This window comes from Lonchura striata, chromosome 30 (assembly GCF_046129695.1).
Source record: "Lonchura striata isolate bLonStr1 chromosome 30, bLonStr1.mat, whole genome shotgun sequence".
NCBI lineage: Eukaryota > Metazoa > Chordata > Aves > Passeriformes > Estrildidae > Lonchura > Lonchura striata.
In genome coordinates, this window is record NC_134632.1 from 2,369,731 (window position 1) to 2,508,792 (window position 139,062).

The 139,062-nt window shown below is 47.3% G+C and overlaps 2 protein-coding genes across 8 annotated transcripts; one reads left to right on the plus strand and one right to left on the minus strand.

Annotated features, from left to right (window-relative positions):
• Window positions 1–2,551: 2,551 nt before the first annotated feature.
• Window positions 2,552–111,426, minus strand: SRGAP2 (SLIT-ROBO Rho GTPase activating protein 2). Of its 7 annotated transcripts, none has more exons than XM_077789063.1 (24): window positions 111,353–111,426; window positions 109,217–109,789; window positions 108,705–108,809; window positions 76,652–76,844; window positions 68,097–68,259; window positions 55,943–56,005; window positions 52,376–52,591; window positions 51,214–51,342; window positions 45,878–46,099; window positions 43,672–43,773; window positions 42,020–42,217; window positions 34,520–34,604; window positions 31,776–31,803; window positions 29,769–29,799; window positions 28,994–29,054; window positions 27,660–27,737; window positions 25,404–25,538; window positions 23,460–23,565; window positions 22,667–22,891; window positions 19,735–19,814; window positions 15,036–15,216; window positions 14,362–14,508; window positions 11,909–12,236; window positions 2,552–8,222 (listed from the first exon to the last, which is right to left on the minus strand). In XM_077789063.1, the coding sequence occupies exons 2-24, from the start codon at window positions 109,281–109,283 to the stop codon at window positions 7,839–7,841; spliced, it is 3,327 nt and encodes a 1,108-aa protein (XP_077645189.1). In that variant the 5' UTR covers window positions 109,284–109,789; window positions 111,353–111,426; the 3' UTR covers window positions 2,552–7,838. The 7 variants fall into 7 exon arrangements, with proteins under 7 accessions (XP_077645189.1, XP_077645188.1, XP_077645191.1 ...); XM_077789062.1 differs by having other exon boundaries at window positions 45,878–46,102; XM_077789065.1 differs by lacking the exon at window positions 108,705–108,809.
• Window positions 111,427–111,997: 571 nt separating this feature from the next.
• Window positions 111,998–117,346, plus strand: FAM72A (family with sequence similarity 72 member A). Its single transcript, XM_021535317.3, has 4 exons — window positions 111,998–112,277; window positions 113,058–113,135; window positions 114,318–114,442; window positions 116,084–117,346. The coding sequence occupies exons 1-4, from the start codon at window positions 112,126–112,128 to the stop codon at window positions 116,173–116,175; spliced, it is 447 nt and encodes a 148-aa protein (XP_021390992.1). The 5' UTR covers window positions 111,998–112,125; the 3' UTR covers window positions 116,176–117,346.
• Window positions 117,347–139,062: the final 21,716 nt, after the last annotated feature.

Genomic DNA, 139,062 nt, shown 5'->3' on the forward strand with positions numbered 1-139,062 from the left:
TATCCCCCGCACACCGGAATGTATCCTCGGCACACCGGAATGTATCCCCAACACACCGGGCTGTATCCCCCGACTCACTGTGGGGGATGTGGGATGCAGGATCCAGGTGACACACAGGGTGCAGAGCTGGATGTGGGGTGAAAAGTGGGATGCAGGATGCAGAGGAGGGTGCAGGGTGAAGTGCAGGACAGGATTGGATGTGGGATGCAGGATACAGGGTGCAGAGCAGGATGTGGGATGCAGGACAGGGTGGGATGCAGGATGCAGGGTGGAATATGTAATGTGGGACAGGGTGGGATGCAGGATGTGGGGTTCAGGGTGGGATGCAGGGCAGGATGTGGGGTTCAGGGTGGGATGCAGGGCAGGATGTGGGGTTCAGGCCACTCTGCTGCCTGCACAGGGCAAAGGGGGCTCTCCTGTCCCTGCTCACTCTGGCTTCACCGTGACCAGCTCAGCATCAGGGTCCCACTGTCAGGAATCATTCCAGGCTGGCGTGGGTGTATCTAAGGGCTCCAAAGGTCTGAGAGTTCATCAGCCTGTGGGGCATCCAAACACTGGCACCACTTCACCAGCATGCACACAAACCCCACCCCTAATTAGTTCCTTAATTCCTGCTGAGTTTCATTTTCCCAGCCGCGGGTGAGGGTGCCTGGCACAGCCCCCGGAGCTGGCCGGGGCACTGCCCCTTTCCTGGGCTTATCCAGGGATGCCCGGGGCTGGGAGGGGGTGCCAGTCTCGGCAGCTGCAGGGGTGTGCTGACGTCGGTTTAACCACACGAAACCTGAAATCCCTTTGATTGGAGTCATTTTTGCTGCAGCTCGGCTGACAGGAAGAGAAAGGGCCGGGGTGACTTCTTGAAATTGTGTCTGGTTTTATTTTCTGTTCGTGTGAAACAGAACCATCAGTCGGTCCCCACGGTGCTGGCCAGGCTGGGAGTGCAGGGAACTCACCCCCAACACCTGCCTGCCTTCTTCCAGCCCCCTTATGCTTTCTTCTGCTGTCCTTTTAAAATTCCCAGCTCATTTCCTCTCCCTGGTCGCTCCATCAGCAGGTTTTTCCTCCCAGCTGACTCCCCAGTCCCATCTGAACCCCAGGACTGGATGTGCCCACAGGGGATAACCCCTGCTGTGGTGGGACAGCGCATCTGGCAGGGGCTGGGAGAGAAAAAATCCCGGCCTCGAAAGCAATTTGTGATGAGAATTCATTGTTCCAGCTGGTGGCAGCAAAGCCTGGAGAATGAAGAAGCAGCAGCGAGCTCTGTGTGCAGCAGGGACCTCGTCCTTGGGTCTGAGAATCGAGCCCAGGGGTGTCCCCAGGGTGTCACTGTGCCAAGCCTGAACCCTCCCAGCACTTCCCCACTGCGTTTCTTTGTTAAAAACCACCAGAATGGGGTTTGTGGGGCAGGCTTGGACCCACCTGTGGTTTGATGAGGGTTTAAGAGATAATCACAGCCTCTTCTGCTGGACAGTGACCAAGGGAAAATCAAAAATCCCTTGTTATCTGTGCCACCCCGTTGCTCCCCGACTCCCAGTGACACCCCATTGCAGGGACATTGCTCTCTGACTCCTATTTCATGTTTTAAAAACAAAAAGGCACCAGCAGCATGCCCAGCTGGCTCTAGGGTGGTGCCACAGAGGCTGCTGTGATTTTGGAATAAAAACACCCCGGATTTCCAGCTGATCCCTAAAAGAGGAGATGTGGACAGGGAGCACAGGGATGCTCACCCCAGGGACAGGGGGGACAAAATGCCTCAGTTAATCATCAAACCTCACTGAAATAAGTAATTCCTTTGAATCTGAAGAAAAGGAAGCCAAAATGACACAGCCCTGCCACGTTCCCCCTCCACACTCTGAAAAAGGCCCGTGGAAAAACCGAGATGGGGGAAAGCTGGTAATGATAAAATAACGATCCAATCCATAATCTCAATCTTAAATCCTCTTTCCTGAGACAGTTGGGGGTCCATCCTCCACAGGAAAATGATGAAGATTAAGCATTTTTAAATCGGGTCACTGCCAGGGAAGCGTTTGCCCTGGGGAATCCTGCTGTGGTGGCTGCGTGCGAGCCCAGGGTGGGGGAATCAGCAATCAGGGGGTCACAGAAAGAATGGTTTGGTTGGAAGAAACCTTTAAAGTCTTATCATTCCACAGCAGGGACACTTTTCACTATCTCAGGCTGCTCCAGCCTGGCCTGGGACACTCCCAGGGATCCAGGGGCAGCCACAGCTGCTCTGGGCACCCTCTGCCAGCACCTGCCCACCCTCCCAGGGAACAATTCTTTCCCAAAATCCCATCTAAACCTGCTCTCCCTCAGCTTCAGGCCATTCCCTTGTCCTGTCACCACATCCTTGGTGTCCCCCGTCTCTGTGCCACCACGCTGCTCCCTGGAGTGTCCCCGTGTCCAGGGTGGCACCAGGTGCTCCAGGCTCCTGCAGATCCTTCCTCTCCCTCACCAGAACCTCCAGCAGCATTCCTGAGTGCTCCAGCAGCCCCCCAGGCCATGCTCTCCCTCTCTCCCACTCAACCCCAGGACATCACACACCAGCACCCTCAGGTCAGTGTTTCCACCATACCCAAAACATTTATTTCTCCAAAACTATTGCTAATGACAATGGATACATTTTGTTGCCCCAGTATGGATTTAACACTTCCAACACATCGACTCCTAATACTGTACAAGACTGTACCAAAAAGGGGAGGGGGAAGAAAAAAAAAAAACCAAAACAAAAAAAGGCTGTACCTCCATATTGTACAGAGTTCTATGTACAAAGTACAATTTTACACAGTTTAATATATACACCATATATATATTGGTGTAGAAGACATGAAACAGTGGAAACTTGTTTTAGCAAGAACATTCCATCCCACCACGAAACAACTGCTGCTGACGACCCCAGGTTCAGAGAGAAAAAACACAATTCCTACACTTTGCAACCCGGCTCTCCTGCCTTGCAGCAGGAATCAGAGATGGATTTCAGCAGTCGCCCTCTCCGAGCTACATCGAGCTGGGCTTTCAGAGAAGCTGCTGCTCACAAGTATTGCTCCAGCAGTTTGGCACACTCACAGTCCAACCCCTGGGCTTGGGCTGTTCCTCACACCTCAGGGCTGGTGAAGTCCACTTCAGAGGAAGGTTACTCAGTGCCTCAGAAAGGACAGGCCCACCTACGATTCCCACTGCAAACTGCTGGATGTTCACCCCGAGTGAAGCTTGGCAGATCAAGTATTGGCACGGCAGGACGCTGCCTTCCCTCTCCACCTTCCCCTCTTTTTGGCCCATGGCTGAAAAAACACTTTCATCCCAAACTACGTTAGAGGAAGCACAAAATTTAACAAAAAAAAAAAAAAAAAACAAACCAACCCCAAATCAACGAAACCCTTGCATTTTCCAGGCCTTGAAGTGCTGTTTTGGCATCTCTAGAGCCACCCAAATAGATGGTTTGCTGCTAGAACAGCCTGGAGAAGAATTCATCTGCCTTCTGGTGGGCGGGCGGCGGAACCGCTTGTGCGCGACACAGCCGGGGCCATCCCGGCCCCGCAGGCACCAGGCAGAGGGTCAAGTATTTCTGGTTTTATTTCTTATTTTCAAGTACCAGGTTGTCACACAGACACAGAGACATGCAGAGAGCCGATGTGGAAGGAGCTCAAACCCCAGAGTTCAGTCCATGAAGTGCTTGGTGTTTCCCCAGAGCGTCCCTGGGGGAAGGACGTTCCCTCCTTTCCACCTCTGGTGCTACCAGCCCACTAAGGGAACACCTTTGTGTCCCCAGCTGCATTTGTGGGGCGTTAGCCAAGGCCAGGTATGCCCAAAAAAGGGCTGGGTTTTTTAATGTGAAAGCTAAGAATATCAAAATAAATAAATCCCCAGCTTGTTAAACTCCATTTCCTGTTCTGGACAGGCCCATAAGCGATGGAAATGCCCCAGTGCTCCTGTTCTCCCCTGGTTTTGAAGCAGGTTTTGAAGCAGTTCCACACCCAGGGGAGTTCAGTGTGTTTGCACTTTGGGGCACATCCCTCAGCACCCAGGGCTTGGTCCTGCCAAGCACAGGTGCCCCTCACCTGGCCACCAGAGCAGTGCCACACCTGGGGGGACAGGGGCACCTCCTTCCCCTCCCTACTGTGCTCAGCCTCTCATGGAATCGATCCAGCTGTCTCAGCAGGGATTTTTGGGGCGTTTTTCCATCGTTCCTGATTCCTCACTGAGAGCATCACCTCCTGGAAGTGTCCCCTCCACACACAAGGGAACGTTCCCACACCCCGGCAAGGATCCGAAGTGCCGAGAACCAGAGACGTCGGTTTTTGCAGAAGAACATCTCCCAAAAGCTCCATAAATCCACAAACCTACGCCTTGCTCCACTGAATTTGAGGTTTTTGACACAGAGAAGAAGAGAAATAAGGCAGCAAGCTCCACCTGCAATGAACTTCTCCTGTCCCAGTATTGCTGGAGCTCTTCCAAGCGCGCCAGGCCGGCCCCGTACCAAGTGCAAGGTGGGGAGCTACAACAGATGGGATTTCTTGCCAAGCTGAAGTGTTTTGATTCAGTAAATAAATTTATGAGAACTTGGTTATCTTAACCTACTTTTGTGCAAGAACAATCTTGCCTTAAAAAAGAAGAAGAAAAAAAAAAAAAAGAAAAAGAAAAAAATCAACAATACTCCCAAAACCCAACACATGAGGTATTCAGCACAGGAAACCCAAAGACTCCTTTTGAACAGGTATCAAAATACAGACATATACAACAACATTTTTTTTTTTTCTTCTGCTGTCACAGTGCACTCTAATTATTTACTCATTTTTGTTGCAATAAAATACCCAGTACAGATAAAATGAGAGGGTTTGATCGTGTCCCACTGCTTGGACATGAAGGACAAATTTATAGTCCATAAACTTTGGACGACCTCAGAGAGGCAGAAATTAAGCAATGGTTTAAGCACACTGCTCCATTCCCAACTAGGGAAATAACCTAGAAAAGGTCTAAGCTTCAGAAACCATTCAGATTGATCACCTAAAACCATGTTTTAAAGTTTGTTTTTGTTTGTTTGTTTTTTTTTTTTTTTTTTTTTTTGCTTTGGATTATTTCAATCCAACACCTGATGAACAAGGTTCATACAAAGCACTACTGAACAGACAGACGTCATTCCAGTTATCAAACACTTCTTTTGTCTTTATATTCGACACAAACCTTACAGGAAAAGTCATGAGAAGAGGATTTCCTTGGAAGAGCTAAAATTTCTTCAGGATATGAAGGTGTGGAGTGGCATTGGTACCTCCCCAAGCAAACCACCGTGTCAGACCTGTCCACGGGGAGGGAACATTTCCAGTTCCTCCTTCCCACCTTTCCGGCAGTGACTGCTCCTAAAACACTCGTGGCAAACGCCCTCCCAGCCTCGTGTGTTCACAGAGTGAGGAGGACAAGCTGAAAATCTCCTTTTTCCCCCAGGATTTCGTGTGTGATTTTCTTGTTTCATCCCCCCCGAGGAAGAGGAAGGACGAGCTTCAGCCTGTCCTATTGCTTGTGTCAATCACAGTGCACACCAGAATTCCAGTTGAGATGCTCCGTATCCAGGTGATCCTGCCAAGCACCTTGCCCTTGGCAGCAGGATTGTCCCAGAGCTGTGGATGCCAGAGAAGCACAGTAATAATTCAGATACAGACAGTTGCTGTTACAGTAACCTGAAGTCTTTTTTAAAATTTATTTTTTTGTTTTTTATTTTCCATCTAATTCCACACTTCAGACCTTGAAGCTGGAAAAGAGCAGCTCCTCCAATGTGCTGTGCGTGGCTGAACACTTATTCTTAGGAATACTGAATGCTAGGCATAAAAATAGAAAAAGAAAATAAGGCATTAAAATGAGGCAAAGTCAATTTACAGAGATCCTGCTCTTGACACAGATTAACTTGGTCATTCTTGACCAAAAAAAAAAAAAAAAACAGAAGAGAAATAAAAAAACCCAAAAATTCTTACTAAAAAGGAAATGCCAGAAAGTTCTGCCTGAGCAAAAGAATTACAAGTTTAACCATTCTATTTATTTTCTTTTTCCCCAAAAGAACAAGTGATTCCTTGGTGGTAGAAGTCCATCAGAACCTGAGAGCGAAGGTCGCTGGTGGCACCGGTGGCATCTCCTGGAGGGGCAGGGACAGTCAGGCTCGTACCGTGGGGCTTCCCCAGGGAAGCTCAGGAGAAAAGGGAAACGAGGAATGTTCTCACCAAAACCTTCCCAGTTCCTGCACGTCCTCAGTTCAGGGCCCAGAGGAAGCTGGCTTTTTGGGAAGTCATTAATTATGGATTGATTGCTTCTGTAGAAAGGAGGTTGTGCGTGTGGGGATGGACAGGGGTGCAGGAAGACCCTGTTCCATTTTTCCAAGTATCACCCTAAATGCACGAGAAAAGGACATTTCAGCAACTCTTCTTCGTTTCTTCTTTTTTAAGTGCCAATTAAACTGACTTTGCAGTCACCAGGAACTCACACACTGAAAGGAAACTCGGCTTAAATGGGTGAGAAAAATGACTTTTCTTATCCTGTCCTGAATTCATTATTTAATGGAAGCCTAAGATGTGCAGCTTGTTTGACATCCTCGAAAAGCTGAGGAATGAGGCGAGCTCAGGGTCAGCCAGTCTCCACTCCTAAGTGGCACAGATTATTACATTAAATAAACGTGGGCACTGCAGAGGATTCCCAGGGGAGTACAAAAGAGTCCGTGGGTGCTGCTGGCTATGGATAAATACAAATAATACCAAAGGATTCATTCACAGGTCAGCCCTGCACGGTGCTGTCACATCCCTGTCCCCAGCAGCGTCCCCTGCACTGCTCTATAAGAGCAGCCAGGGATGAGGCAGGGAGCTGGGAACTCCTGAGCGAAGTTTTTACAGTGCTTGGCGCTGGGATGGGGTCAGGATCTGTCCTGAGAACGGGCAAACCAGCAGAGTGTGTCCTGGGGATGGGCTCCCAGCAGAGGATGCTTGCTTTCAAAATTATATATATTTTTTTTTTTTTTTTTTTTACATTCAGTCTCCCGAGAGCCAACACCACATCAGAGCCCATGGGCTGAAAATGCCACTGGAAACAATAAAGCTGCTTTTAAATATGGGAGAGCAAAGGGGGGAACCAGTGAAGATTGTCCATAAGCAACAGCTGGGCTCTTTGTTGTGCTCCCAGAGCTCAGGAACATGTTTGTTTGTATTTGCACAGACACGCCTTACATAGAACTCCACAAAATCTACCAGTGTTCCAGAGTAAACTGATTTTTCCATGACAAATAAAGCATGAAGCTGGATGGCCAAAGGCTTTTGGCCCTGAGGAGGAGGAATGGGGAGCAAACAAACAAAACCAGAGGATGTGATGGAAGTTGAGACAGACCCTTAACCACCGTGGCACCAGCAGGCGACGGAATAATAATAATAATTATAATTATAATAATAATAATGCACAAGAAACAGGCATGTCCAAGCTCCACGTAACCAGTGGCACCAAAACATGCAATAGACTAAAATCTATCCTATTGTTTCCCTGTGATAAATGAAACACAGAATACAGAAGTCACTACACCGGTATCCCAAAACTGGACACCACCAAACGTTCCTTCCAGCGGCCCAGCACTTGAACAAGGCATGGAAACCCAAATCCAACTCATCCCTTGGTGTTTTCCTGCTCAGCTTCACAGTGGAGCGTGGATTGTGGATTTCCCAAGCGTGGCAGGAGCTGTCCTGGGGGACGTGGGACGAGGCCGTGGCCGCTCGGGAGCTCCCGGCAGCTCCCCTTCAGTCCAAGGACTCGTTCAATAGGAATTGGAAAGTGTCGGCCAGAGCGTGTCCATGTGGAACAGCAGCAGTGGCACCCGGGGCGGGTCAGACAGTACAGGACTTGTCGGGGGGCTGCTGAGGGGCGGAGGAGGCCACGCCGGGGCTGCTGGCGCTGGTTTTGGGGAACAGGGCGGGCTTGGGCCGCGTGGCCGGCGGCTTCACCTGCGTGGCCACCTTGACAGACTTGACGGGCCGGAAGGCGCAGGGGATGTCCCCAGCGGTGCTGGCACTGCGCTGGAACGGCGGCTCCGAGTCCTTGAGGAGCTGGGTGTGCAGGGGGCTGGAGGGCTCCGAGGTGGGGGCCACCACCGGCGACGTCTTCAGGGGCTCCAGCGTGTCCAGGACGACGTCGGGCGCGTGCTTGGCGCTGCTCTGCCGCTCCAGCTCCCGCAGCTCGTTCAGGGCCGAGTTCATGGTGGCTTCGATGTCCTGCAAGCACAGCAGAGGGGCACAGTGAAGCACAGCCCAACACACAAACAATCAGAGAAAAGCCACTTTATGGTGGCTTCGATGTCCTGCAAGCACAGCAGAGGGGCACAGTGAAGCACAGCCCAACACAGAAATAACCACAGAAAAGCCAGCTCATGGTGGCTTCAATGTCCTGCAAGCACAGCAGAGGGACACAGCCCAACACACAAACAACCAGAGAAAAGGCAGTTCATGGTGGCTTCAATGTCCTGCTATTACAGCAGAGGGGCACAGTCCAACACACAACCAGAGAAAATCCACTTCATGGTGGCTTCAATGTCCTGCAAGCACAGCAGAGGGGCACAGTCCAACACACAAATAACCAGAGAAAAGCCACTTCATGGTGGCTTCAATGTCCTGCAAGCACAGCAGAGGGGCACAGTCCAACACACAAATAACCAGAGAAAAGCCACTTCATGGTGGCTTCAATGTCCTGCAAACACGGCAAAAGAGCCCAGTGAAGGGACAGCCCAGACACACAAATAACCTTATAGATAAAAGCCACTTCATGGTGGCTTCAATGTCCTGCAAGCACAGCAGAGGAGCACAGCCCAACACAGAAATAACCAGAGAAAAGGCAGTTCATGGTGGCTTCGATGTCCTGCAAGCACAGCAGAGCATGCCAGTGAAGGCACAGCCCAACACACAAATAACCAGATAAAAGCCAGGTTTTGAGCATATTTTTTGTTTTCTCAACACCACCCACGGGTCAAGGACTGAACCGTGCAGCACCAGATCCTGCAGCCAATATCCCTAAAATTTTCCAGCAACAGGGAGCAAAATAACTGCTAGCACTAGCTTGATGCTAATCTGGCCCTTCACTGCTCCTGATGCTGCCCAGACTTCAAAGCAAAGCCCCAGATGTCACCAATGAACAGAAACCAAAGCACTTTTGCCCTTTCTTGAGGATTATTTGGCACATGAGATTTGGGAGAGTAAATTCCTGAAGGGAGCACTGAGAGCTTTGGTACTGGCTGATGGGCCACCCACTGAACGCTGAAATCCTCCTGGGCTCCTGCTGCCTCACTGGTTTTCCTGCTGAGCTGCTCCCAGAGATGTGTTCCACAGGACTCAGGATTTTAGAGGACACAGAAGATGTCTGAAACACGTGTAGCAACCAAAACTGGCCTTTCTCCTCCCTCTAAAAAACTCTTTCAGTTATTAACAAATAAATATAAAGAGAACTTTTGAACTAAAACCAGGGTTTTTTTTGTCTCAGGAGCTATCCATTGCCTGTTGGAGAGTCCAGTGGTGCACAGAAGTCCCTGGGGAGCAGGAGAGCTCAGCCTGGCTCTGACTCACACTTTTGGCTGCAGCTTTCCAGCTTCCTCAGAGCTTTTTCAGGGGGTGGGGAAGGTAAATCAGTCAAGGAATGGTGGAAGAAAGCAGAGGCAGAAATCTGATGCCTCCCACTCTATCTTGAGGCCAGGCAGATTTTCCTTATGAAGCTGGGAAAATGTGCAAGGTAGTTATTGGGTGGTGTTTGAGCTGATACTACAGAGAAAAACACTGATTTAACACAGCCTGGGGTTTTCTCCCTCCTCTTTTTTATTTATTTTCCCCTCCTCTTTCCTTTCTGTCCCCAGACTCTTCTCCAGTGAAACAATGGAATGAAGGTTCTGGCAGGGAAAGGAGACAGAACAACTTCAGTCAGAGTCTAATTGAAAAAACAAAGAATCTGATTTATATCAACCAAAGCCTCAGAAGGATGGGGAAACACGAAGACAACAGGAGCTGTACACTACATTTCCACTTTAACAAGTGGGCTCAAGGCACTCAAAATGGCAAAACACAAATTCCCACCAGCATTAAACCCACTGAGTTTTAATGTGCTCCTTATTTATTATGCGGAGCTGCTGTTTTGTCAATAAAAATTCCCTTTATTTCTCACGTCTAAAGCTCCTCAGGAACCTGCAGAGCCCCGAGCCAGGCAGAGCAGTCAGGTCTCCAGGGCTGGCTTTGTAACCTGAGCCTGGAGCATTCCTTGGCTCCAGGCAGAGCCATCCCTCCCACCCTGCAAGCAGTGGGTACAGAGAGCTGCAAGTGCAGGCACATCCCCTCTCTGGAAGAGGGAAATGTGTAACTTCACATCCTTTGTAGCCAGCCCTGTGTAAATAACTCCTGAGAACAGCAGGGTTATGCTCGGGTCTGGCTGCTGATCACACTCTGAGCCCTGCAAGATGATGAGGATGCCACTGGAGCCCTGACAAGGCAGCAGCCTCCTTTTATTTGGGCTGTGCTGCTCCACGTGCTTCCCGTGTCACACCACTGACAGGAGAGTGTTAAAGCCACAATAAATACTTCATTTCTCTCGTGTCTTGAAGTGATGATTGTTTCATTCCCTGCTGGCAGCTTTGGGATCTGTGTCACTTTCTGAAATGGGTGTTTTTAGTGTTGAGATTAAATTCTGGGTAATGAACAGGGCCAAGTTTTTATGGAGGAAGGACCTGAGTGTTTCTCTTCCCTCAGGAAAGCAGCTTTGCACACAGGGAGGATGAAAGCCCAGATGGGGGCTGTGTCCTAAGCCAATATTGCACTGAGAGAATCACAGAATTTTTGGGGCTGGAAGGGACCTCTGGAGTCCAACCCACTGTCCAGGCAGGGTCACCTGGAGGTGGCACAGGAACTCTTCCAGGTGGGTCTGGGGTGTCTGCAGGGAGGGAGACTCCACTTCCTCCCCGGGCAGTTCAGGGCTCTGCCACCCTCACGGACAGAAACTCTTCCTCATGTTGAGGGTGAACTTTTTGTTTTAATCTATGACTCCTTGTGCTGTTGCTGAACAGAGCCTGGCAGCATCCTGACACTCCCTGGGGAGATTCATATGGATTAGAGATCCCCTCTCAGTCTTCTCCTCTCCAGAATGAGCAGGCTCTGCTCCAGAGTCTCTCCTCACCCAGAGCTGCCCTGCAGGGCTGCCCTTCCCTCCTGGGGCATGGAGATGAGATGAAATCCCACCTTGCACTCTAACACCTCCTGCATCCTGTTGTAAATGCAGGTGGACCCGGTGGGCAAAATGCTGATGTCTGACTCCAGTTCAGCAGGCTGAATGATTTCTTTATAATAACTGTATTATAATACATTAATATACTAGTTAAATGAGATACTAAAACTACAAACCTACTTGTTCTAACTTCCATATTTAACTCACTGACAACTCCTGGCCCTCTCTGGAGAGTGCAGCCCCAGGTGGGTTGGATTGGATTGGATTGGATTGGATTGGGTTGGATTGGATTGGATTGGATTGGGTTGGGTTGGATGGGATTGGATTGGGTTGAGTTGGGTTGGATTGGGTTGGATTGGGTTGGATTGGACTGGATTGGATTGGGTTGGATTGGGTTGGATTGGGTTGGATTGGATTGGATGGATTGGATTGGATGGATTGGATTGGATTGGGTTGGATTGGATTGGGTTGGATTGGATTGGCCACCAGGCTCAAACAATCCTCACCAGAATCCAACCAAGCAGCCACCCCAGATAAACAATTCTCCACACACATTCCACATGGGAAAAACAAGGAGCAGAAACAGAAATTGCTCTCTCTTTCCTCCTGCTCTATGAAATAACCCTGGGAGAGGGAAGGATGTGCTGGGAACAGCATCCCAGCTGCCCCAGGCCAAGCCCTGCAGCAGGAGCTGCTCTCACCTCACCTGTGCGATGACCTCGGGGTCCATGGGCCGGTGGTTGTTGAAGCTCTTGGACCTGCCAGCAGTGACGGCCTTGCGGAGCTGCGGGCTGTCCACGCGGCTCTTGAGCGACGAGTGCCGGCTGATGGAATTGAGGCTGCCGTGGCCACTGATGGAGCATTTGTCTGGAACCTCCTTGGGAAGACTTTGGCTCATAATGGGCTGAGATGAGGGCCTGGAAGCGCCTATGGCCCCGGGGGAGGCTGGTTCTGCCAGGGAACTACCTAGGCCGTGGCCGTCACTTTGGCGGAACGCTCTTCTGATGCTGCCTGACTCTGGTTTCTTTCTTTGCCTTCAGTCACAAAAGCAAAACAAGTCAATACAAGCAGGTACAGGGCTGTCATTTGAAGATATCCCCCCAAAACAACACACAGGACAACGGGGAGAGACACAGAGGTACCCAGATTACAAACAGACCCAGGGGTTGAGGAGTGATTGCGGTACAGTGAAATAATTATAAATTATAAATAATTCCAGTTTCACGCTTCTAACAACAAGGCTGAGTCCTGGCAGCTGTGCACATTCAGAGCAAAACCAGAAAACTTGGGTGGAACGTGATTAACTTGGTCAAGAGGAGAAGAATTTATACTGGAACAAAAAAAAAAAAAAACCCTCTGTGCCATCAACAGGTTTTGATGATGTGTTTTTATTACATTCCAAGAGCAGAGCTACAATCTTTGACTGGAGGACACAGTATAAGTCTACTAAGCTCCTGGCCCAAGGCATCAAGTTATTATTTTCAGAGATCAGCAAGCAAAGACCCCCAGTTTGGGGTTAATGATCATTTCCAATGTTTGCTGGTGGTAGGAGATGGTTCTTTCTCATGGCTTTGGCAGGACCACAAGGCATGGGCTACACATAAACCAAAGGGATGATGTCAAATGGATGAACTGGTCCAAAGAATTTAGTTTCTACCCCAGCACCATGAGGTCTGACAGCACGATTCCACTCAAATCATGGGAAGGCCAATGCAGCAGAATACTTTATGCCATAGGTCTGAAGCTTGGCATCCATTATACAGGGAAGGATCCGTTTATATATAGCACCAGCCCCATGAGTAACTGCAAGAAAGTGTTAACTCCAGTAGGATTTTGGCATCCAAATAATAATTCAGTGGGTGGCACAACTGTCATTGCGAAACCATCTGATTTAATTTTGCTCAAGTCTGTTCACACATAGGTCAGAAGATTCATTCCTAAAGAAAAAACAACAAAATGAGTCTTATGCTACTTATTGCTAAATATCAGGTTCCCTAGTAAAGGGAAAAAAAAACCCAAAAAACCAAACCCAAAAACTAGGGTGGACATTCCCCAGGCTTCTAAGAACCACTCCACACAACTCTACCAAAGCCAGCAGATGGTGAAGCTCCAGCACAGGTCTGTTATTACACAAATCTCTCCATAACTGGCAGAATGGCCACTCCACTGGCTCAGACAGCAAATATCATACAAGAAAGCCCAGATCCCAAGCTGATGCAGATTATCACGGCTTCCCAGATATCACTGGAGCTCTGCTGAATCCCATAAGGAAGGCCCAGGCTCTCTAGGCCATGAGCAGGGTCCAAATCTTTTAAAAGGATGCATTTGTGCTAATGCCTTTATAGACTACATTGTGTTAAATTAACTGAAGGCTAAGAACATCCCCTCCCATCAAACTGTAATTATCACATAAAACCTTCACTGCACAATGGAGAGAGGCGGGGGTTTTTAACATAAAGGAAATAATCAGCAATATACGGGGGATAAATCTGTCTAGAAAAAAATATTTAGCAGGTCATGGAATTTAGTCTGCCACTAGCTAGATTTTCCAGCTTTTTATTATGTTCAGTGTTGGCTAAAGCAACGATTTCTGGTGGAGGAGGCAAGGTTAGAGCAACAGGAGGTTGTGCTGTTCCACTGCAAGCATATGGTTAGTAACGCGAGGTGAGGAGTGCTGCAGGAGCAAAGGAGGGCTGCAGGCAGTGCCAGGTGGTGGGACTGCAGGTATGGCATTTATCACAAACTGGGACACGGCTTCCTGCAGGAACTGTCCCCCCACCCCATCCAACAGCACGTGGCAAACGGGGAGGAGACGTGACAGGTGACAGAACATGAGGAGGGATGGGGACAACGACACCAGATCTCAGCCCAGCACTCCCCTCCCTTCCTCTGTCTGCTCAAGGCATAAAACAGGGCATATTTGGGAAAACAGGACCAGATGGCACCTTGGAGACAGGGAAGAGAAGCCAGTGGGGTTTCAAATGAGTGATGGCCACGCTGGTGACACAGAGGGGACAGCAAAACGTGAGTTAAAAGAGGGGGAAGCAGAGAAAAAGGGTGGCAGTGCTTGTTAATGTATTTTTTCAGGGAAGGAAGCATTTCACTGGACTCATCACCAAGCTCTTGACAGGCAGGGAAAACAAGCAAGGCTGCTCTTACTTGTTGATGTTTGCAAGGTAAATATCTGCGACGTGGCCCCCGCTCGGGCAGCTGGCACCAGCTCTGGCTGTCACCTTCTCCTCTGGTGGCTCCGAGTTGATCTCTATTTCTGACTTCGGGCTGGACCTTTCTGACATCCCATCCTCACTAGGAAGGAGGAGGGGAGGGTGTCACAACCACAGCAGGAGCAGCAGTGCTGCGTTTTCAGTCCAGCAGTGTGCAAGTGTACAGCAGCACGGTGTGAGAATCACCAGTGTCCTTCAAATCACCGAATGGTTTGGCTGGAAGTGATCTGGATCATCTTCTCCCACCCCACTGCCATGGGCAGGGACATCTTCTGCTACCCCAGGCTGCTCCAAGCCCCATCCAGCCTGGCCTTGGGCACTGCCAGGGATGCAGGGGCAGCCCCAGCTCTGTGCCAGGGCATCCCACCCTCCCAGGGAACAATCCCTTTCAGTACACCCAGCCTAACCCTGCATCCTAAAGCTGTTCCCCCTCCTCCTGAGCGCCCGTGAGCACCCTGGAGATCCCAGCTGTGCCAGACACCAGAACAATTCCTTCACCTCCCCTCCACCCCTGGGTGAAAATCTGAACTCTGCCGGGGCGTGTGGCCACCAAGGCCCACCCCAGGGTGTTTTTGGGGGCGGCCTGGCTGCAGGGAGGGTGGCACCTACGTGTCCTGCACCACGATGTACTGGTGGGGGATGAGGCCGTCGATGCCGTTGTGCCGTCCCTCCCACCAGTCGTCCGAGGCGCGCTGGTAGAGCAGCAGGGAGGCTCCTTTCTTGAAGGACAGCTCCCGTGCAGTCCTGCCCAGGTAGTCAAACTTGGCTATGGCCTCGATGGGCTCACACTCTAGGAGACAGAAGGGAATAAACTGAGTTTCACTGAACACCTGGGCTCGGGTGAGCAGGCAGCAGTTTAAACCTGCCACAGAGCAGAGCACGGAGAGGAGCAAGTGTTCCTTCCTCAGGCAGCAGAGGGTTGGAAGCAGAAGATTCACAGGGGAACCCCAAAACTCAAGGATGCTGCCCTTTCATCCTTTGATACCTCAGATTTTGGCTTTTCTATTTTTCAGATTCTGTGCTGCTTCAGTGTGTGGGTCTGAGGCCCATATTAGGGGATGGTGAGCTCCCTTCACAGAGCAGGGAGACAAAACAATTCCTGCTCTAGGTGGGGACCAAGGACAAATATTCCAAATCTCAGGCCCTCTCTATGATCCAGATTTCAAATGATCCAAATCTCAGGCCCAGCAGCACAAATAACGTGGGATGAAGAGAGAAAAACAAGGATGGGACTGGATGGGCTAAAGCTGGAATTGGACAATGAACTCCAAGGTGCAAATGGAGCAGAACTGATCCCAGTGACAGACCCTGTGACCTGTTGTGCATTTTGTGACCATTTTGGGTTGTGCTGCCCAAGGTGGATCCATTGAGGCCTCTTAATAAATCCCTGCTTTACTCTTTAGCTCTGTCCAGTCTCTGCTCCAGCTCAGCTTCACAAAGCATCAACCTCATCCCTACACAGAGGGCACATTTGTATTTTTCAATCCCTAAACCCCCTCACAGCAATTCAAGACAACAATGCTGGAAGTGGCAAGGGCAGAATTAGGGTTTTATTAAAATAAAAAGGGTTTCATTCAAATCAAAGGCTCACACTCCAGGAGATAGAAGGGAATAAACAGTTCACTAAATAGCTGGGCTCAGGTGAGCAGTCAGCAGTTTGAATCTGCCACAAACCAGAGCATGAAGAGGATAAATTGTTCCTTCCCTCTCAAGGCAACAAAATTCAGAGGGGAGCCCCTAAACTTCAGGATGTTTCCCTTTCATCCTTTACCTCATCCCTACACAGAGGGCACATTTGGATTCTCCAAGCCCTAAACCCCCTCAGAGCAATCCAAACCAACAGTGATGGAAGTGGTAAGGGCAGAATTAGTGTTTCACTAAAATCAAAAGAGTTTCAGAGGTGGGAAGCAATCAGGCACATTCCAGACAAAAATCTGCCTCTGGTTCTCCTCCTGAAAAGCAGCTGAAGTGAATCCCCTGGGCAGGCAGGGGAGGGAAACATCCTCTCATTCCAGGCTGCTTCAGAAATAAAGCATCAATTCAGAAGGAAATTTCTGCTGCCTGTGAGGCTCACCTGAGCCAGGAGAGAGGAATTCTGGCACGGTGGGAGGCCCTGCTCTTCATCCAAGTGTCATGGAAGCAAAGGAAAACACGCAGTGCCTCCAGAGCCAGGGCTGAGGCTACAGAGCTGCTCCCTGGGATGCTCTGTGCCCACTCCTGCAAAGCTCCCACAGCAGCTCCAGCCATGCCCTGCCACTAATCCAGCTCCCTGCAGGATTCTGGTATGATACAGAGGCACAATAAGGGCATTTAAGACACTCAGGAAAATCAATGTGGGGCTCCCGTGGATTATTTTTAAGGCTCTGAAAAAAATCTGCCACTGTTTGAGTGTAAATGTGTATTCAGGCAGCTCCTGGTGCTGGGCAGGGATCAGGGGAATGAGATGAGCTCAACCACACAGCCCCAGTGGGCTCCCTCTAATTACTTTAAAGGAGCTTTAATGCAGCCAAGCAATCCATGGAAATTGAGTTCTTTCCTGAAAAAAGAGATTTGTGGTTCCTCTCCCCTGATCAAAGAGAGATCTGCCACTCCACACAGAGATCTCTGCACCACAGGAAGTTTCTGCAGTGCAGGAGGAAACTAAAATGGGCTGCAAGGCCAAACAGCTCCTCCAGTTGGTCCTTGGGAGAGGAGATGCTCCAGAACTGGGTCTGGAGCTGCCTCTAGGCTGCAAGGTGGTAGCAGGGCTTGAGAAAATAACGGTGTAAATCCATCCAAATCCCATTTATCAGTCTTGGAGCTCCCCAGCCAGGCTGAGCAAGCAGAGCAGAAGCATCTCCCCCCAGAAAGCCCCAGCAGCACCTGAAACGACCCAGGACCAAGTGACTGAGTGCAGTCACTCAGATCTGTGAGAGCCACCCCAAAAACCCCTCCACTGCCACGCCTGCCAGCTCAGGACTCTCTCAAAGCACCCACCCCAGGTGAGCCTGTGGTCAGACTCACACAGGTCCCATTTAGCAGTCCTCAGCAAGCAGCCAGGGATTGGGGAGGGTGGGAAAGCCTGGCCCATGCTGGCAGAGTCCCCAGAGTACGTGGTGATCTGGGTTTGGCTCCTTCCTCCCTCTTGCTCGCTCTGCCAGCTTGTCCTGACAGGAAGAAACCCCAACAATGCTGATTTTTGGTGTCCCCCTCCATTTAGAAAGGGGATGGGAGTGTGGTTTGGTAAATTCCATCTGCTTCATTAAGAAGTGTTTATTGTTCCAGATGAGCGTGGCACTCAGGTTTCTTATGTTTCCAATTTGCTTTTTAGGACTCTGGCTTTTCTCCAGAGGACTGATTTCAGACTTTAATTTCCAGTAGCTTTTTCCTACTTACACTTATGCTCAGAGAAGAAAACTGTGTGAATGAAGAGCAATAAGGCTAAGCCAAACAATTCCCCCTGCCAGTCTGACAGCTTGGGCAGACAAGCAGCAGATTAAACCATTTCCACTCGTATTTATAATATAACAAACACACAGTCTGCTTGTCTTTCAGCAGCTCTGACCTCTCATACCTGTCTCAAATCAGTTCAGGGAGGCTGATGAACTACACAGATGCTCTGCCAAACAGAGCCTCTCCCCTCACCCCAAAATTCCTTCCTGCAGTGGAGGGGGCTGGGATGACAGCTTCACTTTGGGAAGGGCAATCCCAGTCTCCCCAGAGAGTTTTGGGAGGTTTGGTCCCATCTGAAGACAGAAGGAGGGGAAAAGCCCAGGAAGATCTGTGGTGGAGCTGTACCTGCACTGCTGAGAGGTAAGAGAAGGGTGTGACACTGAACAGCTCAATTAGCACGAGACCCCTTAATTAACCACACGAGACCCCTTAATTAACCACACGCTGCTGCTGCTGCCTCAAAGAGACCCAGCCCCAGCTGCTCAGTGCCAAGTGCTGCCTCCCAAAAGCTTCCTATGGAATATTCCATGGAGGCTGCAGGACTCCATCCAAAACACCTCCCAGCCTCACCTTGCTCAGGGGCCCCAGCTCCAGAGGCTGCAGAGCAGTGTCCTTCTCTGATCTCTGCTCCTTTCTCACCTTTGTGCCCTCCCAGTCATTAAAAAATCTGAAAATCCCAGCCACAAATGGCACAAGCTGGCAGCAGGCTGCAGGCTCGGGCTCGGGGGGGTCCTGTCCTTCCTTACACCCATTAAATTGCTTTTCCTCAGAGCCCCAAGGACACATCCTCACACATCTTCAGAGCTCCCATTTGTCAGACAGAGCACTCTGACCACAGGGAAGGATCCTGTGTTTCGTTCCCCTCAGGGGGTGCCAGTGCCAGTGCCAGGGTGCCAGTGCCTGGGTGCCAGTGCCCACTGCTGAGGCAGAATCGATTTCTCTTTCCCTTCTCACCGGTGTGTGAACACCAGAGGGTCACAGGATGGACAGAGCTGTAAGAGCAAAGCCACTGGGAGAGCCAGGGATGCCCGGGGAGGGTTTGGAGGCAGCTGCTGGAGCAGAGGCAGCACAGGAGCACCTGGCAGGGCCACTGAGCCAATTCACAGAATCCCAGAATAATGAGGTTGGAAGAGACCTCTAAGATCACCAAGTCCAACCTATGCCCTGACACCACAACCAGACCATAGCACCAAGTGCCAAGTCCAGTCTTTTTTTAAACACATCCAGAGATGGTGATTCCACCACCTCCCTCGGAAGACAATTCCAGCATTTTATTATTCTTCCAGTGAATTTTTTTTTTCCTAATATCCAACCTAAACCTTCCCTGCCATAGCTGAGGCTGTGTCCTCCTGTTCCGTCAGTGCTGCCTGGTGGGAGAGACCGACCCCACCTGTCTGCAGTCTCCATTCAGGAATTCCTGAAGGCCAGCTCAAAAAGGACACTTAATTTTAAGGGAATGCTGAGGCCATGCAAGGAAAACCAGCCCAGAACTCCCAGTGCTGCCAAGGGTCTGAAGACAAGAACAAAACCATGTCCTGCCCTGGTGGCCAGCCTGCTCAGCATGCCAGGCAGCATCGGTTCACAGCAGTCACTTCATCCTTCCTCTGCTCTGGAGGGGCCCACAGGATGTTCCCATCCCAGGAGGAGCCTCTGGAAGTATCCAGGATGCCCAAAACTGCAGATTCGAACTCAGGGTGACAATGCAGAGGTGAAGATCATTTAAATATCACAGATTCCAACACAAAAGTTGCCACTGCTGCTTCGAGCGAGCACTGACTCAAACCCCACTTTGGATCTTTAAACAAGCACAGCCTCCCCTGCCTCCCCCAGGGCAGAAACTGCACCAGTTTCCCCAGTAAACCCAGACTGGCCATACCATCATCACTGGTGTGGTGTTCAGCTGTGACATCCTGCACTGAATCCTCTGTCAGGGCTCGCTCCCCGTGAGGGCTTTCACTGCAAAAAGGAAACAGGGACAGCTGTAACTGCTGGGAGCTGAGATCCCTCATGGCCAACACGCAGACAGAGCTGGGAACATCCTGGAAAGTAATCACACAGAACTGGGAACATCCTGCAGAGCAACCAGACACAACTGGGAATCCCCACCAGGAGTCAATATTTAGGTTTTGCTGCTACAGACACTTTGTGGATGCATGTGCTGAAGTGGCTGTGGGTAAAAATCAAGCTGGATTCTTTGTTGATCAGCCAAACCAAACATCTTGGTGACCCATTCTGAGTGCTGTCAGCAAAGTCCAACTCTACATCTTACAGCCTGGACCTCTGGAGACGTTGAGCACTCACACAGCAGTGCCAGGCTGGGTCCAGCTCCTCCCTGCCATGCCAGGATTATTCCCCTGGCTGCATTCTCCATTGCTCTAATTAGCTCATTAGATGGCTGATGAGAAAGCTGCAACTTCCTGGGGGAAATCACTCCTCGATTTATAACGATATTTCCAGGTCTGTGTTTGTCATCTCCCTCCATCCCTTTTATCACCACCTTAAATGTCCCATTCATCTCCCTCAACAACTCCCACAGCCCAATTAGTTGCCTGTAAATAAAGATTGCAGAGCACCTAAACTACCAAGAGGACTCATTTATGTTTGGCATGAAGAAAAGCTTTGAAAGGATCAACAGACAACAAGTGGCAAGCAAAGGTTGTGTTTTTGTAAGAAGCTCCACGAGCAGTTCCCTCTGGACAGGAGCAGAAAGGAAACTGGAAGAGGATCCACTGCCTCTCCCAGGCAGCTCCAGAGAGCTGCTGCCAGCTGGCAGCCCTGCCTGCTCCTCTCAGGAATAAAAAAAAAGGGCTAAAAACCAGTGCTGGCTCTTCATCTTACACCAGAAAACTCCTCTGCTGCCTTCTCTGACTCCTTAAAGGTGGTTTTTTAAATCTTCTTCACACAGGAATGACTTCATCCCTCATTTTGGCCCCGCAATGGTTAAAATAAGTGATGATGGTTGGACAGTGCTCTCCCCCCGGCAATCTACCTCCTGTGCTCTTTGGAATACGAGGAAAACAGAAAAAGGAGAAGAGGTGAAATGTCTGAATAATTCTGGCGCCTCGCTCTGCTTAATCCGCAGGACACCAGGCTGCCCAACATCTCCTGAGCCAGCACCTCAGCAACCAGCCCTTCCCATCCTTTGCAAAGCCTTTCTGCTCTTTAATAAAGTTTACAGAAGCCTCTGAAGCCAGCTGGAGGCCCCAGGAGGAAGCAGCACTGAGGGCTAAAGTTTCACCCAGACTGTGAAGTCATGTCGAGCACAGCTGCGCCTTCGAACCCTGCACAGGAGCCACGTGCCTCTGCCCAGCCATGCCTCCTAAAAAGCAGCATTTTCCACCTCAAATCCTGTCCTTGCTGCTGGCTGAGCCCTGGGTGCTGCTTTGGGCAGCAGTGGTGTCACCCTGCGAGCCCCGAAGGTGACAGCAGGAAATCCTGCCAAAGGAATCCCCAGCAGGGAAGGGAGGGGCAGCTCCTGTCTCTGCTGCTGTGACAGTGGCAGGACTGAGGGAAGGGCTGGAGCTGTGCCAGGGGAGCTTTGGGGGGAGATCAGGGAAAGGTTTTTTCTCTCCAGGCTCCCCAGGGAATGGGCACAGCCCCCAGGCTGGCACAGCTGCAGGGCAATGCTCCCAGGGGTGCTCAGGGTGGGATTTTGGGGTGTCTGTGCAGGGCCAGGGCTGCATCAGTGACCCCTCTGGGTCCCACCCATCCCTTATCTCCTTCCTGATATCAGCCCCAGGACATTCTGCCCCTACACCCCCCTGTGCACTGACACCCACACCCAGGGCACTCAGCACACTTTTATTCCTTCACCTCATGGCACAAAACCTCTTGTCCAAATTAATGTGTTTCCTGAAGGCCATAAATATTATTAAGCTGTTTTTTTTTTTTTCCCTGCAATTCCTTCATATATAACATCAGCTAAAAACATCAGAGAGAGAGGTGAAATTAAGAGAATTTCCAAAAGGTTTTGGCAAGTCCTCTGCACACAGCAGCGAGTTTGGAGGAGCCTCTGAATGAGGAGTGATCCCACAGCTCTGAGACAAGCCAGGGAAACGAGGCTTGCTCTGTCCCCACAGTGCCTGCATTTAAAAAAAAAACTATTTATTTTAGTCCACGAAAATAATCATTCACATTGCTGAGGCTGAAGGAGAGCAGGAGCAACGGGGGGAGAAGTGGGACACAAATGAACATTCCTGATGCTCGGAGGGAGGGATCAGGAGGAAAGCAAAGCCCTCCTTTCCTTCCCCCACTGCCCAACTTCCACCCCAGATGACAGGAGCCGCTCTGCCTGAATTGCTTCCAGATGTGCTCTCAGCCTGAGCACGTGGCCGGGCCTCTGGAGCTCCAGGCTGCATGGAAATGGTGATTTTGCATTCCTGCCTCTTCCCTTCCCCCTGGAAATTCAACTGTGCCACAGCCCTGGAGGTTCAGCTGCAAGTCACCCCTGTGTCTGAAGCAAAGGCAGAGAGAAAAGGCAAAAGCAGGAGAGAAAAAAAAAAAAAAAAAAAAAAAAAAAAAGATTGATTTTGGCAGCTACCAAACCAGAACAACCAAGAAAATCCCTCCACAACCCTGCCCTTCAAGATAAGTGAGTGAGGTTTGACAACTGAATAGCTACTTTATACCAGCTTATTTCTTTTAAGCTGATGACTCCCCAGAGAGACCAGAACCATCTTTGCTGCTATAAAACAGATTTTTGAAAGGCTGGACCAGATGCTGCAATCCTGAATTAGCCAACACTGCTGCAGCATCCTAATCCATGGATGAACATCCAGCCATGGCTCTGCTGAGAGCATCCATCATACCAGTAATCCTCTGTGTTTCCACCTCTGCTGTAGATGGGGCCCTCCAGCTCCCTGGGCCCTGGGAAGATGTTCTCATGCTGGATGATGATGGTTTTGATCAATTCATTGACGTGAGCCTGGCAAGAGACCTGGTCGTGCCCCTCGGGCACAGACATCAGCGTGGGCCCAAAGCAGATGGCCAGGTTGTAGGGATCCATCATGTTTTCTTCACTGAACTGAGACAAACTGCAAAAAAAACAGAGGTGGGAAGGAGGGTGAGCAGCAGAAATCACCATCACCACCACCATCCTCTGCTCAGAACACACAGCTGAGCTCGGAAGGTTTGGTTTGGGCTTGGTGGGATACAAATGTGCTGGATCCAGGTAAGGAATGAGCCACTGGTGGTATTTACTGAGAAATGAAACAGGAACTGCAAGGGGAGTTTGAAAGCTCTGGATGCTGATTTTAATATTTGGCTTTATTTCTTCACTGTTATTGTTGTTCAGAGCCCACCTGCAGCCCAACTCAAAATCAGGGTTACAGCAGGACCCCCCCTGCCGTGGATTTACACTGAAAAAGTGGAGGCTAAATGAGATATTGGGAGGAATTCCTCCCTGTGAGGGTGGGCAGGCCCTGGCACAGGTGCCCAGAGCAGCTGGGGCTGCCCCTGGATCCCTGGCAGTGCCCAAGGCCAGGCTGGACGGGGCTGGGAGCAGCCTGGGATGGAGGAAAGTCCCTGCCCTGTCCACCCTCAATAATTCCATGTCCATCCCAGGCCCTGCAGCAGAGCCCTGCTGCTCCCAGGGGTACTCACTGGTTGAGGAATGCAAAGAGGTATCTCATGACAATCAGGGTGGTTTTGGGCAGGTTCAGCAGCACCTTCCGGACGTGCAGCGCTCGCTCCTGCAAATTATCCATGGCTGGAAGAGAGAGAGAGCCCAGAGTCACCCCAGCTGCTGGAGCTCACCTCTGGGTCAGGGGTGGCTCCGTGTGGTGGAAAAGTCTCTCCTCCAAGCCGAGCTTCCCAAGGAAGGCTCAGCAGTCTCTGTTGTTGGGTCTCAAGGCAGTTTATTGCAAGTTATCTAAAAGATTTTCTTCTGGGGCTGCTGTGGTTTGCTCACAGCTCAGGCAGAGGCACACACACACCCTGACATCCTCTCTGACCCCGACTGCTTCTTCTCTCCCCGCCCAGGGCTGCTGCTGTCTTTGATATGGTACATTACGTGTGACATGGTTACAGTTTTCCCCAATGCCTATTACCTATATTAAATGGTGATTTCCTATCTTTTATATGGTACATTACGTGTGACATGGTTACAGTTTTCCCCAATGCCTATTACCTATATTAAATGGTGATTTTCTATCTTTTATATGGTACATTACGTGTTACATGGTTACAGTTTTCCCCAATGCCTATTACCTATGTTAAATGGTGATTTTCTACTCTAAACCAATCTGTGAGTGCCAACATCACCAAGAACATGGAGGTGAGGAAGGAGAAAGAGGGAGGACAGGGCAGGCCCAGATCCCAAATCCATCTTAAACCCTCTGACCCCCATGTACAAAACCAAAACCCCCCTGTACAGCACTCAAAAATTCTTCCCTCTACTTTGTGACTACTTCTACTCTAATATCTAAACTTTTGTGACTTCTTGTTCTTCCTGCAAGGTTGGTAAATGATTCCATGGCTCAAACCCAAAATCACAGCTGTTTCCAGCTGTGCCAGGGTCTCAAATGCTTCTGACCTGGGCCTGGAACATCCAGAAATGTCTGAGGGATGTTTTGAGTTCCCACACCCTCCAGGGGCTCTGGCACAAGGACTCCTTCAGGGCAGCAGGGAAAGGTGGGTGTTTGAAAAGGAGAAGCTGAACACTCCAATTAACACAGTTACAGGGTGAGGCAAAGGGCTCTGTGTGCTGCAGCCCGCTGAGAAAGAAGTGGGCAGCAAAAATCAGCTGAGAAGGGAGAGCTCCTTCGGGGGAGAGCACAAATCCAAGTCTGGAAATGCATTTATTAGGAGCAGAAAAGCACAGGGCATTTCTGATGCTGTCTCCTCAGTGATCTGCCTCTCTTCAGAGGCTGCAAAGGCCATTTCTCTGCTTGGACAATGGAATCTTTCTTCAATTCTGGGGGATGTAGCAAGAGCCAGGCCACTTAAAAACAACACAGAAACCACAAACAACCCTCTGCTGGCAGAAACACCTTTAGTAACCATGAAAGATGTTAACAGTGAGTGCCCTGATGATTGATATGCTGGAGCAGGAGGCAGTGGATGGTCCCTTGTGGGTATGAAGCTAAAAGGAGTATGAATAAAAACTACCTTGTCAGCTGAGGCCAGCACACAGGAGCATGGCAGCAGATATCCAGGGAAAGCAGATATCCAGGGAACCCTGCTGGTGATCCCCTGCCTCGGAGAGGGCATTTCTGACATCCTCTGATGACAGCTCTTCAAGATTATTTTACACAAGTGAGGGTTTTTTTTCTTTATTCTCTTTTAAAAGAATCCTGTCACCAAACCCAGGCTCACAAAATCTCATCACACAGCCCTTAAAATCTGTGAATTTCTGTCTCTTTGTTCATTCATGTCAGAGCAAGGGTGGCTGTGACAAGGTGACTGCTCAGACTGGGTAATAGAGATCAGCCCAAGAATCCCCAAAAACTCAGCCTGGAGTCAGGAAAAAAAGGGGAAGGGGAGGGAAGACAAGTGGGGGGATGAGGAAAACGAATCCAATTTCTTTGCAGCTCTTCATGTACTTACTGACACAGGCAATCAGGTCATGGAAGATGTCCTTGGGGAAGAGGGGGTGCTCCAAGCCTCGGAAGTAGAGCTTGAGGACTCCTGCTATGGAATCCATGTCGTGGTCGTTCTGGTCCCCAGCCAAGGGATCTTCCCCTGAGCAGCAAGGAGAGAAAAATCACAATATTGGAGGAAATAAAACACTGGAAGAAAAGGATTTGTGTTCATCCCACCGAGGCACAGAGAGATCCCCGGGTGGGAAGCTCTGCCAGGAATGCCAGGACACCTGGGACAGCTCCTGTCACCCAAGTGTCACCCTGTCACTGAGCTGGCACCCACGGGGGTGTGGTGGTGCTCCCGCAGCAGAGACACCCCAGGTGTTTGGGCAGGTGGGAACATCACAGCTCCAGCACCTGGCTGGAGGCTTTGGGCACACCCAAAACTGCAGCCCAGGTGACCCAGGGGCACTGAGCATCACACACCTGGCCCAGGTGACACAGGGACACACAAACATCACACACCTGGCCCAGGGGACACACAAACATCACACACCTGGCCCAGGGGACACAGGGACACACAAACATCACACACCTGGCTCAGGTGACACACAAACATCACACACCTGGCCCAGGGGACCCTGGAGCATCACATACTTGGCCCAGGTGACACAGGAGACACATTAACATCACACACCTGGCTCAGGTGACACAGAGGACACACAAACAGCACACACCTGGCCCAGGTGATCCCGGAGCATCACACACCTGGCCCAGGTGACACAGGGACACAGGAGCACCACACATCTGGCCCAGGTGACACACAAACATCCCACACCTGGCCCAGATGACACACACACATCCCACACCTGGCCCAGGTGACACACACACATCCCACACCTGGCCCAGGTGGGTGCAGACACAGGGAATGGGGTGGGGGAATGTTGCTGGGACAATTTGCTGCCGCAGATCCACCACGGTTTGTCTGCATTACCAAAGGGAAGATGCTCACTCAAGGAGTTGTTCCCTGGGGAAAACTCCCTATCAGACATAATTAGATTTAATGATGGGGCAATCCTCAAATTGAAGCTATATATATCCATTATGTGACTGAAATTACCAAAGCTTGCCTATTATCTTAATAACACACGGGATAATAAATGGGCCACTCCAAACCTGAGCATTATCCCTGATATTAACTGCCACCAAGGGCTCTGGATGAAGTAATAAACTGCAGGGACCTTATTGTTAACTTTGGCAGTCCCCTATATCACAGATTTTACAGAGACAAGTGAGATGAAGAGGGGGAAAAATCCTCTTTTTTATTCCAGCATGGAACAAGTGGCTATTTCCCCAAGCTGGTATTTCTTTATATAGAAGTTTTTTTATATGAAAATTATGCTTTTCCTGCCTGTGACACACATTCCTGCTTGCCCTGCTGCTGAGGGTTTTCACTCCCAGGTAGATGGAGCTGAGGACAGGTGACATCACCCAGCACACGTTGCTCATTCAACTTCTCTCTCCCCCAGCAGCAAAATCAACTCGCTGTGCCTAATTAATGACTGCCCGTCTCCCGCAGCAGCCAGCAGAGAAAAACACTGATCCTATTCTTTGGGAACACGGATTCCAGGGATTAACAGAAGCCCTGTTGTTGCCAGTGACCCAGGGACTGCCTGAGGAGCAGCTCCTCTGAACCTGCTCTGCCAGGGAGAAGAGCCCAGCAAGGAGCTGATGAGTCAGGAGGCTCCCAACTGCTCCTGCCTTTGTGTGGAATGGCTCTTCCCAGAGGAAAAAAACCCAATCTATTAAAAGCTACCTCAAATTAACACTCTCTTGAAATTTCCCTCTCTCCCTCGCTGGTATTTGGAATAAATGTAGCCAAGCTGTGCCTCAACAACACGAAAAAAAACCCCCATGGAAATTCATCCTGCAGCACACAAAGAGCTGGGGGAGAGGGGAGGAAACTGCAGTTACACCTCATAATGAAATCCTCTGCGTCCTTTAGTGTTGCAAACAATCAATAAGCTATCAGACACGAGAGGAGATTGAATTCAGAATATTTATTATACAGGCACTCCACAGGGTACAAAGCACAACAGCAAACAAGTGAGAACTCAAGGTTAATGAGCAGCAGGGAGGTGTTTGGGAGAGCCTCACTCAGGAAACACAAAAAAATCAAAGGGACAGAACGAAGTGAGCTGCATTCAGGGCAGTTCTGAGCATTCACACAAATTCCCACCCTTGGCAGTAATTTCTGGGATATTGAAGAGCCCTTCCTTACCTCTCTCAAATGCATTTTTGATGTCATTTACTTCAACCTGCGACCCAGACACTCTGAATATTCCCTCGTGCTGCAAACCTGCAGGAAAACAAGAGATGCTGATAACAAGATAAGATAGATTAGATAAAAGAAGATGGCACCTTCAGCAGCTACAGCTCCTGTAATAAAGATAAAATAAGAACAAAGGCAGAGGATGCTGGTTTAATCCACCTTTCCCTGAGATGTCCAGAATATGAAACAACAGAACTCAGCACAGGCAGAAAAATTATTAACCCTTCTAAAGTGCCAGAGTAACAGGGCTCTGACAGCCATTCATGTTATCTCTCACCCTGGAGGATCCCCAGAGGATTTTACAACCTGGAGGAAGTCATAAACCAGCAGTGGAGCAGCAGGAGTAAAATATGACCCATGTCAGGAGGAAAACGTTTAAAAAATGTTTAAAAAGGACTCAGCTGAGTCTGTTGGAAAATCAAAGCCAATTCTGGAATCTGAGTGAAATCAGCATCTCCTGCTGGCCACGATTTATCCCCCATCAGTTCCCATTCCAATGTGGCCTCGAGGATTTTTCCAGCAAATATCCAAATGTGGCCTTAAAGAAAGATTCCAGAACCTGATTCTAGAGCTGTAATTTGGTTATTCTGAGTGCTGCTGAGAATGGGACTCCAGATTATGGTTTCTAAAATAGTAATGGAACAAGGAAACAAACAGGACCTGCTACCTGCCCTGCACCTTGGTTAATGAAGATGGATTCCACCTCCCTCCACACGTGTTAATTAACAGCTGCTTCGCACGCTACTAACAAATGAAATCAATTAAAAATGAAAACAAAATGCAATAAATGTACAGCATTCAAGGCTGGCAGAGGTCAACCTTCCAAACAGGCATAAATCATCTCTCTGTGGCAGTAAGTGAACAATTAATTCACTGCTTGACCTCCTACATTCAGACCCTCGGAGTGCTCCTCCTCCTCCTCCTCGTGAAGAGGGGGATTGTCCCTGGTGAAGGCCACATTTCAGGCCTCAAAGGAAGGTGAGGGATGGGAAGCTTATTTTGCAAGGAATAAAGGGATATTGTTGGCAAAACAACGTCCACAAGGTCAGTTATTTGGAGAAGTCACTGCACACACAGCACCAGCAATGCAGGCAAAAAATCAGAGTCATTTGCCTTCTGGGGCAGCTTCTGCACAAGCACCAGGTCCTGAGCCACTCTGAACATCCCCTATGAGGTTTATTTTACAGTTTAACCTGTAAAATATAGGTGATTTTAATTTATTTTATTTTATTTTATTTATTTTATTTTTTATTTTATTTCCTAGGAATGTCACACAAACTCACCGTGCCTGCTGATGAATCGGATGCAGCTCTCCACCACCAGGGGAATGGCCTGCGAGGAATCCTGCCCAGAGAGGAATTCCAGCAAGAGCAGGGAGAATATAGAGTGAAAAAAAAAAAAAAAAAAAAAAAGAATAAAAAATGAGAAAGGTTTGACTGTGCACACCAAGATCCCACCTTGCTCTCTTCATTCCAAAACTCCAAAGCAGCAGCTCAAGACTGTGTGAATTGGAATTCCCAAACTTTAACCTTACAGTACCAACAAGAGATACTTTGGGTCTTCCTTATCTCAAAGAATCACATTTTAGCTCAATTGGCTACCAAAAAGCAACATTTAATCAACATAAACAAGTTATATATATAAAATTAAAAATCTAATTTATAATAAATTATTACATTTAATTAAATTTATTAAATTTATCCCCAAAACCTGGCTTTGGAAGTCTTTATTACAGGAAGGCACAACAAGAGGGCAGCTAAAGGTTTAACAGGGAAAATAAAGGGAGTGGAGACAAAGGAACCACAGCGTGGATCCCATAAACCAGGGCTGTCTGGGATTTTGATTCCAAATCTCTCAAAACACAGAGAAAAAGCAATTTTAAATTTTATCATGACAATTTAAATGAGTGAGGTTCTGGATCCAGCTTTGAGGGATTTCTTCAACAAGACTGAAAAGGTCCACGGAAGACAGGGAGGGACAGAAAAAAATCTGTTTTCCACCACTCCTCCTCTTCCCACACCACATCCCTGCCTCGTTACTGGGGGAACTGTTAATTACCTGCTTCCTCACAGTGGAGCTGCGCCGGCCACTGGTCCGGGGGTGCAGGAGGGAAAAACAGGAGAGAAGAGAAGAGAAGAATTATGAAAATTCTCCAACATCACCAGCTCATCCCTCCAGTGCCCCAACCATGCACTGGAGCAGGGAAGGAGCCACATCTCCCAGTCAATCCTCATTGCCAGAGCCTCCTCCCATTTCTGGGACCCCCAGGAAAAGACTGGAAGTGATTTTAAATCAGGCAGAGCCTGCGGGAGGCACAGGGGAGCCCTGAGAGAAGATTACCCCTGACATTTCCATCCCGTGATCCAGGGCTGCTGGCTGGAGATGAAGTTTGGTATAAATTGCAGAGGGAAGAGCAGGTGGGAGCAGGTTCCTTCCCCCTGTGCTGTTCCCAGCTGCCACTGTGGAGTTTTATGATGGTTTGGATAAGATTTCAATTAAATAAATAAGACAAAACCCCCCTGGAACAGCAGCACGCGCCAGCCAGGCTCAGCCTTGTCTGTCTGCTCTCATTTGCTGATGGTGGTAGACATTAATGGCAGGAAAATAGGAAAAAGGCCTTGCTCTGCCAGGGTTTTCCCCTCAAAATTTATTACTGGGGTTTAAAATTCCTTTAGTTTCTTGTAAAAATGAAGCAAGGGAGATAATAGCAGAGAGGCCCTAATGTATCATTCCAGCCAATTCCCTGCCAGGGCAGATGGCTGCTGAATTATAAATAAGGGGATTAGAAGTGTGATTTTTTTTTTTTTAAACCTGTACAATGTGTTAATTTGGAGGAAATTCCTTTTGTAAAAAAAATCAAAAGCACAGAATGAAAAATAAAAAAATTTTTAAAAAATCCAATTCCACGGGCTGTCACAGACAATGAGGTGGGTTTTAAACTGTTAGCGGGCATGATTCTTTGATATTTAAAATTGTTTCAAGATGAATAATATTTTATTATTACAGATGTCAGGGTCTAATTAGGACCTGTCAGTTTTGCTTTGCTGTGAGGAATGGGAACAGCACTAATGAGTCCACGCTGGTGGTAATCACCTTCCTTTTGTTAACGAGGCAGGATGAGACCCAGCCCCTGGTGCCCAGCACAGCCCCTGCATCCATCACTTTGGAGATGGGATTTGTAATGTTTTACCAAATCCATCACTTTGGAGATGGGATTTGTAATGTTTCACCAAATCCAGCAGTTTGGAGATGGGATTTGTTATGTTTCACCAAATCCAGCAGTTTGGAGATGGGATTTGTAATGTTTTACTAAAGCCCCACCAGAAGCTTAGTGCTGGTTCTAGGATTGGTCCTAATTAAATTCCAAGGTTTCCTCTCCATGCTCTCCATCCTGCTGGAATCCAGGCACAGCACAGCAGCACTGGGATCCAAAGTTTCCCAATTTATGGTCCTCAACCCTGGGGATAAGTCCTGCACAGTCCCTGGGCACACCTCTCTCCCAGGACCAGGAATTTGCTTATAAAAACCTAAATCTGGAGAATATTTCTCTGGCTGACAGCACCAAATGAACAAATTTCTCTCACTTCTCCATCCTGATCCTGATCTGCTCTAAATACACCAGGGCAAGAAAAGGAATTTGTTTATATTAATTAATTATATAAATTATCATTATATTATAGGTAATATTTTTAAAATTAAATTTATTATAAATTTAATCAACAGAAACACATTACACACACACATATATATATAAATATATTAAAAATATATAAAATCTAATTTATAATAAATTATTACATTTAATTAAATTTATTAAATTCCTGCCCCATCTCTAGAAGTGTTCCAGGCCAGGTTGGATGGATTTGGAGCAGCCTGGCACAGTGGAAGGTGGCACTGGATGAGCTTTAATGTCCCTTCCCACCCAAATCACTCCATGATTCCACTCTGTGACTGTAAATCCATGTATTTTTCTAACAGACACATATCATGGGCTGGTAACTGATCTGGAATGACCAATTTGCATCAGATTTTCCTTAAAAACACAATTCCCTGAGCCACACCTACCTGGCCAGGGCGCAGTCTGTCCTCTGACCTGGGGAGGAGACACAGAAATCAGCGTGAGGAGGGAGCAGTGGGAAAATGCTTTCAATATTTCTGTACAGAGAATTTTGGAAGGAGATGGAAGAAAGCAGAGGAGGGGAAGCTCCAAGGACAGCACCAAACCCACCCCTGGCAGCTCAGCTCCACCAAATACCACCTCAGGCTGTCCAAGCGCTCCTAACTCTGCAAATTCTTGTTTTTAAATAGAAATTACCTCCCTGAGCATTCTAACTGTTGACTTCTGCCAAAAAACTGGGCTTGTCAGTCCCTCCCTCCCTCTTCCCAGGGGAACTGGTGGGGCAAGAGATTCTACTTCACACAGCCCCTCAGGAAGAGTGCAAACATTCCCAGATTTGTCAGCCCACAGCCTGAACGTGCTGGCACCCAAGTTATTTTGAGAGACAGACGTTCAGTGGTGTTTTTTATAAACATATTTATAAAAACACTCCATTAACTTGTGCTGAGTTTTCGAGGAAGCAGCAGCCAAGCCAGGGACTTGCTAATTCAGCATCACCGAAAACATCACAACAGAAGAGGCAGGAGAAAAGAGGATGTGCTGCTGGGAATGGGACAGGCCCATTTTATTTTTGGTGTTAAAAATAAAAATCAGTGAAAGCACACTGATTCCCAGCAGCTGAAAATTCACCTTCCCTCCTGCTGCCTTCCTGCTCCTGGGGAGATGGAAGGAGGAGTGAGGGAAGCAACTAATTGCTGATGGGCTGACAATTAGTCGAGCACATCTTGATAGCCACTTTTGCTCTCCCCACGTAAAGCCAAAACAGTGCATAATTGACATGAAAATGTTATTCTGCAGCAGAATTTCCAGCCATCTGTCCCGTTTTCATCATGGAATATTCATACAGAGAAATTACACGGCTGTGGCAGCATCAAGGGGCTCCTGCAGCAGGGTGACAAATGGGGACAGGAGGCAGGGACATAATTACTTGAAGAGAGGAGGACTTGCTGCTACTTTTATTACTGGAACTTGTCATCTTCAGATTAAGGCAATTTGCACCACGACTGAAAAATGTCACCTGAGGATGGGGCAGGGAGGAGAATAAAAAATAACAACCCCAGAACCTCCCAGGCACTGAAGACACACAGCTGGAGGCACATTTTCCTGCAAAGCTCCTAACTGTGCTCTGGGGATGTGTGGAGGGAATTTTATTTGCCCATTTCCCAATTAAGTGACATTTTATGGATAAATCTAGGCATGGTCCCCAGTTTGTACCATTAACCTGCTCCTGTGGGTTGGGAAAAGGATGTTCCTGCCTTTCCCAGCTCCTTCTGATCTCACAGATGACAGGAGGAGTTTTTTTGGGGCTCACCCTGACACTGCATCCCTTCCCAGAGCCACTAAGAAAGCTCTGGTTTGCAAAAAGCAAATGAAGAAAACAGAAGCAGCCTTTAAATCCTCAGAGCAATACAGAAATCACATTTCATTTCCTCTCCTTTCCCCCTAGCACAGCTTGGGCTGGGTGTAGGGGGCAGGCAGGTTAAGAGGAAACAGGGCTGGAATGCAGAGGCCAGCCACGAGCCAGGAATGTCACCAGCCACAGGGGCAGCCACTGCCACTCAGACATTCAGAGGCACAAGAAAAATGCCCTGAGGACACAAAACTTTGCCTTCAGCCACCCTTGCTTACAGGAGAGCTGAAGAGATGAGCAGCTTCAACCAACCCAACCCACACCAAGGCACATCCTCCCCTTGTCTCTGATAATCACAAAACTCTTAATCACTGCAGCATGAAATATTTCAGTATTTCACTCACAGACATTCAGAGGCACAAGGAAAATGCCCTGAGGACACAAAACTTTGCCTTCAGCCACCCTTGCTTACAGGAGAGCTGAAGAGATGAGCAGCTTCAACCAACCCAACCCACACCAAGGCACATCCTCCCCTTGTCTCTGATAATCACAAAACTCTTAATTAGTGCAGCGTGAAGTATTTCAGTTTGACAGTGCACTTTCAAACTGAAAACAAAGCACTTCAAAGCCCACATGCTGGCTGAGTTTTTATCCAGCAGATTTGCACACCACGAGCTGTGGGGAGCTCAGCTCAGCCCAGACACAAGCCAGGACTGAGCTGAGCCAGTTTTTGACCTGACATTTAGACTGTTCAAACCTTCTCCTCTGCAAACGCAAGGCAGGCAGGTTTCTATGGAAACTTGGATGCATAGTTGGAGTGGTTTTGGCCAACAGAATTTGCCCATACCATGAAGGGAAAGAAATCTGCCTTTGTTCTAACAGCAAATGAATATTCAGTTCTGGCTGCTGCCCCCTGACTGATGCCCTCTAGACAGGCAACATATTTCACATGCTCTGAAATTTGTTTGTGCTTCTCCTAATAAAACACTGGGTGGAACCCACAGAGGTGAGGAGCAGCCAACCTGCCACACAAATGAAGGCAAATAATTCTGAATTGATGGGTGAATCATCAGAGAGAGATCATGAAGAGCTCCCCAGGATGGGCGTGCAGGAGGGGCAGCACACAGCTCAGTGATGCACATCACTGCCTCGTTAAACATTTTGGTGCTCACCATTCATCTCCCTCATGCAAATCAGAGGAATTAATTCATAAAACACCAGCATGGCCACTGCATCACTAATGCAGGGCTGCCACCCTCAGCTGAGGAGCTCAGCAAACATCCCAGCCTGGCTGGAGCTCTGCTGGGGACAGATTAATTAATTATCCTGAATTACACTCACTTTCTCCCAGGGTCTTCTGCAGGAGGTCATGCTTGGCCTGCAGCTTGGTGATCAGGTTCCTGCCCTCCAGGTACTCCTTCATTTTCTGTGGAAAAAACAGCACGGTGAGGGGACAGTTCATCACTCTGAACAAGGCTTGGGGCTGCTGGATTGTGAGCACGAGGCAGAGTGACACTGAATTTATAGAGTGGCATTGAATTTAGTGTGACACTGAATTTACAGAATGACACTGAATTTATAGAGTGACACTGAATTTATAGAGTGACACTGAATTTAGTGTGACACTAAAATTAGTCATAGAACGATACTAAATTTACAGAGTGACACTGAATTTGGAGTGACACTGAATTTACAGAGTGACACTGAATTTAGTGTGACACTGAATTTACAGTTACAGAGTAACACTGAATTTAGTGTGACACTGAATTTACAATTATAGAGTGACACTGAATTTAGTGTGACACCGAAATTAGTGTAACACTGACTTTAGAGTGACACTGAATTTAGTATGATGGTGAATTTGGTCTGACACTGAATTTAATGTGACACTGAATTTAGAGTGACACTGAATTTACAGTTAAGAGTGACACCAAATTTACACAGTGACACTGAATTTGCAGAATGACACAATTTACAGTTGGAGTGACACTGAATTTACAGTTATAGAGTGACACCGAATTTAGTTATAGAGTGACACTGAATTTGCAGTGACACTGAATTTAGTGTGACACTAAAATTAGTCATAGAATGACACTGAATTTACAGAGTGACACTGAATTTACAGTCACAGAGTGACACTGGATTTACAGTGACACTGAATTTGCAGTTACAGAGTGACACTGAATTTAGTGTGACACTGAATTTGCAGTTATAGAATGACACTGAATTTACAGTGACACTGAATTTACAGTGTGACACTGAATTTGCAGTAACAGAGTGACACTGAATTTACAGTGACACTGAATTTATGGAGTGACACTGAATTTACAGTTAGAGTGACACTGAATTTAGTGTGACACTGAATTTGCAGTTATAGAATGACACTGAATTTAGAGTGACACTGAGTTTACAGTGTGACACTGAATTTGCAGTTAAAGAGTGACACTGAATTTATAGAGTGACACTGAATTTACAGTTAGAGTGACACTGAATTTAGAGTGACACTGAATTTAGTGTGACATTGAATTTACAGTTATAGAATGACACTGAATTTACAGAGTGACACTGAATTTACAGTTATAGAGTGACACTGAATTTGCAGTGACACTGAATTTAGTTAAGAGTGACACTGAATTTACAGTTACAGAATGACACTGAATTTAGTTTGTGACACTGAATTTAGTTACAGAATGACACTGAATTTAGTTTGTGACACTGAATTTCCAGTTACAGAATGACACTGAATTTACTGTGACACTGAATTTAGTTAGAGTGACACTGAATTTGCAGTTACAGAATGACACTGAATTTATTGTGACACTGAATTTATAGCTATTGAATGACACTGAACTTGCAGACTGACACTGAATTTACAGTTACAGAGTGACACTGAATTTACAGTGACACTGAATTTACAGTTATAGAATGACACTGAATTTACAGAGTGACACTGAATTTACAATTAGAGGGACACTAAATTTACAGTTATAGAGTGACACTGGATTTGCAGTTGCAGAGTGACACTGAATTTACAGAGTGACCCTGAAATTACAGAGTGACCCTGAATTTACAGTGACAATAACTCTGAAATTTATGGATAAAAGCACAAACTAAACCTGGCTTTAGTATCTGGGCAAGTCTAAAGCTCAGGCCACTCCTATTTTGAGCCCAGCCAAGCTTGGATCAGTGATCTCAGAGGCCTTTTCCAACCTGAACAATTCTGAAATTCTGCAAATTCTCCATCTGCAGGGCCATTTCCATTGCTGCACTGTGGGATCAGCTGAATGTTTGGCATCTTTGGAGCCGTCAGAGGAGCTGTCATCCATCCCTGGGCACTGAATGAACAATCTGTCTGAACCAGCTAAAAGGCTGCTACTGTGCTTATTCTCTCACTTAACCTCTCTCACCCCACTTTACTTGTCAAACCCTGCGTGCTGGATGAGCCACAGGACAAAACAAATAAAGATATTATTGAGGTTCAGATTTACCCTGGCAGTGGAATATTGTACAGCCACGCAGGCGCTTTTCCCACTGCTCCCTGATTTTCCACAGCTTTGCAAATGCTGGGTTTTTTTGGGTTTTTTTTTTTTTTTTTTGGTTTTTGCAGTTCTTTCATCTCTTATCTTGCAGTTCAGAGCAGTTTTATTTATCTCCACTGAGCTGCAGCATGTGAAATACTCTGCTGTACAGGGGCTGTCCACATCATAAATGGGACGTGCTTCATTCCAAAGCACAAACTCTGCAAATATCACAGAGCACTCTCTGGAATCCTCAGAGATCTTCAAAATTCGGCAGCAGGATGAGCACAGAGAGAGGATTCTTATCCAATAATGAAATATTCTCGTTATAATCAAATCCTCAGCTGGTTTAGGTGGGAAGGGACCTCAAAGCTCATCCAGTTCCAAGGGCAGGGACATTTTTCACCATCCCAGGGTGCTCCAAGCCTTGTCCAGCCTGGCCTTGGACACTTCCAGCTGTCCCCAATTCAATCCACCTCCCTTCAGGGCTGATCTGCACAATAAAACTGCAAATCCTTGAGGTAAAAATGGATATTTTTAACAACAGGAGAGCCTGGACCCTGCCTGGCCTTTGCAGGGGCAGCTTCTGTGCAGGAATGAAAGAGTCAAGTAGAATTATGTACATAAATAAATAAAGAATTATATCTACAGAAATATATAATATATAGTAAGAATATCTAAATATATGCAATCTTCATATGATATTTATATATAATATACTACATATAATATAATGCATAATATAATATATAATATATAATATATAATATATAATATATAATATATAATATATAATATATAATATATAATATTTATATAAAAATCTATGACTATAATATCCTAATAGAATATATAAAGAAATGTCCACACTGAAGCAGTAGCAGGGTGAGGGAAAACCTTCCAGGAACTAACAAAGCTTCCCCTGAGGGCTCCCCAGCCCTGGTGTGCACTGACACAACAAACAAAAATGGCTTTAATTAACTGCCAAAATCCTGTGTTTTATGTCCCCTCGCTTGACAACATTGAAACAAACATTTCACAAGAATTAAGTCCCTTTGGAAAGTCTCAGCATTTCCTGCTTCCTTTATTGATATTTCAATTTTTTTGTTGTTTTGGAAGAAAACAGGAAGCACCCTCAAAAAAGGAATTACTTTTTTTTTTTTTTTTGGGAATTTCCCCATAGAATTTGTTTGCCAAGCCCTAACTATATTTTGCTCAATCAGTTCAATTTCTGGAAAAGAAAATATGATGAAAATAAAAAAAATAAAACTGTAATAAATATAATATAACATAACTATATATATAATAAACCTATTATATTTCTATATTTATAGACTATATATTTATATACTATTATATTTATATATTTATATACTATAAATATGTTATATTATATTATATTAATAATATATCTATTACTATATAATTATATTTATATACTATGAATATATACTATATATAAATATATATAAAATATATACTATATTTATATATATATAACTATAATATATAACTACATATATATATAACTATAATATATAACTATATATATAACTATAATAAATATAACTATACTAATATAATATAAACTTTATAAACATAAACTACAATAATATAAAGTATATAAAATAATACTAAAACAAAACTGCAAAAATAACCAGTCTGAAGGGGGGGAAGTTGAGGATAAATCTGGTTTTGGGGGGTGTCGGAGCCCCAGGTGAAAGGACAGGAGGGTTGGAAGGCTCAGCTGCAAACAGAAGCTTCAAGAAAAGCAGATCAGCTCCTCCTGGCAGAGTTAAATCCCCTTTTTGAAGCTGATTTAAACACTAAGCCCAGCCTAAGGTGGGTCAGGCAGGGCAGGGCAGAGGCACTCGCTGGGACTTGCAAAACTCTGGATTTGAGGTCATTAAAAAAATCAACAGGTACCAGTGGTTGCTTTAAAGGAGAAAAAGATGTTCCCATCCACTGCAGAATCTCTTTTTTTATTACTATTTCCTCATGCCTAACATTCTGTTCCCTGCCTGTTGCAAGGATACTGATGAAAAAAAAATTAATTTCAAAATAAAGCTTCAGGCTTTTGTCTGTGAATTTCAAAGATCCATTAGCCTTGGATTTTTGGTGTAATAAAAACAGACAAAGGGGAAAAAAAATCCTCAAACTACAGGTGAACTCCTGAGGATTTTATTTGGGGCAGAGCACAGCCAGAAAAAAGCAGCAGAAATGTCTGAGTCCCCTGATGGGTGCAGGGTTGTGGGAGTCCAGGGCAACCCTGTGGGACCCTGGCAGGGGTCAGGAACCCCCCTGGACAGAGCCCCCAGAGACACTGGCTGTGATCTCTGGCCATGGAAAAGAGTTTTCAATCTCACAGGATCAATTACCAGCTCTGAGGGTTTGATATAAGGAATAATTAAGTATGGCACGGGTGCAAAAGTAAAATTTTAGGATTCTAGATGAGGGGTCCAAAGGGGACAAGCTGGAGGAAATTGGGTGTGCCTTGTCCTTTTTCTCCTTCTTCATGCCCTCCATGTCTCACTGTGGTGTTGGCATTTTTCTGTTGGTCCAGGCTGGGGACACACTGTCCAACGTAGGTGACAGATATTGGCACGTTCTTGTAAATGCAGCCCAGGGAGTTTCTGGTATTTAATGTTTGTCACATCCCACTGAGGGCAGAGCCCCACACGCTGCCCTGCAGGACAGAGCTGGGCAGGGCAGCAGAACATGTGAGAGATCAACAGAATAAACAACCTGGAAACCAGCACAGACCAATTATGGCTTCTGCTTTGGCAGGGGGCTGACAGACAGAGACTTTTACAATCTCAGAATAATTTAAATATCACAGATTCCAACTCAGGGTGACAACGCAGAGGTGAAGATCAGCTGGCAGTCAGGGCCAGGAGTGTTTTGCACCTGCAAACCCCAGCAAGTCTGGCATTTCTGAGCCCAAATCCTGTTCCCAGGCACAGCCACCTGCACAAGGGAGGAACAGAACCCAAGCAGCCCTCCCCGTTTGGGACATAAGAAAAAATAAAATTCTGCCACTGCTCCATCTCCAATCAGGAAAACAGTGATTTTCCACTCAGCCCTCCAAGAATAATTCCAAACCAAGCACTCGAGTGAGGTGGGGGAACTGGATCCATGCCCCACAGGATCAGCACCACCAGGACCCCCCCAGCTGCAGCAGGATTTTATCCCCCATTTCCCCATGTCTTAAAACCTTGGCAAAAATAACCCCCCATTAATCCTAAAGCACTTCACCCAAGCAGCATGGCTCTGCTTCCTCCTCTTCCCAGACACAAAAACCCAACATTTTGCCTAAGAACTCCAATTATGCTGGTTTGGGGTGAAAGAATGACACCATTCCCCCTATCCCAGTGCCCAGGTGGGGCTGGTGCCAGCTGTGCCCTGCTGGGCAGCTGTGCCAGGATGCCTGGTGGGGAAGCAGGGCTGTAACCATGGCAGCAGCAGCACATCCCTGGATTTTGGCTCCCTGAAGTCATTTCTGCTTCCCTGCCTCAGCCACCTGCGGCAGCTCAGGGCTGGGGCCGTCCTCCCCTGCACACTGGGAGCCTTAAATTACCCTGAATGCAAATTAAATAGCACTGAATTCAGATCTCCCTTCAAGGCCCAACGAGATCCAGCAGCAATGGGATGTGCTTCCAGTGGAAATACAGATTATTCCAGTCTGGAGACACTCCTTCTACTAAATTCCCATCGCTGCATTTACCCAAGGGCTCTGACTAGGAATGCAGCACATGGAATTTCCTCCTTGAGTCACATTCATATGGAATATTCTTTAAAATCAGCCTTTTTCTTCAAGTTCCTATCCCCCAGCACTCAGCACATTGTGAGGTAAAAGGGAATTAAATCTCAATTCTGCACTGTACTTTGTTTTTTATCCCCTACACAAAGCTCTGCCCTCAAGCCTCATTAATACCCATCAGATGGTTTTTCTGAGACACAGAAAAAGCTGCTCCTGGGAGATTCAGAGCTGGAAATCCTTATCCAGGCTGTTTATAAGCCTGGTCAATAGCAGATCAATCCAGCATCTGATCAGGCTGCTTAAAGAGTTTCTCTCTCTAACACCACAGCAACAACATGAAACGGAGAAATATCCCATCCAAACTGAGCCCTGCATTCCTCCTTCTCCTATCTGAACTCAAAAATCTCTCTCTAGAGAGGAAATGCTCAGAGTTCAATTAAAAATCACTTTTCTAGTTCCATAACCCTGGGCAGGGTGGTCAATCCTGTCGTAATTGAAGCAGCTTCTCCACCCACTTCTCTCAAGGTGAATCTTCCCAGATTCACCTTCAGTGGAGGATTTTGGATTTTTTAAGTCAAGGCCTAATGATCCATCCTGCCAAATTAGTGCCATCTGCACTGAAAATTCAGATTTTTAACAAGCAACACCATTCTGGGAAGAAGAAAGATGCCCAAAGGAATGACAAATTAACCAGGGTAAGATCCATGATTTTCATCTGCTACTCTGAAATATTTTGAAACTGGAAACAAATTTCAATGTTTTAACATAAATCTGATGTAGGAAAAAGACACCCAGTCTGGCATGAAATTCAATAGCAAAAAGCTTTTAGCATCTTGTAAAAAACACTGACTCAATGAAAAGCTTATGCAGGCTGAAATTGTAAGATGAGAACAAAAAATGAAAGAGCTAAGCATTCTTTTTTAGTTTGCTCTAGTTTTGAAATTTCATGCTTACAAGCTATTAAGTTCTCAGAAAACTCCTTTTCAGATGCAGAAGAAATCAAATTTGACATGATTTAGCCACAGACTATGTTTGAATCAACAGAGATATCCCAAAATATTTCCAGAGAATTGGGAGAATTTCTAAACCCCAACCCGCTCCCTCTGCTTGCCCAAAATCAGTGAGAGAAGCGTTTTTTGTTGGACAAAGCATCACTTTGCACTCTGTTGTGAGGATAAATCTGAGTAGATCACATTGAAAATTACAGAATCGTGCAATGGGCTGGGTTGGGAAGGATCCTAAAGATCACCCAGGGATGGGCAGGATGGGAAGATCCTAAAGATCACCCAGGGATGGGCAGGATGGGAAGGATCCTAAAGATCACCCAGGGATGGGCAGGGTATCCCAGCCTCCTAAAGATCACCCAGGGATGGGCAGGGTATCCCAAGCTCCCAAAGATCACCCAGGGATGGGCAGGGTATCCCAGCCTCCTCTCCTGGCCTTAGACACTTCCAGGGATGGGGCAGCCACAGCTGTACCAGGGCCTCACCACCCTCACAGGGGAGAATTTCCCAAAAGAGAAAAGAAAAAAACCTCCTCAATCCCTCCAAATCAGCCCCTTACAGTGAAGTAGAACTGCTCAGTCTCCTGCTGGTTTGCCCTTCTCTTGGCAATGCTGGGTTTGCTCATGAACGTTTCCGACACCGTGGATTTCACAGACTCCATGGAGTTGCTGTACTGGAAGCAGTCAGAGACATCGAAGTCCTCGATGGTGACAATGTCCTGGATTGTCTGCAGCGTGGCCTCCATCGTCTTCTTAACCTGCCCAGCAAGAAGGAGAGAGCTCAAAACCTCAAGGTTTTATGTTGTGAGTAAACAACAGAGGCGGTGAAGTCCCCTGGAGCACTTTGCTAATAAACAGATATTACTGGTTTCACACCCTGGGTGCTGTAATTAATTCTGGCTCATTAACAGCACAGGCCACGCAAGCACAGAGCTGGCAGCACCCTGAACCTGCCAGGACTCTGTGCCAGGATCTCAGTTGTGATCTCAGGGGCTGGGATCAGGAGGAGATGGAAAGAAATTTAACCTCAAAGCAAAGAAAGCTGGAACCGAGATTCTCTAATTGTCTTCTGCAACTGCATCTACTGGGCATTAAACATTAATTACAAACAGGACTCTGCTGCACTGTACATTTTCACTGAAGGCAAGAATCAACTTTCTAGACATAAAAGGGGTTGCAAATTTTGCTTCAAAGTTCCTGAACACAGAGGTGCAGAGATCAGATCCCCACTCCTGTCATTTTCCTCTCATCTTGGATAGCCACTTAAACAAAAATCACTTTAAATCAGGTTATGCAAACTCACTTCAAAACATTAAATTCCTCCTTTTCCCTTTGCTATCCAAATTCAACGTTGGCAACACAGCCAGTCTTATCAGGGTAGGGACGTGTGGGAATCCAGGGCTTCCCTCTGGCTGCCCTGGGACCCTGGCAGGGGTCAGGAACCCCCCTGGAAAGAGCCCCCAGAGACACTGGCTGTGATCTCTGGCCATGGAAAAGAGTTTTCAATCTTACAGGATCAATTACCAGCTATGAGTGTTTGATATAAGTCATAATCAAGTGTGGCATGGGTGCAAAAGTAAAATTTTAGGATTCTAGATAAGGGGTCCAAAGGGGACAAGATGGAGGAAATTGGGTGTGCCTTGTGCTTTTTCTCCTTCTTCATGCCCTCCATGTTTCACTGTGGTGTTGGCATTTTTCTATTAGTTTAGGCTAGAGACACACTGTTCAACATAAATGATAGATATTAGCACATTATTATAAATATAACACACGTAGTTTCTAATATATAACATTTATAACATCCCACTAAGGGGCAGAGCTCCACACGCTGCCCTGCAGGACAGACCTGCGGCGAGACAACAAAACATGGCAAAAATAAACAACCTTAAAAACCAACACAGACAAATTGTAACTTCTTCTTTAACCATAAGGCAAAAAAACAAACACTTTCTACAATCTCAGAATCATCAATACCACAAATTCCAACAGGGATGGGAAGAGAGATGTGGGGGGTGTTTTAAAGGATTCTCTCCACACACCCAACTTTCCTGTGAGATCACACTACAATGAACGCACAAGATGCTTTGGCTTTGAATTTTACCACAAGTGTTAATAGAAAAGGATCACAACCACCAGATTCTTCCATCATCAGCGCCCAAAAAGCACTGGAAGTGGCTAAGAGGGGGCTGCTGAGTTTTGGTTATTAACTGACCTCTTCATTTTCAATCTTCAGCGTGGACAAGCGGGACTGCAGCTGCTGACACCTCTGCACCAACTCACTCTGGACTGGCTGCTGGGCACAGAGCTGAGACTCCTGCAGGAGGAACAGCACAGCAGAGCATTGCAATTGCTCATTTATTTGTCAGACACATTCTCTAGAGTGCTGAAGTTTAAAGCTGCATCCAGTTTGAAAAGCCAGGTTGAAACCTGGATTTCGAGCAGAGGAGAAGGTTCTGCTGCTCCCTCCCTGAGGGGACAAACAGTAAGCAGATGATGGCAACATCAAAGAAGAGCTAGGAAACATCAGCTGCTTTCAGTGATGTCAGCTCCAAGTGTGTGCTGGAAGTCTGGAGGTGCTTGATCCCATGTATATGGATAAATCACATCAAAAATCAAGAATTGGGTTCAGTGCTTCAGCCAAGCATCCTGGGGTAGGGGCACAAGGGGCTGGGATTGCTCAGCTGAACCACCTGCACAGCACAACAGCAGGCACAGGTCACCCCTGAATGAATCCAGGGCAGCTGAAATCAAAAAGCTCAGCCTGGGGACCTGTCACCAGAACACTGAGGCTCCCTGAGCTGCTCAGAATAACTCTGATTCCACAGCATGAGGCAGCTTTTCCCTCTCGTTTTGTTCTGGGTTTTGTGTGGGTTTTCTACAAGAAAACACTGACCTCACTGCCTGAGGCTGTTTCTTCAGAGGCAGAATTGAAATCGGGAGTTTTATCCCACCCATGCACACACAGGATGACATATTCTGATTTAATCTGCTGTGTGCAGCACCATTGCAACAAGACCATCATTTCTAAACACTCCTCCAGCCTTGAGAAGCAGCAAGATAAATGATTCAGTGAATGGGAGCTGCTCCTGAATGAGACTCTGCAGGTAATTCCTTTTCTTCCCACGATCTTACAGCATCAGCAGCACAGAAAAATCCAAGGAAGGCCATTTGCAGTCTGAAGGTTTCACTTAAAAAGAGAGAAGACAAAGAAGAGCCTGGAGCAGAGGCTGTAATTCCTTTTTTCCCAAAAGAAGAGACCATCCTGCAGTCTGTGCTTGAGGGATAATCTGGAAATCCAACCAACTGACCTCAATTGTCACACTGTGCATGTGCTCCCTTTCAGAAGCACTTTCAGCCTGTGTGACTTCCAACAGCTCCCAGCTGAGCAACCACATCTTGATAAACCCATAAATCAGAGGGGTCTGCCCTGCCAAAAATGAAGAGTCCTCTGACAGCCCCAGCTCACAAGGAGGGTGCAAAAAGCAGCATTTTTGCTCTCACTTGCACACTTGGATGCTGCAAAAAACCAGAATTTAGGTTGCTTATATTGGCACTTCCAACCTCAAAATTCAGAGGTTGTCTTGGGGTTAACCTGTAGTTGAAGGAAACTCAGCAGGTTTCCTACTCACATTTTGGAAACCTATCAAGTCTCCTACTCATATTTAATATTAAACCTAATTAAGCATTTTCACCTCCAGTGAAGGGCCAATGATCAGGATCAGTTTGGGTTTAACAGCAGCACTTGCTCCTTTTCACAAAATCTTTGGGGCTGCAAGGGAGCTCTGGAGATCATCCAGCTTTGATAGCCAAGAGAGTAAAATTCAGATATCTTTGCCATGAGCCTCTGCCTAATCTTCACATCATCTCCCACCTCTCAGGCTCCCAAAAGACAGGCAGCCCTGGGAGGAGCTGAGGAGCAGCTTTTTCAGTGTCTCACAAAAACCATCTGATGGGTATTAATGAGGCTTGAGGGCTGAGCTTTGTGTAGGGGATAAAAAACAAAGTACAGTGCAGAATTGAGATTTAATTCCCTTTTACCTCACAATGTGCTGAGTGCTGGGGGATAGGAACTTGAAGAAAAAGGCTGATTTTAAAGAATATTCCATATGAATGTGACTCAAGGAGGAAATTCCATGTGCTGCATTCCTAGGCAGAGCCCTTGGGTAAACGCAGTGATGGGAATTCAGTGGAAGGAGTGTCTCCAGACTGGAATAATCTGTATTTCCACTGGAAGCACATCCCAGTGCTGCTGGATCCCTTGTTGGGCCTTGAAGGGAGGTTTGAAATCAGGGCAATTTAATTTGTATTCAGGGTAATTTAAGGCTCCCAGTGTGCCAAACAGGCAGCCCTGGAGGGGGTCAAAGAACCAAAACCGAGGGCGACAAACAGGCAGAGCTGCAGGAAGGAGCCACACTGACCATGTCCCCCATGTGTGGCTGGAACTCAAACTTCATGGGGGGGCAGAAGACGTTGTTGTACATCTCCATCAGCCTCTGCTTGTCACTGTTGGCATCCAGGTTCTCCACAGCGTTCTCGATGGCATCCAGCCCCTCGTGCTTGGACTGCTCCAGGTTCAGCTCGGCCGACAGGAACGTCCTCAGCGCCCGGTTCAGGCTGGCGTGGTAGCCCAGGTCACAGCACTGCTGGAAAAACACACACAATTCCAGGTGAGTGAAGCTCCAGAAAGGGAATCTGAACCCTTCCAAGAGGCAGGAGTTGTGTAAATGGGGAATGAGTTGCGGGTTTTTTGTCCTCTGCTGGGTGGCAGGGAGGTGCCACGTCTCTCACTGTGTGCACAGAGCACCTCAGCCTGCAACCCCGTGGGAATTTTATCACCAGGTTGTAATTATATAGCTTAAATTATAAGCTATAATAGAAGCTTAAATTAGTATAACAGTTTGTGGAGTTTTCTTGGGGATTTAGAGACTCATTTTTCATGGAGTACTAGAGACTCGTTTCATCCAAAAATGAAGTGGCAAGTTCAATAGCAGGGCAGTGGATTTCCTTAAATTCTAACCCGACTTTTAGGGGTCTTGTTCATATGAAAACACTCCAAAATCCTTAAATAAAATCATTCAAAGGAAGAGGAAAGCAAGGCACTGAAGTGCAACTGGAGAGACAAGACACAGGGTTTGGATCATCTATAAAGGCCAATCTGCACCCAAATAATTCCATAACTCCAGCAAACTGCTTCATCCCGTGTACTTTAGGGATGAGGAGCATGAGCTGGACATGAAAAGGGAGTCATCCAAAACCCAGCAGCCACCACTTGGGATGATTTCATTGCTGGGCTGAAACAGAGGAGCAAAAATCTTTGAAGCAAGAAGTGGTTATGGTCAAGAATTTCCTGGCTATGGCTGACACTGGGATGATGTCACTGGGAGACAATCAAGCAGCTTCATTTCCACCACGGCTGCAGAGCCAAGTTTTCATGTTTCAGAAGCAGGGGGAAAAAAAAGGAGCTTTTCATTAGCATGAGATCAGAACCAGCCTGGAATTTTCAGCCATCTCATAAAGTGAGCAAGAAGGGAGCCCACCTTCTTGGAATTACAAGCAAGATCCCATCCACTAGGAGAATATCCAAAAAGGGAAGAAAGAGACCATCTGCTTGATTGCTGTGCTGCTCTGTAAGCAAAATTCACATGGAAACTCCTCCTCGCCCATCATTTGGGTCTCATCACTGTCATTGTTTGCAAACGCAGAGGGGAAAAAGGGGGGGGAAAAGGAGGAGGGGTCGGGGGGAGAGGGAAGAGAAACTGCTGGACCATTCCCTGCTCCCACAGAATTCCTGCCACCGAGTGCTGCAAGCCTGGCTCTTGTGCCAAACAAGCTGTGGCAGGTGTGAAGCCTTGGAAAAAGAGCTGCAGTTGCTGCTTGGGCTGCAGGCAGAGATTTAAGTGACTTTACATTCAATCAGGAAAGAGCAAAACCAGCCAAGCAAAAAAAAAAAAAAAACCACAAAACAACAAAACAAAACCAAAACCAACCCAAAAGCAAAACAAAAAGCAAAACAAAAGAGGCTTGATTGAGAATCTGCACGTGTGGAGGCACTCACAGCTCCTGCTCACTCTGCAGGAAAGATGGGATTGGGACAAGGATCAGGATCAGTTCAGATTGAACAGCTGAACTCCCTCCTTTTCACTGAATTTTTGGGGTTGCAGTTTTTGGGGTGATCTGAAGATCACCCAGGCCAAGGCAGGGTCACCTGGAGGTGGCACAGGAACAGGTCCAGGTGGGTTTGGGGTGTCTGCAGAGAGGGAAACTCCAGGAGCTCCCAGGGCAGCAGTTCCAGGGCTCTGCCACCCTCCTGGCCAGAAGCTCTTCCTGACGTTGAGGTGGCAGTTCTTGGGTTGTAGTTTATTACCCCTTGTCCTGTGGCTGAACAGAGCCTGGCACCATCCTGACATCCCTGGGGAGATTGGTGTGGGCTGATGGAGACTGGCATGGACTGATGGAGATTGGCATGGATTGATGGGAGATTGGCATGGATTGATGGGAGATTGGTATGAATTAATGGGAGATTGGTATGAATTAATGAGATATTTTATGGATTGATGGGAGATTGGCATGGACTGATGGGAGATTGGCATGGACTGATGGGATATTTTATGGATTGATGGGATATTTTATGGATTGATGGGATATTTTATGGATTGATGAGACATTTTGTGGATTGATGGGACCCCCTCTCAGCCTTCCCCTCTCCAGCCTGAGCAGCCCCAGCCCTCCCAGTCTCTCCTCACCAGGGAGATGCTCCAGACCCCAAATAATCTTTGTGGGTTCTGCTGGACCCTCTCCAGCAGCTCCTGGTCATTCCCCAACTGCAGAGCCCAGCACTGGAGACAATTCCTGCTTTGGGACAGGCGCTTGTGCTGCCTCCCAGTGTGACCAGTTTGTCCTCCCAGTGTCCCCAGAAATGCACTGGGAGGACTGGGAATCCACAGGGGAGTTGATGTGTCACAGCCCACCTCGCTCAGGCAGAATTTGCTATTGAAGCCACTGACAGAAAACATTTCCCAGCCCACTCCCCCACTTTAAAGGGTTTTTTTTAAAGTCCAGTGTTCCATGTTTATAAATGCACCAGTCCTTGCCATCCCTTTTCTGGGTTGTATAAATGTTTGATGGAACCGTGCTCAAAGGAAATCAATTTTTTATAAGAATTTAATGATAACTCATTCAAATTCACTTCCCAACATGACAGCTGATTAACCCTTTGCCAGTTAGCTTTCAAACAGGCCTCAAAAGTGGAAGATTTAAGGGAAAGAGCTCTTTGTTTTAAAATGCAATTCACACATGGAAGGGGAAGGATGAGATCCTGAGTAAGCAGCCATGGAACACCTACTCCTGGAGGAGCAAAGCAGGCTCTGAGACTCACACACACTTTTTATCTTTTTTTTTTTTTCTTTTTTCCAATTCTGTCCCAGTGACCCTTTTATAAATATGAGTTAATGCAAACTTCCCCATTACTGTAATATTTCATTAGCATCAAAGAGCTGTCTGAGTCCCCAAAGTCAGGAAATTCAAAACTACTGAGCTATGGCAGAAACAATTTATTGCTCTTAACTCTCAACAAAGAATTAACTCCCTGTTATCCTTCCCTGCACACTGCAGAGGGAACAATGTGCTGGATAAACATGACATTAAACATAAACTTTAATGCTGTCTGGCCTAACACAATCTCCTTGCAAGTAACTTTGAAGATTACTTTTATATTATATTTCAAAATTCAATATCACCAAATGATTAGATCGAGGGAAGGCATTACAGCCTGGCTTAAAAATCACATTTTTATTCAAGTCAGATGGCTCAGATAACCATCACTGGTTATAATTGTTAATTTTCAACCCTTCAGGATCAAAGGCATTAATAAATCTATTTTCCCTGTGTCTTAACAATGAGATAACTGAACTCCATCCTGTGCTCCCAGACGAGTCCCACATTCTTCCATGCCTGAGCACAGAGCAGATAACACTTTTATTTTGAAGATGATGGGAGCCTGAAGAGTTAAATTGAATGCTCCAAGGGCAGGGACTCACCCAGAGCCACCAGGGCTCCTCTCTAGGAACAGACAAATCCCTGGAATTCAGAATTTGGGTTCTTGCTCTGCCATGCCCCAGACACAGCTGGGACTGCCCAGGGGGAGCAGCCCTTCCTTCCCAGGCTGGGTAGCCCAGATTTGTCCTGTCCTGCTGAAAACACCTCAGCTCTGTGCTTACAAATTATTCTGGGCTTGTGAAACCCAAATGGACTCTTTGCTCCCTGTGATTAATTAAAATACACCAAAAACGGGCAACTGGGCCAGGCAGCATTTGGGGGAAGACTTGAGAGACAGGACTTTAGGTGAAAAAAAATCAAAACAATTAAATCAGGCTGATGCTGGTGAAATTAACCCGAATTTTGTAGCTTTGATATAAATATATACAGAGTTCTAATTTGTTAAAAACCCAGGGCCACGCAATTAAGGCTGAGCAAATGTTAACCAAAACAGGGCTCCCAAAAAGGCAGCAGGGATAAACAAACCAGGCCTTGCAGAGCAGCAATCCTGCAAATCACAACATTTGGGAATAACAGCATTTTTCAAGCCCACTCTCAGTGACAGCCCTGACCTCCAAAGGACAGGTTTAAATCAACACCTGGCACAAGAGCACTCCATGCGAGTTTATCATCAGCTGAATAAATGTATCCTAAAGAGTGCTGGTTATTCTAATAGCTGGGTAATTAATAGAGATCTGAGTGCTCTTTATTGCCTGTGTCTAGAGACTCTTGTGCTCATCACTCCCTGCTCCTCCTCAGCAGCTCCCTCCAGGCTCTGCAGCTTCCAGCAGGGATGGCCTTGGGAGGGGACAGGATCCAGCAGAGCCACTGCCCCACCCTCAGCCTGGCCAGGCTGAAGGGGTGGCTCCATCCTTGGCAACAACCTCAGGGTTCCTGACTGGCTTTGCCAAGTTTCCAAAAGTCAGAATTTTGGGGTTTTTGATTTTTTTTTTTTTTTTTTTTATGGTGCATTTTACCAAAAGCAGAATTGCTGCCCCCTGAATGGTGGGGAGACTCAAATATGGCCTGGTGGGCAGGGAAAAGATCTGAGGGAAGGGCTGGAGCTGTGTCAGGGTGGTTTGGGATGGAGATCAGGGAAAGGTTCTTCCCCCAAGAGGGTGCTGGGCACTGCCCAGGGAATGGGCACTGCTCCAAACCTTCCAGAGCTCCAGCAGTGCTTGGACAGCACCCTCAGGCACAGGCTGGGCTTCTGGGGTGCCTGGGCAGGGCCAGGAGCTGGACTGGATGTTCCCTGTGGGATCCAGCTCAGAATATTCCATAATTCAATGACTTTTCCAAAACCAGTTAAAAGCAGCTTTAGGAAACACCTCTGAACTCCCTCTCTCCCACCAAATTCCTTCTACTGTTTCTACAGTTAAAAATCTTTTTTTTCAAACACGCTGCCGAGTTTAAATCTTGTGGGTTTGCTTAAAACAGTCCAATGAAAATGTCATTGGCAGCAGTGTGACACTGAAGCTGAGTTTCACTTTAAGCAGCTCCTCCTTTTCCCTCCCAGTGAGAGAAAAGCTGGTTTGTAACAGACGTGGCCACCTGAGAAAAGCTCTTGTGACAGCTTCAGGACCAATGATCAGGCCACTGCCACCCCCGAGCTGCCCAGCCCAGATGTGCAGAGGTTTCCAGCTGTGCAGAGGTTTCCAGCTGTGCAGAGGGAGGGAGCAGAGGGGCGTGGGAGGCTCCTGGCCCCAGCAGCAGCACTTACATCAATGAGATCAGACAGGTCATGGATGTAGTACTTGAACACCGAGGCATTGGTGGCTTCCAGGGCCAGCAGATACTCATTCCTTGCCTTAATCGCCTTCAGTCTGTTCTCTGTGTACTTTGCTTGGCGCTGAAAGGCAACAAAAACCAGAATATGGCATCAAAAGTGGTGAGCAGCACTCTGAGTAACACCAGAGAACACTGGGCAAATCCTACTCTGCTCGCACAGATTTTGCCCCTTTGAATTCCAGTTTTGCCAGGACTCCAAGACTTGAAATGCAGATGAATTATTTAGATGTGTTTGAGCATTGCTACACAGGATTGAAAGGCTTGAGGCTGTGGGATGGGGAAGATTAAAGGAGGAATGAAGGGACAAGGGGCTTTAGGAAGTTATGGCCCAGCTCCAGCAGCAGAGGGTCTGAGGGTTGCTGCAGACATCCCATCTCTTCCAAGGCCTGAACCTGGTCCTTCCAGAGCCTAAATCCATCAAAAAATAACTCCTTCCCTTCCATGGGCTTGAACCTTAGAGCTGAACTGGAGTCACCAGTGAGGCCACTGGCTCTGCCCTCAAAGCCAGTCTGGGGCTGCTGGGCTCCCTGGAGCACAGGCCTGCTGCTCTGGAGAACAAAAATAATCACATGAACCACGAATTCCAGCAGGCAGCTGCTGCTTTCCCACTCTAACCTGGTTTCAGCTTTCTGGGCTGTACACATCCCATTTTTCTGCATACTCCATTTTTCTGCATACTCCATTTTTGTGCACATCCCATTTTTCTGCATATCCCATTTTTCTGCATACTCAATTTTTCTGCATACCCCATTTTTGTGCAAATCCCACTTTTCTGCACATCCCATTTTTGTACACACCCCATTTTTGTGCACGCCCCATTTCTGTGCACATCCCATTTTTGCACATATCTCATTTTCCTGTATATCCCTTTTTCCTGCATATTCCATTTTTGTGCCTATCCCAATTTTGTGCACACCCCATTTTTCTGCACATCCCATTCCCTGGGATAACACCAGCTGCACCCTCCTTTCCTAGAGGAAACTGCTGCTGGCTTTCCCTTCCCTTCAGCTGCCTGTTAACAAAACCTTTCAATAAAAAGAGTGAGCTTGTCTCTGAGGAGGGACCCAGTGGCTCCTTGTGCACCCTGCCTGTACCTTCTCCTTCATCTTCTCGATTTTTTTGACCGAGCTCCTCCGGACGTGCTTCTCCTCAAACTTGACGTTGGAGGTGGAGTCAGGGGAACGTGGGGTCTGCTTGTCCTCCTGTTTCACTGACTTCCCAATCTGCTTCTCCTCCTGCTTCTCCGCCTCCTTCAGCTTGCTCTGGGCACTGATGCTGTCGGCGTTGTACATGTGGTAGGTTTTCATCACCTGCAGACAACAAAATCCAACACTCAGCGCCCCAGCTGCTGCTCTGGAATACCTGAACCAGAAAAAAAGAAGGGCTCAGGGGAGTTTGCCACGTCAGAAAAGCAGGGCAGGAGGTGCCTGAGCCAGTGTGGCTCTGAAAATGAGTCTGAAATCAGAGTGGGGGATTCTGCAGCTGCTGCTGGGTTTGATTTCGACGCGTGCCTTATTGCACAAGGCAGTAAAGGAGGCACAAAACCAAAGAAAAGCAGGCTGCAGACTAATGCAGCCTCCTTGACTGCTCAAAGGAAATGATATGGCAGGAAAATGAGAGTTTTTCATCAGCAGGTAAGGTTTGTGAAGGGAGCCCGAGCAGCTTTTCATCTGGGTGAATCAGAGCTTTGAACAGCACAGCATGGAAATCCAGTCCCAGCACAGGGGCTGCAAGAGCCACTCAGGTGCCATTTGTTCAAATCAAATTTGGGACATAAAAGTACTTCTGGGATCTCATGTCATCCAAAAAAATTAAAAATTATAAATTATAAACAAATTATAAAAGTATAAATTAAAAAAATTAATAAATTAATACACAAGTGTGGTTCTTGGCTTTAGGGAGACCTGGACCCCGTGCTGTATGGAGAACTTCTATTATAGCACATTTTTATTAGTAAATATAGATTTTTATTAGTAAATATAGATAATATAGATAAATTACAAGAATTACTATAGATTTTATTAGTAAATATCTATATAAATATAGATAGTAAATAGATATATATTTATTAGTAAATATAGATAAATTCACAAAAATCCATTTGTTTCACATGATATTAATGTCTAGATTTGTGTTAAGCAAACAGAACCGAAGGACATGAGATCTAAACTGGTTTTTCCATAAATGCAAAGCAATCTGAATCCCTCACCAAAACAAACAAGATACAACACTCACAGGGGCAAAAAAAAAAAAAAGAAAGTACAATTGCATGAAGTCAACCATTCCAGCAGCAATAAAGGCTCCACTAGTGAATAATCTGATTTATTTCAGATGAAAACCCGTTTACAGCTATTTTGCAGCAGAACATAACACAATTTTACCTAAGTGGGCTGCGTGCTCCCCCTCTGCAGTGATCAGCAGAGGTCCCACATTCAAAGAGACTCTGGATTTAAACATGAAAGGGAATGTGGCTGCAGCCAGTGCTAAAGAACATCCTGAATAATTCACACACCCGCACTCCCGGCCCCTGCAGATGCTCAGACTGTGAAGCAGGCGTTTATAATTATAATAATGGATGCAAAGGAGTTGCCTTTCCTCTCCTGCTCACAGCAGAGCTGGCAGAGAGCAAAAGCAAAGGGAGAAATCCCAGTTTGGATGGGTTTTTCATGGTTTTGTGCCACGCTGGCAGCCACAGGCTCTGGTGTGGGGACATTGGTGACTGCTGAGGGCAAGATGGCACAAAAAAAATGACAGGGGCAACATTCTGGGTTTTATTTGTGTAGAGAAAGTAAAGATTTCACCATTTTGCCTAAAAGCAGGGATGCTGCCAATCCTCTGGATATGGAATTAAGGAATCATTGAGAAAGACCTCCAGGATCATCCAACCTTTGGTTAATCCCCACTTTGTCACCAGAGCCCTGAGTGCCACATCCAGCAAAACAAAATAGGTGGAATTATTTCTAAAAGTGCCACAAAATTTAATCACTGGTGGGGTGGCTTTAATTGCAGCAAAAACCCCCATCTTTTAGCACCATCAGAAGTGGCTTTTTGCAAAGGAAAAGCTTTTCTGGTGAAGGGACAATTTAGAGCTCTGCAGCAGGAGGAATGAATAGATTGCAAATTCCCAGCATTGCCATTAAAAATATCAATACCTTACATCACTTTGTTCAGCAAATTCTGGAAGCTCTTTCTTCCAGGGGTAGAGGAATTAGCAGAATTCACAATTTGGCTCCAAAAATGACCTGTCAGAACCTGGCACCCAGAAATGATCCCCAGTCCATGAAACTCCACTCCAGAGCCAGCTGAACTTGGATCAGAAATTGTTCCTAAAATCTGTTTCTACAAGCAGATTCATGACCTTCCTTAGGATCCCATCCATGACAGGACTCAAAAGTTGAACCAATTGTGCCCTCAAATAGGAAACCATTTCTGGAGTGCTGATTTGCCTGAATATTTGGCTTTGAGGCTCTAATTGTAACAAATTGCAATGAAACAATTCCCTATATACATTTTACTGATACAGGAAAATTCAGGGAACCACTTGAAACTCTGTAAAAACTGATTTTTACCCCCAATTTCACCACAGGGTCAACATGCCACAGCCTGAGAAACAACCCTGGGTCACCTTTTGGAAGGAGGAAGGCCAGAAAATGCAAATCTCAGTGTCATGACCCAACAAATCACTAAGGAAGGACAAAATAAAAGGCATTTTGAGCCACTGAACACCGAGTTCTGCTTTTAAAGAAGAGAGAACTTGCTCAGTAACAGCAACATTTTCATCAAGCAAGAGGTTTTTCCATTAATCTGTGTGAGGAGAAGAAAAATCCCCACGCAGCACATGAGCCCTTGGGGACACATCCCTCCTCCTCCTCCTCCTCTTTGGTGTCTCCAGTGGATTTAGTGAGAAGCAAAAAGCACAGGTGGGGAAATCTCCTTCTAAAAGGGAAAACTTCCTTCTAAAAGGGAAAATATCCTTCTAACAGGGAAAACCTCCTTCTAAAAAGGAAAACCTCCTTTTAACAGGTTAAATCTCCTTCTAAAAGGGAAAACTTCCTTCTAAAAGGGAAAATATCCTTCTAACAGGGAAAACCTCCTTCTAAAAAGGAAAACCTCCTTTTAACAGGTTAAATCTCCCTCTAAAAGAGAAAATATCCTTCTAAAAGGGAAAACCTCCCTCTAAAAAGGAAAGCCTGCCTCTAAAAGGGAAAACCTCCCTCTAAAAGGGAAAATCTCCTTCTAACAGGGAAAATCTCCTTCTAAAAGGGAAAACCTCCTTTTAACAGGGAAAATCTCCCTCTAAAAGGGAAAACCTCCTTCTAAAAGGGAAAATCTCCCCCTAAAAGGAGCTGTTCTGCTGGGAGCTGAGGGACAAATAAACTCAGTGGATGCCTCTGAAGGCTCACACCACACAAACCCCAAGATCTGTGGCATATTTGGAAATAATTCTCCTATCTCTGGCTCTTTTTAAAGCCATCACTGCAGCAAAGCAACAAATGGTGAGATCTGGGGGGAGACAACACTTAGAGAGCTGAAACAACATGAGCACAGAGGGGAAAAAATGGGATTTATGGAGCTTTAGAGCAGGGATTGCAGCCTTTTCTCAGCCTGGGTGGGAGAAATGAAACACTTCTCCTTTCTGCCAAGAAATCAGTTTGATTTACCGTGTAGAGTTCATTCAAAACTTTCATCAAGTCCTCCTGGAGCTGCAGTCCCACTTCCTTGCTCTGCAACAGAACAGAGAAATGAAAGTTAATTGAGGAAGACGCTGCAGAGGAAGTGAGCACGGGGCATCCACAAATAATTTAGGCCCAATTAAGAATCACTGGTAAATCCAATCAGTGCCCAGCCCAGGAGTGCTAATAAACTGAAATCTCAAATGGGCACAGTCAGGGAAAAGAACAATAAAAAAGAAAAGAAAAAAGAATTTAAAAAAAAAAAGGGGGGAAAAGGGAAAAAAGTCAGAAAATAAAAAAAGGATAAGAAAAAAAGGGGGGAAAGGGAAAAAAGAGAAAAAGTCAGGAAAAAAATAAAAATGAAAAGAAAAAAATGAAAAAAATGGGAGAAAGGGAGGAAAAGGAAAAAAGTCTGAAAAAATAAAAAATAAAAGAAAAAAGAAAAAAGAGGGAAAAGGAAAAAAAGGGAAAAAATGGGGGGAAAGTAAGAAAAAAGAAAAAAAAACAAAAATGGAAGAAAAAGGAAAAAGTCAGGAAAAAAATAAAATAGAAAATAAAAAAGAAAAAAGGGGGGAAAAGAAAAGTAAAAAAAGAAAGAAAGCTTGATTGAACACAGATGGAAATTTCCAGAGATTTTCAATTTTCAAGCCTGAAAATACAGAATTTTCCCATTTTTATGGGATCAAGGAAGACTGTGGATGCAGGACAGCTTGGTGTGGAAGCTGAAGAAAAGCAGGATAAGGAAACCACCACATAACATGAAAAACATAATTCAGTTTATAGATTTTACTCACTCACTGCCCACTAAGGCAGCATTTGCATGCTCGAAGCCTCATGTTAGAAGTGTTTAATATCTACTGGGGCAAGCAAATTTGATAAATTCAAGATTATTTATGCCTACAACACTCAGGAAAAGAAACAGATAAAGAGGCACTGAAGCCAAACCCACGCTTGAACCAACAGTTCTGCCCAGGAAGTCAAGATAGTGCTAAGCCAGGAGGAAAAAACCCAATGACACATTGCTAAATTGAAAAGCCAGAAAAGAAAGATTATCTGATTTAAATTTAAATTATTCTTTGCTCCACACTGTCCAGTTCAGTACGCTCAAACTTTCTGAGATTAAAAAATTGCTTTATTAGAGACTTTTTTTTATTATTTTGGGTGTCAGAACTCAAAACATCCCTCAGACATTTTTGGAGGTTCCAGGCCCAGGTCAGAAGCATTTGAGACCCTGGCACAGCTGGAAACAGCTGTGATTTTGGGTTTGGGCCATGGAATGAGTTACCAGCCTTGCAGGAAGAACAAGAAGTGACAAAAGTTTAGATATTAGAGTAGAAGTAGTCACAAAGTAGAGGGAAGAATTTTTGAGTGCTGTACAGGGGGGTTTTGGTTTTGTACATGGGGGTCAGAGGGTTTAAGATGGATTTGGGATCTGGGCCTGCCCTGTCCTCCCTCTTTCTCCTTCCTCACCTCCATGTTCTTGGTGATGTTGGCACTCACAGATGGGTTTAGAGTAGAAAATAACCATTTAATATAGGTAATAGGCATTGGGAAAAACTGCAAACATGTAACACGTAATGTACCATATAAAAGATAGAAAATCCCCATTTAATATAGGTAATAGGCATTGGGAAAAACTGTAACCATGTCACACGTAATGTACCATATAAAAGATAGAAAATCACCATTTAATATAGGTAATAGGCATTGGGAAAAACTGTAACCATGTCACACGTAATGTCCCATATAAAAGACAGCAGCAGCCCTGGGTGGGGAGAGAAGAAGCAGTCGGGGTCAGAGAGGATGTCAGGGTGTGTGTGTGCCTCTGCCTGAGCTCTGAGCAAACCACAGCAGCCCAAGGAGAAAATCTTTTAGATAACTTGCAATAAACTGCCTTGAGACCCAACAACAGAGACTGCTGAGCCTTTCTTGGGAAGGTCAGGCTGGAGGAGAAGTTTTTCCACCACATGGAGCCACCCCAGACCTAGGGGTGAGCTCTGGCATTTGGGGTGCTGGGGTTCACAGAAAAGCAGAGCTGGTGATTCCCAGTCTCCAGGGGAGCAGGCAGAACAAACCCACGGGATTTCAGCTCTGGAAGCAGAAGGAGCTGAGGCTGCTGCTCAGCCCTGCAGTGATCTGCATCACTGGGGTGTTCTGGTGTTGGAGTCCAGGAATCCCTCTGGCTGTCCTGACCTTAACATGAAGTCCAATCCACCTGTGCCTTCCATTTTAGCCCGTGGAAAAAGCTGCCAGCTCTGTATGAGGAATTACAAGCCACAAGGGTTTGAGTAGTGTGGTAGCTGAGCTAACACAGGGTGAAAAAGTAGAATTTTGGGGCTTTTTAGAATGGGGTTTAGGGTGACAAAATGAAGGGATCTGGGCGTGTCCTGATCTCCTTCTCCTTGCCCTCCATGTCTTGCTGTGGTGGTGACACTTTTCTGTTGGTTTAAGGTAGAGACACACTGTCCAACATAAATGATCAATATTGGCACAAAATTGTAAATATAGTACACATAGTTTTTGGTATAAAATGTAAACACCGCCCTGAGGGCAGACAGATGCCATGGCCGAGCTGCTGGACAGAGCCCAGCAGGTCAGAGAAAGAATGTTCTAGAAAAGGGAAAATAAACAACCTTGAGAAGCCGACCCTACACATCCTCCTTTGGCTGCATGGGTTGGGAAATGAGGATTTTTACACTCTGGCTGCCCGTGGAGGTGATCAGTGGAAGGGACTGCCTGCAATGCCCTGAGCACTGAACTTTTCTCCAGAGCTGCTGCAGCTGCCTGGCCCCATCACCTGCCTCTCACCCCTGCTCCTTCCAGCCCATTTTGCTCATTTCTTGCACTGAAAAATGGCTCATTTGCTGCACAAATTACTGAAGCGTCAATTATACGACAGATTAAAATGATTTTAATGGAGATTGGGGTTGAAGGGGTAAAGACGATGCCGAATTGTCAAAACACAAAACTCTCTGTGCTTCCAAATGAGCTCTCAAGAAAGGAGCTGCTGGATTGCTGGGCTGGAAAAGACCCTTCCATTAGGATGAAGGTAAGACAGATCACAGGGGACATCAGAACAAGAGCTGTGCAATGAGCACTGTTAATGTAAAACTGTTCCCTGCACTGATTCCACAAAAAAAAAAAAAAAAACAAAAAAAAACAAACAAAAAAAAAAAACATGTCTAGGAGAAAAAAAGCTGAGCTGGCTGACCTTGATAAATGAAAATATATTGGAGGAAGCAGAAGGGTTTGCTTGGAAAAGTCAGAGGAAAATGGATTGGATGTCAGGGAGAAGTTGTTGCTCGAGTGCAGTGGAGGGAGGTGGAGCTGATGCACAAAGAGAATTTCCCTGAATTCCCAAGGAATTCAAAGTGCAGGTTAAAGGCTGCTGCCTCCATTGCCATACAGGCACAAGTGATTCCAGCATCATGCCAGAAAGTGCCATGGAATTATGAATAAAATCCATGCTAAGGAAAGACAACAAAGTGCTGGCAGTTGTGAATGTCTCGATATCAACTGCTATTACAGCAGCCAATTCTGAATTGTTCTGTATTTTCTCTATTATTCGGTGTGTTGTGCAAAGGCAGAACAATTCATTTTGTAAACAAGGCAATAAATAAAAGATATTCTCATCAGCTTTACTGTGATCTACTCCTGGCTGTCCCAGCAACCAAGTCGATATGTACCTTCCTTAATGTGAGGAAGAGCTTGTGCAACAAAATATTAACTGGCTCTGCTAATGAGCAGGAGGTGTGTGCATCCCCACAAACAGTGTGTCCTCCTTATCTGACCAGGTTAAACCCTTCTCCTGCAGATCTGGGAGATGCTGTGCCTGGAAGAGCATCCTTGGGACATGGCCCAGGAGCTCCCTGCTCACCTGAGGATGTGGGAGTGGGGCAGCTCCTCAGCTGTGCTGGCAGCGAGGGCTCAAACAGCCCTTCCACAGAACCTCCAGCCTGGCAGAGACCTGGGAGATCATCGAGTCCAGCCCAGCCCAGCCCCTCAACTCCACCCTGGCACCCAGAGCCACAGCCAGGCTTTGTTAAACACACCCAGGGATGGGGACTGCACCACCTCCCCGGGCAGAACATTCCAGAACTTTATGGTCGGATTAAGCCCTTTCCTGACCCAGAGATGGGGCAGCTGAGAGGTGTTTTAAAAACTTTTATTCCATTCTCAGTCTCATGTGAAGGGTGAGACAATACAGATGTTATAATTCATGCCATCGCAATCAGAAGCCAACTATTTCCTAATTAAATACACTGTAAGTGCTTCTTGGCCTATCAGCTCTAGCCACACCGTGCTGTAAATGCCCGATTCTCTACAAATTCATTTCCCACACTTTATCACTCTTTCTGTGAAAAACTTTTTCCTGATATCCAGCCTAAATTTCCCTTGGTGCAGCTGAGGCTGTGTGCTTTGGTTCTGCCAGTTTCTGGAGAAAGAGCCCAGCCCCAGCTGGGCACAGGCACCTTTCAGGAGCTGTGCAGAGTGACAAGGTCACCCCTGAGTCTCCTTTTCTCCAGGCTGAGCACCCCCAGCTCCCTCAGGGGTTCCTCACAGGGTTTGTGCTCCAAACCCATCACCAGCATCGCTGCCTCCTCTGGATGAGGAGAAGGAGGAGGAGGAGGAGGAGAAGGAGGATTTCCCATCCTCTGCACACCAGGGAGGTGATGAGCATCCATTCCCTTCCCTTCCCTCCAAACCAGGGAGGTGATAAGCACCCCTTCCCTTCCCCTGCACGCCAGGAAAGCAGCAGCAGCACCCAGGGAAGCCCAGCAGGATGTGGCAGGATTGCCAGGCTGGGGATGCAGGTTTTCCCCAGCCCAGGAGGCTGCTGTGAGCACACACACATACTCCTTTGTTACTCCAGGGTGTATCTGCACCATGTGCAGGGCTGGAGGTTCTGCCACCCCTGGCTGGAACATAAATTCCCAGCGCGGGCCGTGCCAGCTCCTCAACAGCCTCTTTGTTCCAGCCCTCCTCCCCTCCACCTCCCCTCTAATTTAATCAAGATGTTTTTGGGATCTACTGCGGGGCTGTTCCGCATTCCACCCAACATTAACGACTTCAGCTTCCAAATATTTGGGGGGGATAATAGAGAGGAGAGCTCAGGAATGCTGTCAACATTTTCTGCCCTGCATCTCCAGCCCCAGCAAGGTCCTCCCAAGCCTGACAGAAAGATGGGATGGCTTCAAAATCAACATTTCCTGAGGTGCTTTCCCCATAAACCCAACGACAGCCAGCAAGGGCTGGAGCCATGGGAGGGTGAATGTGGAACACAGCAAGATAAGAGATTTTTATCTAATTTGCTGCCTCAAATTATGTCAGAGGGTGACAGCTGGAGCTGGAGCCCAAATCTGCTGATTCTGGAACCGCTCTGGAACAATATCAGGTCTCTGCATCTTTTTCAAAGTAATAATTAGACATGCCTAGGTGGAGAATAAACATTAAATATTGCCATGTTTTTTGAGTGAGGGTAAGGATGCCAGGAGGGGAGCAGGGATGTAGCACAGAGGTACCAACTCTGCACCTCAGTGAGAGTTTTACTCATGCCATTTGCACATTTACAAATTTACACCCTGATGGGAATGTATTTTTACAAATGCCCAGCTTTTTAACCATTACTCTTGTGTCGTGTGGTGGCTTTTCCATGTGCGGGGTGCTTTAAGATTTGTCATTTTCTGGTACCAGAGCAGCAGGAGCCACAGTGCAGCTGTAAAGTAGGTCATGACAGACCCCTTCAGAGAATTAATAATTCCTTTTCCTTGATTACTGCAAGGCTTTTAACCAACTCATTGTGGATTTTCCATTTCACATCAAACACCCTGCAGTGCACCAGGAGATAAACTGGGGGTTTTCCCCACCATCAAAGGCGCTAAACAGGAGGAGAATTTCAAATCTTCAGGTTGGTTTTCTTGATTCCAAACAGGGTTTTCTCCCCATAAATATCCTCAATTAAGTGGATGCTCCAGCAGCCCATCTCCCAGCTAAAATCAGAGCAGAAAATGTGTTTGGAGCCCAGCAGGGCAGGCAGATGCTGAGCTGGTACCTGGTTCAGCTCGGGGACACAACCTGTCCTGAGGCCCCTCTGCCCATAGAATAAATCTGCTTTTCTGCCCATTAACATTTAGAAATCACTTCACAATATCCATATGTAAAAATCTGTCAAATAATCAGTTTGTTCAAACACTGCTCAAAGTGAGACTTCCACAGTCCGTTCTTTTAAAAAAGGTAATTTTCTTTTTTTTTTTTTCCCCTTCAATTTGAACAAGATTATCAGGCTGCTTCTAGGAAAATTTCAAAGAGACAACACAGAAAGAGTGATTAAAGAGACCAAATTAAAGAGACTGCTGCTCAAAGGTCTATACATGTACAAATAATCCCAAGGGATCCCACTCAAAAGATATGTCTGGAGGCAAGAAAACCTGATAACCATGCAAGAAACAGGAAGGCTGTTCCGTGCAGAGAAATGAAGGGTCACATTAAATAGAGAGGGTGACAGGGGGATAGAGGGAAAAAGGAAAATCAAAGCAGGAATCAGCTCAAATAGAAGAATATTTTGTGTGGAAAAAAAAACATATATAAATATAAAAACAGAGAAGGTGACAGGGCAATAGAGGGGAAAAGGGAAATCTAAGCAGGAGTCAGCTCAAATAGAAGAGTATTTTGTGTGGAAAAAATACAGATATATAAATATAAAAACATACATAGAGAAGATGTAGAAATAAATAAATAAATGGGCTGTGCTGAAGGAGGACGAGCAGGAGAAATCAAAGGGAGATGAAGGAATGAAAAGGAGCAGACATCAAAGCAGGATGATTTTCCAGGAGAGGGAGAGGTGACCCGAATAGCAACGCTGGTGGCACCAGGGCTGGGAACTCCAACCCTGTACCACAGCCAGCCCTAAATCATTAACTCTGCCCAAAAACAAAAACATCACCTCCTCCCCAAGGTGGAACTATTTGTCACTAGGACAATTCACCCCCCCACACCCCTACAGTTTTATTTGCTGGAAATGTGGTTATTTCACCATTTATCTTCCACAGAATTGCACTGACACCATCCCTGGGGGCAGACAAATCCCAGATTCCCACTGACAGCACCAGGATTCATCTTCAGGACTGTCAGAGCAGCCAGACCCTGAGCAGCAACACCTCAAAGTGTTTCCTGAGGAGAAACCAAAACAAGGGCATGGAAAACACAGTGCTCCAAGAATTCCTGTAGCTCAGCTGAGAGCTTCCAAGCCAAAGCCACATTTGGGGCACACAGCTCAGACATGGCAAGGCTCTGCAGGAAAAGGGACCCAGGGAAGCAAACAAAGCCCAAAGGCAGGGGAAAAGGGGCTGACACACAGTGTTCATCCAGCAGCACGCCAGGGCTGGCTCTGGCAAAAAGCACAGCTGCTCTTATCAGCACAGATAGCTGGGAAGTGGCTGGCAGGCTCCCATCCATCCAGGCATGCACCTATGCATCCATCCACCATCCAATCCCTCCCTCCATCCATCCATCCTCTTATCCGTCCATCTCTCCTTTCTTCCTCTCATCCATCACCCATCCATCATCCATCCATCATCCATCCCTTCATCATCCATCCATCATCCATCATCCATCCCTCCATCCATCATCATCCATCCACCGATCCATCAATCAATCATCCATCCATCATCCATCCCTCCATCAATCCATCCATCATCCATCCATCCATCATCCATCCCTCCCCTCCCTCTGTCCCACAGCCCTGGGGTGGGGTGGGGTCTGTGATGGGTCCTGTATCTCCTCGTCCCAGCACACGCACGCTGTGAAGCACAGCCAGGATTCCCAGGGTGCTGGGATCCACCATCCACTCAGGATTCCCAGCACAGCCAGGATTCCCAGGGTGCTGGGATCCATCATCCAGCCAGGATTCCCAGGGTGCTGGGATCCATCATCCACTCAGGATTCCCAGCACAGCCAGGATTCCCAGGGTGCTGGGATCCATCATCCAGCCAGGATTCCCAGGGTGCTGGGATCCATCATCCAGCCAGGATTCCCAGGGTGCTGGGAGCCCAAGAAGTGCCACCACAAACCCTCCCAAAGCCCGTGTGCAGCGCAGGCAGCCCCTGCTGGAGTTCACTGCTGAATTCACTGATTTCACACTGACACAAACCCCTCCCTGCTCCACCAGCACACTTTGCAGAGTCCGAGGGTCCAAGAGTGACCACGTGAGAACCTCACCCTGAGCATTCTCCACCCCAGCCTGAGGAGACAAAACCCACGCTGCCACCACTGCAGGTGATGCTCTGGGTGCAGCAGGAGCTGCTGGCCTCACCTCAGGCTCTCTGCTGCTCCAGCTCTCTCTGCCTTCCCCTCCTTGCTGCCACAAGGACACGTTTCAATCACAGAACCACCATTTTGTAAACAAGGCAATAAATAAAAGATATTCTCATCAGCTTTACTGTGATCTACTCCTGGCTGTCCCAGCAATCAAGTTGATATCTACCTCCCTTAACATGAGGAAGGGCTTGTGCAACAAAATATTAATTAATTGGCTCTGCTAATGAGCAGGAGGTGTGTGTATCCCCACGAACAGTGTGTCCTCCTTATCTGACCAGGTTAAACCCTTCTCCTGCAGATCTGGGAGCTGCTGTGCCTGGAAGAGCATCCTTGGGACACGGCCCAGGAGCTCCCTGCTCACCTGAGGATGCGGGAGTGGGGCAGCTCCTCAGCTGTGCTGGCAGCGAGGGCTCAAACAGCCCTTCCACAGAACCTCCAGCCTGGCAGAGACCTGGGAGATCATCGAGTCCAGCCCAGCCCAGCCCCTCAACTCCACCCTGGCACCCAGAGCCACAGCCAGGCTTTGTTAAACACACCCAGGGATGGGGACTGCACCAAAACCCCGGGCAGAACATTCCAGAACTTTATTGTTGGATTCAGTCCTTTCCTGACCCAGAGATGGGGCAGCTGAGAGGTGTTTTAAAAACTTTTATTCCATTCTCAGTCTCATGTGAAGGGTGAGACAATACAGATGTTATAATTCATGCCATCACAATCAGAAGCCAACTATTTCCTAATTCAATACATTGTAAGTGCTTCTTGGCCTATCAGCTCTAGCCACACCATGCTGTAAATGCCCGATTCTCTACAAATTCATTTCTCACACTTTATCACTCTTTCTGTAGAAAACTTTTCCCTAACATCCAAGCTAAATTTCCCTTGGTGCAGCTGAGGCTGTGTGCTTTGGTTCTGCCAGTTTCTGGAGAAAGAGCCCAACCCCACCTGGCCACAGGCACCATTCTTTTCCTTTTCCTCTTCATTTTCCTTTTCCTTTTGCTTCCCTTCCCAGGCCTTATCTCAGGCAGCCAGCCCTGCTGCCTGCAGCCCTGATCACAGCTGCACTGTGTCCTTTGAGAAGCTCTCCACACACTCAGAGATGCAGCAGCTCAAGAGCTCAGTGACAAAAGGGACCTCAAGCACCTCCTTTTTTCCCTGCCTGTCCTCCCCACCTCACCTGCTCCATCCCAGCAGGACACAAAGCACTGATTTGAGAAAAACAGTCCAAGGAAAAGATTTTCTGCCTCAGGATCTGCTTTTCCCTCAGCAGATGAGGGAAAATGTGTCACCATCCTCTCCACATTTCATGGCGTTATTTGCAACCTAAATAGCTCCCAAATTTAATGAATGGCAGAATTTATTAATATTTATTAATTCGTTAATTAATGGTAGTTTCCCCATCAACACCTACAGCATAGCAGCCTGGCTTTGCCATCAGCCTGTCCCTGTTTTTAACCCAGGAAAAGGTGAAAGAGGTGGAAAAGGCCCCATTTCCCTGAAGTTCAGAGATACTCTGCCATCCTCCGTGTTGCTTTGGAGATATTTTACAAACATGCCACTGAGAGGGGGTTATAAATGGGTAACATTTCTTTAAATCCACGGACTGCAAAGCTGCTTTGCAATATTTTAATCACAGCCCTCATCTGTTTTCTAGCCTGCAGTACCTTTTGTACCTTCTTGCAGCTCGGGAAGGGAAGAGACTCAAGTGAAAAAGCACAAGTAGGTCCACGTCAGCCAAATTTCTCTATTTATCAGCTGCTACCAGATAACAGAGGATGCAATTTTTGGTTTCAACCACCCAGCACAAGTGGAGTTGTAATCAAACACCTGATTTGGTCTTCAGCCAAGCTGGTATTCCTGGCAAACAGCCAAAGAAGTAGTTGGGATTTAGCAACAAGTGCCTTTTGTTTGCACAAATTAATGTGGAGTTTGCCCTTGGCCTGTGAGAAACAAACCAGAGATGGTATTTTGCTGTTAATTGGTTATTTATTTGTTTTTATTCTAGTCCTGCTGCCCAAAATGAACTATAAACATGGGTCTGCCCTGCTTTGTAAGGGGCTGAAGAGAAAGTTGCCATTTCCAGCCAAACTGGGATAATATCCATTTCCAAGTAATGCTTTGCCAAGGCATTTTCCAGGCCACCTTGCTGCAGCACAGGCCTTGTTGAAATTCAACAGGGAGATTACTCCTCCTTTGGAGGGATTAGAGGAATTGAAGAGTAACTGCCATTCAATAATCCCATGTAAGTATCTAATCAACCATAATGTAATTACCAGAAAGTTTTAAAAGGTCAAAAAGGCCTCAGTGTGACGTTACTTGAAAAGGAGAAGATTCCTCCTCTGCTCAGACAGTGACTTAGAAAAAAGAAGAAGTTGAAGAGAAACAGAATGTAAAAGTGGAATGTATTTTTCATCCTCCATTAAAAACTCAAGAGACAGGCAGGAGAGAGGGAACAGCACAGGTTTTGTTCTGCTGGTGCCTCAGGTTTTAGTTTTTCTATTTTTCAGATTCTGTGCTGCTTTAGTGTGTGGGTCTGAGATTCACATTAGGGAATCTCCTGCTCTTAAAACAGAGCAGGGAGACAAAATAATTCCTTCTCCAGCTGGGGACCAAGGACAAATGATCCAAATCTCAGGCCCAAGAGCACAAACACCGTGGGCTGGAGAGAGAAAAAGAAGCAGGATGGGACTGCCTGGGCTAAAGCTGGAATTGGACAATGAACTCCAATGTGCAAATGGAGCAGAACTTAGAAAACTGAGAGATCCCATGACCTGTTGTGTATTTTGTGACCATTTTGGGTTGTGCTGCCCAAGGTGGATCCATTGAGGCCTCTTAATAAATCCCTGCTTTACTCTTTAGCTCTGCTCCAGCTCAGCCTTCCCAAGGCACCACTCCCAGAGAAATCACAGCCACAAAACCCTGCTGGAGCCGGGAACCTGCTCTCCAGGTAACACACACATGCTGCTCCTTCAAGTGCATCTTGACATGAAACTTCACAACACCGAGCATTGCTCATCTTCCAACAGCCTAAACAAGCTGTTTTTTACAGGGATTTTTTAACACTTAAAGCAACAGACAGAAAATGAGAAATATGTGAACAATCCCACCTTTCTCCAGGCCTTGCAAGAGCAGAAATAACTCCCCAAGCTCAGGGCAGGTTGTAGGGGGTGGGAGAGGGGGGAAGAGGAATAAATGGCTTTTTAAAGTGAAGACTTGCAGCACATGAGGCAGCAGATGTTACAGCCATTGGCAAATCTCTGCAGGGACCAGGCATCACCCCTGAACAGCACTTTCAAAGCCTCCAGATCATGTTTCTTTAACTGCAAGAACAGATTCCTAATAGGAAAACCCTCCCACATTATCCCACCTTCCTTCCCAGGTGGAAATCAAGGGGCCAAGGCAAGCAAGAGACCTCAGCTGCATTTTCTCCTTTTCCCAGATAAGGACAATACAACTTTTTATTATCTAGCATAGTAGGAATTCTCCCTAATTTTCCTTTTAACAGCAATTTCTCCATAGCAGATAAAATTCTGTCTTTAAAGAGTTGTTCTTGACTAATGTTCAGACTTGAAGAACTGGAAGGTTTCTGCTTGTTTAATGAAATTTTCAACACCTATTCAAAACTGTGGAGCGGGCTAAGAGGAGAAAAAACACAGCCTTAATTTAGACCAACAAATCTCAACCAGCCACATTGGGGAAAATGCCTGAAAAAACCAAAGTCAAGCACAAAGAGGAAAAAAACCCCAATAAGTGGATCCACCATGAGTGACAGGTGGAGTGGTATTTTAGAAGAACCAAAGTGAAGTTCTGTGCTGGAGCACTCAGTTACCTTCTTGAAGAGGCGTCCTGAGTCCTCGCTGACCTGGACAAAGCGTGGGATGATGTTGTTGAGATAAATGTCACTGAGGGTGGTGTGGTCCCTGCTCTCCCTCTTCACCTGGTTGAGCAGCAGGTTCCAGCAGTTCACTGGTGACAGCACGTTCTGATCCTTCCTGCAAGGACACAAAACAGGAACAGCTGGACACGATCCTACCACAGCTGTGGGTCTGTAAACGAAGCTGTGGGGTGGGTGGGATGCTGAGGAGCAGAGGAGAATACACAAAATTCAGTTCTATTTCCACACATTGCCCCATGAGCTTTTGTCCCCCAACAAACAGATCCTGTAAATGCAAGCTGCAGTGTGCCAAGTGCAGGTTTTAGTTCTTCCTTTTGAATTCAGGATTTTGTGCATAAATCAGAGCCTGAGGGAGGAGGGAGGGCGATGGCTCCAGTGTCTGACAGAAAGGTTTCACAGCCCTGTCTCAAGCATTTGGGTCTTAACCACAATAAAAAAGATTTCAAGCACCCAATGAGCCAAACAGCATCTGCATAGGAAAGAAAATGCAGTTTCTCCTGTGCAAAGCCCATTATGTGAAGGCTTCTCTATCTGTCCCCAGCCACAGACAGCAGCACTCATAAAAGCTGCTTGATTTTCTCATCTTTGAACTTTCCCCACCTTCTTTCAGCTGGAGCACCCAGCAAATGAGCAGTGCAAAGGGCAGCAGGGGAGAGGAGAGGAACCTCAGTTTATTTGGGTCAGCATTTCATTTATTGGAATTAATAAGTTGTCTCTCAGAGCAGCATTTCACCCCAGATGGAAGCTGGGGGTGCTCCAGCAGCAGATCCAGGTGGAGCCTTAACAACAGCATTTGCTTCTTATTTACCATTCACCCACAGCATAATAATATTTATCTAGAAAAGAGTAAAACCTGTGGTGCAAAGCCCTGATTATTGTAAAATACTCTATCAGATTTCTTTCCTCCTAGAAGAACTATAGTTTAATTTCCATTGAAAAGGGAATATTCTGCACTTGAAAGGACAGCAATCTCTGCTGCAAGAAACATTGGGAAAATGGGAAAAGTGACCCAGGGCCGAGTTTCATTACACTTCTCGTGACACCAGCAGCTGGATTTGTGCTGCAATATGGATAATTTTAGATAAATAGCTTCAGAACAGCTGATCTTGATTTTCTTTTTTCCTTTTCTTAAAAAAAAAAAAAAAATTGGAAAGCTCAGGACTGACTGCAGCTTGTGATCCAGACTGCTTCACCCACTGACTCCATCCATCTCTGCCCTCTAAAGCTGGCAGAGCTACAAGTGAAAATTACCCAGCCACCATGAAGAGTTTGGGAACGAAACACAGGAACAAAAAATCCCCACCAGCTGACCAAAATGCTGCCTCAAAGCCCCTCAGAGCCCCATTCCTGCTCCATCAGCACCAGGAGCAGCCTGGAGGAGCACCAGGAGCTCTGGGGAAGGAGCAGGGAGCCCTGATTCCCCAGGAAAGGGAAGCAGGAGAGCTGCAGGAGTTAAAAAGGAGTTCAAGCCCAGCTGTCCCAGCCACAGCAGCCCTGCCTATTCCAAGGCAGCAAATAGCAGGGATAGCAGGAGCCTGTGGAAAGGCTGGGGAGGGAAATCCCTGGAGTTTGCTGGCGCCAGATGGGTGTTGACACGCTCGGTGTGGTTACACATGAAAGGCCACCCTGCAGGGAAAATCACCCCAAACCCCACAGCTCCCAGTGCACGGCTGGGATTGTCACCTTCAGGAGGATGCTCAAGCCACACTGTCATTTTAAATTCCTTTAATTTCTTGCTGTCTCTTGGTTTTAATAACTCCTTCAGTGCCTTGTTGGAATGGGCTCTTGGTTTTGTACAGAACCAGCGAGGAAGGGAGGCAAAACCTCTCCCTAATTATTTGCTATCAGCAAAAAGCTGATACATTCAAGGCAGAAATGGAAAACAAAAGGAAAGAGTTGCTTCAAACCTCCCAAGTATCCTTTAAAACTCCACACACATTAACTTTTAAAGCACCTCTGGAGCTGCAGCTTCCCCTGGGGTGGGACACGGGTGCAGTTTTCCCAACAGGGAGCAGGAATTCTACAGCTGCTCCCAACAGAACCTCTTCATCCTCACCACAGCAGATGACAGGGAGCAAACTGTGACTCCCATCAACCATTTAACCCTCAAAGGAGCTGGCAAAGGCACTCTGCCCCCAGTTCCATGTCACCTCAGAGGAGGGATGGAAAAAGGAAGGGAAATATCACTAGGGCCTGGTGGGTGTAACCACCCCCAGCTCCATCCCCACACTTTCTGCAGAGTGACAGGGTCCCCCCCTTCACCATGGAGAGGTAAAACTGATGGGATCAACCCAAAACCTTCAGGATGTGAATATGAACTTTCCCACAGTGCTGGTGCCTTCACACTGAGGACGACTTTTTGATTCAAACCTCCCCCATAAGAAGGAGGAGGAAGAGGATGCCAAGATCCAGGTTTATTTCAATCACTGCTTCTCCTGTAAAGATGGTGTGGTGATAGTGAGTGTGGAGAGTTTATTTAGGTTAGCCTAAATTACAGCAGATCACAGCCATGGGGGCTGGCTGGGAGCAGGAAAAGGAAGCTGTGCACAGATTTTCAGGGAACCACAAACGATGAAGCCCTGTGGTTTCTCGAGTGTTATCTTGATCAGGTCCTGCGCAACTTCCACTTCAAAGGTTTCAGCTGGGTCTCAAAAAGATCATAAGGGAAGATTGAGTCTCAAGTATCTTAATTAAATTACTCATTCATACAAGGGACTTGCAGGCAATCCAAGATTGATCTGCTTCGAGGCAAGCAGGGGAGAGACAGACACCAGCGACATTGAGTTGGGCATTGCAAGGAAATAGGAGAGAAGTCATCTTACAAAACAGATCAAATAAAAAATAACCAGTAACAAAATAAATAATAAATTTTAAAAAAGAACCTAAAGCCACACCCACAAACCAGGAATAGGAACCCTGTGTTTCTATAAGGAGCACAAGGTGAAGGAATGAATCGGATGATAATGAAAATATTCATGCAGAGATAGACTCTGTCCAACCTGGCCTTGGATACCTCCAGGGGTTCAGGGGCAGCCACAGCTGCTCTGGGCACCCTGTGCCAGGCCCTCCCCACCCTCACAGGGAGGAATTCCTTCCCAGTATCTCACCTCAATTTCCCTCTCAGTTTAAACCCATCACTCCTTGTCTTGTCCTGATGAAGGGCCCTTCTCCAAGGAACGTCCCACTGTCCATGGCAGCAGAAAACTCCCTGACCATCCTTGCTGTGTTTAACACAACACCTGAAGTCTCCTGTTCCACCTCCTGATCATCCCCAAATACTCGGATTTTCCCTGGATGTGTCTTACAGGCTTTTCCAAAGCTGGTGCATCCCAGGACAGCCAACTCTGCAAACTCCCAGAGGTGGAGCAGGGCCAAGTGTGAGAGCAGAGATTTCATTGTTCCTCCAAACACTCCTGCAACCCTCTCTGAATTCTGTCCTCTGCACTGTGCTCTGGCAAGGCACGCCACGATCACAGCAACGTGGTGTGAGGCTGGCATCACTGAGATGATGAAAAACAGCACCAAAATCCTCCCTGAGGTTTTCACATCCATTTCTGCTGGTCGTGTATCCCTGGCTCTCTGCAGTCAGGGAGGTTACTGAATCAATGAATGTTTAATGCTTACAAAAAGCTTACAAATGGGGCTATTTGACAGGCTCAGAATAAAGTGTGCAGGACTCGGTTTCAGCAAAAAGAGCCACAAAAATAGCCTATGGCAATGTTTATTATTATTATTAATAATAATAATGTAAGTGAAGCCCACAGCACCCAAATGCTTTTGTCAATTCCTCCCTCGCAACCTGTATCAACCCTGCTTTACAGAAATCATTTTGCTTCCAGGGAAATTAAAGCTGAACTTCTCTCCAAGCTGCTCATTCAAATCCACTTTTGATTTTCCCTGACACAGCTTAGTGTTGACTGCAAATTTTGAGAATTACAAGCATGGACATCCATGCTGCTCCCTGCCCTTCTCTTCCAAAAGATTCCAGTTATGAACATCTGTTGTTTACAAGTGCTCAGCCTGAAGGTTGCCAGACTTATTCTTCATCCTCTACTTCAAGGCAAAGGCTGCCAGAAAGGCATCTGAATTTCATGCTGGGATACCCTGGACATTCAGCTCTCCAGCTGACAATTGCTACTCAGGATCCTGCTTCCAAAGATTATCTTGATTTAAAACGTGGCCTTAAAATAGTGTTGTCTTATTTTTTTTTTTTCCTTCTTTTTTTTTTTCCATTTTCTCCCTCAAAAGCAATCACTCAAGATTTGCCATGGTTTTCATATTGTTGACTGATGATCTGAATAGGCAAATGCCTCCAGGACAAAAATTACATGAAATAAAGAGAACTGAAGGCTGGGGTTGGAGGTCCCAGGGTCTGAGTGCAAGGGAACAGAGCCATTTTTGGGGTTAGAAGTCACCCCCAGACCCAAGAGCCATCTGTGAGATGGATGCTCCGATTTACACCTCAGGTACCAAACCTGGGACAAACAAGCTCCTGTAGCAACCACAGTTACAAGACTTGGGCTTTGAAAGGGTATCATCGGATGCTGAGGAATTTATGTAATATATTCACCAAATATTGTGTAAGACTATGAGACTATTCCCTTTAATAGCCTAATTGAAAAAAACAACCCATTTTTAACAGAGAAGAGGCACAGTGAGGTCTAACAGCCATGGCAAAACAGTTAAATGCAAGTAAAACCTGGGCTTTATCCAACTGCCATCAAACTCCTGTGTCACCCTGGCTAAAGCAATCTGTTCCCTTTCTTCAGAGACATCAGATGAGGATAACACACACCTACCCCTGTAAATCATTTTAAGATGTTCCAGTGAAGCTTCAAACTGAGCAGTGTAGGGCACCCTTTCAGCCCAGATCCAGCCACCTCCAGCTCAAAACCCACGTGGAAAATTCTCCTGCAGGAAAGGCTGAGAGAAATGGGTTTGCAGAGAAACCAAGAGATCTGGGTTTGCAGAGAAACCCAGAGAGATGGGTTTGTAGAGAAACCAAGAGATCTGGGTTTGCAGAGGCTGAGAGAAATGGGTTTGCAGAGAAACCCAGAGATCTGGGTTTGTAGAGGCTGAGAGAAATGGGTTTGCAGAGGCTGGAGAAATGGGTTTGTATAGGATGAGAGATCTGGGTTTATAGAGGATGAGAGATTTGGGTTTGCAGAGGCTGGAGAATTGGGTTTGTAGAGAGGCTGGAGAACTGGGTTTGTATAGGATGAGAGATCTGGGTTTATAGAGGATGAGAGATTCGGGTTTGTAGAGAGGCTGGAGAACTAGGTTTGTATAGGATGAGAGATCTGGGTTTGTATAGGATGAGAGATCTGGGTTTATAGAGGATGAGAGATTCGGGTTTGCAGAGAAACCCAGAGATCTGGGTTTGCAGAGGCTGAAGAAGATAAGCTTTGGGATGACCTAACTGTGCCCTTCCAGCAGCTGAAGGAGCTGATGAAAGATGGAGAGAGGGGACTGGAGGGACAGGACAAGAGGAATGGCTTCAAACTGACAGAGGGCAGGTTTAGAAGTGCAATTGGGAATAAATTCTTCCCTGTGAGGAATTGGCACGGGATGCCCAGGGAAACTGAGGCTGCCTCATCCCTGGAAGGGTCCAAGGCTGGTTTGGAGCAACCTGGGATGGTGGAAGATGTCCTGGGTGAGCTTTAAGGTCCCTTCCAACTCAAACCATCCTGAGATTCAATGCAAACGTGGCCACCTGATCAACTCTTAGCTATCTGGCTGGCATTTGATGGCTTTGTCCATCAAATCTGGCACACAGCTTTGCCCACCTTTCCCAAGAAAATTACTCCTTTTCTGCACATTCCAGTTCTTACATCCCATTCCCCATTAACAACACACAACCTACCAGGAATTACTGACATGAATGAGAACCCAGAAACAGGGAATGGCTTCTGTGTCCAACACAAACTTGGGGAATGTTTTGGCTCTGGAATTGAGAGCAGTGCTGGTGCCTACATTCACACTAACAATTCTCTTTTCCATTCCTGCCCTTGCAATCAAATCTACAGCGGGGGGACAGGGAATAAAGACAGAAAATAAAATAAATAAAGAACAATAAACCTCACTGGGCTCTGGCAAGCCCCACAGCAGCCTGCACCTCCCACTCTGCTCTCTCCTTGAAGCCTGTGCTCTTCCCAGTGTGGAGGAATCCACACACTCCAGTTCCAGGAATGCTGGGGAGCATTCCCTTGGAGGAACACACTGGGAGCAAGTGGGCAATCCCACAATAGCTGCAGAGCAGGAAAATGCAAATTACAGGGTGGCTGCCTGACAGATTTCCATGTCAGGAGATCTAAAAACGGGATGTGCCACGGGGAGCAGGCAGGCAATGATACGGTACCTTCCGACATAATTACCAGGTTGTGGGGAGAGCAGGCTATTATGGGGTATTTATAGGGTCAGAGCCAGGCAATTACAGAGCAGGCTCCTCTCCCAGACGTGTAATCCTGAGGAGCAGGGAACTGATGGCTGGCTTTGATCAAATGGGGGGCTCCCAATGGGATTCCAGCCCCAGCAGCTCCACAAGAGATGCCAGCCAGGATATTCGCTGTGATTCAGGCAGAGCAGCACTGGGGACAGGTGGTTACAGTGGAATTGCTTCCCTATGGATCCCTGTGGCATTCTGGCACTCTCCTGACTGGCACAGCCAGCACACAAGTGCTGCATGGCCAGCCTGACCTGTGCCACTGCTGGCCAACACTGCCCACACACCCAGCAGCCTTAGACATCATGTTTTTTTTCTCTTCTTCCAACTCTTGACCAAATTAATTTGTGTCTTTATGACTCAAGACCTTGCAGGAATACCATATTCCGAGAGCAAGGCATTATTCTGGCAGGAGTAATCTGTTGCTGAAGCAAGAGTAATCAGGAGCCCAATCAGCACCAGCCCTCTCCCTGCAAATCCTGCAGGATTCTGTTCAACTCTGGTCAAAACTTCACATTATAAATTCATTCTAAATCCCCAAGCAGAAGTTCTATGCAACCTTCTCAAGCTGAATACAAAAGTGTTTCTGATGGGTCGTTTCATATCATGTAATATAAAGAAAATCATCTCAATAACAACAAAATCAACTGAAAACACCCATCATATTGCAGAGGAAAATTGTAATTCGAGACATCATCTCTTTAGTGCCATCTTAAAGGCACCTGCAGGATGTGCAGAGTTTATAGTTATAACAACACTTCCACTCTAAAGGAAAAGAAAAAATCCTTTGGATTCTGACAGGTCCATGGCTATGCAGAATAACTCTTCCCCAGTGTGTCAAAGAGCTCTGCTCTGGAGCCAGGCTTTCCTGATAACACAGCACAACGTGTGCTCTAAATGACAACTGAAGTGAACGACATCAAAGCTGTGCAGACAGGAAACTCAAATGGTGCCTCCTTAATGGCTTCCACACAAAGAGAGCTGCTGCTGGAAACGGGAAGCTGCTGTGTCCCCACATCCCTCCAAACACAGCAACAACACAGCACAAACACAGCCAGAACGTCCCGACCCAAACAATGCGAAAAGTGACGCTGCACTTTGGGCGGGAGCGGGCCCAGATGGATCCTCTCAGCCCAAAATGTCCAAAGCAGAAATGATTCAGGTCCCAAGGCTGCTGCTGCTGCTCCGTGTTTTCCTCAGCTGCTGCCCTGACAACACAACCCAACAAGGCTGAGCGCTGCCCAGCTGGGCTCACCACGCAGCCCCTTCCTCACCCCCACACCCTCTCCAGCAGGTGCTTCTCCTGGGAAAAGCACCTCAGAAGAACCAGGAGGATGTGAGCCCATGAAATCAGGTTCCATCTGCATCAGTCACCCCATCTTAGAGAAGTGGGGAAGAACCAACATCCAACAGCACAGCCAGACCCACCTGCAAATGATGTTTTCAGCAGCAGAGGCAAGAGACTGTCAGTAAGGACGTGTTTAGATTTTAATTGAGTCCCCCCAGCTCGGTATCCAGGGATTCCCTCACCCACAGCAGCACAGCTCTCTCTGCAAGTGCTACTGGCCTTATTTCCCTGCTGTTTGAAGTGATAGTAGCAGAGCTGCAACGCAACTCCCACACAGAGCGTGTGTGGGATCCCAAAAACGGAGAACTGACAGCAGGGAACAGACTGGGAACAGCTTCCCTCCAGAAAACCAAAGCCATTGATGCTGAAGGAAATCCTGGCTTTGTCCATCAAACCTGGCACACAGCTTTGCTCACCTTTCCCAAGAAAATTACTCCTTTTCTGCACATTCCAGTTCTTACATTCCCCATTAACAACACACAAACTACCAGGAATTACTGACATGAATAAGAACCCAGAAACAGGGAATGGCTTCTGTGTCCAACACAAACTTGAGGAATATTTTGGCTCTGAAATTGAGAGCAGTGCTGGTGCCTACATTCACTCTAACAACTCTCTTTTCCATTCCTGCCCTTGCAATCAAATCTACAGCAGGGAGAAAAAAATAAAAAAGGCAGAAACAAAAGGCAAATACTCTACTTGAATTGCTGGTCTTTGGTGCTCCTAGTTTTAGCCAGGAATCTCTCAGCCAACTTCTCCAAATTCCTGGAGTAATCCATCTCAATCTCTGCCTTCTTGCGGAAGAAATCCTGCAAGTCCTGCAGTAACTGGACCCGAAGCTCACACTGCTGGTCAAGGCATTTCAGCTGCTCTACCAATTGGGCACGGATCTCTGCAACAAATAAAAGCACTGCAGATTAAACACAGTCCCATCACAGAAAACACCATCACAATTCTGCAGCAAAACATTGTTAAAAAGTAAGTTCCTTTATTGGTGTCAGCCAGGCTCCCCAGGCAGAAAATGACTGGGGGTGCATTTTGGATACACCACTTGCAGGAAATCCATCCCAAACCCTGCAGTCTGGTGTACAGCAAAGCTTTGTTGCTGAAAAGTGCATCAGTTACAAGTGTCAAGTGCATTTTTGGCATGGGGAACCAGTGGTCACTGCCTAAAAATGTACTGAATCTCAGTGTGGAAAAAGGACTGAATGCTGCAATCCCCCACGTCAGCTCAGCAAACCACTTCAGGGAATTTCTATCAAATTCCTCTGCAAACTACTCCTGATGCAGAAACAAGACATTGCACATTCTGGGGCACTCCCCAAAGGCACTGAATTCAGATTATTCGGTTTGTTCCTGAGTCTCCAGCTGTGCAGCTCATTATAAACCAAGCCATGAAAGAGATGAAGAAACCCCTCTGGAGAGCCAACACCAGAGCACTTCCCATTAGGGAATCATCTCCAGGAAGGCTCCTTTTCCTTTTAAAATATCTGCAAGTAACATATTTCCATCTAAGGACCCCATAAAGCACACAGATATAGGTGTTAATATTATAATTAATTATTAATGCACATTCAAAATAATCACAGGGTAATTATTATGAATGTCTCTATGTTAACATAATATTTTACAGTTTTCAAGCATTTTACAAATAGGAAAGCTTCTCCCATTAGCCACGTGTTCTCCTTATCCCACTAATCCTGAATTTGAGGGACAGAATAGTAAAATCACTCACTCAGTCAAACAGGGCAAGCAAACACAGCAGAAGTGTGTCAGCTGCAGCCTAAAAACACAGAAATATTCAGTGATGCAGCCAGCAAAGGCTATTTGGCTTTTACTCAGGCAATAAACTCAACATGAAATCAATAAAATATGCCCTTTCATCTAAAGGTCTTTGAGCAGTGAAACTGTAGAGATTTGCCACGGCCTGACTGCGAGCTCTGCTCCCTCCCAAGGTTTTCCAAGATGTGCTGTTCCAGGCTGAACCCAGAACCAGCAAGGAAATTTCAGGTTTCACAGCTTTCCTCACACCTCCACACTGCGACTGCAGGCGCCCACAACTCCACCACTGCAAGGGAAGGCAGGGAGGGAGTATTTCCCAAATCCAATTTTTTTTAGAAATCAACGACTTCGCCACTGATTCCTGAAATACGGAAAATCAAGGAGAGCAGCTTGGCTCCTCTGTGAGTTTGTCCCTTTGCCCAGGGAAAAAAAAAACAAAAACAAAAACAAAAAAAGCCATCTGGACCTCCATGGTTTCATTCCTGCCATGCACTCCCAGGATCAGTTGCCTCGGATCGTGCTCACATCTGCGGGAACAGTTTTAAGGAATCTGGGATTTGCCGTGAACAAAACCCCAAATCTTTATTTTAGGGACTCCAAAACCCAAACCACATGTATGAAAACACAGCTCCCAGTCAGGCTTGCCAAAAAAAAAAAAAAAATTAAAAAAAAAAAAAATTAATCTGCACAAATGTGGAGTTTTCAAGCTTGAAGATGACCTTGATTAGCACTGAATTTGGTCATCCCAAACTTCTCAGCCTGTGGTACCCAGGGGCTTTTGCTGCAAGGAGGAAATACAGCCAGCAAGGGTGTTGAAAGGGAGCAGTCAACACTGTAATGGGGGGGCAAAACTGGTCAGCTTTATTTTCCCACCCACAGAAGAGAATCTTAAGAACCAGAAAACTTGTGTTTCTTCATCAGGAAACACAGCTACAGGCAAATCCATCAACCTGAGCTGTGTGTGCACTTCTTTAACCAAAACCACTCCAGCTCTGCTGCTTCCCCGGGCTCAGGGATGCTCCAGCTCAGGTGGGGTCACCCCAGGAAGGGCTCAGCACCATCTGAGGGTGCTGAGGAGACAAATCCACAAGGAACCCAACCCTAGATGTGCAGGGAAGCACGAGCCACAGCAGGTGCAATCTGCACGCTGCATTTATTTACCCCAACGCTGGAGATCCCTTTGCTTTTGAGCTGCCTTTGTTGTTTGCCCCATCCCAGCTGGTGTTTCAGGACTGGCAGGGCCACGGGGAAAGCTGGGATGCTCACACACATCAGACCTGCCAGCACTTCTGTAAAACTTTGCTGCTGATGCTCAGCATGTGCTGCACACACTCAGCTCGAGCCCCAGCCACAAACCCTCTCAAGGATTTGCAAGGCTCTGCGTGAGTGACAGGTTTAAGCAGGGAAATGCAAACCAGACACCCCCATCCCACCTGGGCTTTGCCATTTAGACTTTTTAAAGCAAAGGAAGTGATAACAGCACCAGAACTGCCAGGGAGGTGGTGTTTCCTTGCTCCAATCACTCAGTTCTCCTGATCCTTAACCTGACACTCACCTGCAGGTCTGACACCCAAAAAGAAACAGCCTTCTACACAAGAAGCATTAGAAAGCTCTTCCTCCCTTTGTGTTTTCCCCTGCACCCTTTCCTCACCAAAACAGATGCTCCCAACACAGAAACAACTCTGTGACCTTTCCAGCAGCTACTGGACAAAAGACACTAATCTTAGTAAGTTGAGGACTCATTGAAAGGGATCCCACAAAGAAAACACCTGAGCAGATCTCATGTTTTCTGCTTAGCACATTAAGAAACAGAGTCAGGATTCAAATGCAGCAAATTTTGCCTGTGATGTTTTTATTTGTGCATGTAGAGATTGCCCAGCTGCAATTTTTTGGAAGTCAGCAACCTTCTTAGCATGGATGAGCAGCAGACACCTTGTTAGAGAAGAGGATTGGGGTAGGGATGGCAAACACCAGATTCAGGCAGATCAAAGTATGACCACCCACCCTCCTTGGTGCCTCAATTGATGGATTTTTTTATGAGGCCAACAACCCAGCAAAACGGGGCATTCTCCATAATGTTCTGAATCAGAAAACCACCTCCTGGAGCAAAAGTAGAACTACAAAGGACCATTTCCAAAAAACCAGCAGCTCTCAAATGAGAGAGAGCTTCCCTCTGGCTGCCCTGGCAGCCCTGGGACCCTGGCAGGTGTCAGGAACCCCCCTGGACAGAGCCCCCAGAGACACTGGCTGTGATCTCTGTCCATGGAAAAGAGTTTTCAATCTCACAGGATGAATGACCAGCTGTGAGGGTTAGATATAAGTCATAATTAAGTGTGGCACGGGTGCAAAAGTAAAATTTTAGGATTCTAGATGAGGGGTCCAAAGGGGACAAGATGGAGGAAATTGGGTGTGCCTTGTCCATTTTCTCCTTCTTCATGCCCTCCATGTCTCACTGTGGTGTTGGCATTTTTCTGTTGGTTCAGGCTGGGGACACACTGTCCAACGTAGGTGACAGATATTGGCACGTTCTTGTAAATGCAGCCCAGGGAGTTTCTGGTATTTAATGTTTGTCACATCCCACTGAGGGCAGAGCCCCACACGCTGCCCTGCAGGACAGAGCTGGGCAGGGCAGCAGAACATGTGAGAGATCAACAGAATAAACAACCTGGAAACCAGCACAGACCAATTATGGCTTCTGCTTTGGCAGCAGGGCTGAAAGAGACTTTTTACAATCTCGGAATCATCAATACTTCAGATTCTGACACTCAAAGACAAGAAGACCACCAGAAAATCACAAGGCAGCTCAAGCTCTTGGCTCTCGAGGTGGGACACTCCACACACAGCTCCGTCCCTGAACAGCACGGAGAACCAGCAACTTCTCCTCCAGTGTGAAATGCGATATCAGCATTTTTCTTTATAAATAAAGGCAGTGTTTTGGAGGGGAGCAGCGACAGCTGATCGGGCTCCCGCAGGGAACAATGCGCCATTCAGCCCCGGCTTATCGAGACCGCGGCGCTGGGCCCGAGCGAGGCAACCTTGCTCATCTTTCAAACACACACCCGCAGCCCTCTGCCACAAAATCAAATCAAGAATGCAGGAATTTCCTGAGGCTTACTGGGCTTTCCAGAGTATAAAGTGTCTGCTTGTTTTCCCACTGCTTACACAAGCAGAAGGTATTTTTTTCGGCCCCGCTCCGAGCACATCCCTCGGCGAAGTTGGGGCCGTGCGTGCTCTAACCCGAGGGTCACCAAATTACACGGGACCTTTTCATGTCTCCAGTCACAACAACCACTCCAGTCCTGAATCCGCTGCTCCTGCATCTTTTAATTTGCACAGGTTATTAGGTTAACAGCCACTTTAAACACCAAAAAAGCCTTTCCCCCTCTTTTCCTTTAGAGCTCAGCAATCCCACCCACTGTGACTGCTGAAGGCAAGGAACGACCTCCTGAAGACTCTGTTCAAGGGCCTAAAGGTGGATAAGCACATGTTGAATTTAAGGTCAAGATGCCAGTGGCAAAATTAGGAATAAACACCAGGTATTCTTATTGTAAGCCTTGCCCCGTGTTGCTGAATTCTGTCCATTGTATTTCAAATGTGGTTGACAACTACATAATGCAAACATCCTCAGTGGCCAGAGAAAGTTTTCCATCCACTTCAAACAAACCATTTATTCATTTCCATCACCAGATCATAAAGTAACCTGGGTCACCAAGGGACAGACCGTTGCATAATCCTGGGCAGTTGCATGACTTGCATTCTGCAAGCACCTTCTCAACATTCCATGCAGCACGCAGGAGGCAGGTCCAGTTTACAATGAATTCAGAGGGTAAAGAAGGATCTTCTGCCTTCTGTATTTTACTCCCATTTGCCATTCCCCACCCAGAGGCTGTGGCTAGCCCATCCCTGGAAGTGATCAAGACCAGGTCGGATGGAGCTTGGAGCAACCTGGAAGGTGCCCTTGTACAGGGGAATGAGATGAGTTTTAAGGTCGCCTCCATCCCAAAGCATTCCATGATCCTCAGCATCCTCAAACTCCACCAAACATAGCAGAGTTTTGCAGAGCTCCTGGCCAGAATTTGTGTTTTCATCAAACAATTCCACCAGGAGCAGGGGGATATCCACAGTGCCCAGGACTACACCTTGATCTGTTACAGCACCTAACCTCCACTTTCTGAAAAAGAATTTCCCAAATTTAACTTTAAGGCTTAAGCATCCTATAAAGTTGGAATATGGAACCAGATCTTCTGTACCAACTTGTTCATTCTCCCATTGGTCACGCAGTGACCCAAGAAAGGGCAACCTCAGAGCCTGGTGCTCTCCTTCATGGACTCCAAGCAACATTCCTGCTCTGAGCAGGATCATGAAACCCTAGGAAGGGTTTCAGCTCTCCCCAGGGATAAGCTGGAACTGCTCTAGCGGGATGGCAGCAGGGTGAATCACAGGCTGGCAGCACAGGGCACCAGGAGGAGGCAGGAGCAGCCCCAGCTGCTGCTCAGTATCTCACCCATCTCCTGCATCCGTGGCTTTCCCAAGGATCCCCGCCCCATCCCGAGCGCCACGCTGCATCAAGAGATGACAAGCTTGGGAAAGGAGTGGGATGGCAGCGAAACAGAACCACGGAGAGTGGGATGGCAGCGAAACAGAAGCACCAACCCCAGCTCCCGCCCAGATGAAAGAGCAAGGCTCTCACCCACACAGATCTGCTGCAGCGGGCAGAGCCCAGCTCCAAAGCCAGCTGTGCCTGGTGGCCCCACGGCTGTCCCCATCCCATGGCACTGTTAGCGCTGTCCCCATCCCACGGCCCTGCCACACTGTCCCCATCTCGTGGCACTGCCACGGCTGTCCCCATCCCATGGCACTGTTAGAGCTGTCCCCATCCCATGGCCCTGCCACGGCTGTCCCCATCCCACGGCACTGTTAGAGCTGTCCCCATCCCATGGCCCTGCCACGGCTGTCCCCATCCCACGGCACTGTTAGAGCTGTCCCCATCCCATGGCCCTGCCACGGCTGTCCCCATCCCGTGGCACTGCCACGGCTGTCTCCATCCCACAACCCTGCCACGCTGTCCCCATCCCACGGCACTGTTAGAGCTGTCCCCATCCCGTGGCACTGCCACGCTGTCCCCATCCCACAACCCTGCCACGGCTGTCTCCATCCCGTGGCACTGCCACGCTGTCCCCATCCCGTGGCACTGCCACGCTGTCCCCATCCCACAACCCTGCCACACTGTCCCCATCCCGTGGCCCTGCCATGCTGTCCCCATCCCACAGCCCTGCCACAGCTGTCCCCATCCCATGGCCCTGCCACGCTGTCCCCATCCCACAGCCCTGCCACAGCTGTCCCTATCCCGTGGCACTGCCACGCTATCCCCATCCCGTGGCACTGCCACGCTATCCCCATCCCACGGCCCTGCCACAGCTGTCCCTATCCTGTGGCCCTGCCATGCTGTCCCCATCCCATGGCATTGCCACAGCTGTCCCTATCCCGTAGCACTGCTACGCTGTCCCCATCCCACAGCCCTGCCACACTGTCCCCATCCAGTGGCCCTGCCATGGCTGTCCCCATCCTGTGACACGGCTGTCCCCATCCCACAGCCCTGCCACACTGTCCCCATCCCGTGGCCCTGCCACGCTGTCCCCATCCCGTGGCCCTGCCACAGCTGTCCCTATCCCATGGCCCTGCCACGCTGTCCCCATCCCGTGGCCCTGCCACGCTGTCCCCATCCCATGGCACTGCCACAGCACCTCAGGACGGGCAGGAGCCAAGGGGCAGCCCAGGGCCAGCAGGATTCAGCCAGGAATGGGAAGGTGGCAGCCAGCACAGCTCAGTTAGCCCTGACTAAGAAAAAACCACACTAAACTGCACACCCAGCCTAACACAAGCTTATCTTGCAGGCTCCCCACAGCACAGGAAAGGCAAGAAAAGCCAAAATGAATTAAATCTCCACTTCAAAGCTGGAGCTGTGATTTTAGATCTTGTGCCTCATCCTTTTTCAGCTGCCACACACTCGGGTGCTGAACATCAGAATGAGATGTCTGGGCATCCACTTTTGGAGATGCCACAGAAGTCAAATTAAAAACGGAGTTTGAAGCCAATGCTCCATTCAGTTTCCAAAAGTTAAAACCATCCAACACAACAACTTGTGAGTAAAAGCAATAACTGTTTAAATATACAAGTAACTTTCAGAGAATGCACTGAATCACATATTTTGACATGTTCTTACCACATCACTAAATTATTCACATTTCTCCTGCCATCACATATGAGAGGCTGTACTCCAAGAGTGAAGGACTTGATACTCCTGACTATTTTTATTGGTACATGATTACAAACAGGGCTGTGACTAATGACAGACCCAGCCCAGCAACCCCAACGTGGCTGGGAGGTTTAATGACTTCGAAAAGCCTTTATATATTAACAGCCAGAATTCCAGGGAACAAGCTGTGCCACCAGCCAAAAGCTGTTGATCATCACAGCCTTAAAAAATCTCCCTGGTAATCTAAAAGCTCGGCTTTGAAGTGAAAATGATATAAGAGGAGGAAATACAACCTTTTGTTTAAGACCAGAGCCAGGAGGGAGATTCAGGTTCACAGGCACTGTAAGCCCTGGAAAAGGTAAATATTCTTTCTACAGCCAGATATTCCATTTGAGAAATAAGAGCAACGGGTAACACAAACTGACAAGAATCCCTTTGTAGTTATAAATATATAAACAGAGCTGGAGGTGTTGGGAGCTGAAATTCTTTCCAACAGAGATTGATGAAATTGTTTTGAGGTGCAAGACGAGCACTTGGAGATTTGCATTAATGAAGTGAAAGGAGAGGATGCCAGACGTGCTTAAAAGCAAAAATTAAAGCTGGTCTCGGTCTCAGGGAAGAACTGAATATATTCAGCTTTTATTTCCTCACCTACACCCTAATATATGTGCATCACTAATTACCTGGGCTCCCAGCTTCTCCAGGCACCACACAAGTGCCACTTGCAGGAGCGTGGCAGGCTCTGCTTCTGCCCTGGGTGATGCCTCCAGCACAGCTGGCCCCTGGAAAATGTGTAACTCTAAATAATCCCACTGAGCACAGCCAGCCTGGACATGGGGTTTCCATATCCACACCAAAAAACCCCAAACACAGCACTCATCTGTTATTCCCAGACTGCAAAGTGATGTGAGGCTTCAGACCTGCAAAGCTTTTAAAAGACGCTCAAAATTCTACAATTAACCATGTTGACAAAGTTGCCAAGGTATTTAATCCTTCCAGTACTCAAATATTTAATTTTTTTTTTTCTGTGTAATGAAGGTCCCCTTTGCTATCATCAAAACACAGCCCGTGCTGTTGACTTTTGGGGAGGATGTTTAAAACCAGAACTCAGATTAAATTCCCCTGGGCAAGGATTCATGGCCCTAATTCCAACAGCAGAACGTGAGCAACTCCTCAAAACAAGCCTGATAAGGGTAATGTGTTTGAGTACATGGGGTAATAATAATCTATTTTTAGGTTCTACAACTGTTTATGCAAAAGAAATAGAAGTTTATCAATACATTTCAAATACCCACGTGCAAACAGCAGGAGGATTGCAGCTCCTCCTCTCCAGGAAGTTTCACAGCTATTTTAGGATTGCCTGTACTCAGTTAAAGGTTTTCCCGCGACAGACACCAAGCCAAAATACAAAAACCTCAGGCAAAGCTTTGCTTATGCTCTGAATGCTGGAAAAAACACCATGGGCAAGTCATAAAACTACATTTTATCACTGTTTTGCAGCATGGAATTACAGAATAAACAATTTAAAAGTCATTTTGACACATGGACTATTTACTGCAATCAAAGACAACACACACACACGCATCACCCGGTTCATATTTTCAAGATTCAGAGAATAATTTGAATTAAAAAACTCTTTGTAACTCTTTGCTCCTGTAATAAGCACCCTGAGTGTTGTGTGGCCCTGGGAGGCAGGAATTGCTTTGGGCCCACTAAACAACTTGGAATAATATTTTCTCCAAATAACTTTTTCATAGTTATTTCAATGGTTTCCTCTCCTGCAGGGTAACAGTGTCAACACTGCAGAGATGGGCAAAAATTTGATGAATATTTTTAATATAAAGGTTTTGTTTTTTTTTTTCCCCTACTTTAGTTCCCTTTCTGCTTCTGGCCAGGGCAAATCAAGCCTACCTGAAGCACCAAACTCAAATGGCATTCTCCATCACACTTTCCTAGTGCTCAGAAAGAAAAGATTCTTCCCTCAAACCCTGTTTAATCACAAAAAAAACCCAAAAAGTGTTATCAGTGCAAGGAGCTGGAGATGTGCTCCCAGTTATTAACAACAGGGAGTAAACACAGCAAGGAGTGAAGCTAAGCATGTGCTGGACACATTTTCAATCAAATTCCTCCTGATTTCTCACAAAACCAAGGCTGGTTATGACTAAAATGTAGAAATGTAAAATGTTTCTGGATCCTTTCTGGCAGGGAGGGCAGGAGTGGGGATTTCCAGCGGGCGTTGCACAAGGGTCACACCAAGGAAGGGAAGTTTAACTCCTGCTCCTCCACCAGCCCCTGGACCACCCCAACCCCACCACCCTCCACTTCCAACCCCACTGACACCACTCTTTAACACCTTAAACGCCACCAAAAAGACAAAAAAAAAAAATTATGAAGGAATAATAAAAAGTTCTCCAGTTTGGGGAAGGTTCCTGAGCACTGATCAATCCTGGGCCTCCCCATGGAGCATCAGAGTGCAAGAATGAATCCGAGTGCCCCAAAAGTGTGGGAAATGCACAGAAACACCCTGCAGGAACCACGGGAAGAATTCATTTGCAAGCCATGAGCTGCCTGGGCGTGGGGAGGGAGGGAGCCAGGGCTCTTCCCTTCAGAACAGGAGGAGATTTGAATGAAGAATGTGGTGCTGCCCTGCTCACAAAGCACCTCAGGTTCCTCTGTGCAGGGAGAGGCTGCACTCGCTCTCGACAGAAAAATCTGTTTGTTCTAGAATAAACCCAGCAGGAAGAGGCAGCAGAACAGGTCCAGGAGACAAAAGCTGAGGGAAGAAGATGCTGCTGAGTTTTGCAGCTCCAGCTCCTCTGCTGGAGCATCCCAGGGGACAGCTCTGTGCAGGAGCTGCTGCATCCCTCTGCAGCGGGGTTTGCATGGGAGCAGGACAAGGTTCTTCCCCCACAGGGTGCTCAGGCACTTCCCTCTCCCCAAAACACAGCCAAAACTCTTTGCAAAACAGCCCAGAAATATTTGGCTGCCGTTTATTTTTGCCCCAAATCTCTGCTGCAGAAAGGTGGATTTTAGGGTTAAAAGAAAGAATTGTTTTTTTTCCTTTCTTATTTTAAAAACAATTCTGGCACTTTCCTCCCAACTCCTGCTTCCAGCAGCTTCTGCTGTGCTTTCCTAGCTTATTTTAGAGAGAGTTTCTGTCTGCAGCCCTTCATCTTCCCATCCTTCCCTCTGCTCCACAGTGTAGTAGCTGTTTAGTAGCCACAGCTCCATCCTAAAACCTTACGTATGTCTTCCTCCTAAGTGTTAAGATTTCCTCTGCTGCTGCTGATTAAAACAGAAGTTAAACAAGGGCTCCTTTCGCCTTCCAAAATTTCCACTCCAAGTGTTTCAGCTGCGCAGTGTCAAATATTGTGAGAGGTTTATTTGAATGGTGAAACAAGCCCTAAACTGAAGTGAATTATTCATCAGAATCGTGTAATGTGATCATTATTTCTGGCATTTCCCATATGCTCCCTCTCAGTGCCTCAGTTGACTGCAGGAATCCCAATTTCAGCTCCCTGCACATCCCCAGAGTGCCACATTCCAGTGCTGCACACACAGACACGTCCAGAGGTGAGCAGGCAGCACCCACACACACACAGATTCAATCCTCCACAGTCCTAATTATTTCTTCAGAAAATCAGTCCAGGGATGGATCAGATTCCCCAGACCCAATTCCCAGCTGCCTCTGCAAAAACGTAGTTAATTTGATATTGCAATTTTTTATTTATCTGTCAAGGGTACTCAAAGTTTGGAAGTGCTAAAGAATCTGGGATGCAAGAACCCAGAAACAGCATTCATATGAAAAATCACTATTTCTTCCCAATTCACAAGACCTGAAGAGTTACTCTCCTACACACGATTATTTCATGCAAAGTAACATCAAGTATATTTGTCAAATGAATAAAATTGCTAGAACAGAAGTGGCAATTTACAACTTACATGCCTTAATCTCTCAATTAAAGGAAAATCCTTTGGTGAATTATGTCAGATATTTAGAGATACAAACAGAATGATTAATGCCGGTGTCTAATTGAATTTCACCTCAGGATTTCTCTGCCTCCCTCTCCCCTCTGGTACCTAACACGTTAACATGAATAAATGATTGAGAAAGAAATGAAGAGAGGAACAAAAGGGGACATGTAAACACTCCTCAAGCACAGCACAGCAAACTCAATTTCAAAATCACTTCCAGCAGGCTGCCAAATTCCAGGGCTGTCTCAGGCAGAGAGGGGAAAGTCAGATACACGTGGGATTGGTTTTTTAATCACATGGACAATTTTCACCGTTGCTTTGTGCTAAAAAGAACCAACACTAACTTACCTGGTGTTGAAAAATAAAATTACCAATTAAAAAAAATTACCAATTTATTCTTTAGGAATATTTCCTAAAGATGCAGGGAAAAAAAAAAAAAAAAGGAGAATAGGATGAGGCTCCATTTTAAAATCCAGTGATTATATAAGAGTGGATGATAACCTTGGGTTAGTCCCACTATTCCAGAGGCATCCTGCAGTGAAACATTGGGAATGAAGCCCCTTCCCTGGGTCCCTTCCAAGTAAACCCACCTGGTCTGTCCCGAGCAGCCCCTGGACCATTCTAAAATAGAATAATTATCAAAGAGTGGATGATAACCTTGGATTAGTCCCATTATTCTAGAGGCATCCTGCAGTGAAATCTTGGTAATGAAGCCCCTTCCCTTGTGCCACCTGGCTCCTGTTCAGGTAAACCCACCTGGTCTGTCCCGAGCAGCCCCTGGACCATTTTAAAATAAAATAATTATCAAAGAGCGGATGATAACCTTGGGTTAGTCCCACTATTCCAGAGGCATCCTGCAGTGAAACGTTGGGAATGAAGCCCCTTCCCTGGGTCCCTTCCAGGTAAACCCACCTGGTCTGTCCCGAGCAGCCCCTGGACCATTTTAAAATAAAATAATTATCAAAGAGTGGATGATAACCCTGGGTTAGTCCCACTATTCCAGAGGCATCCTGCAGTGAAACGTTGGGAATGAAGCCCCTTCCCTGGGTCCCTTCCAGGTAAACCCACCTGGTCTGTCCTGAACAACCCCTGGACCATTTTAAAATAAAATAATTATCAAAGAGCGGATGATAACCTTGGGTTAGTCCCACTATTCCAGAGGCATCCTGCAGTGAAACGTTGGGAATGAAGCCCCTTCCCTGGGTCCCTTCCAGGTAAACCCACCTGGTCTGTCCCGAGCAGCCCAGCCTGGGGCAGGCCAGCAGCCCCTGGCCCTGGACAGCTGAACCATGGAGGATTCCTGGGGCTCCTCCTTCCCTTCCTTCCCTCTGCAGCAGCAGGAAAAGCTCTCAGCCCATGGAGGAGCAGGACAGCGACTGTCCCCAGGAGTCAGCGAGGTGAGTCAAATATACACAGCCTCCCTGCCTGGCCCTGGGTTCGTTTCTGGGAGGATTTCAGGGCTATTAATTAACCCTGAGCATTCCAGGGGAGGTGAATAATGAGCATCATTACAGACACTTCACAGCTGACTTGAACATCAAAAAGGGCCAGGCTGTTTGCCCAGGGTACCAGTGGACAATGATGACAGAGCTGGTTTCCTCCAGAGCAGCCTCTCATTTTCCCCACCAACACCTGCCATTAAAACACCCCATAAAATCAAAGTAATGCCTCTTTCAGCTGGCAGGAGAGTCCCTGATAAATCAGTCTTAACTGTTTGCATAAGAAATCAAATTGGAGCATTGTTTTAATTCAGATGGAACACACCTAAAAGCCAGACAGGAGCCTAATTGAAAACCACAGAACACATTTATGTTTTAAAAAAAAAAAAAAAAAAGTGCTCCAGTCTCCCTGTTGCTCCCTGGCTCAGTCTGTTCACATTCCAAAGGAGTTGACACCAGGAATACTCAATGAAAGCAAAGCTGTCCCAAGCAGGATTTTCCAATCTAATCCACAGCACTAATTCCTTCAGGTATAAATATTCAGCTGTGTAAGTGCAGCACTGCTGTCTTGAAAGGAACTCACATTTTACTCCCCAGCACCTCTTGTAAAGGAAGAAATGAATATTTGACAGAGCCTGCAAAGCTCAAATTATGTGAATCATCATTTTTCTATCAGTTCATTGTCAGCTACAGCAACACCCATTAATCAGCACAGCTTAGACCAAGGAGATGCTTATTTTTCATAAGCCTTTGTCAGAGAACTGACATTAAAATTCAGGTCCTCCTTTTTACACACACACACACACGTGTGCTTTATCATTTAGAAACCATTTCTATTGCTCCAGCATTTACAATAAATGACTCAAGGTTCAATAAAAGACTTTACTACACACACAGTTTGGAAGATACTACTGTACAAAGACTGGGCAGAACCCTGTGTAACTTCTACAATAAAATTAAAGTCTTCATCTGATATTTTTTTTTTTTCCTCTCTGATACCATCCTATCCCCTGGGGAAAAAAATAATCTAGTTTCCAAAAAAAGCTTTTCCCGAAGAAACTCAGGTGCAACCCACCACACCAATTGCAGCCATGCACTAGGTGAGAAAAAGAAAAAAATCCCTATATTTTACACATATTTGTATAAATAAAAGCTAGAATAATTTGGAGCCAGAGTACAAGACACAGATGCAGGCATTAATCTGGATTCCCAGCATCAGCTGCATAACAGAGTTAACACAGTTATCCCTGAAATTAAGCCCCATGTACTGCATTTCCAAGCAGGCTGAGCCTGGCAGGAAAAGAGCTGGTTTGGGTGTCCTCTGCACAGCTCAAGCTTGACCTGAGCCCTGATTAACTCACTTTACTTTTCACTGCTTGGTGCCACTCCACCAGCACAGTTCAGTCCCTAGAAAACACCACTAAAAAGAAATAAAAATCCAAAATTCACAGAGTCATAGAAGCCCAGGCTGGTTTGGGTTGGAAGGGACCATCTTGTTCATGGGCAGGGAACACCTTCAGGTTGAAATTGAGATTTTTCCAAGCTACTGGGACAGGAGGAAATGCAAACACAAGTAACCCACTGCCTGCAAAGGGTGTGCCTTATTTACCTTGAGCGCTGGAAGCCCCAGCCATGTGGCAAAGGAGCCCCTGAACCAGCTGGGGACAACCCCAGCCAAAATCAACACAAACAGCAGCACAGGCTCCTCGACAGGCAGCGGGAATGTTTGTGCTGGTTCACTGAGCAGGGACTGAAAACAACACACCCAAACCAGGGCAGCAGCCCCAGAGCCCAGCACAGAGAGAGCAGAAATCACCAGGAGCCTCCCCAGAGCCCAGGGATCCCTGAGCAGCCAGGGCAGCTCCACTGCAAAGGCAGGGTCAGCTCATTTGGGCAAGTTTCTCCATCCTCCTTGAGAAAACAACACCGAGGTAAAGAAAGGAAATTTCCTCTGTGGGAATCCAGAGCATCCCCCTGGCAGGTCTGGGACCCTGGCAGGGTCAGGAACCCCCCTGGACAGAGCCCCCAGAGACACTGTCTGGGATCTCTGCCCATGGAAAAGAATTTTTAATCTTACAGGATCAATTACCAGCTATGAGTGTTTGATATAAGTCATAATTAAGTGTGGCACAGGTGCAAAAGTAAAATTTTAGGATTCTAGATGAGGGGTCCAAAGGGGACAAGCTGGAGGAAATTGGGTGTGCCTTGTCCTTTTTCTCCTTCTTCATGCCCTCCATGTCTCACTGTGGTGTTGGCATTTTTCTGTTGGTTCAGGCTGGGGACACACTGCCCAACGTAGGTGACAGATATTGGCACGTTCTTGTAAATGCAGCCCAGGGAGTTTCTGGTATTGAATGTTTGTCACATCCCACTGAGGGCAGAGCCCCACACGCTGCCCTGCAGGACAGAGCTGGGCAGGGCAGCAGAACATGTGAGAGATCAACAGAATAAACAACCTGGAAACCAGCACAGACCAATTATGGCTTCTGCTTTGGCAGGGGGCTGACAGACAGAGACTTTTACAATCTCAGAATCATCAATACCTCAGATTCTGACATTCCTCCAGAGATCCAACCAACCCTGGAATATCCGTGTTTCTCAGTCTTATTAATACACCAAAAATAATGGAGCATTTTGTTTGGGTTTAGAGGTTCTGCTGGAAATATCTATGCTTGGCAAAAGCCTGTGCCAGGAAGGTCTACAAATATTATCTTAACAATACTGAGCACACAAATAAATGGTGTAGTAAAACCTCCATTGATAAAGTTACACGTGTAACTTCCAATAAAATTTACTTAAATTTGATTTATATGCTGACAACATCTCAGATAACTTAGGAAATCCAGTTATTGGCATAGCTGAATTATGAATTATCAATACACAGCATTTCATTAGCTCTTATTGCTCGTTAGGTGTATAAATCATTGATGCCATTAAGCTGTGACTGACATTTGTAAATTCTCATGGTGGTGGACCTTTGCTGTGGGAGACATTCCTGTGAAGAGCCAGGACAGATGGATTTGTTATCACCATTTAAAATCCAACACTTTCACAGGAACATCAGAATAACTTACAGAAGGGAAATGAGCAGTGAAAGCTTCAGCTGCTCTGGTCCTATTTTTGTTTTTTAAAAGCCTGAATGGTAATTTCCCATTAACATGAGAGATCTGGTTTTTCACTCCTATAAAGCCATCAACTCTCCAAACAGAGCGAGTAACCTTATCAAAGCAAGCCACTGCACCTTCCAGTCTGACTCACACTGAGACCATCTGGACAAAACATTCAGACAAGAGCTTTAAAAAAATAAAATAAAAAAAAAAAAAACCAACATCTTGAAACAAATTGCCAGACAGGATTACACAAAATGATCTGTCGAACGTGTTAGAGACAGCCAGAAAAATCTTTAAAAGCAGACAGAGGGGAGGAAACGTGGATCCTTCTGGGATCCACTTATGGCTTATCTTTTCACCTTGCAGCTTTTCCAGCTCTAAAACCCAAGGGCAGAGCGGGCGCTGGGGGCTCCAGGCAGCCTGGAGTGTCTCCAGAGGTACCAAAGGAGCACTGGGAGCTCTGAGAGCTGCTCCTGTCCAGTTCACCAGCTGCTTTTCCCAGTTACACCAGCAACCCCCAGCACCAACACCGTGCCACTGTTCCCTCCTATCAACCAGAAAGAGAAGAATACTCAGATCTGGATATTCTTGCTCACTTCTGCCTCAATTTGCAATAGCTCCAGCTATGAAATAACCCCCCAAATCTTGGACTTGATGATGCAGGGTAGTTTTTATCCTTTATCTGCCAGAGCAGACACGCTGATCCAGCCAAGGCACTGGATCCAGCTCATTGCACATTTGCCTTTTCCATTAACGAGCCCAGAGGTCATTTGCCAAAGGACACACAGATAAAGCAGACAAACTTTCCACTACTCCCCGACAGCTTAATTACTACCCAGAATCTGGAGCAAGCCATGACAACTCTGCATTCATTTCCACGTTTCATTTTTATGACACTCCAACATCTGCAGAGGATGCTGTAATTAAATAGGAATAAAATTATGGTTAAAAAAAAAAAAATACTAACAAAGCCCGGACACAGTCATCTGCTCAAAGAACATGGATTACACAGCGAGTACAGATGCTCTGCAGCAAGACAGAGTCGGTGTGCAAGCTTTCAAGTCCTGAGTTACACACCCTGCAGCAGCCAGGGGAGACTAAAATGAGTTTTAAGGAAAGCCCTTGCATTTCAGAGCACACTGCTGACGTTACACTTGGCTGTCCCACAGCGTGGCTGAAGTGTGCTGGACTGGGAATTAATGAGATAAGCATAAGGCATCCATCCTTGCAGCATTCCTGCATCCAAGTAACCCAGACTGCAAGCCAGAGGGGTAAAACCTCCCTAGAACAGGATGTCCAGCTTTTAATCTCCTGAAGTGTAGCTAAGGAACCACTGCATGGGAAGGAAGTCAAGCCAATCAATCTGAAGACAGCCTGATCCTCTCCAGTTCCCCACCTCAGCCCAACTTGAAAATCTTCATTTTTAGGCACGGTGACACTGAGCAGCCTTGCAGATGATGGACAGAAGGACTGGGCTCACACAAACAGCTCCACACTTGCAGTTTGCATCAGCCACACCACTCAGCAATGCAAATTATCTTCCTCAAACTCGAGAGGCTGCAGAGGAAGGAGTGGAGGTGCCTGGTGACAGCAGCTGCTTCCCCTGTGGCAGCCGCTGGAAGCAGAAGCATGTGGCAGCTTCCTTGCAAAAAACTCTGCCCTTAAAAATAAAGTTGGAAGAGAAACTGCTTCTCCCACCTGTCCTTTGTAGAGAGTTCCAGACACCATCCTCCAAGAGGAGGGCTCCAAGCCAAAGTGCCCGATGGACACACTCCCAGACCACCACACACTTTGAGCATCGACTCCTGCTGCAGCATCCGCAACCACCTCAATTTACATTTAACACCAGCTTGTCCTTTCCTTGATTTCACAACACACTCAAAATAGAACGAACAGAAAATTGGAACAGAAAATTCTTTCCTCGGGAGGTTTCAGTTCCCTCTTTTCAAAACTGCGTCGACGGCAGACGAGGCTGCTCCTCGTGTGGCACGCTGGGGTCTCCTCTCAGGAGCCATTTCCCTTCAGAACCTCCACTCTCCCCAGGAAAGAAAAACAGTGAGAGGTGTCCAGTAAGAGGAGAAGATCCTGAAGGACCCAGAATTAAAAACATCACAGCACACAATGGCCCCAGCGTGCTGCAGCGGCCATGGCTTCTCATTCCGGCCATTGTCCGCTAAGAATAGCCCAGAGCCCATGGCCACATTGTGTGCTCCTGTCCACCTCCCTGCCAGAGCTATTTAAAGCCTCAAACAGCTTCTCCTCAGATGTCAGCTCCAGCTGGGAAGTAAGAGCCAAGGCAGTCTTGAGATTGTGGATTTGGAAGCGCTGCCCGCCCAGTGCGGGGTGGAGTTTGTGATTAAAAACAACAGGAGAGGAAAACTTGCGGAGAGAGAACAGCAGGGCAGGTGTGGAGAGCTGCACAGGACAGCAGCACATCCATGAGCCAGCTCCCCCTCAGCATCACACAACACTCAGCTTGGAAAAGACCACCGGGGTCATGGAGTCCAGGCTGTGACCAATGCCCAGCCCATGAAGTGCCACCTTCCCAACAGGACCTCCAGGACACCTCCATTTCCAGCCTGGGTCAAGGTTTTAAAGACAACCCCTGCTACACAAAGGCACAGAGATTCACAGGACAGAGATGCACAGTGAAGTTATCCTCTCACATTAAATACATCCCAGTTATGCTGTTCCACGTGTGCCTGCACTGAGCCACAATGCAATGATTTTCCACTGAATTACCTGAATTTTCCATTGAATTACCTGGCCAGGGGCTGTACAGAGCTCATTCAGGTGCTCCTCTGGCACGCTGCTGGGGTTTGAAATAATGAGGGGTCAATTTTCCACTGAATTTCCTGAATTACCTGGAATTATTAAAATCCCACAGATCCAGCATCATTCCTACACTGATACAGACAATAGGTACTGTGTGAATCACAAAAACACACAGCAAATTTCACAGAAGATGAAATCAGCAGCCACTCTGCTTTCCAAGAACAAAACAACACCAGCTAACCCCTATGACTTGCAAAGAAATCCAAATATCTCAAAACCCAGGCACTTGCTGGGAATAAATGCCAATGCCCAGGGACGCTGCTTATCTCGGTTCGACTTCTTAATTCTTGGTGAATGATACCCCATTGACAAAAATAAATCCACAGGCTCAGGCTATGCCTATAAACATGAATTGTTGTGATGTGTAATTGTCACACAAATATCTGCCTTTAAAAAAACCCACGTTACTCAAGGCCCAGGAGCCCCATCAGCACCTTGGTGCTCCCAAGACAAATCCAAGGCAGGATTTCTCCTCCTATCTGCAGCTGTGCAGAGCCCAAAGCTCCTCTCCAGCTCCAGTTTGGGTCCAAAAGGAGCAGAGAAGTGATTCATCCTCCCACTCTGCATCCAGGCTCCCATTTTTCTGCCAGAGCCCACCACCTTTGGCAGCTTGGAGCACTCCAGCACCGAGGCAGGAGTCACTCCCAGCCCTCCCAACAGGGGGAACATTTGGTGACATTTCCACTGCTACAAACAGGGAATGAATTTGAATCAGGACCTATAAAAGATGAAGGTTGAGTCATCCACGCTGACTTCTCGTGCTTCAAGTTGGGTTTTTGCTTCTTCCCTGTTTGCTGCATGTGAACAGTGTATTAAAGAAAATATAATCATGGAAGCTCTTAGTGAGCAAAGGGAGAAAAACAGCCTCAAAAATGAACTCACTGATGAATTCTTTTCTACTTGCTGCGTTCACTGGACTTCTGACTTCATCTACAACAACCCTGCTAACAGGAGAAAACTGAAAATAACCTCTACCCAAATCAAAATTACAGCAATTAAAGCATTAACAAGTGGCTTGATGAGTTCAAGCCATGAGCCTGGAGTATTAAATGGCATTTTAAGCCTTTCTAGGGAAGTACCACTGCTTGCTGTTACAACTCTCCAAAGGCTTGAATGGATGGTTACAGAACTGATGCTCAAAAAAGCTGCATCTGGCTGAGCAAGAGAACTAAAATTAACCCAAAAATAAAACCCCCACACCAGCAAGTTAATAGTAAGTGTAGAAAAAATATTAAGCCAGCCAGTATGCAGTATTAGTTTATTTAGACTAACCCCATTATTAACCAATTTGCCATTAGTAATAGAAGCCATCCTCAGTGTCACCACTAACAGGATTCCCAGTCTGCAGAAAACGCTGAGATGAACAGCCTGACCTCAACACAGAAAATAAAATCACCACGGAACCAGGCACTCGCTGAATTTCAAGTCCAGCCTAATTACTGCCAGGGCAAAGCTGATTTCTCTCTGCTCCTGACACACTTTTCCCTTTCCTCCAACACATCTGATCACTGTGCAGCATTTTCCTGGCGTGGGATGGAACAAAAGCCAGGTTAGCACCTTCAGCTGGGTTCCCAGCCTGTGGGAGCACTGAGACAGCAGCAGAGCAGCCTCCTGCCCCTCCTCTTGCTGGGCTGAACAGGGCAGGAAGCAGGAGGGAATTCCCAGCACCAGGCACTAAAAATAAGGAGAAGGTCTCTGCAGCACAGGGAATTTTGTTTGCTCTGGCACCCACACACACCCCAAAAATCCATCCGCCAGCAATGAGGGAGCCCACTCCAAGGAAACTATTCTCCACAAGGAAAGGACAAGGAATCAGCCCACAAAAAAAAATACATTTATCATTCCCAAACTTCCTCCTGTTTAAATGAAAAAGCTTCCCAAGGCTCAAGCTCAGTGGGAACAGGGAAGGTTGGCTTCAATACTAAGGGTTCCTCTCAAATGTGGGGAAGTGGCAACACAATCCCAGTACAGGAGGTGGCAAAATGAGCATCCTTCACATTCTCACCTGGCCTCTCTCCTTGGCAGCTTGGAAGATTTCAAGATTTTAAAGATAAATTCGACATCCAGGACTGGCAAACCAGTATCTCTGCCAGCACTGAACTTCACACAAGCCTCCCACTCCTAAAAATAAAACTTAAAGAAAACAGCCATTCAAACTCAATCCCAGTGGAGCAAAAAGAACTTTGGGAGAATCACAAAAAACCCCTGGCGCTTAAAAATAGCAAACCTGATTGTTTGTGTTGGGAGATTTCAGGGGAGTGTTTATTTCCTTCTTAATCCCCAAAACAGCGGGAATCAGAGAGAGGAAAAAAGTGAAGGGAGAAAGGAATGAAAGCAAGGGATAACTGCAGACACATTTCAGCTTCCTGACAATCTGATTCCAGACTGTACAAAGTTCTGACTCATTCCTGGAGTTGTTTTTTGATTGTTCTTTGCAGTTCAGTTTTATTTCAGGGATGAGCTGCATCCCCCTCTCCCAGCTGATCCAGGGAGCCCCCCTGGCTGGACAGACACCTCATTCAGCATCACCCTGGGATTTGTCCTTCTGTCTCCTCCAAAAAAACCAAAAAGAACAAAAAAGCCATAAAGTAAAAGCACTGTGCAGTTATCTCCTCTGTCCAAGTAATTTTCTTGAAAAGAAGAGGCACATCCTGTCCAGCCACGCAGGCTGCACTGCCAGACAAAAAACAAGATATAAAAAAGTTCAGTGTTCTCTCAACATGTTTCAAGATGTGTAACTGAATCCCATAAATCTCACCAGAGACCTTGATTTAGGTCATTTCGAGTAATTCACTACCATTTAATCTCCTCACCCACTTCTGGGCTGCTTGGAACACAATGGCTGAGCAAGATGTGCTGAAAGCCCCAGTTCAGGGACCCAGGGAACACAGACTCCCAAAAAAAGATCTGGATCAAGGGCAGGAGGATCCCTGTCCTCAGCCAGGGCAAAGAGCAGCTCTGACACTGTCACACCAGAAACAAAGGCTGGTTTCAACTGGATGCTCTTTCAATGATCCTAAAGAAACTTTCCAAAATGAAAATGGATTTAATTTTAAAAGAAAAAAGCAAATTTTTATTGCATCCATGTTATAGTACACATGCAGTTTATACTTGATTTGCCAATAAATCGAATAATATAAATTTTAATGATTTGATTATTTAGCTTTAAGGCAGCTGAGAAATAACGTTTATAGTATTTAAAATGTGCTACAGTAAGTTTCAGAATCAGAATTCTCTGAAAGACAACCCTGGCTTTGGGGTTTCTTGGGTTTTTCAGGCATCAAAGAGGCAAGAGTTCTCAATTATAATTATTATATATGATGTATAAACTCCATCATTTACACTAAGAGGCAAGGGAGACCAAAATCTAAGCAGAGATAAGATGCTGAATGAAATTTAGAAAGTGATGCAGTAATAAAATATAAACTTCAAGAAATCTGTGATACAGCTGAAGAGCTCTTTATTGTATTGAAAAGAACACTGTGCTTGGGCTACTTCAAACAAACCCAGACAAATAAATACTTCATGCACTTTTTGATAAAAACACAAAACCAAAAGTGCTTTCCTATCATCTGAAAAAAAAAAAAAAAAACACTCTCTGTAAGAGAAATTAAGACTTGTAATCTAAAAAACGTGAATGGTCAACAGGCTTTGGTGTTATTGCCATAAGCAATGAGACTTCAGGGGGATATTTGCTTTATTGACAAAATCAGCTTTTAGAGAGGCACACGACAAGAAGCAGTGAAAACAAAAAAGGAGGTGGGAAGGAAAAGGAACCTGTTTTCCTTGTACTCCTCAGAGCTGGATTTGTCCTTCCTATCGCTGCCAGAGACTCCAAGTCATTCTGCAAACACAGCACAAGCTCCCCACAAGACAGCCCAGGCAGGGCTGGCTGGATGCTGATGGCTTTCATTAAAAATAATAATAAATAAATAAATAAAAATCTACTTACTCTTCCCATCCCCTGCACACACACCTTCCCATGCAGGATCTCAAAGCAACCTCCTCCTTGCAAGGAGAGGCATTGATCTTTTGGGACTGATAAATGTGTTTCAACAGCCAACATATAAATAACTTCTCACAGCAAGATGCAGAATCCTTAAATTAAAGGTAACAGCAAATTAGCAGCACTTTCATCCCAACCATAGCAGCTGGTGGAGCTGGGTTTGGGACAGGGTGGGGTGCAATGGGAATTATTTGCATGAAGCCTGATCCTAAAACCACTGCAAACCATCTGAGGGAGCTGGAAAAGGCAACAGAGCTGGGAGAAAATTATAGCTGCTCCTCCAGCTCCCAGCCAGTGCTTATTGTGGAATTCACAATTCAAGGAACCTCCAGCAGCACAAAAACAACATCAATTCTTGTCATTCCACATGGGAAATTGAGTACTGTGGAATTTCCTAAACCTCCAAATGGGTTTGTCTCGTTCTTCCCCAAAATGGTGATGGGAGCCTCGAATCTGGGTCCAGTTGTGAGCCCCTCACTTCAAGGAAGGAGAAGAAAATCAGGGAGTCAGGAGCAGCCAAGCAGCAAATGGATAAATCACAGCACGAATGCCCAACTGTTCCAGGGTGTTTACCAGAAAATAGCTTGGAGTTCCAGAATAAAATAAAGCAAAAACCCCCAACAAAACCAAACCAAAACACCGCCTTCACTGCCAGAAGCTCTCACTAATTTCAAGGCATAAAAGAAAGCTCTACCTGCAGGGATTTTCCAGAGGGGGCAGTGCCAGAATTTTTTCCCAATTTAAAACTGAAACCAAAGTACCACCTGAATTTCCATGGACAGGTTTGGTGGGAAGCGTTTTTAGCCAAGATTTTCAGGGAGAAAGTGTGAAAAGTGGAAATTAATGGATGCAAGGAACCCTTCCCAGCTATATTGTATGAAGTTCACTGTGATGGGGGAAATGATCTGACATAAAGCCTAAATTAAAATTAATTCCTTAAGTATGAAGACAATGGTTATAAATGTGTTTGGCATTAGGCAACTGGCCTTAATAAAAGGACTTCTCTTATACTTTTGTGTAAATTAATTTATCGTCACAGTCAGAAATTAATCATCTCATGGAAGGTAACACCAGCATATGGACTGATAAAAGTTCAAACCAACCTCAGAGCAAACACAAGCAATCTGGATGGCATAAGGAGGGAGAAAAGGCAATTTAGCAACCAGCACCGAGCCTTCACACACACACAGGAAATAAAATCAACACTCGAGGGCTCCAAAAGTTGACTCCAAGGGGTGCTCAGCCCTGAGTTTATCCAACACCCCTGGTCAGCAGAGCTGAAATCTTTGCCAACACAAGTTCCCTGCTAAGGAACCTCACACATTTAGCACAGACAAAATTTTGCCTTGCAAATAAGCAGAAGCCAATAATGTCACAGCTCTGATGAACCTGGCAGAACTCAGACTATTTAAGCCTCTCCCAGCCTGTCTGTGGGTGCTGTCCATCCTCCCTTTTTCCTTTTTTTTTTTTTTTTTTTCCATTTCTACAGCACAATTTACAAGCTCCGAAAAAAAGTCAAAAAAAGGAAACAGAACAAGGAGTATCCAGAGTTTTCAGACATTCAGCTCCAGGGGGAAAACACGAGAGCACAATTTCATTCATAGCAAGCTGAGTTTCCATCCAAACATCATCAGTGTATCCTGTGACCTTTGTAGTGCTGCATTTCTCCCTTGTCTCCCCCTCCCTTTTCCAGCTGCACACTTTAAAAATCCTTTCTTGCCAAAGCCTTTTGTTCCTATTTCAGCATCTTTCTGCAGCTCTGGGCTGCTCCCCGAGGAGCTGGGACACACAGCCCTCTCTGCAGCACAAATACTGGTGGTTCCTGCTGGTTTTTAAAAGGGTAACTGGGATGAAGCCTCTTCCTCCTTCACCAGATGGAGAGAAGACAGAAAAGTTAAGTTAGGAAGGGTTCCATCCATGAAAGAGACCAAAGCAAAGCCAGGCTCCTTTCCAAAACCACTTCACAGGGATGTTCATTTATTAAATTTCTCAATGACTGCTTATCGAACACCGAGGAAAAGCCTCCACAGCCTGCACCTCCACACTCTTTGTCACCATCACTCCTTCATTCATCCCCTGCACAGATTAAGGAAAATTGAGAATTTTTTCCCCCTCACAGCAATAATGGCTGCTTCTTATCAATGTGCTTTTCTATCCTCAGATTTTGATGCATTTGAAGATCATCAGACTTAACACACCCATGATAATTTGCTTTATGAGTCACAGTTCTGAATTTACATTTGCCAATAACCCAAAATAATACACAGATAAATAAATTAACAGATAATTAGGGAGCTAAATAGGACTTTGACAGAGGATTTGCCTAATGCTCCAGCCAAGGAAACAGCCCTGCTAGAGGGAAGGGATGTCAGCATCTTGGCACATCCAAACAATTCCCTGATTCTGCTTTACAGGCACTTGGCTTGCCGGGAAGGTGGAAGAGCATCAGCTTTGCAGCAAGCTTCATTTCCACTCGGGGATGGTTATTCACAGTGCCACCCATTGCCTCGGGAGGAGCTCACTGCTCACAGTTGTCATTTCCCAGGAAAACGCTGCAGACAGCCTCCTGCAGCCCTTCCCAGAGGAACTGGGGTGGAAGAAGCAGAATTGTCACAGCCCAGCAGCCACCAGAGCCCAGCCCAGACTGAGGAATTACACCTGGTGCATGAGTGGAAGTTCCCTGAATACATAATCCTATCCCAAAAAAAATCCCCCATATTTTACCACAAACAACGCTAATGAAATACGTGAATAGCTCCCATTTTTATTTTTACTAGAAGCAGCAGAACTGTGTAAAATGTATTTTAGAACCACACACTCAAAGCAGCAGAACAGCAAGACCCCTGCTCCAGGGTACAATAAAGGATTTATTGCATAAAGAAAAGGATGTTGTGGAATTTCTTAATTTTCCCACCTAAACTCACAAACTTAGAGCATGTCCTGCAGTGGGACTGGACTGCTGGCCCAAGACACACTCAAGGACTCATTCCCAGGCAACAACTGTTGTAATTTTAAGTCGATTCAATTTGCAAGCACTCCCTATCTATAAATTGCATCGTTCCATGGTTTCCTCCCTGCAGGAAAACCATCGTCCAATGACAGCAATATAAAAACAAACCAAAAATCCTTCCCTACTTGCAAGAAGCCAAGAAGCTCTTCCTGGAAAGTCCTATGATTTAAGAAAAAAAAAAAAAAATTTACAAAACCAACGTCAGATGTAGCAGGACCAACCAACTCACCCTGCTGCAGCAGCTCAGGGCTGGAGACTGAAATCCATGCTGGGTTTGGAGTTAATCTGGTTATTTGGCTCCTTCTCAAAGAGTCAAAAAGCCAGGAGCTGCTCATGTGCCACAGGATAAGGCAGCTCCCCTGGCCTAATTCAGCCCATTTCACACAAATCAATGTGAAGCATTGCTGGAAACCCTTAAAGAATAAGAATTTCCCTAAGAATTCATTAATTAATTAAGAAAACCCTAAGAATTTCTGCAGCACATTTAGCAACACCTTTAGAGAAGCTGTGATTAACTCTAAACTCCAAAACAAAACAACTGGGTCAGAAGACCTCCAGTTTAACAACAGAAATAGTTACTTTGATGGCAAAAAAATTACAATTTTTTTAAATGGTTCAATCCATTTACAGCATCTTCTTGGAAAAACACCAGTTGAGCTTCCTCACATTACATCCATATGGTTTCTGACTTCAAACACATTGAGAGTTTCAATGACCATTACCCAGGGATTTCACAGAAATAAGTTTTGTCTACTGGAGCATTGCAATTTGGGAAAAGAAGGGGAGAGGGAAAGTAAAAATGGAGACTGGTCTCTACTGATGGAATTACTACAAGGTCAAGACCTTTTCTCCCATTTTCTTCCACACTTTTATCCCACAATAAATCCCATAACTGCATTTACTTCCATCGCCTACAAAGCACTGACAGCGTTCCAAGAGCAGGACACCCGTGATGTTGCAGGAATTCTCAGAGAGAAACCATGAAATCTGTGAAAGTCATACCAAAAAATGAACTAAATAAAGTTGTGAGTAATGAATATCAACTGTGCATGGCACAGCAAAATCCATTCAGGGGAACATGTGTTTGAACATACTTTCCATCTCAACAAAGGTTCAGATTTTTCGCTCTTCATAACGACAGCTGAAAAAAAAATTGACCAGGCAAAAAGAGTCTTCCAAGTAAATCCCCAAAATGGCCAAAAAAAATTAGTAAGGATTTAAAAAAAGAATAAAAGAGGAGTCGAGGCTTTTTAACTGGCAGGAAAAGGGAAAGATACTAATTTGTAACCTCACCACGAAAGGAAATCATTTAGAGCTAAGGAAAAATGTCCTGTCCCTTAGCTGGGAGTCAGGGAAAACTGGCTATTACCAGTAAACTTTTTATAGAATCCTACTGGAGTTACACTGGCAATTCCTTCTGCTTTTGGAGGGAACTGCAGCACTTAAAAAGATGGAGTGGTTTGGTCAGCTTTGCTCTCCAGCCTTCCAACACCTGATGAAACTGCAAAAAAAAAACTAAAAAAAAAAAAAAAAAAAAAAAACAAAAAAAGGGGGGGGGATTTTGGAGCTGGAGAGGAAAGAAGGCAGACTCTGCATTCCTTCACCTCTTTCCATCCTCATTAATAATCCATTAGCAGGAGTTGGACACAAAAACACAAACTATTGCTGGAAGATCAAGGCAGTCTCCCAACGCCCCCTTCCCCCTTTTTGGCACCAAGGCTGCTTGGCCCAATCCAGCTCCAAAACTCAAGGGATTAGCACTATCAGGAACTGCAGAAAACCAGATGATTCCACAGCAATTCCAGAGCCCCGAGTTTGGAGCAAGTCATTGTTGCAAACAAATGGAATCACTTATAGGCACAGAGCCGTGATTAACTGCAAAAACCCCTTAAAAGGTAGTTTTACATTTTGAATGGGAACGTTAATCCAACGCATGCAGAGTTAAAATATCAGAATTCAGGATTGTTTCACTCAACCACACCGGGGTGAGTGGCTGAAAAGTCTCTTTACAGAGTGCATTAAAAACTCTAGGAATCCCACCCAAGGATCAGTCACACCAGCATGGTGACCCGCACAGGTGGTGAACACAAAAGAGAAATCAGCATTTATGTGTCGCATCAACACCACTGAAAAATCCCAAAGAGGTTCAGCAGTAAAATAAATGACAGCGATTTCAGCTCATTGATGTAAAAATCTGAAGGCTATTCTGTAAAAAACCCTGCAACCATTGAGAGAAATGCCCATTTTTGGTTCAAATCCTCACCACAAGCATCACACTTCCCTTCCAGCCCCCAAATTACAGCTTCTGACCCCATCACAGCTATTTTTGCCATCTTTCACACCCAGAAGGGCCAGACCAGTTGGGAGAGTTCACCAGGATTAAAAACTGCCGAGCATCCCTCAGGAAGATGGACCATACAAATGAGATTTCCACACAGCATTTAAGGCAAAAAATCACAATCAGATCAGACACACTCTCAGACGTTCAACACAGAGAGGGAAAAGGGACTTATCCGAAATTTATCAGCCATTTTGGGGAGGTTTAAGGGAAAATTTGAGACATTTCAGTAGCCTGAGTGTGATGGTAGCAGGGAGGTTGCCTGAAGTTGTTCTTATCAGGAATCTTCCCTTAGCAAAGGCAAACTCAGCTCAGCAACCACGCAGCCACCTCTGGGCTCTGCTTGCTCCTGCTGTAAATTACCTCATCCATTTGTCATATTTTTAGCACTTTTTGGGCTGGGCTGCAAGATCTGCAGGAGATGCATTTTAACCTTTGGTAGCGACTACTCAAGGACAGAAGTGGTTTATGAGCCCTCGCTGTGTAAAAAAATGTCAGTATTAAATGTCTGCAGCTCAAACCATAGAGCTATTTACTGAAGCTTTATACAAACTAATTAAATATAAGGCTCTCATGGGACACGAGGAGAAAGAAAAGGAGAATTAAGAGATAAATCACTGGCTTTTCTTTCCTCAGCAAGTGTACACTCCAATTTAATATATTAAACCGAAAAACACCCTGACAGTCCTTGCTTGGGCACAGAGAGGCAGCATCCCAATCTCACATGGAACGCACTGCACAGCATAAATTAATTATCTCTGCCTCACCACAACTTGCACAAAGGAATTGGGAGAGACAATCCAGACAAGGGGATGAGCTTGAGATATCAAAGGCTCCATATGGAGTGAGGGAAGCTCAGTTTGCAGCTTCCCAGGGCTCCCAGGCTTTGTGAGCACATGGCATAGGGAGGTATCAAAGGAGCGCCTCCCTCCCCTGCCGGCCCCGGGTCATCCTGGCAGGAGAATCCCGATTGCTTGACACGGATCCGTGCTGGAGTTTCCTCAAAAAAAGCACTCCAAGGAGTCCCTCTCCATCAGCAGAGAGGACAAGCCATGGAACCAACGGAGGAAGGCTGGAGGTCAGTGCAGGTGCTGGGGAAAATCAGCGTTCTGTGGGTTAATTCCCTTCTGCAGAAGAGCGGGTTTGGAGCCCAACCTGCAGATGCTGGAGACCACGGGGTCGCTGGGCAATGCAGCACATCCTCTGGTGGTCACTTAGAGGGTCAGACCGAGAACTCAAGGCTGTGCCCAGCCTGGTTCCAGCCACCTGCACAGCCAGCATGGACAGGTCACCAGGAAGGAGCTCCTCGTTCCTTCCACGCCCCCTGACCGCTGCGTGGTAACTCTAGGTAAAGAAATCTTCAGCTTCAGGAATTAATTTCATTCAAATGCCTACCTCCCCACACACACCAACCATGGGAAGAGCCAGCTACAACCCAAAAAAAGCAGAGACATGGCTGTGGGCAGACAACAAATACCTACAGCTCATGGTTACAGGAGCACAGAAAGCGTCACTCATCCACAGCCCATCCCTGGAAGTGTCCAAGGCCAGGCTGGACAGGGCTTGGAGCAGCCTGGGATAGTGGAAGGTGTCCCTGCCCATGAGATGAGCTTTGAGGTCCCTCCCAACCCAAACCATTCCATGATCCTTTGCCTTGCTGCCCCTTTTTCAATAAAAACCACCGAGCTCATTCAGCAACAGAAAATCAAAAATTTTGCCTTGCGATGATCTATTAATCAAGCCATTCTTTAAATGGTTTCTGATTAACCACTTAAGGCTATTAAATTTTTAAACAAAGCTCCATCATTGCATTAGCAATCATTTAAAGTGCTTAAGGAGGTGTTTGTGGATTAAGGGCTTTAAAAAGGAAGCCTCTAAACACGGCTCCCAGCGCGGGGCAGAGCACAAGAAATGCCATAAGTTTCTAAATGCCAGCACAAAATATCCGAGTTTTCTCATCAGAGGAGCAGATGCCACCTCACAATTCGTGTGGCACGCCAACACGTGATTCATCTCACCCCCACAGCCACTGCTCCACTTCCCAACTCGGGGAAAGCATTTCGGAGTTAACATTTCCATGCTGCTCCCACAGCTGAGGGCAGAATTTGATCAGGACACCAAAGTCATGCTGTGAGAACCTCGCTGTGTTTGGTGACGAGGCAGCACCACCACGCTTGCGGGTTTCAGTGGATTCAGCACCATCTCATCTTGCCACTGGGGTGGAGAGAACCTGCACATGCCTGGAATTCGAGCTGAGAGATTCCCTGAGGAATCAGCAGTATCCAGCTCAGAACTGAGCTATCTGTGGGACTGTCATGGTTTTGCATTTAGGGAAGCGATGTAAAGCACAAAACAAGCAAAGGTTTGTGGTGTTTTGAAAGGAGCAAAGTCTCCCTCCAAAGCTGGTACCTAAAGGCAGGGAGACAAGGATCCCCTTTGTCCAAACAGCTCCTGCAAGGTCAGTGCTGGGTGGAAAAGGGAAAGGAAAAGCTCTAAAATAAAGCAGGGGATGTAGGACAGGGCTGCTACAGGACTGTCCTGTGCATTTTTGAGCTGCCTGGTCCCTTTACACCTCGCTCCGAGGAGGGGCAGGAGATGGAGCAGCACCTCCTTCCCCAGAGCCAGACTGGGAGAGGGACAGGATGAGCATCCCGAGGTGAACACTTCCCTGCCCTCACCCTAATTCAGGAAGGAAATCCCTTCTCCCAGCTCCTCCTGATCCCCTCACACGCTTCCGGCCTCCTTAACCTCCTTCATCTAAGAGAGCAATGCTTTATAAGGCCAAAAAGAAAAAAAAAAAAAAAAAAAAAACAAAACCAAAAAATCAGTGTGCCACTACTGCAGTCCACTTTTGGGAGCACACTTCCAGGTTAATCGACAGCCCCAGAGATGAGCTGAGTTCTGGCAGCAACAAGAAGGCTCCTTCCCATTTTCCTGGTCTCTTGTGTGAAAAGGAAGGGAAGGATTTCTAATTCATGCAAGAGCTGAGAGGTGAGAGGATGCGCTTTGCTAATTCTAAAGCCTCCTTTCCGTGTTATTCCCAAATATTGTGACTGCGAGCTCGGATCCATCATGCACATTTTGATGGGGTAAATAATGAAAGAGCCTACAAGCCTCTAATTTGACGCTGACTGCAATTCCCAGTTCCAAAGACAGCTTGAAAACAGGAATAGAAACTAAACCAGTAAAAGAGAAGCACGCCCTTCTCCATTCCTAACTTTAAGAACATCAATATTAAAAAAAAAAAAAATCAAAATAAACTCTCAGCACAGCTTCCTATTTGCTCAAATAAGCATTTTTCAACATAAGTACCCAAAGTGCTTCTAGGTGGAGGGCACTGGGGTCAGGGTAGGACATGTCTTGTAGAACGACACATTTTAATGATTTGCAGCCAACAAGCAGATATCCCCCTTCCTCAGCAGGAAAAATAACTGAGCACCTAATTGCAAAACAATATCTTAATTGTCAATTTTAATCTAGGTTTCCTACTCAGATTTAAATCTGGCTTTTTTTTTTTTTTTCAAATTGCATTGATTTAACTCAATCAACCCTGCCCGAAGGCCATCTTTCCTGCATGCTCTGAGCATACCAAGCAAGTTTTAACCAATTAGATAAATCACTGAATCTCAAAACTTCCTAGCACCAACATATCAAGCGATACACAAGCCCTAATTATTCTTTTAAATACGTCTTATCCTGAAAACTTCACAAAAATAAGCAGCTCGGGGAGGGGAATTTCACCATTTTTATTTTTTTTTTTTTAACCTAGGGCACATGATGGCCTGAAACCCAGCCAGCTGAATTCTGCAGGAGACTTGCACGGTCATTGCAAAGCCCAGTGTTTAAATCTGTTTATTATTCCCTGTGATGATGGGAATAACGCTGCTGCACGAGTTTTATTCATTTCTCTGTGTGTGTGTGTACACCCACACCCACACTGCAGCCTCGAGGTGTTACACTCCAGCACGGCAAGGAAAAGCAGGGAATTATGATGGACTCACCCCGAGGAAAATCCTGAATAATGGAAGTTTCTAGCACAAACAGCTTCCCAGGGACCCTGGAGCACAGTCCCCCATCAGCAGCCGTGGAAATATGCTCCTGTGACACTGCACAGATTGTTCAAAGATTCCCATGACAGGCAGAGGATTAAAAAGCAATTCCCTGCCTCTCATATTTCACATGCAAAGCCGTCTCTGGGAAAGGCAGGCAGGAAAAGATGGATCTCCCCGAACTCAAAAAATTCCATTAAAAAAAAAAAAAAAAAAAAAAACAAACCAAAAAAACCAACCTCGCTGTGGTACCTTAAAAACGGCAACAGCAAAGCAGGAACTGCCCCATGGGGACAGACACAGCACTGCAAACCCGACCCAGCTTTGTATTCCCAAAAAAAGCCCTGCAAATTCCAGGCAATCTGCAAATGATTTCCCTCTTCCCCACCCAAACATCCACTGCGAACTCCTACAATCGCCAGGCAGGCTTGCAGTGAAGGGATGGAAATAAAACCATTCCTTACCTTTCACTTGAGTGTCATATTCAGCTATGATCTCCTTATCCTTTTTGAATTTTGCTGGCGACGTCATGTTTTCTTTTCCAAAAAGCTGAATAACCTCGAAAGAGATCCACCAGAACACGAGATATAAAGGCAATTTTCGCTCCTCTCAGCACGATGCCTTGGCTTTCTGCTCGTCCTTCCCTCCCCCCCCCCCGCAAAAAGGGAAAAAAATCAAAAAATCAGTCCATGGAGAGAGGGTGTGAGAGGGAGCACAGCAGCAGGAAAATGCAGATGTTGAGATCAGCGGATGGAAGAGGCAGCAGTTTTGTCTCCCTGCACCAAATCCTTGAGCAGCAGCATCAGCCTAGCGAGATCCTGCAGCCCCAAAGGCTCTTCCTGATCCTCAACAGCACAGCCAGGGAGTGGAAGTCCTTCCGCACATGTTTTGTGTGGGTTTGGTTTGCCCTTTTTTATTTTTTTTTTCCCTCTTCTTCTCTTTTTATTTATTTATTTCTTTTAATGGGCTCGGAGATGATGCAAATCAAATCCCAAACGAGAGCAGCAGCAGAGGGGAAGCAGCTTTGGTCTGCTTGCCTGTAAATACAAAAAAATAACAGCAATAATATATATATATATATATATATGTATATATATTTAGAAAATGCCTGCTCGCAGCCCAAATTTGTGACGGGAAGCAAAGCTGCGCTGACACCCTGACATTGCAAATCGTCCTTTGAGCAGCAGCAGCGTGAGATTCCAACCGCAGCCCGGCCAGGTGACCGAGGGAAGGGAACACGCCTACCGGGGGACCGGGGATGGCTCGGGGACAGCGGCTCCTCCGGGACATCCCGGCCAGAATCCGGGCAGCGGCTCCCGGGGAACCGGGGGTGATCCGAGCAGGGGCTCCTTTGGGATGCGGCTCCCATGGGAGCTGGGGTTCATTTGGGGTGCAAGGTCCCGGCGGAGAATTTGGGGTTGATTTGGAGTGCAGGTCCCGGGGGAGATTTTGGGGGTCATTTACGGTGCAGGTCCCGGGAGAGAACTTGGGGTTTATTTGGGGTGCAGGTCCCGGGGGAACGGGGCTCCTTTGGGGATGCAGCTCCCGTGGCAATTAGGGTTGATTCAGGGTACAGGTCCCGGGGAAGAATTTGGGGTTCATTCAGGGCGCAGGTCCCGGGGGAGATTTTGGGGTTCATTCAGGGCGCAGGTCCCGGGGCAGATTTTGGGGTTCATTTAGGGTGCAGGTCCCGGGGAAGAATTTGAGGTTCATTCAGGGCGCAGGTCCCGTGGGAGATTTTGGGGTTCATTTAGGGTGCAGGTCCCGGGGGTTCATTTGAGGAGCGGCTCCTGGGGGAACGGGGCTCCCTTTGGGATGCGGCTCCCATGGGAGCTGGGGTTCATTTGGGGTGCAGGTCTCGGGGGAGAATTTGGGACTGATTTGGGGTGCAGGTCCCGGGGAAGAATTTGGGACTGATTTGGGGTGCAGGTCCCGGGGGAGAATTTGGGACTGATTTGGGGTGCAGGTCCCGGGGGAGAATTTGGGACTGATTTGGGGTGCAGGTCCCCGGGCCGGGGAGAATCTGGGGAGCAGCTCCGGGGGAACGGGGCTCCTCTGGGAGCGGGTCCCCCGGGCCCCGCAGCATCCCCCGCTGACCGCGGGCTCGGCCCCACCGGCGGCAGCCCCGGGCACACCGGGCGCGCCCCCGCCGGGCGGCTCCGCCCGCGGCTTCTCCCTCTTCGGGCTTTTTTTAAGGGAGGGTGATTTAGGGTTTCTTCCAGCGCCCGCTGCGCTGTGCAGGGCGGGACACAACTTTTCCCCCGTCTTTTCTTTCCAATTTGGATTTCTTCCCCCTTTTTTTTTTTGGGAGGGGGGGGGAGGAGGGCGGGCGCGCGGCCGCAGCCCCCCGCGGGAGATGCGCGTACCGGAGGAAGAAATAAATAAACACGGCACCCGCCGGATCCGCATCCCGCCCGGGAAGAACAATGCGGGCGGCGGGGAGAGGAAGCGTGGGGGGGTCCCGAAGGGGGGGCCGGGGCTGGGGGGACGCGGCTCGGGGCACCGGGGAGGCGGCGGGGCCGGCGGCGGAGGGCTGCCCGCGGCCCGGCGGGGGGTGGCACGGGAGGCCCGGGGGCCGGGCGGCCCGGCGGGGCGATTACCTGGGCACTGCGGAGCCGCCTCCCGCAGCCGGGCGTCCTCCGGCCGCTGGCGCCCGCCGCCCGGTCCCCCGCACCGGCCCGCCGCCGCCCGCCCCGCCCAGCGCCTCGGCCAATGGGCACTCAGCGCTGGGTATGAGCGACGGGCGTCGCAACCAATCAGACATGGCTGTCCCCAAGATGAGCCCGCCCCCTCTTCCCGCCGCTGGCACTCGTGGCACCGCCCCTCCGGCCGAGCGTGTGATTGACTGAAATAGTGACCAATAGAAATGAGGCAGGGCGCTCCTTTCCACCAATAGACAGGCAGGAGGGGTGGTGCCACCGGGTTTTTCAATGGGGTGGGCGTGGCCTGCGGCGCCCAATAGGCGGGCGCGGTCGGGAATTCAAACTGACAGGTGGGAGCGTGGCCGTTGGTGCTGCAGCGGGACGGGACCGGGACCAGGACCAGGACCAGGACCAGGACCGGGACCGAGACTGAAACCGGGACCGAGACCAGGATAGGGACCGGGACCGGGATAGGGACAGGGATCGGGACCGGACCGAGACAGGACCGAGACCGGGACCAGGACCGGGATCGGTACCGGGACTGAGACCGGGATTGGGACCGGGACTGAGACCAGGACCGGGATCGGAACGGGGACCGGGACTAGGACTGAGACCGGGATCAGGACTGGGACCAAAACCAGGACCGGAACCTAGACCAGGACCGGGACCAAGACCAGGACCGGAACAGGGATTGGCACCGGAGCCGGGACCGGGACCGGGTCCCAGCCGCCATGTCCTCCGGCGGCTGCAGCTTCGAGGAGCGGAGCGTGCGGGTGCTGTGCTGTCGGTTCTGCCGGCAGGTGCTGAGCTCGCGGGGGATGCAGGCGGTGCTGCTGGCGGACACCGACACCGCCCTCTACTCCACCGACATCCCGCCCGCGGGGTAAGCGCCGGGAAGGGGAAGGGTGGGTCCCACCGGGGGACGCAGCAGCATCCCTCCAAAATCCGCTGTCACCGGGAGAACGGCCCTGCAGAACACGGATCATCCCACCCCTACCTCTCCAGCCCCGGGAATCCACGGCAGGAGAGCAAAAAGCGAGGATGTCAAATCCAAACTCCAATTTAATCCATCCGTAGGGATGCCACAGGCTCGGCAGCCACGGGAGGCTCCTCCCGCTCCGACCAAAGCGAAGATGAGAATTTGGAATAAAGAGCCGCAAACAGCACAAACCTGATCTGTCACTGCTGCCAGGACTCTCCCCCGGTTCGGCTCAGGGCTGCTTTCCCATAGCCAGATTTGAATAGTAAGGAAATCAGGTTGTGAAATGACATGGTAATCAGAAAGTATGGGTTGGAGAGGAGATAAGGAATCAAAAGTTTGGGTTGAAACATCCCAGCCTCTGAGGTATTGTTCTGTTTCTGAGCTGGGGTTTGGCAGCAATGCCCCTGTTCAGGGCTCTGGCTGGCAGTGCCACACTGAGCCCGAGAGCCCCTGAGCACCCAGGCAAACCCTGCTTTTCTGGGCTATTTTAAGAGGATTTTTGATACTCATGCAATGTCATGTGGTTCTCATTAAAGTTTCCATATGAGCGGGGCTGAGAGTCAAAAGGAAAGCAGAACCTTGCGGTTTAAACCACCCAGGGCCAATGGCAGCATCACTTTGTTGTGACACTGAGGTTGTGATCACCACATCTCCGAGCTTCTGTACGTTTCCTTCCGCCAGAACCGTCGATTTCATCGGAGGCTGCTACTTCACTGAGATCTGCAAGTGCAAGCTGAAGAACATCGCCTGTTTGAAGTGGTGAGCTCCCAACTCGTGGCACTGGCGTGTCCCAGCCCCGTGTCCCCTCCTCGCTGTCCCCTCGGGGAGAAGGAACAGCTCGCCTTCCCTGCTGCTGGGGAGAAACTCAGCCTGGGCAAAGCTGCCAGGGTATTTCTGTGAGTCCCCAGCGGAAATGTGACAACATTGTCAGGAGGCTGAGTCTCCTGAAAGCTTGTGTGCCACCTGCCCGATGAAATGTCTGCCTGAACGCTGAGATTTCTCTGTGAATAAGGCCCCAGCAAGAAGCAGTTACTCATACTCTAATTAATAGAACATCCTCTTGGCAGATCGGGTTGTTGGGAGCAGATGGAACATGCTGTCGCTAAAGTTCTTGGAGTTCTTTTATCCTCCTTATTCATGCCTGATATTTAAGGGTGAAAACAACAACTCTCAAATAGCTCACAGTTATCTGAGAGAATTCTTTCAGCTCCCTAATCAAGATTTTTACATTTCCCAGATTTGAACAACTGGGTGGGGGGTTGTGATAGGGACACCATATTTTGGTTTTTAGACAGAAGTAGAGAAATGGAAATGTCTCATCAGAGAACATGGATAAATTACTGTTATGGTTTCAGTCTAGGAGAGTTGATAAGGGTCAATAATCTGGCTCAGAGAAGCTGTAGCTGCCCCATCCCCATCCCTGAAGTGTCCAGTGCCAGGCTGGAGCACCCTGGGACAATGCAAGGTGTCCCTGCCCATGGCAGGGGGTGGAACTGGATGAGATTTAAGTCTTTTCCAAGCCAAACCATTCCATAATTCTCAGTTTCATCACTGCTGCTGCTGGTAGCCTCCTGTGCACGGTGCTTGTGTCAGGTGGATTTTGGGTGTGAGGAACTTCTCTGCTGGTTGGAACCGTTGGCCTTCCAAAGGAAAACAAATAAAGAAATCCACCAGCATTTGTTGGTATGCAAACTAATCTGGGTTACACAATTTAGGTTACTAAACGCTTCTCTGTGTGCCAAAGATCTAAAACTCAGATATTCTGTAACTCCCAACAGATGTTCCCTAAATATTTAAGATACTTGTTCACCCCGTTCCCTTAACTCTATCAAAACACGAGCGTTACATAATGCTCTGGCACTGGGGCTGTTTAATTGGAGCTGGAAAAAGCCACCAAGATCCACCTTTTCCCCAGGCTCACTCTTTCCCTTGTCTTTCCAGTGGGAATGTTGTTGGCTACCATGTGATTTGTCCTTGCAAGCCCTGCCTGCTGTCCTGCAACAACGGCCACCTCTGGATGTTCCACAGCCAGGCAGTGTTTGGCATCAACAGGCTGGACCCTTCTGGTGAGGACACCTTGGTTTCCTTCCCTTCCCCTAAAGTCCTCATCCCCCATCACAGAATCCACAGAATCACCAGCTTGGGAGAGACCTGAGAGATCAAGTCCAGCCTACCTCCAGCACCTCCACCCTGGCACCCAGAGCCACAGCCAGGCTTTGTTAAACACACCCAGGGATGGGGACTGCACCACCACCCCGGGCAGAACATTCCAGAACTTTATTGTTGGATTCAGTCCTTTCCTGACCCAGAGATGGGGCAGCTGAAAGGTGTTTTAAAAACTTTTATTCCATTCTCAGTCTCATGTGAAAGGTGAGACAATACAGATGTTATAATTCATGCCATCACAATCAGAAGCCAACTATTTCCTAATTCAATACATTGTAAGTGCTTCTTGGCCTATCAGCTCTAGCCACACCATGCTGTAAATGCCCGATTCTCTACAAATTCATTTCCCACACTTTATCACTCTTTCTGTGAAAAACTTTCCTAACGTCCAAGCTAAATTTCCCTTGGTGCAGCTGAGGCTGTGTGCTCTGGTTCTGTCAGCTTCTGGAGAAAGAGCCCAGCCCCAGCTGGGCACAGGCACCTTTCAGGAGCTGTGGAGAGTGACAAGGTCACCCCTGAGTCTCCTTTTCTCCAGGCTGAGCACCCCCAGTTCCCTCAGGGGTTCCTCACAGGGTTTGTGCTCCAAACCCATCACCAGCCTCGCTGCCTCCTCTGGATGAGGAGAAGGAGGAAGATGAGGATTTCCCTTCCTCCCAAACCAGGGAGGTGATGGACACCCCTTCCTCACCCTAACCAGGCACCCCAGTTTAGCCCAAGCATGAGGACGAAGCGTTGCTGATCTAGAAAACCTCTCAGGGGGAGGCAGCTGTGGGTGAAAATTTCAGTGTCAGTCACTCTGCACCCCCCTCCCTGTGGACACGTCAGGGTTTTCTGCAGCAAGGCCACCACCAGTACAATAACAGGTTTATTTGTAGTTTATTTACTGGGGTATGGGGAATTTTGAAGGAGTTAGAGATGGGACTTTTGAGGTTTTTTTAGATGATGCGATTTCATTTCCTTATTTTTTACATAGACAGAAAAGGTGAGTTTGGTTTACATCTTTACTGCATGCTTCAGAAGGTTACAATATCCTTAATTACAAGATTTTTAAAAGACTTATTAAATAATAAAACACTGCTAACAAAAATATTTATGTTTTTAACTTAGTTTTTAAATATTTTTTCTTCTAGACCTGTGCTACAGTCTAAGTTTTCTTAGTTAATCATGTTATGACACAAACTTACAGTACTGCATTCATACTGTTTACCTTTGCAACTACTTTTATTTTTTCTGTATCTTAAACTCTAAAACTTTAAACTTTCTTCTTTTTAACATGTTAACAGAAATTATATTTCTGTTATATTATATTTATATAATTTGTTATATAAATATTTATCCTCTGAATTGGGCTGAAAAAAATAAACAACACTTCCAAGATCACTTTGAATAAAGATAGAAAATAGATTTATTCGCCATGAACGTGACTTCCTGGGTTTTGCAGGGATTATTTTCTCTTAAAATAGACAGTTGTGCAATTTAAAAATAAGGTCACAATCCATAAATATCTCATTTTTTCCCCTCCTTTGTCTCCTTTCCACCAGGTGTGAATGTATTGCTGTGGGGCAACCTGCCAGATCTGGAGGAAAGTGCAGAGGACACGTCCTGCACCTCTGAGGAGGAGTGCATCAGATAAATGTTACCTGCAGCATCTTCCCTCCACCTCTGGCCTGGCTGCCTGCTTTGGATTTATTTCATTTCACCTGGTGGCCCATCAGAGCTTAAAACAGCAGGAATAAAACAGGAAATCTGGAAAAAAAAAATCAAAAAAAAAAAGGGAATTCTTCTGGCTGTAAGCTTCCCTGGACTCCCGAATCTGCCTGAGCAGAGACACACCTTAGAAATGCCAACACAAAGTGCATTTACTGAGCTCCATTTTGCTTTTTATTCCTAACCCTCTACAGCTGATAATCCTCCTTTCCTAAAGCACTTTTCAGAGAGCAAAACCCCTCAGCTGCTTGCAGTTCAAAGGAATTTTCAGGAATAATCAGGCAGGTCTGGCAGAGCTCAGAACTGCCTCAAAGCTCTGCTGCTCTGGCTCTGGGATCTCCTGCTCTTTGCACCCCAGGATGCTCCTAAACGTGCCCTGGAAAGCCTCTTGGAGCCTTTCCAGCTTTATTTTTCAATACTTTTAGGGTTCTGTCTCCACAGAGATCAAGTTCATGCTTTTTCTCCCCGACAAAACCTAAATTCTGCAGTTTCTTAGTAGAACTTCAAGGCTGCACTGGAGTTTTTCTTCAGGGCAGCACTAAAACCCATCCACTTTTATATATATATATTTTTTTTCCCCTCTCCAAGCAAATCTCAGTCATGAAATTGGATCTTTTTAGAGAAAGAAAAAAAAAAAGTTAAATATTTGGTGTTCATGCCTAATTTTCTCATCCTGAGGTGCACAGACAATCTGGTTCCTGTAGGTAATGAAATCAAAACTCATTTTCTGAGTTGTTAACAAACCATGATGTTTTATTTCATTTATTTCAGAACTAAGTGCTGTCCCCTTCAGCTAATCACCTGAAGGCCAGCAATAAAAAAATTCCAGATAAAATCATATCAGAGAACAGAGGACACTTTTAAATTTGGATTGATGCTAAATAAATCACTCTGTAGCCTCTTGTGATACTTGAAAGGGGTGCAATGAAGACACATCTGAATTCTCTCAGTATTTTTACTGCTCGTTATGTATTTCTTAATTAATGGTACTACCTCTTTGCACTGTTTAAATGTATTTTGGTGTGTATTTTTATGTGTGTGTCTTGTTTTGAATTCCTGTGTTGTGTCTGCCCAGGCAATAAAAGCTTTGGACTGGAGTCTTCAGGGCTGTCATAAATATGGATGTGTGATGATATCAGATCATCAAAACAATGAAAAAGCATCTTGGATTAAAAGTAGAATAATTAAGGTTTTAGTATTATGAATTGGTTTTAGACAACCCAAAAATAGAATCACTTTAGGCTGACAAACCTGACAGTTTCTCAGTCTCAGTTAACCCTTCTAAAACTCAATATCCCAATTTTTGCCAGGTTTTTGTGATCACTACAGCATCAAGCTGCCAAGGTGACACCTCATTTTTTTTTTTCCCAGCAGAATTCATGAGCTAAAAATAAATCTGATTGTTTTTACATAAGCACCACAATAGTTCAAACAGAATTGTGCCTGTTGCCACTCCAGCACTTGTTGTTTGTAACCTTCAGCATTCTGAGTCAGCAGCTCCTCTCCCACAGGGAAGCAGAGGGTGAATTCCTCCCCATCAAATCCATAATTCTGGTTTTTGTTTTTTTGCTCCCCATCTGTACACACAGAACTGGAAGTTCTACCATGAACTCGCTCAAACAGGCCTGTGTAATTAAAGCAGTTCTCCTCATCAGCTGGAAATTAAGAACCAGGCAGCTTTTGAAGGAGTTCAGACCTTTCTTGTTGACAACAAAGAAGTTGTAGGTATTATACACAAAGTATGCAAACATCCCCTATTGCCCCAGCTGTCATGAATGTCACCAAGGTAATCAATCATGCCCAGGGCTGCTCCTTTCTGCCAGAAATTAAAAAAAGAACTTAGTGAGCAGTTTGTGTTAAAGCCACAGCAGCTCATTCACAGAGCCCCAAAGTCTGGGGTTCACTTTCCAAGGATCACCACGGTTATGGACAGATTTTACCCCAAACTGGCACAAAACCAGATCAACACTTCTAGAAGCACTCCCAGGTCCTTCACCCCACCCAAAGCTGTGTTTGTAATAAACAGCTCAGGTCTCTGCTTTGCTTTCTCTCTGGTTTTTGGCACATCAAAGGTGTCGGTGCTGTGGCACAGCCCTGGATGTGCTGTGATCACCTGGAGGGGGTGGCTGTGTGTAAAAACACACCAGCACAGATGGTGGAGACACCCAGGACGGACAGACCAGCAGGATTCTGTGGCAGATCTGTGATCCAGGAGGTGCTGCTCCTTTTGGTGAGGATTTCCAGGGACATTGGATGTGATCTTTGCTGAAACACGAGGCTGAAAAACAAGAGCTGCATCCCAAGGCCTTTCCTTCTGCTCATCCAGGCACCCGAGGCACAGAGCAATTAAAGTGTCTCTAATCACATGTGGGCTCGTTAAGGAGCCACCACCAGGCAAAAGGTCCCAAATTTTAGACTCCAAGTCAGGGTTTCTGCAAGGCTCCAGCTGGCACCGAGGGCTCTGCTGGAGCTCTGTGCCCATGGGCTGCATCTCCTGGGCCACCCCAGACCTCAGCCCGGCAGTTTGGAACATCTTGTGCAACACAGACTTGTAGGTTCAGGGTCACAGACTTGTTTGGATGAAAATATTTGGAGCTGGGATTCCAAAAGGTGCTGGTGATTGTCAGAATCTGAGGTGTTGATGATTCTGAGATTGTAAAAGTCTCTGTCTCTCAGCCCCCTGCCAAAGCAGAAGCCATCATTGGTCTGTGCTGGTTTCCAGGTTGTTTATTCTGTTGATCTCTCACATGTTCTGCTGCCCTGCCCAGCTCTGTCCTGCAGGGCAGCGTGTGGGGCTCTGCCCTCAGTGGGATGTGACAAACATTCAATACCAGAAACTCCCTGGGCTGCATTTACAAGAACGTGCCAATATCTGTCACCTACGTTGGACAGTGTGTCCCCAGCCTGAACCAACAGAAAAATGCCAACACCACAGTGAGACATGGAGGGCATGAAGAAGGAGAAAAAGGACAAGACACATTTAATTTCCTCCATCTTGTCCCCTTTGGACCCCTCATCTAGAATCCTAAAATTTTACTTTTGCACCCGTGCCACACTTAATTATTACTTATATCAAACACTCAGAGCTTGTAGTTCATGCTGTAAGATTGAAAACTCTTTTCCATGGACAGAGATCACAGCCAGTGTCTCTGGGGGCTCTGTCCAGGGGGGTTCCTGACCCCTGCCAGGGTCCCCGGGCAGCCAGAGGGAAGCCCTGGACTCCCACAGGTGATCACTAACCTCAGTTTGATTTTTGAGTCACAGGGAGCTGTGTGATCACTGTTATTGATAGCCAACCATTTTCCTCCCTGCAGAGCACAAAATCAGCTGGAGGGGCAGGGGAAACCCTGAGCAAGACAGTGACAAATTGATACCCCTCCATATTAAATAAGACTTAGTGGGAGAAAAAGCCCATTTAAATCTTCTTCCTTATCCCAGCATAGCCTAAAGCCTCATCACAGGCTCACATTTATGTACCACCGTTCATCCCAGAGTGCTTTACCATGACAAACAGTAAGGAATTCTCCTGCCACTGAACTGCAGCCAAGTGCAGGCTGCAGAGCAGCTGCCAAGCAGGCAGAGAGTGGCCAGGCAGTGCTGAGGCATCACTGTGGCATGAAATTCAGAGTGTGATCACCCTGGGGTGAAGGTCAGAGTGTGATCTCCACCACCACAAACTGATCTGGTAATCATCCTGGGGTGAAATTGAGAGTATGGTCTCCATTACCACAAACCCCTCAGTGATCACCTGGGATGAAGATCACCACAAACCCCTCAGTGATCACCCTGGGGTGAAGATCACAGGGCAGTGTGATCTCCATCACCACAAACCCCTCAGTGATCACCTGGGATGAAACTCACAGTGTGATCTCCATCAATCACCACAAACCCCTCAGTGATCATCCTGGGGTGGAGCTCACGGTGTGATCTCCATCAATCAGCACAAACCCATTTTGATCACCCTGGGGTGGAGCTCACAGTGTGATCTCCATCCCCACAAACCCCTCAGTGATGACCCTGGGATGAAGCTCACAGTGTGATCTCCATCCCCACAAACCCCTCAGTGATCTCCTGGCCAGGCTCAGCTGGGGTCACCCTCTTCTCCCCCAGCCTGGAACACAGCTCAGCCACTTCCAGCAGGTGACAGATGGGTCCCCACTCCTGGCACAGAACCTGCACTCCCAGGCTTTGAATCTGAGGAGGAGCCCTGCATGAGAGACAGAAACCACCAAGTTATCTTTAATTTTCTGCTCCTTCTCTCTTTGGAGAGAGGGGTGAAATTGCATTTATTCCAAAGCAGCCGGTGAGTTTGTGATGAGAGGGGCTTGTTGCACGTTTGGTTACGTTTGCAGTGTGTGTGGCTTCTGACAGCAGACCCCAGGAGCAGCCTGGGTGCCGAGGAAATAACTTTGGGGTGCTGTTCTTTGGGTTTAGGGGGTGTCCCAGGCTAGCCCAGCACAGCCACCACAGTGCTGCTGTGCAAGGAGCTGAGCACGGGGCCTTGGAGGAGCTGCTGTGGAAACAAGGCAGCCAAGAGGAGCAAGGAAAGGCACCGGGGACTGTCAGAGATCAGAGGTGACACCCCAAGGGGAGACTCCTGAGCTCCAACAGCCCGGAGACAGCGGGGCCGTGCCTGTTCCTGCAGCTGTGGATCCCTTCTCTCTGTTCCAGCAGGAATTCCTGTGAGAAGTCAGCTCTTCCAGCACACAGCCACAGACTCACACCAAGGTTTGGAAGGCACTTTAGAGATCATCTCAAGCTCAAACCTTCTCATGCCAAATCGAGGATCCTTCCATTTGCCAGAACTTTTGGCTCTCCACTGCATTATGAGTTTTCCTCTTGCTCTGGCACGCACAAAGGATACAGCCTCTAGCAAAATATCCACTAAAAAACTACAACAAACCCAGGTTATTCCAAACCTGAGCAGAGGGAGCACTTCCAGAGCCGAGCTGTGATTTCAGTTCATGCAGGATGCAGGAACAGCCGGAGAGCAAAGCTGCCCTGAGCATCTCCACTGGAATTAGCTCCAAGCTGCTGGTGCACCACCCAAAATTCCATCTTCTCAACAGAGGAAACATCAACCACGCTGCTGTCCCAAGGAGCAGCAGCATTTCCAGGCTGCGTTTAGCCAGAGGGACATTCCAGCTGCTCTGCTGTCTGCAGTGTCCCTTGTCACCTCACCCGTGTGACACCAGCTCAGCCCAGAGAGCTGCACGACTGATTTCTCATTAGAAAGCAGGAATCACATCTTGGACAGCAGCAAGGAGGTGAAAAAAAAAACAAAAAAAAAACCCCAAAAAAACCCCCAAAAAAACCCATAAAACCAAGAGAGGGCAAAGCTGGTCAAGCACAAGCCAGCTCAAATCTCTGGTGCCTCACTTGTGATGCCATCTGAACGCTGCCAGCTCGAAGGCTCGGGGTGGTGGCACACGGGGGAAAGGAGCCCCAGAGCACCCTGCAGCGCTGCCATCTGCGTGGCAGCCTGGGGCCAGCTCTGTGCAGCCTCACGGGGAGCCAGGCTGAGTTTAAAAAGTCCTGATCTCTTGCATTTCTGTGCCTGCACGTCTTTCCTGGAGGGAAGTGCTAATTAAAACGGAGCCGGCCACGCTGGGATCCCTCCCTGCTGTGCCATGGCAGAAGCTGATTAGTTCATCCCTCTCCAGCATATGGCCTGCTTTGGAAGGGGAAATTTCCACCAGAACAGGAGAAAACCGCAGAAATGCAGGTGTTAGAGAGGTGTTCTGAGGTCCTCGCCCCAATTTCCCCAAAGAAAAGCTGCTCCTGGTTGTGCTGTGCACAACCAGCTCCTGACATAAAAGCAAGTTAAGGAGAGATGAATTTTAAAAGAGATTCATGAACTCAGGGTCCTCATAAAACAGGAAGGCAGGACAGGACAGAATGCACATCCACCCAATATGATTAATGCAACGTTCTCCGTTTATTCGAGAGAAGATGGCAGTTTTTATACACTTCTATATAGTTTACAATTTACAAAGGCACTCTCATTGGCAAGCTAACATTGTTTGTCTTTTCTTTAAGGTGGTCAGGCTTTTCACACTACAGCTCTAATTTACACTCGTATAGCTCATTACTTTGTAATTACCTTAACATAATTTCTAACTGCGCCACAATTAATTTCTCACTGCACCAAAGGCTCCTAGGCCCCACCAAGGCCGTTCGTCAGGGCCTGTCTGAGGGGCAGCTCAATTCTCACTCCAGACATAAATCATGCCCCCTCTCTCTCAAAAATTCTACAAATTCACCTGATTTTGCCTCATCATCTGTCTTGCTCTCTGAGCCAACACCATGCCCCAGCCTGGCCAGGCAGCAGAGAGGTTTTAGGACCAAACCACAATTTACAAAGCTCCCACCCTTTTTGTTCTGGGGCTTTCACCAGAGCTGTTCTCTCACCACCAATTCATTTCACTTTAAAAAGCACAGATTTAATTCTGGGGCTGGCCAGGCTTCGACAAGTCTGCTCTGGGATTCCTGCTGTGCTTGCAGAACGCACCCAAAAAGCTCCTTCAGCAGGGCTGGCAAGGGGAGAGCGAGGAGCTCGAGTGCCACGAGCTGCCTGGGATGGGAGCGGTGCCAGCCCTCCTTGGGCACGGTAAAAACGGCAGAAAAAACCCCAAAGCACTTGGAGACAGCACAGAAGGGTCTTCTCCCAATCCAGGGCTAAGGATGCACCTCCAAACCCCAGATATTCATTCAAAAGTGCGTGTCCAGCCACTCTGCTAAACACAAAATTATTAAATTTTTTTTAGCAGAGTGTCCAGCCACTCTCCTAAACACAAAATTATTAAATTTTAAATTATTAATTTCCAATTGTTAAAAATTTAGAGCTTTGAGCAATTAATTGATTCTCTTGCAGGTGGGCACAGAGCAGTGGATGGTTTTGAACCCCCAAAGCTGCAATGATTTTTCTCCCAAAACCAACACGATCAGAGAACTATTTGGTTAAAAATGCAGATGGAATGGCACAGTCACAGCTGAGGGGAGGTTGTGAAAGCTCCTGCAGATTCAGTCTCAAGTTTGATGAGAGCCTAAAATGTTGGGGAAAAAAAATGAAGCAATCTGCTCTTGTGCAAAGCCCACCGCAAGACTTTCCACAATGTTGCTTCATTCCTTCTTGGACCCAAGGTTGGATGTGAATTTTACTCTGTAAAGTGGATTTTACCCTGCTTCAAATTTTACCCAGAGTCCAAATTGCTTTCTTTGTAGCTGAGAATTTAAAATTCAGATGAACACATTTTTCCCCTCTCTCCTGCTAGCAGAAGGCAGCACTCCTAAGTGGCAGGAAGTCTTTATTCAGCAGAATACATCCAATTTTTTAATTCCAGTCCTTATGGGAAATCGAAATTTAAAAACTGCTTAAAAGCAGCTGGCACTGGCCTTGATAAGAACCCTTTTTTCTTTATTAACTGGATCGAATTTTGATTTGATACAAACATGCCAGTGATGCATGAGCCTGAATTGCTGCTTTCCTTTGCACCCCCCTGACAGCACAAACCCCTTCGCAGCGAGCTGAGCTGCAAGGCAGCCCCAAACCCCCCAGGATTTCATAACCAGCAGCTTCTGGAGAGCATCAGGAGCTCTATAACCCCTCCTGCAGCCCAGGAGCCTCCCCCTGCTCCTGCCAGGGGCTCAGAGCTGGGCACGGATGGCTTTGGCATTAATTGCAGTGGGCACTGATGGCTTTGGCATTGGAGGTGTCCCTGGCCATGGCACGGGTGGGATGAGATGATTTTTAAGGTCTTTTCCAACCCAAAACCATTCTGCAGCTGGTGGTGCCACAGTCTGAGCAGGGCACCTCCACCTGTCCAAGGCAGGAGGAGGGGGAAGCTCCCAAAAAAGGGGCTGGGGGTGCAGCACCCCCACACCTCTGCACATCCCATGGGGGTCCTGCACCTGCCAGCTCCAGGTCTCAGCACAGGATTTGCCACGGAGATACAGCAGGATACAGCAAAATATCCATGAAAAAGCTACAACAAAGCCAGGATCTCCCAAAACTGTGCAGGGAGAGCAATTCCAGAGCTGAGCTGAACCCACGGAGAGAGAGACACCAGCAGGATAGAGCAAAATATCCATGAAAAACCTACAACAAAGCCAGGTTCTCCCAAAACTGTTCAGGGAGAGCAATTCCAGAGCTGAGCTGAACCCACGGAGAGACACCAGCACCGTGCTCAAGAAATCTGCATCAGGAATGACAACAGGAAACCCAGCTGGATTTAGAACCTCAGCCAAGGGTGAGGACACAAAGGCTCCCCAGCAGAACACAGAAGATTTAAGGATTTAATTCTCTGAATCAGAGAAATGCAGGTGGCAGGGGGAAGCAGGAGCTCGCTATCCACAGCGAGAGAGAAAGGGACACTGATATTTTAAGGCATTCACCTTTAGGTTATAAGCAGCTTATCTCAGGCTGCTCCATATGTGGTCTCCTTGGGAACGCAGTCAGACAATAAATCAGATGTGCCAGCGTTTATCAGAAGTTCCAACCAGCCAAAAAACCATCAGCCCCCCTCCGAATGCCAAACGGGCCCTGCCAAGCCTGGAGTCAGTGCTGAGGCACGCACTGGGGTCACACACACCCGAGTCAATCCACATGGGAAACACCACTGGAAAGCTCCAAATAATGCTCACATTGCTGCTCCTCGCTGCTCTGCCCTCCTGCAGCCACGGGCTCTGTCAGAGCCTTGAGAAAAAGGGAAAAAAAACCCAAATCAACCTGGCATCTTGTGGGCATGGCCGCTGCACACATCAGGGCAGCATATGCATATCGTGCCCAGTCAGCCACAAAAAATAAGCCAACACACTCTCTTCATAGTCTGGGGCATGGAAGAGATTATTCTTGTCTTAGTCTGAGCAGGGAGGGGGGAAAAAAGCAATATATGGGTAGAGGGGTGGTAGGAATCAAAACAGCTTGAGGAAAGTCAGCAAGATCGGTGCATGAATATTCTCAAAGTGCAGAAATCCTGCCAGACACAGGGGGAAAAAATGCAGACATTTCACATGTCAGGAATAAAAGCATCCCCACCAAAAAAAAAAAAAAAAGTCATAAAAACCTTGTTTTTAAACTGGTGAAAATTTCCCAACCGATTCCAAAATGTCTCGCTGGTTTTGCATGACCAGAAGAATGTCAGGGCAGGATTGGTGGGGACAAAGACCTGGCTCACTCACAGGGGGTCTGGCCAGGAGAAGCACCAGTAGAGACATCCGTGAGTCCCATTTATCCCAAAATCCCCACTCTGGGGGCACCAGACACAGGTGGGTGTTGGGAGTTGGGCTGGGAGCAGATGGGGGCATGGCTGGGGCAGTGCCACTCTGGGCACAGCTTTGCTGGTGGCCCCACAGAGGGAAATGTCCCCTTTTCCCAAGAGGAAAAATCACCCTTTCCTCTGAAGGCTGAGAATGGCTCAGTCGATAAAAAACCCCAAAATAAATCCATTTACAGATTGCTGGCCCCTGTCAGAGGGGCAGCAGTGACAGTCACTGCCCCCCATGTGGCACCCCTGGCTGGCACAGAGCCCTCGGGCAGCGAGCTCTGGAGCCACCTGAGCGTGACCCCAGGCAGAAGTGGGACCCCCTCCCCATCCCTGCTGTCCCCCAAAACTGCCCGTGCCCCCCTCCAAACACTGCCAGACCCCAAAAACTGCCCCAATCCTGTCAGTGCCCCCCAAACTGCCCGTGCCCCCCTCCAAACACTGCCAGACCCCAAACACTGCCCCAGTCCTGTCAATACCCCCAAACTTCCCGTGCCCCCCACCCTATTCACTGCCAGACCCCAACACTGCCTGTGCCCCCCTCCTCACCCACTGCCAGACCCCCAAACTGCCCCAATCCCATCAGTACCCCCCAAACTGCCTGTGCCCTCCTCCAAACACTGCCTGAACCCCCAAAGTGCCCCAATCCTGTCAGTACCCCCAAACTGCCTCAGGCCCCCTCCCCAAGCACTCCCGGACCCCAACTCTGCCTGCGCCCCCCTCCCCTCTCACCAGCAGCCCCCAACACTGCCCGAGCCCCTTCCCCACTCCCTGCCAGACCCCAGTACTGCCTGTGCCCCCCAGTCCCTGTGCCCCCCAGTTTTCCCCTCTGCCCCCCAGTTGTCCCCGTGTCCCCAGTTGTCCCTGTGCCTCCAATTCTCGCTGTGTCCCCCAGCTGTCCCTGTCCCCCCAAATTTTTCCTGTGCCCCCCAGTTTTCCTCATTACCCCAGCTGTCCCCGTCCCACCCAGACGTCCCTGCCCCCCCCAGTTTTCCCCTGTGCTCCCAATTCTCGCCGTGTCCCCCCAGTTGTCCCCATGCCCCCCAGGTGTCCCCATGCCCCCCAGATGTCCCTGTCCCTCCAGTTGTCCCGGTGTCCCCCCCAGTTTTCCCCCATGTTCCCCCCAGCTGTCCTTGTCCCCCCAGTTGCCCGGTCCCCCCGATTTTCCCGTCCCCACAATTTTCCCCTGTCCCCCCAATTTTCCCCATGCCCCCAGTTGTCCCCGTGTCCCCCCCAGTTATCCCTGTCCCCCCCAGTTGTCCCTGTCCCCCCCAGTTGTCCCTGTCCCCCCCCATTTGTCCCCGTGTCCCCCCCCAGTTATCCCTGTCCCCCCCATTTGTCCCTGTCCCCCCCATTTGTCCTGTCCCCCCCAGTTATCCCTGTCCCCCCCAGTTGTCCCTGTCCTCCCAGTTATCCCTGTCCCCCCAGTTGCCCCCGTGTGCCCCCCAGTTATCCCTGTCCCCCCAGTTGTCCCTGTCCTCCCAGTTATCCCTGTCCCCCCCAGTTGTCCCTGTCCCCCCCAGTTGTCCCTGTCCCCCCCAGTTGTCTCTGTCCCCCCATTTGTCTCCGTGTCCCCCCCAGTTGTCCCTGTCCCCCCCAGTTATCCCTGTCCCCCTCAGTTGTCCCTGTCCCCCCCAGTTATCCCTGTCCCCCCCATTTGTCCCCGTGTCCCCCCCAGTTGTCCCTGTCTCCCCAGTTATCCCTGTCCCCCCCATTTGTCCCCGTGTCCCCCCCAGTTATCCCTGTCCCCCCCAGTTGTCCCTGTCCCCCCCAGTTATCCCTGTCCCCCCCAGTTGTCCCTGTCCCCCCCAGATGTCCCTGTCCCCCCCAGTTGTCCCTGTCCCCCCATTTGTCCCTGTCCCCCCCAGTTATCCCTGTCCCCCCCAGATGTCCCTGTCCCCCCAGTTGTCCCTGTCCCCCCCATTTGTCCCCGTGTCCCCCCCAGTTGTCCCTGTCCCCCCCATTTGTCCCTGTCCCCCCCCAGTTATCCCTGTCCCCCCCATTTGTCCCTGTCCCCCCCCAGTTGTCCCTGTCCCCCCCATTTGTCCCCGTGTCCCCCCCAGTTTCTCCCCCGTCCCCAGCCCAGCGCAGCCGGGGCCGCAGCGCCCCCTCCCGGCCCTGGTGGGCGGCACAGCCGCGTTAGAGCCGCCTTTAATTTTCCTTTTTTTCCTTCGTTTCCCTTCATTTTCAATTTCCCTGCATTTTTAGTTTCCCATTTTTTCCTTCGTTTCCCTTCCTCTTTAATTTCCTTGCATTTTTAATTTTCCTTTTTTTCCTTTGTTTCACTTCATTTCCAATTTCCCCGCATTTTTAATTTCCCTTTTTTTCCTTCCTTTCCCTTCATTTCCAGCGGGTTTTGTTGTTATTTTTGGGTGGGGATTGCATATTTTTTCCTACGAGCTGTGGTACAAACAGGGCCGGGTCCCACATTCCAGTTGGATTTCTGCACGGAACACGGCCCCAGCCTCTGATGCTGCTCCCATCACTCCGGGGCAGTCAGGGCAATTTGGGATTTCCATCCCTCCCTTTCTCCCTGAATTGCAGCTCGAGCACTTCTCAGGTCATTCCCCATTAGTGAACTAGAAAATCAGGGGGAAAATAATCAGCAGAGCACCAGAAATGGGTCATTTAAAGCCTCTGCTGAAGTTTTCTGGTTGGTGTTTTCATCGAGTGTACAAAGCTTTTTGCAGCTGTGTTTGAACTTCGTCGCTGTGGAAAATCCTTCACCAAAACAGATTTAAAATACTCTAAAAGTGCCATTATCTGTCCATCACTGCCCAAACTGAGACAACCCCTGGAGAGTTCCTGGAGAGCCCAAACTGGAATTTGGCTTCCCGTTGGCAAAGCTCTGCTCTTGGCACTTGTGCTGGAGCTCAGTGGGTCCTTACAGGCCTGCAGAGGTGGATAAAAGGTAATGAAAAGCCATTGAAATGCAATTAAAGAATTTAATCTAATCCTTTCCTACCTGGCTCCACCAAAAAAGGAAGGAACAGATACAGAGGGGTCACCCAGGGGAAGGGCTTTAGAGACAATCGTGGCCACCAGGTTTGGAACACCCCAAAGCAGCGCTCGGAACTGAGCAGGATTTGGGTCTGCACCAGTGTGAGCAGAATTCAGCTGATTGCCTCTGATTCCCTGCCTGAAATCAGGCAAAACCCGGCAAAACCAGGCAAAACCAGGCAAAACCAGGCAAAACCAGGCAAAACCAGGCAAAACCCGGCAAAACCAGGCAAAACCAGGCAAAACCAGGCAAAACCAGGCAAAACCAGGCAAAACCAGGCAAAGATGAGATTTTCAGAGGCAGCAGAGTCAGCTCCTGCTCCTGAACACTCAGGGAGCTTTAAACACTTCCCAGCAGTGCCACTGCTGCTCTCTCTCTCTCTGGTGACAGATTCTGCTGCTGCTCCACTCCTCCAAGCTTAAATCCAAGACAAAACAACAATAAAATCCTACATGGAACCTAACACAGCCTCCCAGCAGCACACGCTTTGCTGGGACTTATTAACCAGCTCCCAGCTTGTTCCCTGCATAATCGGTTTGCACTTCAAAGCCTCTGCCAGCAGACAGAGCTAAACGATGGTGTTCGACTCAATCATGCATAAAATTAATTAGTTTGGGGGCAGGACGGTGGATATTGGTTGTCAAAAGTTGGGATATTTAACGCTGGATGGGGTTGCTCAGGGCTCTGGGGATATTTAACTTCCCAAGCAAATCCTGGCGCTCTGATATTGTGGATGTGGCTTTTTAAGTGGGGTGGGTGGGAAGAGAAGCGGTGGATCCCTGCAGGGAATGGTGCAGGAATGGCAGAATTATCCCTGGAGGAGCAGAAGGCTGTGCTGGCTCCTGATGAAGGCAGAGGGGTTGCTCGCACACTCGGGTAAATGCACATTTGCAAAATTATACACAGATTAGGTCAGATATCAACAGATGCTGCAGAAAACCCCCCAGCATTTTAAAATTATAGAATTCCAGGATGGTTTAGGGGTGGAAAGGACCTTAAAGCTCATTCCTGCCAAGGGCAGGGACACCTCCCACTGTCCCAGATTGTCTTGGGCAATTCCAGGGATGGGGCAGCCACAGCTTCTCTGGGCAAGCTGATAATAACTCCTTTTAATTCCCCCCAAAGAGCTGCTCCGCACCTCCAGCTGTGGCTGAGACATCTGGCAAAGGTGTCTCGAGGCCAAGGTTCCCAAAGGTGATCAGAGGAGCCCAGGGATCTCTGAGCCCCCGGCCTGGATCCCTGTTTCCAGGAGGGAAAACAGCATCTGGCTCATCCCCCAGCACGGGTCACTCCAGGGAATGCTCCCTTGTCCCCAGCATCTCTGGTTTCCTCCTGGCATAATCCCGTCCCAATTAGCTTTTGAGGATTTAAGAATTAATTTCATTATTTTTAAGTCTCCCCATCGAGGCCGGCGATGGCAGCCCGCGGAGCTGGGGGGCTGCTGGAGCCTCCCACGAGGGGTTTAGCAGAGATTTTCATGTCTCCTCTTAATCCAACACGGAGCTGTAAATCTGCCCCTCGCCGGGCAGCGCTGGCTGTCACCTCGGTGTGACAGCAGCGAGGCTTCAGCGAGCCCCGGGCTGGGATTTGAGGTCCTGGATCGATGGGAATCGTCTGTGAGGAAGGACAGCAGCCCTGGGCACCGTCCCAGCTCGGGGCTGAGCTCCCCAGACAGAGCCAGGCCCAGAATATCCACCAAAAACAGGGATCAGGCCCAGAATATCCACCAAAAACAGGGATCAGGCCCAGAATATCCACCAAAAACAGGGATCAGGCCCAGAATATCCACCAAAAACAGGGATCAGGTCCAGAATATCCACCAAAAACAGGGATTTGAAAAGGGCTGAGGCAGAACCAGGCACAGAATATCCACCAAAAACAGGGATCTGAACAGAACGAGGCAGAACTAAGTACAGAATATCCAACCAAAAACAGGGATCTGAACGGGCTGAGGAAGAGCCAGGCACAGAATATCCAACCAAAAACAGGATCTGAATGGGCCAAGGCAGAGTCAGGCCCAGAATATCCACCAAAAACAGGGATTGGAATGGGCTGAGGCAGAACCAGGCACAGAATATCCAACAAAAAAAAGGGATCAGGCCCAGAATAACCACCAAAAACAGGGATCAGGCCCAGAATATCCACCAAAAACAGGGATCAGGTCCAGAATATCCACCAAAAACAGGGATCAGGCCCAGAATATCCACCAAAAACAGGGATCAGGCACAGAATATCCACCAAAACCAGGGATCTGAACGGGCCGAGGCAGAACCACACACAAACCCCATCCTGTCTGAAAGCAGAGATCAGAACATGAGCTCTCTGAGCTTTGGGGATTTTTTTGTTCGTTTGCCAATAAACCCTTTGTGTAAAACCTCAGTCACACAAAACCTCAAGGCACAAACCCCCAAGCATCCCTCTGTGCCATCCCCACCTGAACCAGGCTGGGACCCGCACGGGAGGAGCCCAGGCTGCCAAAATCACGATTTTGCTGCTCCCACATCCAGAAACCCCAGAGACCCGGGCGTGGGAAGGGATTTTGTTCCTTTTTTTTCCAGACCCCTGGAGGACCCCACGGGCCAGGTGAGGGAGGTTTGGTCCCCCACAGCCCAAGTGTAGCTCTCCAGCCTGGCTGAGCCGCAGGTGCCAGCACCGTGCCCTCGGCAGGCTCCAAAATTCCATTTTTCTGCCGCCATTGCCTGATGCTGTTAAACGAGATTTTTGGTGGTTTTTTGTTTTGTTGGTTTTTTTTTTTTTTTTTGTATGTGTGGGGGGGATCTGGGGGGGGGCTTTGTGTTTTTTTTGTTTGGGTTTTTTGGGGTTTTTTTGTTTGGTTTTTTTGTTTGTTTTTGTTTTTGTTTTAGGTTTTTGTGGGGTTTTTTGGGGGGATTTTTGTGGGGGTTTTTTTGTTTGTTTGTTTGGTTTTGGTTTTTTTTTTTTTGGAGGCACAGAACCGACTGCCACAGCCCAATCCAGCCTTCGGCTAAAAGAATCCTCCCCGTCTATGATCTGCCTGGAAAATAGGGCTTACAGGCACTTAGAGGCGCCAAGCCAGGTCGTTAAAATCAGATTTTGAGGAGGATTCACCACTCCTATTCCGTGCCGCTGGAATTTCTCAGTGGACGATGAGGATGCGGTGAAAGGATTTGTTTCATCAGAGCTCTTGACCATCAGCTTTGCCATCAAAGTCACCATTCCCAATTCTCCCAGCTGAGAAATCCCGTTTGGCAAGAGGCTCCTCGGAGACTCCGCTCTGTGATCAAATACAGAAATCAGACCTCCAGCTTCACAGGGAGAAGATAAAAACAGGGATGAGGAGTTTATTCAGCTGATGGGAGTTTTAAACCTGATTTCCCACCGAGCTGGGCGATCCTGCCTGTCTCACCCACGGGAGCAGGAGCGATCCCAAACCCCCGAGGCCGCTCAGCATCCCCGAGCACGGAATGGTCCAGGGGACTCGGAGCGCCCAGGGCAGGGCAGGGACACAGAGCTGGGCCTGGGCGCTCCCAGGGCAGAATCCATCCCGAGAGCTGCTCCCTCATGGTCCTAAACCCCTTCCCCAGGGCTGATCCCACATGGTCCTAAACCCCTTCCCCAGAGATGGACCTTCATGTTCCTTTCCTTGACCCCACAGGTTCCTGCCCCTTCGCCTTCCCCAGGGCTGATCCCACATGTTCCTAAACCCCTTCCTAGAGCTGCTCCCACACGTTCCTAAGCCCTTCCCCAGGGCTGATCCCAGATGTTCCTAAACCACTTCCCCAGAGTTGGTCCTACATGTTCCTTTCCTTAACTCCACAGGTTCCTGCCCCTTTGTCTTCTCCAGGGCTGATCCCACATGTTCCTAAACCCCTTTGCTTTCCCTAGGGCTGTTCCCACAGGTTCCTAACCTCCTAATCCCACATGTTCCTAACTCCTTTTCTTTCTCCAGGGCTGACCCCACACGTTCCTAACCCCCTTCCTTTCCCCAAGGCTGCTCCCACAGGTTCCTAACTCCCTTCCCCATGGCTGATCCCAGATGTTCTTAACTCCCTTGCCCAGGGCTGGTCCCACGTATTCCTAACCCACAGGTTCCTGCCCTTGATCCCACAAGTTCCTAACCCCTTTCCTTTCCCCAGGCTGGTCCTACATGGCCCTGCCCTTTCCCCTTTCCCCAGGGCTGATCCCACAAGTTCCTAAACCTCTTCCTTTCCCCAGGGCTGATCCCACATGTTCCTAAACCTCTTCCTTTCCCCAGGGCTGATCCCACATGTTCCTAACCCCCTTCCCCTTCCCCAGGGCTGATCCCACATGTTCCTAACCCCCTTCCCCTTCCCCAGGGCTGATCCCACATGTTCCTAACCCCCTTCCCCTTTCCCCAGAGCTGATCCCACATGTTCCTAAACCTCTTCCTTTCCCCAGGGCTGGTCTCACATGTTCCTAACCCCCTTCCCCTTTCCCCAGAGCTGATCCCACATGTTCCTAACTCCCTTCCCCTTCCTCAGGGCTGACCCCACATGTTCCTAACCCCCTTCCCCTTTCCCCAGAGCTGATCCCACATGTTCCTAACCCCCTTCCCCTTTCCCCAGAGCTGATCCCACATGTTCCTAACCCCCTTCTTTTCCCCAGGGCTGATCCCACACGTCCCTCCCCTGCCCCCTCAGGTTTCTGTCCCTTCCCTGTCCCCTGTGCAGCTGCCCCAGCCCCGCAGGACGCGCTGTGCCACCGCTGTACTTTGTCACCTTCTGCAGGGATTAAGGAGCATTAAGTGCCCTGGCGGAGGCTGCCAGCCCTCGTTCCAGCCAGCCCAGATGGGAGCAGGCTGAGGATTAACTCCTCTGCACCTCCCCGGGGACGAGCAGGGGTGTGGGGGTGAGGTGGGAGCAGGGAGGGTTCCCCGGGAGCTGCTGCCCATTCCAAACAAAACCTTGGCACAGCAGCTTGGTGGGGCCGGGGAGGACTTTTGGGGACGTGTCACCTCTCCCCAGAACCAGGGGGGTTCTCCAGAGGGATGAGAACCGGGTTCTCCTGGTTCCCTGCAGGGAGATCTGCGGCCCTCAGGGTTCTGTTTCCAAGGAGATTTTCACACACTCTGGGAAAAAAGAAAAATACCCGACACGTTTGGTGTGAGCTGAAGGCAACAATTCCGCTGGCGCTTCCTCTCTGTTGAGCACTACGAGTGGAGCTACAGTAATGAGTGTTAATTTGGCTTCTTGTGCCCAATAATAGCTTGTTTTCAATGTTATTTTTCATAATTTCAATATTGATTTAATAACTATTAATGGAATTAATATGAAAAAAAAAGACAAATGTTTATATAAAAAATACACTTTATATATAAATTTAATATTAATATTTTATATAAATTTTTTGAAATAAATTTATTTATATAAAATATTTTATTAAATAGCATAGTATTATATTATGTTATGTAATATTATATTATATTATGTTATGTTATGTTATGTTATGTTATGTTATATTATATTATATTATATTATATTATATTATATTATATTATATTATATTATATTATATTTTTATTAAATAATATAATTTAATTTAAATAACTTTTTTGTATTAAAAAAAAAAAGTAGCAAGAAAAGCAAAACTCAAATGCCTGAAGGGAAGCAACACATCAGAGACCAAGCCTGGATTCTGTGAATTTGTCTCTCTGCAGCCTGAAGTGCCTTAGCTGGCACACCGAAGGCATTCAGGGTACAAACCCCAGGGCAGGGGTGGGATTCGAGGTGTTTTCATTATTTCACCCCTCGCTGCACAAGCCCTGCCAGGTTTGGCTGGGTTTTCTCCGGGCTCGAGCCTCAAACGGGTCAGCGGGGCCAGCTCGGTGCCTGCAGAGGCTTGGCCCAAAATTCCTCCTCCCCAGCAGCTGCTGCCTCCTCTCCCAGCCCTGATTGATGCCTCCACCACCAGCACGATGGGATCTGAACAACCACGGAATTTCCAGCAGGGAAGGGGACACAGAGCAGAGCTGAGGTCATGGCAAGGTTTTAATTCACTCCTCCTGCGCTGAGATATTCCATTAATTCGGATTTTAAATCCTGTGCCCTCCTTTGTCTGCACAAAGGGGAGGGAGGGAGGTTCTCCTCCCACTCCAGAGCCACAAATTCCCCAGGGGGAAGGTTCCAGCCCCGATTCCAGCCCCAATTCCAGCCCCGATTCCAGCCCAAATTCCAGCTGGAGGTGCTGATCCCCTGTCAGAACTCAAAACATCCCTCAGACATTTTTGGAGGTTCCAGGCCCCGGTCAGAAGCATTTGAGACCCTGGCACAGCTGGAAACAGCTGTGATTTTGGGTTTGAACCATGGAATAATTTACCAACCTTGCAGGAAGAACAAGAAGTCACAAAAGTTTCGATATTAGAGTAGAAGTAGTCACAAAGTAGAGGGAAGAATTTTTGAGTGCTGTACAGGGGGGTTTGGTTTTGTACATGGGAGTCAGAGGGTTTAAGATGGATTTGGGATCTGGGCCTGCCCTGTCCTCCCTCTTTCTCCTTCCTCACCTCCATGTTCTTGGTGATGTTGGCACTCACAGATTGGTTTGGAGTAGAAAAGCACCATTTAACATAGGTAATAGGCATTGGGGAAAACTGTAACCATGTAACACGTAATGTACCATATAAAAGATAGAAAAGCACCATTTAATATAGGTAATAGGCATTGGGGAAAAACTGTAACCATGTAATACGTAATGTACCATATAAAAGATAGAAAAGCACCATTTAATATAGGTAATAGGCATTGGGGAAAACTGTAACCATGTCACACGTAATGTACCATATAAAAAATAGAAAATCACCATTTAATATAGGTAATAGGCATTGGGAAAAACTGTAACCATGTCACACGTAATGTACCATATAAAAGATAGAAAATCACCATTTAATATAGGTAATAGGCATTGGGGAAAACTGTAACCATGTCACACGTAATGTACCATATAAAAGACAGCAGCAGCCCTGGGTGGGAGAGAAGAAGCAGTCGGGGTCAGAGAGGATGTCAGGGTGTGTGTGTGCCTCTGCCTGAGCTGTGAGCAAACCACAGCAGCTAAAGAAGAAAATCTTTTAGATAACTTGCAATAAACTGCCTTGAGACCAACAACAGAGACTGCTGAGCCTTTCTTGGGAAGCTCGGGTTGGAGGAGAGACTTTTCCACCACACGGAGCCCCTGAACCAGGCCGGGTCCGACACCAACCCACATTTCCTAGCAAGGATTTATTAAAAAAATCACAAACCAACCCATCTCTCCATGTTGTAGGGCCTGAACATCTCATGCACAAATCAGATTTTCACTGCATAAAGCAATTAATGGGTCCTAAACAGCTTTTCCTGCCTGGCCACGTTGTCACCGTACCTGGGTGGGAATTCTGGCCCAGGTGAATCCTCCTTTCCCCTGTGTCTGACCACACCACAGGTAACACACACAAATTACCCCCACAGCAGAGGACAGGAAAAAGCCATTTATTTCCAGCCTTGAAATGTAATTTTGGCTGTTGCTCTCTCTCTCTCTCTCTTTTTTTTTTTTTTTTTTTTTTCATTATTGATTTTAAGGTTGTAAAGCTGTGTCTGGTTTTTAAATGCTAATGTCGGTAACAGCGAAAGGAGATGAGGGAGCAGGGGAGGAAATGGAAGCATTTCACAGCTCCCAAAATCTTTAAACATCCCTGGCTACACAAGGAAGCCAACAGGGAGAGCTTAAGGATGATAAACAAGTAATTTGCTATCCTGAACGCCCGTAGCTTCAATTTTACCTCTGGCAGTTGCCTCTCTTTAAGGTTTCCACACATGTGGGTCAAAATGAAAATACCCAGCAAAACAAGAAGGAAAAGTGAACTCTGCTGGAGTTATCAGTCAGGAATTGGATTTGTTTTATTCAGCAGGAAGCTCCTGATATTCTTTACCTGCCTGGGAGGATTTTCTGGGTCATCACAGACCGTGCCAGGCATGGGAGGCTCCAAACCCCACTGCTGTGGGGTCAGGGGCCTCTGTGGGGTTTCACCTGTGATTTTGGGGAGATTTGGGGAGATTTGGGTGACCAGGGCTGTCCCAAACATGAGGAGCAGCAGGAGATGATGGTTGAAAGGCAGGATGAGCAGAGAGGTTTTAAATCCCCCGTTTCCCAAGGTTTTAGAAAGGACCAGGACTGGCCTCTGTGGGGTTTCACCTATAATCCTAAAAATGATTTGGTGAGATTTGGGGGAGATTTGGGGAGATTTGGGGTGTTTGGCTGGCCAGGGCTGTCCCAAACATCAGGAACATCAGGCAGGATGAGGAGAGGGATGTTTTAAATCCCCCATTTCCTGAGGTTTTAGAATGGACCAGGACTGGTTTGAATAGACCAGGACTGGCCTCTGTGGTGTTTCACCTGTAATCCTAAAAATGATTTGGGGAGATTTGGGGAGATTTGGGGAGATTTGGGGTGTTTGGGTGGCCAGGGCTGTCCCAAACATCAGGAACATCAGGCAGGATGAGGAGAGGGATGTTTTAAATCCCCCATTTCCTGAGGTAATTTTAGAAAGGACCAGGACTGGTTTGAATAGACCAGGACTGGCCTCTGTGGGGTTTCACCTGTGATGTTGGGGATAATTTGGGGAGATTTGGGGTGTTTGGGTGGCCAGGGCTGTCCCAAACACCATGAACACCAGGCAGGATGAGGGGAGGGATGTTTTAAATGCCCAGCTTGGACACAGCCCCTCCAGCTCAGCTGATGGTCAAGGCAACATTTTGGGTCCTGATCCTTTAAAATGCAGCTTTTTGGCACAACCCTGTCAGCTTTTGTTGCTCTGCTTGCCAATTTTCACAGCTTCCCATGGATTTGCCATGAAAATTCTCCTTCTGCCCAGCAGGCCCTGCTCTGGGGCACTCCCCATGTGCTCAGCAGATTTATTTATGCTCTCTACTATATTAATAAGGAGCGGGGGTTTTAATTAAATGGAAAAAAAACCAAACTGAATGAGGGAACAGGGTGAGGCTGGAAAAGTGAGGCTGGAAAAGGTTTCCCTTCTGGCTTTAAATGCTAGAAGCTCCTCTTCAGTCCCAGGTGAGCATTTAGAGGCATTTGGGGGCATTTCCTGAGGTTTTAGAATGGACCAGGACAGGTTTGAATCTTTTTAGATCCCCAAGTCTGACATTCCCTGGTGCAGAAATTTGTTTCCCCCAGGCAGACAGCACAAAAGCGACTTCCCTGAGCACACTTCACAAACACTGCGAGCCACCAACAAAAATTAGAATTACATCGAGTTTTCAGCATCCGAATTGCCCAAATTTGAGGGGGGAAAAATGGACAAAAGACAGGTCAACAGGAAGAGTGAGCTGGGCTTGGAGGAATCAGCAATTTGTATTTTCAGGAGGTGGAGGGGGAGCCCGTTCATGGCTTCATTTTGGCAGAGACTGGCATTTAATACGACAGGAGCTAGCAGGAATTCCCAGCCCTCATTACTGCCCTCAGCCTTTCCAAGGAGACAACCCCGGGATGCTCTGAAGCACTTGCAACACCATTCATTTTATGGCTTCTGAACCAGAACAAAATGACCAAATCTGGCTTTTCCTGACCCGAACCCCAGAAAACATTTCAGTGATTAAATGCTAAAGACAGCCCAAGCCCTCTCCGTGCTGTCAGCAATAAAATTTAACAGCATCACATACCACAAATGAAATATTTGTGTTGGGGAGGCGGCCAGAGCAGCACATAAACCCCAGCCGGCACATTTTATTTATTTAACCAGCAAGCTGCCCACAAAACAAAGGCACCAAATGCTGTGCCAAATGATTTATCAATCACAAAATCCCTGCCTGGGCTGCCCTGAACCAGCACGGGGTGCCAGCAGCATTTTCTGTGCTCCGCTGTGACCCAGAGCTGCCAAAAACGAGCAGTGCAATGCATTATTCCCCTGATAAACCGAATTTAGGAGCTTAGAAATGCAGTGATGTGGTCCCTGAGCCTCTCCCAGGGGGATGGGAGAGCTCCCAGAAGTTTTTATCCCATTTCAAGGCTCACCCTTGCAGCAGGAATATTCAGGAGCACAGGGCTGGAATTTATCCCAACCCTGCCCTGGTGTTCTCCCTGGAGATCAAAAATGAATTGTCCAAAAGCTGTGGGATTTTCCTCATCCCACAGCTCCTCCAGCCTCTGCTGCCAAGGTCTGCCTTAGGGGGAGCAGCCCAAACTGGGATTTTCTCTGATGCCCAGGCCAATTCCTCAGGCAGGAATTCCACCCTGGGAATCCCAGCCCTGGTGCTGCTGAAGCCCAGGAGATGCTGCTGGTGCCTCAAATTGTTCAGCAAACCCACAAATGAAAATGAGTTTATTTTCCATTCCATCTGCTCAAAAAAAACAAAACAAAACAAAAAAAAAAACACAAAAACAAACAAACAAAACACCTCAAAACCAACCAACCAAAAAAACAAAAAAAAACCCCACACAAAAACAAACAAACAAACAAAAAACAAAAACAAAACAACAACAACAAGAAAACAACAACAAAAAAAAACCCCAAAATTCCTTCCTGTGGTGATATCTCTCCCCCTAAAGAAAATTGAATTTCCAAGTTTCA

Coding starts and splice junctions, on each gene's coding strand:
- SRGAP2 (XM_077789062.1), bottom strand. CDS start 109,283: ATGACGTCGCCAGCAAAATTCAAAAAGGATAAGGAGATCATAGCTGAA. Junction 12,237..14,361: donor TACCTTGCAAACATCAACAA/GTAAGAGCAGCC, acceptor TTGTGACTGAAG/GCAAAGAAAGAAACCAGAGT. Junction 8,223..11,908: donor ACCCCGAGGTCATCGCACAG/GTGAGGTGAGAG, acceptor CTGTGCTTGCAG/GACATCGAAGCCACCATGAA.
- FAM72A (XM_021535317.3), top strand. CDS start 112,126: ATGTCCTCCGGCGGCTGCAGCTTCGAGGAGCGGAGCGTGCGGGTGCTG. Junction 112,278..113,057: donor ACCGACATCCCGCCCGCGGG/GTAAGCGCCGGG, acceptor TCCTTCCGCCAG/AACCGTCGATTTCATCGGAG. Junction 113,136..114,317: donor AACATCGCCTGTTTGAAGTG/GTGAGCTCCCAA, acceptor TTGTCTTTCCAG/TGGGAATGTTGTTGGCTACC.